General features: G+C 40.6%; 2 protein-coding genes and 1 long non-coding RNA gene across 3 annotated transcripts; 1 reads left to right on the top strand and 2 right to left on the bottom strand.

The window, feature by feature from the left end:
- Window positions 1-17,694: 17,694 nt before the first annotated feature.
- LOC113026508 (A disintegrin and metalloproteinase with thrombospondin motifs 20) lies at window positions 17,695-96,271 on the top strand. The gene is made up of 39 exons (XM_026175378.1): window positions 17,695-18,164; window positions 18,373-18,734; window positions 24,096-24,264; window positions 33,413-33,666; window positions 38,591-38,674; window positions 39,222-39,346; window positions 39,457-39,497; window positions 39,822-39,927; window positions 43,012-43,158; window positions 47,065-47,206; window positions 48,368-48,472; window positions 58,010-58,155; window positions 58,396-58,577; window positions 59,430-59,566; window positions 59,723-59,840; window positions 62,328-62,423; window positions 64,106-64,272; window positions 64,560-64,689; window positions 65,428-65,554; window positions 65,637-65,847; window positions 65,942-66,106; window positions 66,485-66,655; window positions 67,488-67,607; window positions 68,927-69,034; window positions 70,446-70,610; window positions 72,124-72,393; window positions 73,506-73,667; window positions 73,875-74,051; window positions 84,352-84,519; window positions 88,447-88,620; window positions 89,453-89,623; window positions 90,171-90,371; window positions 90,543-90,672; window positions 91,305-91,399; window positions 91,505-91,599; window positions 91,702-91,835; window positions 93,081-93,172; window positions 93,290-93,394; window positions 93,662-96,271. The coding sequence occupies exons 1-39, from the start codon at window positions 18,074-18,076 to the stop codon at window positions 93,749-93,751; spliced, it is 5,733 nt and encodes a 1,910-aa protein (XP_026031163.1). The 5' UTR covers window positions 17,695-18,073; the 3' UTR covers window positions 93,752-96,271.
- On the bottom strand, window positions 74,062-83,080 carry LOC113026509 (uncharacterized). Its single transcript, XR_003272929.1, has 4 exons — window positions 82,701-83,080; window positions 81,785-81,838; window positions 80,764-80,819; window positions 74,062-80,448 (listed from the first exon to the last, which is right to left on the bottom strand). It is a non-coding gene; the product is annotated as an uncharacterized LOC113026509 (long non-coding RNA).
- Window positions 96,272-111,464: 15,193 nt separating the features above from the next.
- LOC113027452 (uncharacterized) lies at window positions 111,465-113,333 on the bottom strand. The gene has a single exon (XM_026177062.1). It carries the CDS (start codon window positions 113,282-113,284, stop codon window positions 112,283-112,285), a length of 1,002 nt encoding a protein of 333 aa, XP_026032847.1. The 5' UTR covers window positions 113,285-113,333; the 3' UTR covers window positions 111,465-112,282.
- Between the last annotated feature and the right edge of the window lie 30,846 nt (window positions 113,334-144,179).

The following is a 144,179-nucleotide window of genomic DNA, read 5'->3' on the forward strand; positions in this document are numbered from 1 at the left end:
CTGAGGTAAAACCCTTCTGCCCCAATTCTGACCCTGCAGGAAGGCCGCTGGGCTTTATAGCACTGTAGCTACATGCATTTTTCCATTGTTTCACCTGTGTTTACATCCATGATGTAATGTGAGTGCTTAACACTACCCTGAGGCTACAATGGGACTTCTGCTGTTGGTGGAATAATTTGCAATCTCCTGTTTTGTTTGTTTTACCTCACATCAGATGGAATTCCCCTCTTATCTAAATCCAATAATTACTTAAACCTGGATGTCAAAACACTTTCCATTATCATCACAGCCCCTTTTACCCCCTTTTTCCCTTTGATGCCAGTTGTTACCATGCAGGAGCAGAGTACTTGGGTCTTCTTTGGCTTAACTGAGTTGCCAGGAGGACAGGAACACTCTGTGTGATCTCAGGATATGCTGATGCCTTGTCGGGATTAAGACAACACTATGCTGTATGTAACTTTCATTTAGGACTAGTCTAAAGATGTTGTGTCTGTTTACTGAAAACAGATCGTGTTTTTGTGCTGTTTTTGGCTTTTCACGTAATTAAACCACATTTCAAAATGTTTGATGCTGCTAACGTGAATCTAAATTTGAAGGCAGCTAATAGCCACTTTAGATGCCCACGTCACTAGTTTTTGTTAAAGAAAATAACAGCACTGAACTTTTTTTTTTATAAAACCTAAAATGAAATTTAAACAGTGACTGACTTGGTGCTTCATATATCCTGTCTATGTCCAGGATTTAAGCAACACTGATGGGGTGGCTGTGGAAGTAGTGCAGGTCATCTACTAGATGGAGGGTGTTCCAGTCTTAATGCCACCATGTCCTTGGAGAAAATCCTAAACATTGAGTTGCTCCTGATGGGTAAATATTAGATAGAATGCAGTTAGACATAGAGAAAAGTGCTTGTGTGAATGTATAAAATGCTTTGAGTGCTCAAGTAGAGTAGAAAAACCTTGTATATGAACCAATCCATTCACCATAATTTACAAATGGAGGACTTTGTTCTTAAAGTCTGTAATGGCTCTTCACGTTGATGGATTTAATCTTTTAGCTTAATCCCAGTCAGGCACCAGTACAGAGATGCTTTACTGAAATTCTGGGTGTGTTGTAGGATTCTGGTCTCTACTTTCACTCAGACACTTGATGCATTTGCTTTCTTTCTTTTCCTCAGTGTCTGGACATTCTCCTGTTTCCTCAGTTACCTTGCTGATGGAGACGGGGGAGGGTAAGTGCTTTAGCGTCATTAAAAGTAAGTTAGGTGTAGCTAAAAGAAAACACAAAGCAAAGGGTTAAAGGGCAGCAATGGGCTGCTTCAAATGGTTTCCACAGTCTTCCCTTGATAGGTGCGTTTGAGTGGATGAAAAAGTTTCATGTGGGTAATGTGTATTTTGGTCAAAGTAAAAAGTACATTACATGCTTGTAATGTTTTATCTGTGTGGTAAAATTCTGAATAATATACTAGCTTCTGTCGACATACAGAAACACAGCAACAACAAAGTGGGATCCAGGTTTACATACTAGTATTTAGACGTTGGCTAGCACACTCTGTGAATAGCAGAAGTACTAAGGTATGTTTATTTACAGCCTTTCAGATGGGCCAGATGGGAATTTAAAAAAAGAAGAAAAAAAAAAAAGAAGGGCAGCACAGGCAAAGCTTAGCAGATGACTCGGTTAATTCCTCCAGGGCTCCCTGCATGTCTCCAGCCCTTTGCACTGTAAATGGCTTCACTAAAGTCATTACTTTCTTAATTGGACCAGCTCAACATGTTTCCCAAACTCTTAAACAGTTTATGATTCGGAGATGCAAACCAAACACTAAAGACTGTTGTTTCCTCTTTGCCTCGGGGTGACAGGCCTGCCTGCCATGTGAGGAAGCAGGAAGACACCTGTGCCACATTTCCCATCATCTCTTTCTATACCATACATCAGTGTGTCTGCCCCGAGGACCGAATTGTAATCAGCTTATTGTTTAATGGGAAAGCCAATCTCAGCGTTAGGCCTAATCGCCTGCCGTGTCCTTTTCGAACCTTTCCAAAGACACCATGAGGTTTAACAAGGAAAAAGGCAGGGGGGGGATAATAATTAAAAGGTACACCAGTAGGATACCATGTTCGCTCACAATCACCTAAAAGAGGGATCATTCCTCCTCACTGAGTCCTGTGGCACTTGCGTGAATTGAAATCACATGTGAATGAACAAGCTGATCCACAAACGGCTGGAGCTTTCTGTGCTTCAATAGCCTCCGTGCGTGATATTACTGCAATGTTTTGAACATGCTGAATGGAGTTCGAGCCAATTTAGCACGAGGTCCCAGCTGGAGTTCCAGTCTTGGTTTACTTGGGAAAAGAAAATGTTGGGAGAATGGAAAACGTTCGCTCATATACATGCAGTTCAACCCCCCTCGCTTGTTGTGACAAAGATGAATGGTTGGCTTTAGGGGACTTTTAATCAAGGCTCGAGAATACAGAACGTAACATAGTCTGTGCCAGCAGACCACTTTTGAATATTAACAGGAGGATTGGATCCTTTAAACTGGATCCTTTAACCTCACAGCACTTTTTCTCATATCATGATGAAGCGATTCTGACACTGAAGATGAGGATCATAAACACAGATACCACATCTTCACAGTCTGAATGGACTCTGACACTACGACTGGGAAGCTGAGGGTCACTTCAGAGAATCCTCCTGTACATAAGGTTTGCCTTGGCCACCTGCGTGACGTGACATAAGGTAGAGGGTAGGTGCAAAGATGTGTGATGGAGGCTTTGGCAGGACTGTTTCCTGCCTCTCTTTCTCTCTCTCTTTTCTTCTTTAGCAGCACCAGGAGCCCCTGCATGGGGGCCACCCCCTCTGACATCAGCGAGGCCCCGCAGCCCTGGGAAGTTGAGCATGTGAGCTTCCCCAGGTCATTAGGGAGAGGCTTGAAAAGACTGTCACCAGGAAGGAGATAAGCCGCGAGGGGCGTAGTAATAAGGCCCCGAATAATAGCCCCTCTGTAGAAAGCCACTGAGGATACAGACCCAGGGATTAAAGGGAGACTGAAAAGGAGAAAGTCAATGGACCTCCACAAAAATATGAACCGAGAGTACTGGTGAATAGTGGGGGGAGTTATCAGCATTCTGGGGGCTCCTTCTCTGGGCCCCATCAAGCTCAAGGAGAAGAGCGGTGTTCTGTGTTTTTTAGCCTCTTCTCTGATGGGATTGGCAATATTAAGGGAAGACTTTTCTGCCGAGTTTGTACGTATCATTAAAAAAACAACAAAAAAACCTCCAACTTAATTGGACGCAGACCTTTGGTACTCCGGTTCACTGAAGTCATCCTCAAAGTGGAGGTGCTGCGGGTCATCTTTTTCGATGCAGTTTACATGCAGTGTGTTACTGCGGTGCAAGAACAGGCTGTCTGCATTCACTGTGTTTGTGCAAACTGCTCATGCAGTTGCGCATTTTTGTGCATCTACTATCTTTTTATTCTAATGGCAAAAGTCAGCTCAGTGTGCAGAGGCTTGTTTCTACTTGTTTGCTGATAAAATCTCAGTCACCCTCCCTGTCAACACTGTGTCCATGTCCTGTGGGAGAACTGTTTTTGTTTAAACAACAGGGCATTTAAGCATCACTTTAAACTACAATGGCAGTCCAGGAAACATGTAGTTACAGTGTGGCAGAATATGAAAAGAACTGGATCAGTTAAATATCTTTAGTCAAAGTAAGAAAAGGTCGATAGCAATGGAAAGCTTAATATCCAATGATACTTTTATGATCTGATCTCAGGATTTGAGGATTTCCTATAACGGGACACTTGGTGCTGTAGGTGGAAGACAGAATAAACAAGCATTCAGCCTCTCTCTTTCCCTGAGACCATTTCTTGATGTCTTATTGATTGTGAAAGTGGGTTCGGATTGGCCTGCTATGCGCTCAGCTGCTTGAGCTGTAACACAAACCTACAGGGTAATTTAGGCTTCACGCCAAGTGTTGAAGGGGAAGGAAACCTTACAAAAGCTTGTTAATCTCCCAAAGGAAATTTCATTTTTCTTAGGGGACACCCAGCAAAATGTACTAACAATCAGTGGGGTCTATACGAAAGGTGATCTCTGAGAGGCTGGCGTGGCTCACGAATTGCCAAATAATTAGGTCATTCCCTTTAATGCGCATTATCCGAATCAATTTCCGATCTCACCGCAGCGCCGTGGAGCATCCCATAATGTGAGCCACATTGTCAGATGCGGTCAACGGTAATATGAAGCAGACGTGTGAAGCTGAACTCAGGTGGGCTTGATTGTATCTGCTGGAGCCACGAGGCCTGTGTCAGATCTGCCCTTTAACCTCAACAGCACTTATTAGGACAATGACAGAGCCAGATGTAAACACCCTTTTCAAATGAACTGAATGAACTTTTTAATTACCAAGTGGTAGGTATATACTTATACAGATACAAAAAAGTCACATCAGTGTGCACACACAGACAGAGAATTTAAAAACACAGCTTCTATGCGCACACACTTCTTAAAGAAAGTCTGTTCTTTTCACTCAAGCACTCCAACAAGTTTGTTAGTAGAACAAAATTCAACCTCTCTCCTCACCCCTCTGTCACCTCCCACACAGCTGCTTGCTGCCACATTGTCCTCGCATCATTGTCAATGTCACTGTCATCACCATGCGCAACATGCGCTAACCTTTCCTCTCACCGAGCCCGGCCCCCGGGGTGTCGGCTGTCGGTTGTTTCGGGGCACGACTGTGGCGCTGAATGGTGAATCAAAGCTGTGCTCTCCCGCAGCAGGAAACCCCTCGACTCCGACTTGTTCTGGCCTATTCGGCAGCTCACAGCAACCAGACTTCATTCCCTAGACCACTGCTTTTAGAAACTCTGTCACTCCCCCAACCCCACAGTCACACAATCCCTGTGTAGGAGCAAGCCCAGAGAGACAGGCAGGTCTATGAATAGGAGCAGAAATTGAATGGGCATTTCTTCAGACACTGCTAATGGGTGGTCCCTTTACCTCGGGATTGGACTGCGTGCAAGCAGCCGATCCAAAAGAGCTCTCATGCAGTGTCACCTCGAACAATAATCTGCAAAATCAGTCCAGAGTTTGGACTTCCTGGAAAGACATTTTTTGTTAAGGGGATTTTAAAAGAAGGCTCTTGCTGACCATGGAAGCTGTCTTGAGCTTCCCAACCCCATCAGCTCTGTCTCTTTCACCCTTACTCTTTTTTTATTCCCATTTCTTTGTTTGCTTAAGAGGCGTCTAGGAAAAAGGCATCTTAACTCACAAAAATTTATAACAGAGAATTTGTCCATCAACACATCATGTGTGCAGTTAGCTGACGTGGAGTATTTTCAAAATTCACAGATTGTATAGAACTGTGTACAGTGTTTCTTAGAAATATCAGCATTTGTGCGTCTTTCAGGACATATACAGTAGTGGCCTCGAGTTCACGTGAGGTATTGTATGAGCTATAGGTGCAGGTGAGTGGGCTTTCCATTGTTTGTGTTGAGCAAACAGAGGCTGTTGAAATACAGGAAGGTTCTGAAAGAACCACACCAGACACATCTATGTCTGTCATCTCACTCTGGGAAATGCACAACACTGACACAGGCTGCATGTAAAGGTTCCTTTGATCAGACGTACTCTCAGATCTTCAGCAACTTCCCTGCCATTTAGACCTGTTTACACAACTCCAGACTCTAACAAGCACAGGGATAATACCTGGAAGACTGGTTTCAAGACCTGGTATAGTGGGCTACTCATAATGAAGTCTGACCTGGGTTTGGCCTCTTTTTCAGTTCATTGTTAACATTGCTGTTATTCTGATTGCTGTCGTGTTCGTCTTCTCCTTCACTTCATTTGTTATTAATCTATGTGAAACTGTCTATAGTTTCATTAAAAAAAAATGCAGTAGGTTTCTACTAAAACATATCATTAACCATGAAAAGTACCACTCATATTTCCTTTATTGCTTTTCTGCAGTAATAGTCTAACCCCACAGCTGCAAAACCACAGACTACATGACAAAAAACGCAGTCCATCATGGTTCCTATCATGCTTAATACAGATTTGGTCCATGTTTTATGAGCTGCAACGCTCAGGTAGATATCACCATAAAGCACATAGTCGAAGTGGGTAGAGAGGAGATCAGAACTGGATGGAAGCTGTGATGACCATGTGCTGAGCTCTTACAGCAGCTCACAGGCCCCCTGATGGGGGTAGAAGACTAAATGAAGACCACCTGTACTGGGGCTAATCCCCCAAACACCATCCTCCTCCTCCAGAGGACTGCTTCATGGACTCATGCCATAGGATTTACACTGTTTTGAATTTGAACCAGTCCCTTTTGCCCCCCCTTCACCTTTTCTCTTCCACTTGAAGTATGGATAAGGGTGGCGAAAGGAAAGAAGGGAATGCAGAGCGTTTTTCTTTTGTGTCTCTGATGTCACGACCAAGCTAAAGCTCACCGCTCACACATCTGACAGAATATTGTGTTCTGTTGGAGGTAACTGATGTGTAATCATAAAATTGTTTTGTGTTCATGTGCTCAATCACCGCTATCTGTTTTGGATTATGTTGGATCTCTTAAGTTTGCTCAATAAAGGGAAAATAAAGTTTCTCATTATGAAACAATTGTTCCACGTCCTTTTGTGCATTTGCAAAAGTTTCACGTTTGTATCTGGGTTTTGTTTTGTTTTTTGCCCAAATGTATCTGTCATCAAATCGTGGGAATACTTGACACAATTGCAAGTTAAAATGAACGCATGGAGAACTGAGCGCTGTGCGCAATCAAGATTCTATCTGCAGATTCAAGGGCTTTGAAGTTGTGTATATGATGAAGGTCGCAAACAATATCTGACATCAGATTTTAACCTTGTTGTAGCGAGAAGTGAGGCACATACAAAGCGCACACACGAACATGCACACAGACAAGCAAGCACATGCACATTAAGATTACATGATTCCATGAGCTAAGGAGACTGGCTGTCTACTTGTGTTTCGAGATAACGTACAAAAAGGGGACAGTTTCCAGGTGTTGAAGGCATTTCCTTTTTTTCTCTTTTGGCTATAGATAGTCTCAGTGTAAAAGAGAGGAAGTGATTGACAGAGTTATTATATTTTGGGGTTTTTTCTTATTTGTTGCTGAATTTTGGCTTGAGTTCATTAGGCTTTCTCACTGGATTTACTTGTTTTAGTTTAGTCAGTGTTTACAAAATGTTCAATAAAATATATCAATAAAATGAATGAAAAATGGGAATCTAATGCTATTAATATTTAAGATAGTAAAGTCGGTACATAGCCAAATGTCTCAGACACTGGATACACGTGATGAATGTGCGCTCCATTGGTAGCAGAGGGTTTTAACTTCAAGCTCACTTCTGTGGAGTGTTGAATGCTTGAAAACACTTGACCACTTGCCACTCGCAAGGTTATATTAGTGCATGGTTGTAATGCTATTAGTGCCGGTAAAGTTTTATTGAGCTTGATAGCATCCTTATATTGTGCATAACTGTAAGGTTGACCTGTGTGCTATATGGTGCCTTCCTTGATGGAGAACTCTCAGCGAGATTTAAACAGTCTGTCTGTAAAAACGCATTATCTCTTGCTCGCTCACAGTGTGAGATACTCAAAGAGCAGCAGAAGGTTGTGAGCAAAGTGACTACCAGTGTGCAGTGTGAATTCTCAGGCTTTCTTATCGTGAAGCATTTTGATAACACTAATTTTAGACCTCCTAATATCTCAGAGACCAGGCTATCTGTGCCTGTAAGGTTCCCGGGCTCACGAAAAGCTGCCATCTTTCACTGTGAACGAACCAGGTCTTCATCAGTGGACACATTGGCTCAGTGAAAGCCCGGTTTGACAGATTCGACTCAGGCAGACAGTGTATGTGTGCGTTTCAAGGAAAGGATCCTCACAACTAAATAAGGAGAAGTACAGAAGATGTTAAGATATGTTTATAATAAACAGTTTGGCTCTGAACTTTGCTCATGCCATATCATTTTAAGCTTAGAGATTAAGTCAGAGACAGAAATTCAGCTGGGATTATAGAAATTGGGATTAAATTTCAAAATAAATGAGGTGCCGGTAGGATTTTGGGTCTTTTGCACACAGCCTGGCGAGCTGTTTACTTATGTTTCCAGTCTGCATGATGGACTAAACCAATGGATTGGTGGCTGTTGCTTTTTATTTAGTCTTTCTTTTCATCCAACTATTGTTTTAAGAATTTAGCTAAATGAAACAGTATCTTACTCTAAACTAAAATAAGTTTTTGGTCTCTGAGAAAGAAGGTTTAAAAAAAAAAAAGATGCGTGCATGTGTGTTTATGTCTGTGCAACACTTTTATGCTTCAGGCCCTAATCCTTCTGTGAGGGAATGAAATGAGGCGAAAAGCAAAGTGATTCTTTGTGTGAGTGCCGAATAACAGTGAGCTCAGCGGGTGTGTAAAAGGATGAGCCCTGCTTTAGACAGACTGACACTGTCAAAGCTTACAAATGATTTGCCATGTCTCACGTACAACTCGTGGCCTTCAGTAATACTGGTATTATTTCTGAAAGAAAATGATTTGAAATCAATGATTGGACTTACCAACAGTACAAATTAAATTTTAATCGCGAGTATTTTTCTTTTCCATTTTCTCATTTTATAAAGCTTAACAACAAATCCCCTAATACTAAAATTTTCTGGTTGGAAGATATTTAATTATATTACACATTTGATGAAAACTTTGATCTATGATAAAGTATGATAGGTAGGTCTTCTCAGGGAGTACCTGAATTTAGCTTCATGTCATCTGGGATAAACTCCAGCACCACCGCAACAATATTAGATCTGTTTGTTTGCACTGAATAAATAAATGATAAATCCCATTAATTACATTTACTGTTCATAAATGAAGACGACTGGGAATGTGAGGCAGACCAGAGGCAAATCTGACAAAAACAAAGCTTTCTTTGCATTAACATTGACAAACCCTAAAACACCACTTATGGACAATCAATGCCACAACTATGAATATCCGCTTTCTCTCTTTACTACATCAGACTTCATTGCTGCTTATTTTTGGGTCTTTCTGCATTATATTTTGTATCTAATAACTGAAAGCATGCTCTGTTTGGTCATCAATGAAGAATATCCCATTTCTTTGTCTTGAGAAACTCTTGGGTTGTTTTTGCAGTGCTTTGGGTCATTATTCATTTGCACTGTGCAGGACTGCCTGATCAGTTTTGCAGCATTTTGGTGAATCTGAACAGAGAGCACAGTCGCTCTACACTTCACAACTCAACCTGCTGATTCTGTCAGCAGTCACATCATCAATAAACACTAGTTGCCCAGGTCCACGGGCAGCCATACATGCCCAATTCATGACATTTCTTTCACCCCCTTTGACAGATGATGTGCTATGCTTGCACTTTGTGGTAATCCTATGTATTTTCATGAAGTTGTTTCTTGAGTCTAGACTGTGAAAATGACGCCTACCTTCTCAAGCTTGTTCCTGACTTGGATGTTAACCATGGAAATAATCCTGTCATCATACCCTTTAGGGTCTTCTTTGATCTTTTTTGGCCTTTTGGTGTTGCTGAGCAGTTTTTGCTCTGTCTGAACAGTTTATTTGCCACATTGGTGCTGTTAATTCAACTTTATTAAATTCATTTAAATTTCATAAAATATAGGAGACAGAAAACATAAATTCACGTCATGCAAGAGTGGCATAAAAAACACAGAAAAATACACACAGGAAAGAGGAGGAGATGTGCTCACTACATGGGAAATCCCCCAACAGCCTGAGCTTATAGCAGCATAAATAAGGGATGTTTAAGGCTTCCTTGATCTGGCCTTGGCTATAAGCTTTGCTGAAAAGGTGTCTGTCTCCCAAATCCAAACTGGACTTGGCAAGTATCCAGTTTCCTGTCATTAAGACAATAGAGCACTGAAGTAAGCGTGCAATCTTCTTAATGTAGTGTATGTTAATGTATTTATTTTGCCAGTCAGTCTTCTCTCATCCTCCCATTTTTTTCTTGTCTAACATGACAGTTTTTTTTTCCAAAGGCAGGTTCAGCTTTTGACTGTTTATAATGGAAGTGGAGAACCTCCAGGCCTGGCATGTTATCTATTTTCACCCCAACCTCACTGTTATTTTGGTTGCTGGTTACAAATAGTAGAGCAGTTGTCCTGTCTGTGGCCCATGGGGATTGTACTCTGTAAATTACCCTCTGCAGTTGGAATGGTCAGGATTTAGCATCCCAGTCATATTTTAAGAAAAACACGATGGTTACTGGTGAACAGTGTGGCATTCGGTCATGGTATGGTATCAGATGGCAGATTGATGGCTGCGGTAAATGTTAGCGGTTGATGCTAAAATGCTAGTTCTTTCCCACTAATCAAACAACAAGGGTTAAAAAGCTGAGTTTGATTTAATTGACCGCATCATATCAACACATTCATGCTATTTCCATATGCCACAGCGGACAAAGACATTTTTCAGGAATAAAATAAATCAACACTAGTGTGGCCAGCTGTCAAAAGAAATCAACACCCACTATTTTTATTGAGGGGTGTGGATGCACGATTGCCTGTTGACAAGTGCAAAAAAGGGAATACATTTCTCGGTGAAATTTAATCAGAAAGACAGTCACATGACCCGTGTCGCAAGTGTCATGTTGAGAGCGTGGCCACACCGGACACCACGGGTGTGAAACGGTCGAATGCCTTCTGTTTAGATCATCATCTGTTCTCCATTACATTTATTAGTGTGATGTCTTTTTGCAGTATAGTGACACATCCCTGGTGTCTGAAAGTCAATTTCGCCATTAAACATGATCTCGCTTCACTCAGCTGTATGATTTGCCTTCTCATTTTAGCGTAATTGATACAATCATGTGAGGAATTAAATTTGGCCTTTATGGCAGCAGACCTTAACCTTGACAGCAACCTTCTCCTAATTTAAAGACACATGCTTTGTCTCACTTCTGTTTGCTTAACCCCTTTACTAGTCAGTGGAGCTAGAGTGCGGAAGCAGACACTTTCTATTAATGGAAAAAGAGTGTTAAGAAGTCAGAGACTGGAACTGGAATTAGGCTGATTGTTTCCTTGTACAGTGCAGTCCAAGCCTTCCTTGTTAGGCCTTTGCTTGTCATGTAATGAGCTCAGCAGAGTTATAAACACAGTGTCCCAACCATGAAAAGAGGACATCTAAATACAAAATTTGTACTTGTAAAACAGCAAGAATTCACCATGTTTTCACTCATTTGGCTTTTCAACCATTGCAATAATGTGAAATTAAAGCCTTTGCTGTCCGATTTATTTCAGCAACGAAGAATTCTTTTTGGGTTTGTTTGTTTTTTTGGCATAATAAGATAATTCATCAGCCCTCAGGAGATGGGTGACAGAGTGTACTTTAACATTGTTTTATAGCTGTCTGCAGAGCTGAGGCAGACAGTGCCTCACTCAATGGGAGTATGGAAAAGGTTGACAGACTGCTGTGTTTAAACAACTAAGAATTCAGCATCTTATGAAGCTGCGTTGAGGAAATGGGGTGGGGGCGCTAATCTGTAGTGCAAGCAGTCAGGTGGATGAGCTTCTTGATCAATGCACCATGAGAACCACCTGAATGGTCGCAGACCGGGGATTGCTTTGTCAGTGTGTTATGCTAACTCTTTGAGGGACACAGTAACTCCCCTATCCACCTCCCAGTGACTTTTTTATTGAATTTTCCTCTGAGCTGATTGAGTATCGCCATATTAATTATAGTACAGTGATAAGAGTTCATTATACGCATGCAGTGCAACAGCAGACATTGCAACACTGCACAACAGTAAAGGATTCTGTGGACGGTCATGGAGAAATTTATGGTCAACAATCCATTACCCCCCTGGGAGGAATGATTCTCTGTTGTCATGTTACAATCTTTGCACTTGACACACGTACATGTGCAAATATGTGTCAAATAAAGAAGATTTTGCAACACCACGAGAAGAGGCTGGTTAAGGCAAGGCCCCGATGTGTATCAGGAGGTATAGATCACTGTTATGACTGCAGAGTTCAAAACCAGCGACCCATGAGAGGCAGAGCAGCTCTGGAACTGCTTCAGCTTTCGAGCTTAGGCTTTGCTTAAGTTTGGGGTACAGCAGAGAGGGGAGGGAAGTTCAGACTGGTTGATAAATCACCTGACATGTTGGTGAGCTTCCACTGCTTTCTTTGTTTAGTGTACACTTTAACTAAGAAGTACTTTGTACGGTGTAAGGATTCTTGCAGAGCTCCAAATGTGCTGAGTACACCAGTGTCATTTTTTCATTATTAATTCAGTTTACCGAAAGATTTTATGTTTTTGTTTTAGCCATGTATTCATCTGTATGTGTCACTCATTTATTTTGTCAATGTATATTGACCCACATGTACCTTTGAATAAAAATTAGATTATTTTGAAGAAAAAAAGACAGGATCGTGCTGCTGCATTCATTTCCCTATAAAAACAGTATTTGACAACTTCCCCTGTAGCAAATGGTGAATTTTTCCACCTCAGAATATATCAATCAAGACCTGGTTTGATGACCATTAGCATAGATCCAGTGTTTTTCCAAGAACCTGAACCTATACTATTAAGCTGATCACTAAATTATTATGTAGACCAAGTCATTTTATTCTAAAGGAAGGTCTGAAATTACAGAAATTGATCAGATGAGAAAAGAGAAACGAGGTTTAGGCCTCCGAGGGCAAAATAATTAAAGACATAAATCAGTGTCAGAACAAAATACTTGGTACAGAAAATGAATGACCAAGGGAAGAAACAAGAAGCATTGACATGTATAAAGAGGCAAATCATTCAATGACTATTTGTTTTACTGGGTAGACACTTGGAAAGGGGGTGAAATATTTAGATGGCAGTGAATCTTACACAATTTTTACCTTATTTTTTTTTATAACCTAAATCAAGGTCATTCTTGGTCATTATCAATCACTTAACTGTATGCATAAACCTCCAAAAGGTAGACTGAGGCCAGAGACCAAACAAGCAATACAACCCATAAAAAACATATTATAATAATAATGATTCACATTAAAAAAAAACCCCGATAATAAACAATAAATAATTACCAGCAAACTCCTAACCAGAACTTTTTCACACTGCAAGCAACAGTCAGGGTATCAAGAGCCAACCTCGTTTGATGCATTTTTATGAAAATTACTCTTCACAATAAATAATTCACATATGAAAGATGGTATAGATGTACAAATGTGTAGATGATTACAACAGAGAACTGACACGTGCAGATTTTGAGCAGACCCTGCAATATCTGGGAAACTACGCAGATATTGCAGATGTTTAGCCAAAACATCTGTCTGGAATAACAAGCACATGAGTAGCTAGACTAAACCTAAATAAGCTATTTAGTGCAGGCATGTGGCTAACTCTAAAATGCACCATAGATTATAAAAGCTGGTTTGTGGATGGGCGGATGAAGAGGTGTTAAAGTGATAGCTAGAGGCACTGGCACCTGTGTGCCATACAGCGGTTGTTGCAGTATAAGAAAGCTGCACATCTGGGACTTATCGTTCTCGTCATAGAATTAAGCTCAGTCTTTTCTTTCCCCCTAAAATTGAAACATATAATTAGGAAAAATAGAAGATTTAAGCACCAAATGAGGGTTTTTTTTATGTGGCTTTAAAGCTGAACATTTCAAATATTTCATAAGAGAATTTGTTTCTTCTGTCACTATGTAAATCTGCTTTTCTTGCCATAACCGGTTTGTCTCAAACTCTGTTCTTTTTTGCACATACCCAGTGAAAGAGCTGGGACACTGGACAAGAGGACTGAAAAGCCTCACAGGAGGTTTGAAGAGTGAATGAATAACACATCAGGGAGGCATCAGAGGAGTTACAGTGGGGAGATTTTTTTTACTGAAAATAACAATAACTTCATCCCAGAAGGTTGAAATTCATAATCAGATTAGACAGCCTGACTTCAACACTGAGTAACTATTCTTTTAAAATATTGTCAGCTTTTAGGAACTGGAATGTGCGAATCCTGCATTTTTATTGAGAAGTTTGACCCTGTTTGCAGATGCATTCTTGGTCTTGTTTCATTCTTTTGTCTAAGTTTATTTCAAAAAGTTTCATCATCTGAGATGCTTACATATTTAACAGAAGCCTGGACTGACTGTTAAGAGCAATTTCTGAGGCGTATAGTTCTTTCTACTTAACATTTATCGCAATATATGAAAAATTATGCAATGCAAAGCTATGGCAAACCTCTGTTTGGCCTACCGCCGGCCACACCACCGCTCTGTTAGCAGATATGTGTCGATGAAATAAAAGCTCTTGGAAGAGAGGGAAAGAGAAGAGTCAGAGAGACTTCAAAAAGTAATAGCTGTGACTTGAAGACTAGATGTTTTGTGTCAAAGAAAGAGCTTTTGGTATCCGAAAGTGTTTCCGGTGAGACCACTGCGTCTAATTACTAACAATGCTGTGACATCAGTCTTCAAAGGACAAGATTTCTTTCACACATCCATCAACTTTGTGGAACACTTTACGTGCCCAAATGATTAACGAGAAGCTGGCCGCTTCACAGCCAAGGAAATCCACTTCCTCCAATAGATGACAGTGAAGAATGGTTCTTAATGCCTTCTGTCCTCATTATTTTGTGCTTTGATTTCCTCAGTGCTTTTCTCACCAGTTGTAACTAAATAGTCTCTAATTTTTATGGTAGCTTCATTTTAATGGCGAGAGACAGAATATCAACCAAAAATTCAAAACAAAAAACACACATACACGTTACTTAATTATTATACAGTAAAGTGATTTACATATCATTGAATGAATAAATGTTTGATCATCAAGCAAAATTAGGACTTGGTGGAGAAACTCTAGCAGGGAGCGCAATTGTAAGACATTTCTTGTAGTTGGTCACCAGGTTTGTAACATCTCAGGAGGGATTTGGCCCACTCCTCTTAAAGAAACTCTCCAAATCCTTTAGGTTTCTGGCTGTCACTTGGTAACTTAAAGCTTCCGGTCCTACGCAGATTTTCTATAGCACTGAGGTCTGGAGAGTGACTCAGCCACTCCATGACCTTTGTGTGCTTCTTCTTTAGCTAATCCTTTGTAGCACTGTAGGTATATTTTTGGTCATTGTCATCCTGGAAAATGGTAAATGGACTGGTTCTTATATGGCGCTTTCCTACTCTACCTGAGTGCTCAAAGTTCTTTATATAACATGCCCCATTCACCCATTCACACCAGTTCAAACAAGCATCTTTTTCTGAGTTTAAGTACTTTCTATCTAACATTCACACACACGTTCACACTGTTATGGGACTTAACTTGGGGTTAATATTTTGCCCAGGGATGTTTGGCATCAAACTGACAAGCTTCTAATTAGTGGATGACCTGCTCTGCTTCCTGAGCTACAACCACCCCTAAATCCCCTGGATCCATCCACAACCTATCTTCAGTGATCTGGCTGAGAGTGACACACGGCCCTCAACAGATCGCTGACAAATGGTGGTGACTGTGGTTCCAACAGAACATTAAAAGCTCCCACGACAATCCATAGTTTTGGGCTGTGTTACGGTCGCTAACCTCTAGGCCGTCTCCATATTTATGTTGCGGCTTTTGAGCCGGATCGTAACAGGCCGCCACCACCTTTCTCATGATCATGAGGTAAGATCTTACACGGAGCTCCTGGTCAATAGCTGGTCATTTTATTTGTCTTTCATTTTCAAATAATAATAGCAACAGTTACCCTAATAGGTCTTTAATCTTGTCCCTGGTGTCTTTGGTCTTGGCCATGGTGGTGAAGAGCTTGGAATAAAAGAAATTGATTCTGTGGACAGATGTGCTTTATACACATAACGAGTTAAGATCAAGAGTATGTATAATTGATTGACTGATTGTCCTACATCAGGGGTGTCCAAGGCCAGGCCTCGAGGGCGGTGTCCTGCAGGTTTTAGATGTGTCCTTGATCCAGCACAGCTGATTTAAAGGCTAAATTACCTCCTCAACATATCTTGAAGTTGGTACTAAAATGGTAGTATTACACATTTTTACTGGTGCAGACAGTGCTGCTGATACCATGGAACATGTAAGAAGCTGTACACACTAAGTTCCTAGTTTATCAGGATGAGTTTGCAGCTCCATAACGTGCTGTTCAGTCAACTAAAATTTAACTTCATTAAATTCATTACATCAGATATCACATTACTTTCACTTGATTTCTCTTACCTGTCAGCAACAATAATAACTTAATGATCTGACTCATACTGTAATTTGTTTGTCTATTCATAATTATCCACAGTAAGTTCTGACTGTTCTCATTTGAATATTTTGTTCTCCCCATAGACAAATGATGCTAATAGGTACAACGAGTCACTGACCATCTCTGGCAGTTTAAGCAAAGGTTAGTAATGTTGAAAGTGTCAGTCAACACAGTATAGTCTATTTTATTCCACCTGAGACTAGATTGTTTTAGATGCTAATAATATCAATGTGTAAGTTACAATATCTCACGTATTGTCCAATATGTGTTAATATTGACATTTTCCCCTAATAAGTACTCTTTAAAAAGTGTTATTTTTTGCAAGTTAATTAAAATATAACTATTTACTCTTTTACTTTAAACTTGCTAAGCTTTTTTTATTACTAACTAATTACTTTTGTTGTTGGATCTAATTCAGTCAAGGCTCTGTTAAACACACATATATCACATTCTTTGCATATCATTAGATAAAATAAGATATTTCAGTTTTAACCAGCAGCCAGGATGAGGTTTCTCTTTAATGGTTGATTTTTTCTGATCAGCAGCAACACAAACTCTTGAACTCCCAGGAAAACCAGCTGACTGCTGGGTGTTTCTCAGTACTCGCTGACATTTGGCAGCTGAGAAACAACAATATGAAGCATGAAGTTAGTTCAGGCAGGCGTTCAAGTCGAGCTCTGCCAGTCCTTGCATATCAGCTGATCTCAATGCCAGTCCTCATCAGCTAACGGTCCAGCTCATTTCATATGGGGCCTACTGTTCAGGGTGCTTTAGCCTGCACACAGCCACTTTGCAACCCACATCTGGTCGTCTGTTCATGCTGTATCTGACTTATTTTGTTGAATATCTGTTGCCCCTGATACCTGCTCTGCAGTGTGCCGGGGTTTTCTTACCTCATTCTTTTCCACATAGCTACATGCAGGGGGCTTGGAGTTCATTGAACAGCGCAATACAGATTGATATAAACTATTCCTTAAAGCATTTTTTAATGCAAAAATGGTTTGTGAATGCATTAAGACCAGCCTTTATATGCTTCTTCCTATGTGTGTGTGCCATAAAATCTATATATTATTATCTGCTACCATGCTGACCTAGCCAGTATAACAGTCTAGGTTTGAAGCCTATTCTGTAAATCCAATATGACTTCATTGTTTGGCATCTCAGTTACATCACGACTCTTTTTAATAACAGCCTAATATAGAATCAAGGAAATTTAGTGCTGCATGGCACAGCTTCAAAGTGTGGCTTTCCTCAGAGTGTGCCTTTGTGTGTGTGAGAGTGACAAAGCTAGAATCATAGCAAGAATCACGGCTGAAAACAAACAGAAATCACCGGACTTTCACTTCGTTTTACTGTTTTGGCTGATTTTGTGCAACATGACCGGTCTCAGCACTGCAACACTCCAGCTTGTACCTTGTGTGGTGGCCGAGGCACACTCACTATTGGCTCGAGATTGTAGGGGCGTTGCTTCGCAGTTGGTGAGTGCTTAGGGTGCACGGGGTGTTCTAGGGATGTCTAAGGGAAAGCTTACTTGGCACTGATCCCTCCTTTCAGTATAGACTGCAATTAACATTAGGCAGCACTTTTTTCCGAGTTGGGGGGGGGGGGATGAATGTGTCATAAATAGTTCGCCTTTATAGAGGGTAGTGGATGCATGTTGAGCAATGCGATGAGGCCAGTGCACTTTGCAAGACTTGCGCTGCAGAGAGCGTCCACGGATCCCACGACCTGCTGCTGACAAGCCGGGGGGAAAGGAGAGGCAGAGGGGGAGCCGCTCGGAGAGAGATTGAGGGTACTGCCTTGGAGACGACAGCCCGGGTTTCTTTGCGGAGGGAATCATGCAGTTTGCAATCTGGCTGGTTGGACTAATGTGTCATCTGTCAGCTTTTGTCCGGGAGACTCTGCAATACCAGTTGCATCCGAAACAAGGTAGTGTTTTCTTTTGGCTTGCGAGTACGATGAAGTGATACTGCTGAAATGTGTTTCAACATTATTAACGGTGATTGAGCATGATTCCCGGCGTGCGGTAGGCTTGTCACCCTGCATCTGCATTTAGTCTGTTACACAGGCTCTAGGCTGTTTGTTACCATTGCTTTGTCTCTCACTTCCAACTTTCTCTGACTTTTTTTTTGAGCAGAAAGCTTCATCAAGCAGCTGTCATCGTATGAAATCGTCAAGCCGCTACGTGTGAATGACTTCGGAGAGTCGTTCCCCCACAAACTGCACTACAGAAGGAGACGGCGGAGTTTAAACAATGACCTGTCCGGTTTACGGCTTCACTACAGGATTGATGCTTTCGGGGAACGCTTTCATCTCAATCTAACAGCAGACTCCAGCTTTATCGCGCCCTCTTACACGGTGACACACTTGGGAGAGGAGCAGAGCAACGACACGGACTCCCAGTCCACTGACCCCGGCGATATGCGCCACTGCTTTTTCCGTGGACACGTCAACGCCAAGCGCGAGTACCCTGCCGTCTTCAGCCTGTGCACTGGTCTGGTGAGTACTTGGTTTCCACTCCGCTATCTTCAAGCTTCTTTTTTGGGAAGCTTTAATCACTCTGACATGCTTTCTTCCATTTAAACGAATTCCATCCACGCACGCACAGCCCACAGCTCAAGTCATGTGTGTAAGTGTGGATCGAGAGCAAGTGTTACTGGACTAGTGACAATGGGAAGCCCTGCACCTTTGTGCCTGTGGGGATGGTGGGGTGGGATGGATGTGAGGGCTGGTTGTTATGGTTGGGATTGGGGCTGATTTGACAACAAGCCACTCTGTTGAAGTGTCCGTCAGCAAACACACTAAAACCCTGATGTGGTCATAGAGGATTTTCACACAGAAATGGATTATTAGTTATTTGGTGTCATGCTCGTGCTTGTGAAACAGAGATGCCAAACTCATTTTACAGGCCATATACAGCCCACACTGATTTTAAGTGCACTGGACCAATGAAATGACATGATAAACGTGTCAAAAGTTCTGGTAGTTCATTGCCCAGAATGTCCTGTATTCATAAAATGTTATATTTTTGTTCATTGACAAAAAATATTAGGTGTTTGTTTGTTTGTTTTTTACTATGGATGTAAACACCCCCGCAACTTTGTAGTAGATAGTGGAAAAGGAAGCGCTTTTCTGTCAATTAACTAATAGTTAATTACTTTGTTTTAGTATGAATGGCAGTGGGGAGGAGGGGAGACTTAATCAACTGGAAAAGCTGTAAAAGTTATAAAAATACAGTTAAAAGTTCAAAATCTATTTACATTCTTTGGGCCGACTTTTGGCCCAGGCCTTATGTTTGACAACCCAATTTTGAAGCAGTCCAGTTTTTAATTTTATGAATAAAAATGCAGAACATTTCCTTGTTCCAGCTTCTTTAATGTTTATAATATGATACTCAAATCATCATAAGTTTGACCCATAGACAAATAGGTCTTTTGAAGATGCCACCATGTAGTTCCTGGAACTCGCTTCTCTTGTGGTCACTCTTCATAGCCTAAAGAGGCATGTTCATTAATTGACAGAAGAAAGAAGATGCTCATTGATGAAAATGTATCACATTTTTTTCCCCTGCCAACTTTATAGGGGTGTAATGGAATAGGTGGGTAATAAGGCAAGGCAAGGCAAGGCAAGTTTATTTGTATAGCACAATTCAACAACAAGGTGATTCAAAGTGCTTTACAGAGACATTAGAAACAAGAACAAATAAGGGGGTTTATAGGACTTATGTGTAATATCGGACGCCTGATGCCAGAGTCATTTAGTTTGCTGACTCCTATGTGAGGGAATCTGATAACTGTTGACAGCGATGACTTCATGGGTCACATAAGGTTACTGGTACAGGGGCAGGGGGTTGACCTTAGTCGCGCCAGGAGGATTCTGGCATAGACTGTGCCTGGGGATGGGGCAGGGTGGGAGAGCAGGGGTTGTTAGAGTGGACAGATAGACTGACCATAGCCTCACAAGCCTTCCTCCTGCTCTAGGCCATTATCAGTGATGGTTATCCTTATTTTAGATGTACAGCAGGAGAATAGCATGTCATATAGTTATTTGCACATTCAGTTAAAAAACATAAATCTTTGTATTATCACTTTGCAAGAATTGACTCACAGCAGTGTAGCTATCAAAAATAAAATAAGGTCAAATAAAGTGTTTTTCTTGTTATTCACCAATTTAAGACAAAAGGTGTTCTCCATTTATCAGGGCAGCCTTTAATTGCCCTCTAAGATATATGACTCACTTATACAAACATGTGTGCATCCTTTTTTTCAACAAACCGTCTTGTTTCCTTGCAACATCACTCATTGAGAATGACAGGACAATGGACACACCACCAGAGGCTATTGGGTCATAAATGTTTCCGTGTCTGATCACTGGGGCTTAATGGCCCGGGCACATTTTGGTGAGATGAGGTCATTAAGGAATAATTAGGCCCTAAAACAAAGGGGTCATTCTGGAAAAAGCAGTTTCCCCTTTCGTCCAATATCACCGGGGGGCAATTGAGGAGAGCTTGGGGGAGGCAGGGTTGAGGAGCTTTTGGCCTTTTCAAAGGGAGTCATGAAGGGCAGAAAAGAGGAGAAATGCCCCGAAGAGAAGACAGCTGCCAATGAAGGTTGCGGAGGAGACTTAAAGATTGCTCACACCGTGGGAAATTTGGGTTCCTTGAGAAGCTGGGTCTTTCAGTCCACTCACATAATAGAAGTGTAGGTTAAGTCAGGCTGTTCTGACAAATGCATCTGTTTTACTTCCAGCACAGAATGAAGCAGCTCTGCACAAAGATCAGGTTCACGGCACCTTTATGCCGTAAGATATTTAACAGAGACTGACTGCAGGTGTCTGCAGCCACAGAAAATCATAGTGTCTTTGAGAGATTTCATAATAGAGCTGTGTGCCAGCAGTCGGTCCACTCATGTCATGAATGTGACCTCGCTTCAAAAAGGGGTCTCTCAGTTGTAAGGTCCAGTTCAGCACCCAGTACTGAACAGCAGCCATTGTGTCTGCCCAAACCTTTGTCAGATTTGCTGCTGAGCTAATGCTGGGAAACCCTGAATCTCTTCCTCTCCGCTGACTAAAGGGAGCATTTATCTGTTCAGCTTTCTGTTAACACTACACGAAACTTTAGACTGGATCACCCGTAATTACCTAATTGAAGTTAATTCACCATAGACAGTGATTTACAAGACACCGGCAAACATCTACCAATTTTTGCATTGTATAAATCATTCATTATATTTAGATTATGACTGCAATGGTTTGAAAAAGGCTGCAGTACTTCTATGTTGATCAGGCATATTTAAACAGAGTTTTATTTTCACAACCAGATGAGACGAAAGCGAATGTTTTGAGCCTGCTGTGAACAAAGAGGACATTACATCGACAGTCTGATGACAACAGAGTAATCTCCATCTGCTCAAGATGTGCACCGAAATGAACCAGAGCATGTACCAAATGAACCTTGTGCTTTTTTTGTAGTTCCAAGGTCAAGAATGAAGTAATATCTGACTGTTATTCAGTGATCATTTTTTTGAAACACAAAGGGAAACGTTCTCTGCAGTGGATAATTCCTGATGCGTTTTAGCCACATAAATTTGTTTTTTACTCGACCGTGTAAATGTAAGAAAATGTAGTCGTGTATGCTTGAGTGGATTGACTCTTATTTTGACTGCAAAGACCATTTCATGAACACTGTTTATTCAGTATCAGCTTCTCTGGCGAGTTGTTGTCACAGCATGTTTTGTGTCTATGATGAGTGATTGGTGGACTTTAGGACTTAAAAAAAAAGAGTCACATCATCTCGAAATCATTCATACAAATGCATCCGTTCATGCTGTCTTCTCTCAAAGTTCCCCGCTGGATTTGAAAACTACTTCTATTTCGTTTCACTGGCTTCTCAGAACTGAAGAACCAGTACTGATCCAGGGCAGAGGGGGGGGGGGTGCTTCAACAAGTGAAGGCGTTTCTATCCTGTGCATTGTTTATGAAAGTTTTGACACTTTTGCACTGAACCCACATCCATATGTTTTTGGAACATGGCATAGTTATTCTAAATAAAAGAATTAATATGTGATTGAAGTCCAGACTCTCAGCTTTTATTTAAGCGATTAAGCAAAATTATTGCATTAACTTTTCAGGAATTACAGCCACTTTTATACACCCCTTCCTTATTTTCAGAGGCTCACACTGATTTGGATAATTTTAAATATCAGGACTGTTTTTCATACTTTGATGGGTTCTAGACTGCCTGAAATCTCTGTTAGGCCTTTACTGTAAGCCACCTTAGATTGCTGCTTGCTTGTGTGTCTCTTTGCCTTCAGCTTTGTCTTCAGAAAGTTGAGTTGACAAAGTTATCTTAGCAGTATGCTTTGGTTCATTTAACTATTAGCACTGTCTGATCTGTTTTGAAGTGTTTGGCTGAACCTGAGCAGAAAATATAGCACATGTACACTTCACAATTTATCCTGCTGATTATCTCAATAATAATAATAATAATAATAATGGATTGGATTTATATAGCGCTTTTCTAGGCACCCAAAGCGCTTTACAATACCACTATTCATTCACTCTCACATTCATACACTGGTGGAATAAGTCACGTTATCAATAAACACCGGCAAACTTGTTCTGTTGACAGTGATAGTTGCCCATACCATAACATAGCCTTGTCTTCTAGTCCTTCTGGTGTTGCTGAGCTGGCTGGTGCATTCCCTTTTTTTAAAAGAATGTAGCAGAGTGTTGATTTAACCTCTCTTAAAGTTTTTGTTATCTCTTTAATAGGTTTTTTTTTCAGCCTAATGAGGGCCTCATTCACCTAAACTGATATCTCTTTGACCTTCACATAGTTCCAGTTAACACCTAAGTAATGAAAGTGCAACACTTGGAATCAACTCCAGAATTTTTATCTGCTAAATTTGTCGTGGAACGACGAGGAAACAGGTCCCACTTGGCCGTGAAACCGCCTTCACATCTTGATTTGAATTGAATGTCATACAAAGGCAAAAATTACACAAATTGTGCCACTTTCCAAATACCTAACTGTAGAACTGAGTGCCTTTAACCTTTTTCAGGAGCTATAGTGTAAACCTGCAGGGGATCTAATCCCTCACTTTTTGAAAAGTAGGGAGGAAAAGTGCAGTTCCAGTTTGTACTTGTTTTCCACGTCCGAGTTGTATCTTTTCCATTGTCAAATGTCCATCACTCGGGGATGTTTATGGCGTAATGCTGCCTTAAAGATAACATTCCAGCCTCCAATATCCTGTTTAAGTGTGCGCATGAAATTACCATGCAAACACCAGTGCGCCTCATGGCTGAGTGAGCTAAGAAGCTTTGTGAGGGACCGAGCTGCCAAATCAATATTAGCATTCCTCTGTCAGCAGCTTGGTCCGCGTATGATGATGTCACTCTTCCCAGTGTCAGGGTTTTCGGGGAAAAACGCATTTTGACACTTACAGCTTACCTAATAACCTGTGCATAAATGTGTGAAACGGTTTACTGAATTGCAACAGCGCCCTGATAAATGTATCATGCAAAAGACTTAAAATGTTTCAAAACTCGCCTTCATTGTCACGGAATGAGATTCTCAGGGCTTAAACTTCAACAATAACTGACATGAAAGCAGTTACGGATATTCTGTTGCCTTTTCAATCAGCATGTTCTTTCCATACACACCTGTCAAAAGAGCTTATTTAAAAGCATGGAAATAATGTGAACCCTGGTGCCAGAGGCTAGGACCGAGTGACTGCAAAGAGACCACAACCTGTGTAAATGAAAATGTGAAATAAACAGACACGCGTACAGTAGAATATGCACACATGCACGTGCATGCTTTGTACCAGTGACATCTCCTGGCTTTTCCCCCCCTTATAGATTGGAACTTTTACAACACAACATGGCGAATTCTTCTTGGAACCCCTTTTAAACGCTGCTGGGGAGGAATACGATGAAGAACACGACAAACCTCATCTCGTCTATCGACATGAGAGGAAAAGAAACATCTCCAAATCTGACAACAATGCAGATCCCTGTGCTGCCTCAGGTAATAGACTGCCTAAGTATTCTACCTGTAACCACAGTCTGTCTGACTTTCACCCACAAACACTTACCTCCTTATCTCCTGTATTTTCTTTCTGAACCGTGGCAATAAACACTGCCCTAAAATGTAAATTATACTCAGTCACGATCTTTGGCTTGCAGATTTCAGCCTTGATTAGTGGCTGTTACTCGTGCACTGCGTGGTGGTTTCATGCCTCCTCTGCTGGAACATTGAGTCCCAGGTTTGTAGCAGGAGCTCAGAGGGTAGGTGTGATAACTTTTTAGTTTGCAGCTGAAAAGAACTGGGGGGGTTTTCCACTTGGGAGGCTGCTGGAAAGTTCCCCCAATTTCATTTGAATTTTTATGGTTGAGGCCCTGCGGGTGGTGGAGAGGCCCTCAAGAGAAAAGCAGGGTGACTGAGTGAAGTTCACCTCGATGGAAGACCTTAAAGTTGTCCTCCAAGGGGGGCCTTTGTCGAGTGACGCGATAAATCTTTTATATGCCGACTGCTTGATTTGTTTGTTGTCTGAACGCAGCCATTGTCGCCCAGTGGTGGCCTTTGTGTGTGGCGGTGGGTTAAAAAAACTTGGATAGGCCAACGCTGCCTCAATATGCTCAACCCTTTCACTCGCTCAATCTGTGTGAGGCAAACAGAGACCCAGCATTCGCTGAAAGCTTTGTGTATATATATCTATTAACCCCCTGACTTTTAATGTTTTAAGAACATCCATTTCCACCATTCAGTTTAAGTGTGTAAACCAGTTTAATGTCTAGTTAACATGAAATGAGAAGCATCCTGAAATAGCTTCTCATGACCTTTACTGTGAAATGAAATCCTTTTGTTCAGTGTACAGCAGGAGGTAGCTGGGATGTAGGTGTTTAAAGTGTTAGAGACACCTGCGGGGCCTCATCAAAGGATAGCAAGTAAACAATGAACAAGCGATTAAAAGAAGCAGTGGGCCTGGGTTAGGACTGTGAGGTGTCCCCAGACTGTGCCATTATCAGAAAGGGCAATCTCCACATGTTGTGAAAAATTGGTTCTTTGAAGGCTTCACTGAGCACAGACTAATAGGCTTGTCCTGTCTTTTTATGACACACAGCGCAGTGCAGGTTACATATAAACGCTAACTTGACGCGTGTCGTCCTGCTTCCGGAACACTTGCAGTTTTTTCTCCTGGTCTTTGGGCATTTTCCTCCTGGCTTTGCAGTATGTCTGCACATTGATGTCTCAGAAGGAAAATTGTCCACTTAATTTTCTTCATTAGACTAAACTGACTTCTAAAATAAATGTCAACACACTCAGGCTGTCAGCTTGTCATTGTGTTTGAAAAACTGGAAAGCTTTATTAATGGATTAGAGGAGCGCATAAGCATCACACAAGACCACATTTTAAGCAAGAAGCACATAGATTACCCACCCAAAACCTGTGATGTTAGCAAGAGAGCCGATTCCAATCTCCTTTTTTTTTGACTGGCTCTAAAAGGACTCTCTGTCAAGGTCAACGCGATCTTATGACTCTGTTTTTCTCTTTGTCGCTTTCTCTTCCATATTTGTGTTTTCGTGTGGAGAGAACGTTTGAGCCACACAGAGAAGTGCTGATGACCTTCCAAGCAGCCACTCTGATTTGTAAAAAAAAAAGTTTTTGCAAGACATACGGTGATTTTATTCCTTATCCATCCCCCTTTTTTTGCTGTTTCCTGAAGCAAAACATATTTTTGAAAACGATAAAGATGAAACAAACTGCGCTTTATCAAACACACCTTCAGGAAACAGCATGTGTATCAGCAGAATGGTAAGATAAGAGCTTCCTTTAGAAATGCTGGCTCAGAATACCTCCCTCGTGCACTGCGCAGTGCGCCAGAACAACGGAGACTTCTGTATCTGCTGTCCTAAGACAAGTAAGAGTTTCCAAGATCTCTGAAAGAAAAAAATGCTGAAAGGAGAGGAAAGCGATGTTTCCACATAGAAACATTTCACAAAGATGACGCTCTGTTTTGAGCTTTGAGCTTGTCATCTCCGACACGTACAAATAGTTGACTTATTCATACTTGTGCTGTCACTGCTTGTGAGATGTCAGATGTAGAAGTGGACTGATAAGACTGAAGTGTTACCTTGATGGAAAATTCTATTTTAACTGTCAGGTCACGGCTGTCTTCAGCTGCTTTTCTTCACGACATGTGTTCATGGTCTGTTGATAAAGCGAGAGGCTGTTATTGTAATGCTGTGTTGAATGGATGGAAGTTTATATGACATTTTTAAATGTAAATTCATCCTACTGAACCACTGATGCCAGTGTCTTTGATGGACATTGCAGCTGTATCAGTTTCCTTTCTCTGTCAGCCAACCTGGGTGGTTTTCCTTCTGTTTAGAATACCTTTACTGGAGTAGATAGCTGTTGAGTGGGTGATTAATGTTTTAAAGTCACAGAGTGCCTTGTTGTGCCTCGCTCTGAATTTTGAAAGCATAGAGGCAATAAAGCTTAACAGGCTCAAACCACAACACGGCTCCGACCCCTAATGACACATTCTACAGGGTATCAGTCTGTCGGCTTGCATGTGAATCCCCGTGTCATCCTTTGATAGAGATAAGCGCAGAAATGAGGGCGGCTGCAGGTAGGGGTAGATTCTTCTGTCGCTCTGCTCCCTTTGCTTTTTAAAAATCCATGTGAAGACAAGCAAAAGGCAAAGGGAAGCGGGAATTGCAAAGAATCTCTTTCACCAAGCCACTGGCTGCAAGTCCAGAACTGTGGGGTGTCATATTTTGTCTGAATTAGAAACAGTGAAAAGACTAAAAGACAGCTTGACACCAAACTGAAATCCAACTACCCAAAGTCCTGTTCCAGCGTCAGCTCTCAAGCAGCTTGCCTGATTTCTTGATGGGTAACCGAGGCCAGCTTGGAGACCGAATTGCCTGGCGTTGATGCGGCAATACTTGGCACAGATGGCATCTGTGCCCCCTGATCCTTAACACAATCATCGTATACGATTCCCCTCTCGGTGCCCACTGTGTATACATGGTAGCTCAAATGCTAGCATCAGGTTTTTGGTCAATGGGTTCATTTACATGGAAAAATGTCCTCCCCGCCTGCGGTTTGAACTAGCCGACTTGAATCGGTGCCTGCCCTCCCTTTGCGCTTTCATGTATGTGAATGGAGGCACTTGTTGATTGTGACCTCACTTCCCTCTTTGTTTGGAGTCACTCACTGGATGAGTTGATGTGACCTTGAACTTTTCCCTCCTAGAGGTGCGTGGATTCTGGGCTTGGCGGCTTGTTTGCCGGGCCTCACTTGGAACTATGTATGCATTAAACCCTTTGTTTTCCTCTGAAGCACGGCTCTTGACAGGGGTCAGGAAATGTGGTCAGCTAGGGTGTGATGGGCGAACAGCAATTACTCTGTCATCTTCACCATCTTTCTTTAGATTGTGTGGAACTTCTGGGTGTCACATGGCTCCAAAGGGCTTAGGCTTATTCTGTGGCCTTATGGCCCTTGCACTGACTCAACCTCCTGCATTCCAGGAAGTACCTATTGTGGCAAAGAATAAAAACAGAGTTTGTTTTGGGGCTTTTGTGTCCGTGTGTAAATGTGGTTTGCTTGTGAATGTGTGTTTGTGAAAGTGCATGTCATCTCCTTGGCCTGTCAGTGGATGAAGTGTCCCACTGAGTGCTGAGAATTGCTGAGCAAGAGCGGAGAGGAATGGGGAAACGAACTTCTTTCTTTGTGAGTTTGAGCAATTCTGGCTTGCACTGCATGTGCCTGTCTGTCTTGCTTCAGAGCTTGGCAGTGGCCCTTGCCTTTTCTCGAGCTCCCACTGCCTGCTTTTCTTCTTTTACACCTGCTTCTATAAAGTAGCTTTCTTACTCACTGCATTGCTGTTGGCCCTCATTTGAAAAAGACTCATTTCTCTTGTCTTTTTGAATGCCAGTTGAATATTTTTGTCTTTTGAATCACTGTGATCTGAACGCTAGCCTTAAAATGTGTCAGATGAGTCTAAAAAAATCTGATTTTTCATGCATTGATTGCGAGTTTGAGCCACCACATGTGCTATTTGTGTGTAATGAGTGAGTTTTCCCTTCAGGTAGGATGCTCTGTTGAGTTAGTGCCTCAAATTTCATAACACTCCATGACAGATAATGCAAGCAGCTAATAATTTGGTCCATTGCACTCGCTGAGTTTAGGATAACAGATACTCCGGACAGGGCTGAGTAGGGCTGGGTACACACACAGTCTGTAACTTTAATAGCTGCCATGTGCCTACCCTGAGGCCACAGCCCTATTGAACCCAGTGTGTTGGGTGTGTTGCTCAGATTCCAACTTGAGCTATTTTCTGCCACTGAATACTGACTGGGCATTCTTAACAGACTTGAGCTTATTCAAACAACTTGAGTGACAGTGATTAACTGCATGGTGGCATGGATGCTGGAAGAGCAACAGTTTCCCACTAAGGGTAAACCCAAGAGATGACCGGAAATCATCAGTGACTTGGCCAGGGTCTCGGGCTGTTTACTATCATAGAGGCCAGACATCCTTCAAAAACACAGAGCTACATTTTTAATGTAAAGATGATTTATAGTTCAGTATCTAAAGTAGGGGTTTCTTTTAAAATATGGTAGACGTGATTAAGTCATCCATACTGATTGTCTTGGAGTAAAATCAACATCTCGATATTTAAATGGTTCCTTGAACAGATCTGTAGTCATTGTTGAGTCACAAATGGTCGTCTTCGAGGAAAAGAAAAATGAGGCCTTGTATATGTGCTTATCAGATAGGATTTTAACATTACGTATAAACGTGTGATTGCATAAATTGCAGTGTTGAGGTTGATGCTCTTTAGTGATGCATTTAACAAAACCTGAAGATCCTGTTTAATTTGCTGCTTTGCATTTTATTAGCATCCTGTGTGTGCAAATCTCCGATTGGGCTGGTTTTGTATACCTGTGAACTATGGCTTTCACTCAAGCAAAACGTTAGCAGTATTTATCCCTGCAAAAAAAGACGTTAAAATATGCTGCCCCTTTTTGTCATTAGAATAATCTATAGAAGGACAGGAAACTGTCCAGAATAGTTCCTGTCGGAAGTTTCAAAGGATCGAGAACATAGTGCTCATTGTTAATGTCTTTGCTCTTGAAGTGGCACTAGTTCTGTGTTATTGTATATACAACATCGTGTATCATGTATATGTTGTATTCACTCGCTTGTTTTGTATGTCAGTACAAGCAGAAACTATTTATTTCTGTTTAGAATGACTAAATCTTTGCCTCTGTCTTGACCAAATCACTTTTGAAAAAGGATTTTTTTAATCTCAATGGAACTTTTATTTGGATAAATAAAAAATAATATTATTAGAGACTTTTCATCAAATCTTTGACACATTTTGAAGAGCTTTAGAAAATGATGTATTTGCTCTTTATCGGCACTTCCTTGTAAAATGCCAACATCTGTCCTATAAACTATTGACTGGGCCTTCCAGATGTAACCAAATTACTCTAAGATTTGAAGACATGTGTATTCAACAAAGAGGAAGGGTTGCTTCTTGCGTATCCCAATCCAAACATTTTCAATTGAATTCAAATGGTATCCATAATGATTTAATCTTTAGTATATTTGGATGAACCCCTTTAAACTAGACATCTTGGTTTGGCTAAGATAACACTCCAGGCTACTACCCGTCACAGTTCTGATTCACAAGTAGTGTTTCGTCATTTGAGGAGGTCTGCAGCCGACCACTATGCTGTCGTTATCTCTGAACTGAAAATATCAACCGAGTGGACTGCAAGTGTACAAAGACCATACTTCCAGTGATGTCGACAGCCACGCCACTTCACTTTTAAAAGCCTTCTTCAGCAGAAGCAATTAGCTGCCTTACTTCTCCACTGTCTAGCCGCAGAATTACACTTAATTGTGCCCCTGTCTGCGGTGGTTTCAAAGTTTTTCCCCTCTTAACTTGTATTCCAATAACCACGCTGTCTGATTGTTTTAAGTAGCAGGCACTACCTGTACTGATTGGAAAGTGTACTTTAAATGTGTCCTTGAACCAACACAGCTGATTTAAATGGCTAAATTAGCTCCTGCAGTTCTCCAGAGGCCTGGTAATGAACTAATCATGTGATTCAGGTGTGTTGACCCAAGGTGAGCTCTAAAACCTGCAGGACACCGGCCCTCAGGGCCTGGAATTGCCCACCCCTGGTTTAATGTGTAGCCTAAGATGACAACTCTCAGAAGGCCAGCAAAACACTGTAAAACAATGGTTATTAGTTCAACTACGTATTTGTTGGTTCTTGGCATTTGTCATGAAAGAGCAGCTCTATGTTAAAATCCCATTGAGATCCTTTTGGACAGGCTGGCATACATAGATGGACTCAGACTAAAAGTATATGTAACAGTAAAATATTTCCACACTTTAATGTTTATGGATTAATGTAAATAAATGCTTAACTGTTAACATATGTGGCAGTTCAAACCCAATCAAAATGTCTAGATATGTTTAAAAGAGTTCAGTCATTGTGTGTATGGGATATTTTGTCTGCAATTATTCATGGCATTGAGTGAATACACAAACAGGGTAATGTTCATTGTTTTGATTGTGTTTTGGCACAGTGATATAAAGATTTACACATCCCGAGTCAATTAGGTGTTGGAACATAGAAGTGAGTGTGTTCTGTTGGTACAATTTAGCTGTGTGTACATTGGAATCGACTAGATTATAAGTTGGAAATGCCTACACTCATGCCATGCAGGGCCCCTTTTTAATAATGCTCCCGATCATGAGAAACCTCTGAAGTTCGAGTTTATATTCCAAGTTTGAAAAGAAATAATATCTATCAGGTTCTTTTTGTTGATAGTAAATTCCAACATGCAGAGCACAGAGATATAAAGACCTTCTGTGGCTGATTTTTCCAGTGCCCAGTGAGTGATGTAATGCCTCTGTGCATACAGTGGGTCAGTCACCCCTGTCTTCTCATGGTGTAAGTAGCAGCTCACTACCTAGCGAGAGGGGGATTTCAACCTAAGGCGATTTGGGAAGGTTGTGTGTGGCTAATCTGCACTGATTCAAAGGCTATTATAGCAGAAGGCAATATTTTCACCTCCTCCTCTTTTTTTTCCATCACACACTTGCTTACTCTGAGTCTTAACACCAATTTCTGAGGATGGAGAGATACTCCTCTGTGCTTTGATAATCCCTTTGATGTCGAACTGTCTGCAGCGATGAGTCTGTTTAAGGGGTTTAGTGCGGTGGGTTTTGGCCTTTGAGACTTTTCTTTCCCTGGAAAATACAAAGCTCCGTGCTGGCCCAGCTGCCCGGGCTGCGTGCACAGGCACAGACCGGCTTGGCGCTGGCTTGGATGCTGGTTCTGGCATGGGGTTGGGCCTCACGGCGGCAAGAGCTGTGGGCCATTGTGCCAGGGAGTCACGCTTCGCCTCGTGTGCCCACTGGGGGCATCGCTTGAATACTCACGGAGCACTGAATGAGTTTTCCTTTCTCTTTTTTTCCCTAATCTAACAGTTACACACAATCTGTCTCTGTGTGACTGTCTGGAAAGATTGAGTTTACAAAACACAATGGAAGTCTTCACTGTAATCGGGTTATCCAAAGTTGAGGAGGATGACGGATTCCAAACTATGCTTGGATCGTAAGCACTAGTGGTCTTACTTAAAGTAATTACATAGTCGGTGTAATTTTTTTTTAGCAACTTTTGCTACATTGTGTCCCTTTTGCGGCTTGGTTTAATGGAGGCAAAAGAAAAATACTACACCTATATGTACAAACATTTATTAAAAATTACAGCAATTTGAGTTTTGACAAAATAGGAAATTGACAGTGAAATCTTTCATTGTCAATTCTTAGCTATTTCATCAGTGGCTCCTGATATTTTTCTTCTTTTTCTTCTTTCAGCTGGTCCTTTTAGAGGTGGCCACAGCAGATCATTTATTTCCATCTCACCCAATCCCACTTCTTCTGTCACACCAACCCTCTGCATGTCCTCCTGCACTACATTCATGAATCTTCTCTTTGATCGTTCTTTTCCGCCCGCCTGGCATACGTTAAATCAATCTTTCCTCGGCAGGGCGACAGGTGAAACTGCTTTAAGCAAGCTTTCTTACACTATATCACGGATGTGCGCCAAAGCAACAGTGGAAATCAGAAGAGCACAATGATCGACCTGCACGCTTCGGTCCTGGACTTCTCACAAAATGCAGTGTAAAGTTATACAGTGCTGATTGACTGCTTAAGCATTTTGATGTTCATAGCTGATACGTGCAGTTTATCTGGCCCTCCATTGGTTGTCATTTTCAGTCAGGAGAATCTGGGGATATTGCAGAAAACAAACTCAACCCTTTTTTGTGATTTGGATTATTCCTGTGGTGTGACTGGGAAACCTCTTGCTGTTTTTTCCACTCTGTTTTTATTCAGAACTCCAGGGTTCTTATTAATGTGCAATCAACGCTACTTCATTTTTAAGTACAGCAAGTTTTTCTTGCCTTGCCTCTAATAATATAGGCAATCGGTCTGTGTCTCTGCCTCTGTGTTCCTCTTTTAACTTCACTCTGTCATGATGATGGAATCTACCGTTTGTAGCCAGCACAACACGTGCGCTTCAGCTGAGAGAAGTGAGGCATTTGAGTGTGCACTGTGTATGGCTGTCATTCTGGGTCTGAGGCTGCTGTTGGAGGCGGCGTATGAATGGAACTGTTTGAGTGTTAATGTGTTCCTTTCACCACGATTGTAACAATTTACCAAAATAATACAATGACTGGGGTATCCAGAGCGGAATATAGGATTTTTACGCCTCTGCATGGCGTAAACTGAGCCTAGTCTCTGTGACTCAGTAAAGTGCTGTTAAGGGATTTCTTAGTTTGTGTGGCTTCGTTTGAGACAGGAGAATCCAGATTGCCTGAGATAAAACACAGGCTCAAAACTCACCAGTGACTCTGTGTCTCTGGGTTCAACTGCTTTCCTGAACACTTGAATGAGACGGTTTATGGCAGGTGTCTGCAACAGAAGCCTAGTTATGTGATTGGAACTAAGCTGCGCCAGAACATGCACTGAACTGTAGATGTAGCTTGCTCTCTTATGAAACACCTTTATGACGTTAAGTAGTCCATTAAAAAAAAGGCTAATTGCCACATTAAAATTATTTTCTTTCTTAAACAGAGAACTTGAAGAAGCCAGCCTCTTCAGAGATGAGAGGGACCATGAGAGAGGAGCTAGAATCTCTCAGAGCCACAGTAGAGCACCAACGCGTGCTCGAGAACAACTCCACCGGCCCACACCCGAGATCGCCACGCAGGCGCAAGCGTTTCCTGTCCTATCCTCGCTACGTTGAGCTGATGGTGACAACAGATGCCAAAATGGTGCGTCACCATGGACGCAACCTAGAGCACTACATTCTAACAATCATGTCAGTAGTAAGTAAAATAATGTTTCTCATTTTTTTCAGTGTTTAAATGTGTTTTTGCTCAGTATTGTTTGCTGGCATTGCCTTCCTGTTGGGATTACATGCTACTAAAAGGTCTTTAACATATGATGGGGTTAGTTACTCAAGACCTTGTATGTGAGGAGAAGGGTTTTAAAATCAGCTGTTAAACCAATTTAACCAAACATCAATAACTGAACGATTTAGAGGTTCATTTAAAATACTGAAAAGTAGCAAAAACTTAGTGAAAGAACATGACAAACGTCTCAGTGTTAGCCATGCTGTTGTTCACAGCAGATTTCACAAGTCATTGAATTGTTTAAACTTGAGACTTGTAGACTTATAGAATAGTCAGTTAAACTTGAATGAAATGTAGGTTGCTCGGTTGCTAGAGACGAGCTAAATGCATATTTTTTTCCAAGCAATGTTTAACTCTATGTGGCCATGTTCTTTGGCTGTATGCTCAGCGTGTTGTTTCCCCATGTGTAAATAAGCGTCTCAAACTAGATCAAAATTAGGCTTGATGGAATACACTTACAAACATTAACCTTTCCACTAGATGGATCTAATTTAATAGATGCCAAATCTACAGCAGAGCTGTATTGAATTTAATGTGGTTTTGTGGACATTTACATTGAAAACATGCATCGTCTTTTTTTAATTGTGAAAGATCTCTAGAAAATGACCAAAACTTTACAGCAAAAAATAAACAACTTCAGATAAGAAACTTCTTATGATGATCGTCTCCATCATGAGGGTAGATTTTAACATTAAATCAATGACACTCGTGCTATTGAACCTTTTTTAAAATGATAAACTCTGCTGAAATGAATGCAACAGAAATAAAGAGCAATCTGACATTTTGGTCACAGTAGTATTCAGAAGCTTTTTCAGTGAATACGCCACATATGACAACACTTTAAAAAATTTAAGTTCTGATATATACACCACGTACTCTGTGATATATTTCTTTCCACTATTAAAGCAATTGCCCAGTGGAAACTGCAGTCAAGTCCAGGGCTGTGTTTTTCTAGTCTTAGATTTTACTGTTTGGCATTTTTGGTCATTAACTCCGATGTAACCTCAGCATGCTTCTGCATATGCCAAACAAACCCTGTTAGCCTGTCCAGCACCTTGACCACTTTATAAGTCCTACTTTTGACTGTGAAAGAAGAATATTCATTTTAAGAATATTCATGGAGTTGTACGATAAAAACTGTCCAACAATAAAATACAACAGAAAGCACAAATATTCAGATAGACCATGGCTCACTAAGGGTTTACAAAATGCATGTAAAAAGAAAAATACACTCTATAGGGAATACCTAAAACAAAGAACAAAAGATGCTGAAAATAAATATAAAAAATACAAAAATAAGTTGACCAATATTATATGTGTAGAAAGGAGTATTATAGTAAAATATTGAACAACAATAAACATAATATGAAAGGAATATGGGATGTTTTAAACGGTATCATTAAAAATAATTCTGGACAACAAAGTTATCCACAATACTTTATCGATAATGGCAATATTATGGAAAACACTGCTGATAAGGTCAACAGCTTTAATCATTATTTTGTAAATATTGGACCAAAACTGGCAGAACAAATTCCCGAGTCACTGCCATCAGTAGACTGTAGTGAAAACCTGATTGATAGGAACCCTAACTCAATGTTCCTCACATCAGTGGAGGAAAAAGAAATAATTGACATTGTACACATGTGTAAATATAAAACATCTACTGATTGTAATGATATTGACATGAAAATCGTCAAGAAGGTCATTGAAGGAATTGTAGGACCTCTAATATATATTTGCAACTTATCATTTCAGACGGGAAAAGTGCCAAACAAAATGAAAATAGCTAAAGTTGTGCCGCTGTATAAAACCGGGGATAGACGCCACTTCACAAATTACAGGCCTGTTTCTTTACTACCACAATTCTCCAAAATCCTAGAAAACCTGTTTAATAAACGATTAGACAAATTCTTAGATAAATATAAATTACTCTCTGACAGTCAATATGGATTCAGATCAAAAAGATCAACATCTCTGGCATTAATCGAATCAATTGAGGAGATTACGAATGCTATAGATCAGAAACAGTATGCAGCTGGAGTATTTCTGGATCTCAAGAAAGCATTCGACACAATCAATCATGACATATTAATTAATAAACTGGAACTGTATGGGATTAGGGGGGTTGTACTGCAATGGGTGAAAAATTATTTAAGTGACCGGAAACAATTTGTGAAGCTGGGTGTCCATTCCTCATCATGCTTGGACATTGCTTGTGGTGTTCCACAAGGCTCTGTACTGGGTCCAAAATTATTTATTATTTATATAAATGATATTTGTAAGGCATCTGATATATTAAAATTAGTATTATTTGCAGATGACACAAATATTTTTTGTTCTGGGGGGAATCTAAAGGAGCTGCTGGATACAATTACTTCAGAAATGTGCAAAATTAAAAAATGGTTTAACAGGAACAAACTATCGCTAAATCTAAGTAAAACTAAAATTATCTTATTTGGGAATTCCCTTAGAAATGCACAAGTGCAGATTCATGTAGATGGTGTGGAAATTGAAAGAGTACTTGAACATAAGTTTCTTGGTGTGATTATAGATGATAAATTAAACTGGAAGTCTCATATAAATCATATACATAACAAAATTTCAAGAAGTGTCTCAATCTTGAGTAAAGTAAAACACATTCTGGACCACAAATCACTCCACATTCTCTATTGTTCCCTGATTGCACCGTATTTGAATTACTGTGCAGAGGTTTGGGGCAATACTTACAAATGTTCGCTATCATCAATCTTTATATTACAAAAAAGGGCCATAAGGATAATCCATAAAACTGGTTACAGAGATCATACAAATCCACTATTCTTAAAATCAAAAATTCTAAAATTCACAGATCTGGTTCATTTTCTCACAGCACAAATTATATATAAAGCAATAAATAACCTGCTTCCTGACAATATTCTAAAAATGTTTTCTAAAAGGGAACGGGGATACAATTTGAGGGGGGAATTAAATTTAAAACATCCTCGTATCCGTACAACATTAAAAAGTTTTTGCATCTCTGTGTGTGGAGTGAAGCTGTGGAACAGACTAAGTAAAGATATGAAGCAATGTCCAAGCATGGCGCAGTTTAAAAAGCGGTTTAAGGATATGGTTTTTACAGGGTACAGGGAAAAGGTAGAGATTTGATAGGGTGTTCTTGTCTAATATTTTCATGTGTGTGCGCATGCATGGGTTTGTTGGTATGGGTATATATATATATATATATATATATATATATATATATATATATATATATATATATATATATATATAATTGTAGGTTGTGTATCCTTGAGGTGTTAATGGGGTTATTGAAAATGTGTATATGTGCGTATGTGTGTATATACGTATGTATGGATAGATAGAAACATATATGTGTATATATTAAAAAAAAAATTTACACATAACATATAATGTAATTGCAAGGAGGTATTTCTGTAGTCTATTGATACTAGATAGTGGAAAAGGGGTGGGATTAAATAAGCTTATGCTTCTTCCTGCTCCTTTTTGAACATGGACGTTATTTGGAGTTGTGGTTGCTCGTTTTCCTTTTGTTTGCTTTGTTCATTTGTCTCTTTTAATTCTATTTTTTTAATAGTTTTTCAACATGTTCAAAATAAAGATTCAATCAATCAAAAAGAAGGCTGGTAATTAAGCCAGTGACACTGTGATGGACTGGGTAGTAAAACGTCTCAACTCAGGACGGGTTATTAATTCAACTGAGTCTAGTATCTGCTGTCTCTCTACACCATCACAGGCAAAATGTTTGAAACACTCATTTACTTGCAGAGGAGTAATGATTGTCAGTGGAGTGTCCTTAAAGGTTGCTGGAGCATAGTGAGTGTTGCATAGGCCAGTTTCGACAGCAAATCATGTTTATGTCTGCAGACCAGGGGGCAGCCATACACAAATGCATGCTTTTTTCCCCCCTGTCCTCTTTCAAATGGTTACATTTGCTCTACTTTTGCAAAAATTTATCCAAACTTACCATATTATTTTCTATTGGTCACGCCGATAAACTGTATAGATATGACCCCTGATGTCTTACTGTCTTACTGTTATTTTAAGAAGGTAGCTTTTAACCATGTAAAAAAATGTTGCACATGTAGCAAAATATAAATTCTAAGAAGTCCTAAAAAAACCTTTACTGTTTAATATTTGCTCCTGAATGCATTTTGCAGTAATTTATGGTGTCGTCCCCCCTCGCTTCTGGCCGTTAAACTGATCGCATGAGAGCATAAACTGGAGGTGAGAGTCTAATGAGCGGGGTCATGTGTCACCGTTGGATGACGTGCATACAAAGACAGTCTCGTTTTATTACTCAACCCGGGCAAGCCTGGGCTACGTTTGCTTCCCTCTATGTTACGATGAGGTAGCTGTTTATAGTAACTAATAAGTTCCTGTCATGAGGCCGTACCCTGTTTCGGGGCACCGCTGGCTGACCGTGACACGGGTGCACGAGAAACGCAAGAGTAGCAGAGGGGAAAAGAGTTGGAATATTTTGCTGTCCCCACAGAGGGGCTGCTTCACATTTGTAGCCAGGTCCAGTTTCTTTCTTTTCTTTTTCCTTTTCTATGGTCTTCTGGGTGGGGGGGTTGTAATTGGTTTAAATACTCTGTTGATTAAACTTACCCTCGAGGAGGCACTTTGTGCTTTCTTTTGACTTTGGTGAGCTGCTGCTATTTTGATTAAACCAAAATAGAGCTTAGCTAAAAGAGCCTTGACTGTGTGTTCCCATTCCAAGTACTTTAACTAATACATGACTCTAGCTCTGCTCTGACTCAGGTTAGTGGAAGTTTGCATTTTTTTTTGTCTGTGTGTTTTGTCTTTGTTACAGGTAGCAGCAGTGTACAGGGACCCCAGCATAGGAAACCTCATCAGCATCAAGATTGTCAAGCTTGTCATCATCCACAATGAACAGGTGAGTACGGGGTCTTGAATGCTACGTGTACGCAGGTCATCTGCGCGTGGTTGACGTCATTGCAGGTGTCTTTGGCTTGGCTTTTTTTTCTCTGTGGGGCCTCTTTGAAAGGAAGCTGTCTTTCTTGTCGGGCTTATGTGGAATACAAATCATAATGTATTAAGGCTGCTAGCCACCTGCAAATGAAATGCTCTGTTATCAGTTTTTGAATAAGTAGGCATTTGCCTAGGGATTTTCTTTGTTTAGTTTGGTCACGGTGAGATTTTCCTCACTACCTCTGTTATTGAAAGGACCACAGGAAAGAACATAAGGCCGTTGTAGGTTGCAAGATGTCACTGAAAAATTACCAATGTATGTCCTTGTTTTCCAAAAATCCAGCACCTAAATCTTTAGTCCAAACATTATAATCATAATGAACACAAACATAAGACTCACACATTAAAGAACCTGATGTTCTAATATGTCTTTACCACCATTATTAAAAAAGGTTACTGTATGTAAGCCCAGTTTGTTGGTCGTAACCCCACTGCTGTTTCACCCAAAACAGGAAGGTCCCACTGTGAGCTTCAACGCTGCCACCACTCTGCACAACTTCTGTGTCTGGCAGCAGAGCCACAACGTCCAGGACGACAGCCATCCTTCTCACCACGACACTGCGCTCCTCATAACCAGGTATCTGCCTTTCCCACCCCACCCCTCACCTCCTTTTCGAAAGCAAGTCGCTCGAGCACGCTGCCCTTTTCAGAAGGGATTTACAGGATGGTGTTTTTTCTTTTTCACAGGGAAGACATCTGCCGCGCTAAAGACAAATGTGACACATTAGGTAATATTTTGGCTTTTATCTGCACGTTAAGTTCTTTTACAGTGAACTTTCCACTCCACTGACCACAGCTCATGAACTGTGCTGTAATGAGTTTATGGCAAGCTGTCAGCTAATAATATTATCGTGACAGAACAGAGTGGTAGACCTGGGAGGAGGGAGACTGTGGCAGTGCTAATCTCTCTTAGGAAACAGAAGTTTTGATGCCTTTAATCTTCTCAAACGCTCAAGCAACTATTTTTCCCCCAGACACACTTGGCTTGTAGATGTTTATGCGGATCTGTGTGTTTTCCTGTGTGTGCGTATTGGTGTGTGTTGACCCTGTAGGGCTTGCTGAGCTGGGGACCATGTGCGACCCGTACCGGAGCTGCTCCATTAGTGAGGAAAATGGAATTAGTGCATCCTTCACCATCGCTCATGAGCTGGGCCATGTGTAAGTTGCAGTTCTAAACCTGTTGCCCCACCACCACCCCCATAACTCACACACACACACACATAGGACGTATGTCACCACTCAAAGCCAAGCTCGACTACAAAAGCCCTCTTATCAAGAGACACAGAGTGCAGCAGACACAGGTGCAAAACATAATAAAGAAAAAAAACCTTGACTTTTAATAACATGCCAGCCTACAATGCCTTACTATAGAGCTCAGGACGTCAACCCTCCATGTGTCCGAGCTTTACCTCGATAGCTATAAGCTCAAAGACACAACTTTATGTGAATGCCAGAAAAAACCCTCAAAAATCCTAATAATAATTGGACCTGGCATTGATGAACAACAACAAAGATTTTCTTGGAAATGGTACAAGGAGCAAGTACAAAGCTAAATATTGTATTTAGTACCTGGAAAGCCTTCCACCCCCCACCCCCCACCCCCGACTCCTCAGCGCCAAAGACAGGTAAAACAAACTGGAGATGTCACATCGCCATCATGTGCGGCTCGCCTTCGAGCGGGTAATAGCGGGGTTATCACAACATGCCTTTGCGCCAGAGAGTGTTTTCACAACAAGCAAATACTGCCACATGTGTGGAGTGAAGAAAGACTCGTACGCATAATCTGTCTTCAAATGACTGAATCAAAACACATGACTTTATCTCTCGTATGAAGCGATGTTTATTCCAAACATCCATTTGTGGCGAAATTATGATAAATAAGTCATTACCTTCTCATTCTTACAAACGCTCCAGGTGATTTAAAACAGAGAGCTTACTTTTGGATAAAGACAAGGCCTCTGTCTTTGTTTTTTTTTTCTCTTCTGCTTCTCTCCATCTGGGTAGTAAAAAGGCGCACTGTCAGTGTGAGCCTGTGAGGTAATAGTTAAGAATGAGAGATATTTTTTTCTAGTTCCTCTGCCACGGTCACACATTTTTCCAGTGGAGAGACTGGACCAGAGGAGCAGCAGATGGACCAAGCTTACACCCTGCCCTTTTTACTTCGAGTCTCATGTGGATCTGTTTATGCTAAAGTTCAAGCAGCTGGAAGCCCACTTGGCTCTGTCTCTTGGCATGGCGAATCACTGTGTTTGCAGGCGTGAGCTCTCATGAGTGTTTGGCGCTCTGCGAAAGCCAGTGTCAGGTAATGGGACCCACTCAAGAGCACTGCAGATTAATCAGAGACTTATACTAATGGCTGGGAGGCCTTTCTCAGATAACTGCGAGAATGTGCGATCACTACTAGGCAGCACAGGGATTTTTAGGTGGCGTGGTGTCACTTGATAGCTCCTCAAAGGTGACATGTATGAGGACTTAAAACATTTGTCTGTCTTCACATGTCCCAGATCAAAAATAAATCTTCCTGACATTTTGCAAAAAAAGTATATCAAGTGTGTAAAGTGCACACAAAAAACAAAACAAATCAGAAAGCCAATGGGATAAAATCTCTGGGATTGTTAAAGATGGTTTCTTCTTGTGGACAAGTACATTCAGAGCAGCTAAGATGTGTAGTTCACAGACAGTGAGCCCTGCCTATCTTGAAGTGCTTTTCAAAGGATTTTAATCAAAGAAATACTTTTTTCAGTGCTGAAGATCCATCAAATAGGGTGGCAGAGTGGCGCGGGGACAGTGATGTGCACAGAGTGATGCAGTTATTTTGTTAAGAGCTTGAAGTGAGTGGTTTCGGATGCATGTAATTCACTGAAATTGGTTCCTCCATTGATCTAGCCACAAAACTGCCTGATTTATAACCTCATTACACTAAAAGGCTCTCATCTCAGGATTTTAAGGTTGTATTCTCATTTGTATCCTTCTGATCTGACTTATTTGACGCAACATATCCAGTTTTATGTTTTCTCTCCTTTTTTTTGTGAAACTCAATTCTATTTACTTTTTTTTTTACATCATAAGTGACAAAAAATCTTTTGCATAGTACCAGTTGATTCAGTTTTGATGTTGTGAGTATTATCCAACGGCTTGGTTTGTGTGCAGAGCTTATTACTGTGCCAGAGGCTTAATTATTTCCTGGGTGTTTGCCCTCGGGCCCTCCGTCTCCCGTAGGGTGGGCTTCATGCCAGCCATGCTAGATCTTGTTTGTGTGGTGGTATGGATTGACCCTCAGCTCCAGCCCAGAGCACAGCACTGCCCCACATCCTGGCGTAAACATCTCAAGACATCATACAGCTGCATGGGATCCTGTGTGTATAAATACATGTGTACTCATGCGTGCATGTATTTATGGGTAATGCGCCAAACCGCAGTACAAAACAGGACATCTATGCTGGGCTGCACTGTTCTGGACTTGATCAAGAAAACCTGCTCTATGAGACTGCCAGCTACAGACAGCCTGGATGAATTCATTAGTTTGCAGCTTCCATGCCTCATTACGTACAGTTATTCTTTTGCAAAGACTCCCGTCTCACTGCTTGATCGCTAAAGACAAATGCTCAAACAATTAGCTGGTTAACTGATTTTTGGACTTGCAGAAAATACAGGAAATAGTATTATCTCAGCAAATGTTTGTGACAATGTTATTGCAGCTTTATTGGTAAGATTGTGTACACATCAGTCTTGTTCTCCTGTCTGTGAGAGCAACTGATGTGTGAGGTGCTATTACCCCCAGCTTTTTCTAAGCATTAAGCCCTTTGAGAATGTGAGATGGTGAGCTTTGACCTCTAAGCTGGAGGTAGATCTCACTAGCATGTTGTTCTCGATGTTGAAGCCAATAGATAATGATAGATGGAGTGTGACATTTTTTTAAGACAATGTTGCACCACCTACTGGCCAGTTGGAGTTTTCTTGAAACTCTTGAAAGGATTTTACTCTCTAAATATTTAGCAAATAATACAAATAAGGATGTGCATGTATTTGGAAGTGGAAAACAAACAGACCAGTAGAGGAGAAGTGCAAAGTGTGAGGAATAACTCAAAGATATTACCGGATCTGTGGGCTGGTTGTGAACCCCTGCTACAAATGACTGAGAGTCGATCTTAGACATTTATCCTTTTTACTATGGCATATCTAATAATCGGATGATAACCCTCACAATCTCTAAATTCCCCCCTTTTTTTTGTTCTGCACCAGGTTCAACATGCCTCATGATGACAACCCCAAGTGCCGGGAGGCAGGGATAAAGCACCAGTATCACGTCATGGCTCCTACACTTAACTACGATACCAACCCTTGGTCGTGGTCCAAGTGCAGTCGCAAGTACATCACCGACTTTCTTGAGTAGGTATCTGCAGCTCTCCTATCTGGTTCTAAATTGCTTCGTAATCAAAACATGTGACTCATTATGAGCTCTTCTCACGGGAGAGAAAGTGATGTTTTTTCCAGGTTTTACATGTAACTGCTTCCAGTCTCCCACAGAACTCTGCAGACAGGTCAGTGTAATGTAAACTGTGTGGAGTTGTTATTGCCTTGTGTTGAAAGAGTATTTCCTGTTTGAATTTGGGGGTCTTCCTCAGCTGACCTGAGCGATGGATCTCCTGAAGTCCTTCATCTGTCTCCCTGCTCAGACAGAGCTATTTTGTAAAGAAGCTGGCCAAACAGTAATCTAGTCACTAATCCCATTTCATCACCACAACCTTGTGCATGGGGAGGTGGCTGATTCAGCTACTCCAAACCCGCACCCACGGACGCTCATCCTGACTTCGATTCAAAATGGGAAATGTCAGTTATAATTACATCTTCCCTGAACATGACCCTTTAATCTTTGCCTCCTTTCCTCTGTTAATTGTAGAGGCCTTCACAAAGGACAGCCTTGTTAACCAGATGCGTCTCGAGAATTAGGCGATGGCCTCATATGGAGTTTTAAGGCCATGCTCTTTGCATAGTTTCCAGCTAGCCCGGACCTCAGCATCCAGTGGTTGGAACTTGCAGCCAAAGTTGAAAAGAATGTCCATCTGTCTCTTTATTGTTTGGATAAAGTTGTGTTGCTCTTCTGTTTGTATCTAATTACTACACAAAAAAACAGGAAGAGCATGACGTGAACGTCAGTCGCATTCATGTTAAACTGTAACATTTGTTAGTCACTTTGGATGTAACACACAGTGCAGGTATCGAGAACGAAGCACTGGCTTCGGTGTGGGAGCCGCGGTGGTGGGAAAGGCTCTTGAGAGTGCAGTCCAAGTGCTTTTGAAGTTTTTTGCAAGCCAACAATGAGGAGCATTGATTGAAAGTAGCACTTCTGCAGCACCACTCCTGCTGAGTGGACCGACCTGGTCAAGTATATCAGTGTTTTGACTGCCCATTCTTCCCGTAGAGTAAATTCAACCTGTAACAGTTTACAAAACGAAAGGCCGTGCCACCTCTCAAACATCCCTTTTCAAACAGCAACGGATTCCCCAATGCAGTCCCTCTTGTCTGAATATTGTTGTAATAATGTGCACTCAAGTCCCGTACCTGAAAGCTGATGAAAACTGTACTGTTGTAGTGCAGTGTCATTGTGTCCCATCTGCTGCACAAAGACACTATTCATTCCTACTCTGGCACTGTGCAATTTGATTTAACCCACAACATCCAAATATAAAATTTAAATGCAACTCTTTGACTATTCCTACGCTCTAGTTCTTGTTCATTTTGGGGAAACCCTATCAATTTCCTATGTACATCTCAAATTTTGCCAAAGCAGCAACAACTCTTATAAAGTGTAATGTGAAATTATTATAAATAATCCATCAGCATCTATTTTCTTGACGAAAACTAGGAGCTACTACATCTACTTTGTGTTTATTCATATATAACTGTAATTCAGTTCAATTCAATTTTTTATATAGCACTTTTATGTTAAAGTAAAGACATTATACAGCAAAAACCTCAACAATCAGATGACCCCATTTGAGCAAGCACTTGGTGACAGTGGGAAGGAAAAACTCCCTTTTAACAGGAAGAAACCTCAGGCGGGACCAGGCTCACGGAGGGACAGCCATCTGGTTGTGGATGAGGAAGTTGAAGACAATCTTCATACAGTTGAAGACAGAATTATCAGCCTCCCTCCATGAGAGTAGTCACATATTCTTTCTTTATGATTCCTTCCACTTTGAGATGCACTTAAACGTCCCTACAACACAATACCACCACTTCTGTGTTTCACGCCTCTCTCGTCGTAATCCAAACATAAACACTGTCTCTTTAGTCAAACAAGCAGTTTAGTCTTATTTGATCCAAGGACCCACTTCTAGTATCTTTCTCCAGGTTGTTCCTGGTATATTTAGGTCTGACTTGAAGTTGTTTCTTCTGCAGTGAAGAGAAGTTTTTCTTGGTCTGTGAACTCACAGTCCATTCCTGCCCAAAGTTCTAGTGATTAACTTCCTTGAGACCACTATCCCTGACTTGACTAAATCGTTAACTAGCATTTTGGCAGTTGTTCTGGGGTTTTTAGACACATCTCTGCCAGGCTTGTTCTTTACTGTGTGACTCTTTGAATTTCTTGATGCTACTTCTCACTATAGATCTTGACACAACGCTGTCATAAATTTGTAAATCCATCTCCTGCTTTGTGAGCATCATCTAAACGGATCTCTGTTGTTTTTGGCATGATTCTTTCTGAAGTGACAGCTTAAAACCTTACTGAAGTTTTTAACACTTAATTGGAAGAGAACCTTAAGTTTTACGTTTTAAGCACTACAAAGCAAAAGCACATCTTTGCACAGCAGTAAAAAAAAAAAGGACAACAATAATTCATCTTGTCAGAGGCAAAACGCTGACATGACAGACTTACTACTGTTTGATCGAACACTGCACATGTCGTTTAGCTCTTTGTAGAAGCCTCCAATCTGTCATGAGCTGACCTCTTGACATCTTGCCTTTATGGTGTACGTGAAAACTGTTATTGTTTAGTCTCATGTGACAAGAACACAATAACCGAGTCACCTTGTAAATAAACACACTTCCAAGTCTGCCAAAGGCTTCCAGGTGTGACAGCTCTTGTTTCCAGATGGGAATTGGCTCACCGTCTTGAATCCACACAGCTGATTTTTTGTCCCCCTTCCCCAGAACATAGATGTTTCATTTAAAATATGACCACAATGACCCCTTCTGCCTCGGTCTGTCTCGGTCTTAATAATAATTCCATTAAGTTCCAGTGCACCGATTAGACAGATGACCAACTGCTGAAAGACACTGTAATATGGGACTGTCCGAATGATTCCTCGACAGGCTGCTATGTGGTTTGCATTCAGTGTCTTCCACTGCTGTTGCTTTCTTCTAGTGCAATCATCCCCTCCTCTTGCCACAAGCCAGCATTTGCAACAATTTCTTACATTATGGCTGGAAATGAAAGGGTAAAGAAACAAAGTAATGGTAACGGAGGATAATCCTGTGTAATTATTGGCCTGTCACATCAGCTGGTGCTTTGTTGAGCAGGTGTTTTAGCGGCTCGATCCAGGATGAAATTTGTCAGAGCAGTGCAGACATGTTGTCTAATTACACATCTAGACCTGTCTCATCTGAAAGTTTCCTTTTCCCAAAGTAAACAAAGCGAGAGAAGATCCTTTGTGGCTCGCCTTGCTCTGCTAACATGTTTCATTTGTGCCCATTCACGGCCGTAAATGCGGATGATTTTATACGCAGACTGCTGGTGGATAGACGCAGTAAGTCCAGCTGTGCTTTTGTTGTCTCTTTTATTGTGTCATGGCTCAGGGTGTGGCTCATATACGGCACAATCTGTCATTATACTGCAGCGCTGGGGCTGGTGCAGATTTATTTAACTTAATCATGGTGCTTTAGCATTCTAAATGTTCTTGTTTGCCTTCAGCAGAGGAAAATACATCTAATACAAATGTGATCAGTAAGCAGATCCCTTTTTTTGTCTCCATCAAAATACTGTTTTATTCAGTCTGTGGCGCCTAACTCCAGTTTCACAGTGACAGCGTTTGCTATTAGGCTTTTAAGGGGGAAGCGGTATCAGTCTCTCTCCTCTGTAACGTTACAGACCACCCACAAGGAAAACACATCTGTGGATGATCACAGACAGTGACACAGAGATGTTTACCTTGCTTTTATGAAAGAGATGAAGTGTGCTGATACATTTTAGGGTTGGAATTACTACATTGTTATGAAGAATTCTGTACTGTGAAAGTCTGCCTGTTGAATGTGTACATGATTTGTTTTGAATTTATTTATTTAATTTTTTAGCACCGGCTATGGGGAGTGCCTCCTTGATGAGCCTGTGGGCAGAACATATGACATGCCCACTCTCCTCCCTGGTCAGCTCTACAATGCCAACAGACAGTGTGAACTGATGTTTGGTCCCGGTTCCCAAATTTGTCCTTACTTGGTACGTTGTCTTGCTATCAAAATAGATTAAAAAGCCACGGTAAAAAATGAAAGTGAAACATTTCTTTACCTGAAACATTTGAGGGGACAAAAATAAGGCCAAGGATCCAAAACTGACCCACCGAAGGCTCCAATCTGACCCACTGGACACCTGGGCCAAAACATGTGAAGCAGGGCTTAATTTTTGGACTATTAACTGAATTTATTTGAATTTCTAGCTTTTGTTACTGAAACTCCGACATGGCCATTCTTATTACTCAAACCTAAGTAAGACGTAAAAACTTCCTGTTTTCTCACTATTATAGTTTTGTAGTAGTATAGTTAAAAAAAGAGGAAAAAGGTAAACAAGGACTTTTCTGTGAATGAACAAAACTTTGTTACAGTGTTTTAAGGAGCTACCACATATTTTTTCTGTAATTTTACACACTTATTTCTTATGATTCTTTCTTACTGTCATATATCTTCCATTTACTACAACAGCATTTATTTATCATGTAGAAAAACTGTTAAAATTGCACATCTTCGTTCTTATATTAAGATATCTGAGGCATTCATTGAGTACTTAACCCCTTAAAGCCTGAACCATGAAGTAATCAGGCGAAAACTGTAGTGTTAATTGAACCTCCTGATAAAAGAAAACAAGGAAACTAAATATCACTTTGCATAATTGAGTTTTAATTCATATCATTTTTGCTACATTCTTCATTTTAGTGTGATTTAATTGCTCATAGTAGCATACTGCTACTGTCTCATAGTATATATCAGGTATTTCAGGAGAAAATGAATCACACTGTTGATGTAGAGGTCTTAAAAACTCATGTATCAAATATGATAGACTTGCCATTATGGGGTCAAACTTCTTTAAACTGACCAAACGGGGAATCAGAAAAAGTCGACTACCAGCTGCTTGGATTGAAATGTTTGTAGAATTCCGTTAATATACTGGGACTACAACCACATGCTTTATCCCTCTTATGTAAGACCAAAATGGCTGGAGCAATTATTTCTTGTGTTATTCAGTGTTGTTGAAAAAAATATTTTGGCATAAGAGGGGTTTTGTACATGCTTTAACACCTTGCAGGATATTCACATCACAGAAAAGCTCTTTTCCTGTTAATTCCCAAATGATTTACTGCTCGCGTTTGTTTCTTTTCCCCCACAGAAACAGTGCAAGAGGCTGTGGTGTACGAGTGCGGAGGGGGACCACAAAGGGTGCCGTACACAGCACATGCCACTCGCTGATGGCACTGACTGTGGACATGGAATGGTAAGTCTCAGTCTCTCCATGTATAGATTATGGGAAATCATCTACACCAAAAATGCTAACAATTTTAAGGAACACACTTAGGGTGTCCCAGCTGATATTCAAGAATTGCCCATTTGAGAATGTAGGTGTAGATAATGCCGCCGCTGAACCTCTAGTGTAGGTTAAAGGTACCGCACAAAAAACAGTCGTTGAGCACTGAGTTTCCATAGGATTTTTTCCACCGTCTTGCACAGCGGAAGGAAAACACATGTCTCTCATCTAGTAAATGGACATGAATAATTATTGTGATGCAGTAAAGGCTAACAATGTGATATTTCTGTCAGTGCATTTAAATTAATGACACAAGCCAAACCTCTAATGGAGTTCTGTTTTGAATCATGATGCCTTTCCCTGCTAGTTCATTTCCTCTGCCAAGAAAAAGGAATAATTTATCATATATTACTATGCTGTCGCCACATTGATTGTAGAAACCTGCTCGAGTGGGTTCAGGTGATGGTCCTTGTTAGAAACTTGAAGCTGTACTCTAAGTGTTTTACGGAGACCCAACCCCCCCATTAGCCTTAGTGTTCCCCTCGCTCTGGGATGCTATGCTAATTAGGCCTGAGACGGGTCAGTTACTTAAGATATGTGGAGAAAGGGGTGAAAAAGAAGAAACAAAAATGTAAAGAAAAGAGGGAGAGAGAGAGCCCTGATAGGGAAAGGTAAATACATGGGCCCTTTGAAAAAGGATGCCGACCGCCGTTCACAGTTGAGTCACCTTGTTGTGAACCCACGACCCCAAAACCTCTTTAAAAGGCAGGTGATTGGGTCAGTGGTCAGACCGTAACAGAGCCAGTCTGAGGCCAGCCAGCGCTCTCACAAAAGACCTCACATCAGTGATTCTGCTGGGCAGGAGGTGGGGAGGAGAGGGCTGAGGAAAGCAAGGAGGAGGTGAAGGAGGCTGTTATGGTGGGCTGGTGTTTAGCATTCAAAACATGCTGGAGAGGAGGAAAGAGAGGGAGCGAGAGAAGGAGGGCTCTCTTTTTCTAATTAACCTTATGCCCTCCAGCAGTCTTGTAGTGTGGACCCATGTAAATCTCGTATCCCTTGTATCCTTTCATCTTGCTCTATCTCCCTCCTCACCATGTTAGGTTCTGGATCAGCCCAGTCTAGCGAAGAAAGGTTAACAGGGGATGGCTAACATCTTAATCCAACTACAACAACCAGACTAAACAGTAATGGTCCTGGGATTGTAGCTCCCATACTGCTCTCGACCTGAATGTGGGAGAAACACATAGAGTTCAATCGCACACAGGTTTGCTTTATTAAGATTCAACCCCTTAATCCCACTGGAGCTGATTTAGCTAGATTACCACTGATGCCTGATCTTTAGTGGAGACTAGTCTATATCAGAATTAATTTAAGGTTTAAAGAGACTAGCATACAATCTTATATCAAGTCAGGTTTTTATTCTTAACAGTTATGCATAACAGCATTTTACAAGAAACTACTTCACAGTGAAATATACTGTATGCATATCATATATAGTTTTAACCAGATTTAGCTGCAGTTTAATCTAACCTTCCACAACTAATTTCTATTTCAAATTCAAAATTTCTTTGATAACTCTGGCCACTTGCCACTTTATGAATCACTATGTAGGCATATACTGCCTTGAGCTAAATGTTTAAGATACCACCTTGCCTACATTGTCATAGGTAATAAATCTAGACGCATGCTCTTTCAGGCCACTTTTGTAGGTATTAAGTACTGGAAACCACTGGAAACTATTTGATTGATGTTGACATGACAGCATCACACACATAAAGCAAATCTCCTGTTCCATTACATCCCAGTGGTGCTCTATTGGGCCGAGATCAGGTGACTGTGGAGACTATTTGAGTACAGTGAACTCAGTGATATACTGGGTACATTGTGGTCATAAAGGGACGATTATGGTCAGCAACAAATAACCCAGGTTTTTCCAATCATCTATTGTTCCATTTTGATGAAACTGTGCAAAGTTCAGTTTCCTAATCTGAGCCTTACAGGTCCCGCTGTGGTCTTCTGTTGTTGTAGCTAGACTTTTAGTCAAGATCGCCTAAACTAAGACCAAGACAATACCAAGACCAGAGGGTATCGAGACCAAGACAAGACCAAGACCAAGACAGACCGAGTCAAGACCAAGACAAAGTCGAGATGAGAAAAAAAAGTCTTTAAACTGCAGCCAGATGCTGCTTCGTTTACAGGTGTCAGGCATATATATGTGTTTTTGCGATGCACTCACTTACCGAGAGGACAGAAGCACGCTCCACTTGACTGCCGCGTCTCTCACCCTCTCTGTTTTTCACATAATGATATTATCCTATATCCTCGCATGTGATTGGCCACAATATGGAGGGATTGGAGCATAGCTGAGCCACTGTGTGAGAGCTGAGCAGTGAAAGGAAATAAAGTGAGGAGCCGGCTCTCGCCCAATGGGAGTCGACTCTTCTGATTCACTACAAAGCACTCTGTAAGCACGGCTCTTAGAGCTGATGCTTTTGCGCAGGACACATTATCGAACGTTACAATGTGTGTCAGGGATACTGTTGACTCCAAATCTCCCGACCACTATGTCGATCTGAGACAGCGAGACCAAGACCAAAGTCCGTTGAGACCAAGGCAAGACCAAGACCACGTAAAAGAGACCAAGACCGGTCTTGAGACATCCAACTCTAGTTGTAGCCCATCTGTTTCAAGGGTTCCACATGTTTTCTGTTCAGTGATGCTCTTCTGCATACATTGGACGTAATGAGTGGTTGAGTTACTGTCGCCTTCCTGTCAGCTCGAAGCAGCTTGGCCATTCTCCTCTGACCTCTGGTATCAAACAAGGCACTTTCACCAAGAGAACTGCTGCTCACTGAATGTTTTCTCCTTTTCTTTTTTTCTGGAATAACAGATGAGAGAAAAATGTTCTTTCATTTCTGCCTGTGTGTGCGTCAGCAGTGGCACCACCTTTGTTTGTGGTGCCGAGGCCCAGATTCATCTTCATGCAGGGTGCTCTTTGAAGTGGCGTTAGTTGAAAGAGCAGGGGACCCTACACCAACGCTCACCTGCCCACACAAGTGCTCTTTAATGTGGTGTCTGAGTGGGGTGTGCTTGTGTGTCTTTGAGCATGTTTAAAGTCTGATAATCTGCATGCCCAGATGACTCCTCTTCATTCTTTTGTGCCAGAATTGCGTTGTTCCTTCTTTACATGTCTTGGTTCTGCTTTTGCGTTGGTCCGTGGTTAGGTTCAAGTGTTAGGCTCTGCACGGGCCTCAGACCCTCATGGCTTCTTGGCTTTTAGCTGTCAGATTCGTAGGATTGCAGCTATGTCTCTGGGATAGGGGTCGAGGTGGGGGGGTTTGGGGGACTGAGGATCCCAGCTCTTTTCAGATACGTGTTTTGTTGCTTACTGTGTCGTTCTGAGCAATTCCATGTCATCTCATAAACTAATTTTCCCTCTTGCGCTTCTGTGCTTTTTGGGAAGAAGTTTTGCTCTCTCCAGTTATGAAACAAAGTTTTGACCACATTGGGTAATTGAGGGCAGTGCCTCAAATAGTGGGAGAGTAGCATGTCCTGTAAATGAAAGAGGGAGGTGGAGAAAAACTTTGTTTGTATACTGCTCAGTTAAATCAGGGCATTGGGCAGTGCAGGGTTCATGGGTAGTTTTCTCTCTGTCTCTCTCTCTGTTCCCTTCTTCTCTGAATATCTCCAATCCTGCCTGTTTGTCTCCCTCCCACCCTCCTTCCCCATCTTTTGCTTTCACTGGGTGCCGGAGTGAGTAATGCGGTCACATGACCTCGTGGCCGCTGCCTCTGTCATCTGGCTCAGTGGGCCGTGCGCTAACGAGGGCATCCCATCACTTGTTGTCTATAAATACCACCACCACTCTTCCTCCCTCCTTCCCCCTCCATCCTCTCTTTTCTTGCCCTTCCCCGTTTCAGTCCCCTCACCCTTCAAAAGGATGCCGCTTTTACGCCTGGCTGCGACTGTTTGCGTGTGTGTTTTAATTGTGTGCTTCAATGTGTGCGTTTATTGGAGAAGTACCTGTTTTTAAGTGTGAGCAGATGCACATGTGTAGATGTGCGCATGCAACTATGTGTCTTTGTGTGTGCATAGATTAGGGGCCAGCCTGCATGGTCAATAAGTGTCAAGCCGAAGTGCAGGGCTGCTAGGCCTTGTATCAGTATCCTACCCTTTGAAGATCCCAGTGCTGCTTCTCACCACGTTGTGGCTCAGCGGGTGGCAGAGGGGCAAAAGAGAGGCAACAGAGCTTAAGCTGGCTCTATTTTTTATTTTTTATTTTTTTGGATGAAGGTTTTGACCTAAAGCATCTCAGCAAGAAATGATGAAGTATTCAATGAATTAGTTTTTTAAATTTATTTAATGTGGTGGCTGCTAGCCAAGTTTTTAGTGTGTGAAATATTTGAAAGAAAGATTTCCACATACTCTTGTTCATGGCTTAAATGAACAGTTAGTGTAAATTAAGAAACAGGAAGTTGCTTTTGATTTACAGAATCTTGTTTGGAAAAGAATGACGACCCGCTCTGGTTTCAGCCATTTAGAGCTGAGATAGTGGGGTCTTGAAAAGTGAAGCCGGGGCAGAATGGAGTATGCTGGCGGAGGCGATGAGTGTTGGCTGGATCTCCGCTGGCAGCTTGACAGACTTGTTGTACGATGCCGGGACAGGCAGTGCGTTTGTGTGCAGTCTTGTGCGAGCGTGCACGTCTGCATGGGGATCGCGAGGCCAGTATCAGTGTTACTCTCAGCTAATCTCTGGGTATTTGCAGGATGTTGCCACTTTGATTTGCTATCATCGCACACATATCTGTGGGTTTGGGGTAACAAGAGGATTGTTGTTTTCGCATTCGTGCAGTTTACTGATTGAAATTCTGTGTCCGGAAACCACTGAGTGGAGCTTTCATTGCATGTGTATTTGCTTGATTACGCTATAATGTGGTGACATTTAAACCCGTCGCTGTGTGAAAGGCGATATATTCAGTGGAACTTGGAAAGAGTTACAAGATAATGGGACAACAGCAAGAAGCTGAAAACACTGCATCCGACTGTAGCAGTGAACCCACTTCCTGCACAAGCACAGACTTAACGTAGAAAGCCTTTATTACCTCAAGAGGAGGTCATGTTTTTGGTCGAGTTTGTGTGTCGTTATTTCTGCAAACATGATAGCTCAAATACTTTGCACACAACTGAACTGCCCAGCGCACTGGGGCACATGTGTATCAAACTTAAACAAGCTTTTCTTGCTTGAGCAGGACTCAAAGCCTATGGATGCTCTATGTTACATTCCAAGTATGAGAGTCCTCACAGTCCCAGGATGTAACTATATAAGAAGAGACATGTTGATTAGTCAGTGTGCAATCATTTTGCCAATCAACCCTTCCTGGCTTGTACAAGGATGGTTCAGGGAGACACTTATGAGAGTATTCTCTCTGAACCACACTGACGTACACAATAATGTATTTGGCTAACTTGTTAGCAAGCAGTTGTCTCTTTACACATCTTACAACGACCCAACATAAGCATTCATTTAGAGTTAACATATGTGCCTAACGAATGTATTTGCAGTCTCCACCACTTCCTGAGGATGTTTGAGCTTAACTTTCTTAAAAATAACCAATAAACAAATAATTGCTGACTCTGCCTGTCTGTTGTTTGGTAAGTTTACCTGATCTATTTTTGCTCACACAGATGCATGCTGCTGAGCAAAAAGAGTCTGAAGTTGAGCTTGTTTGTTACAGCTGTTTGCAGGAAGCTTTTTTGCATTTGTATGTAGATTGTGTAATTGTATATCTAAAACTAGGTGAGCACATATATAGGTAAGCACTTACTAGTCATTAGTTTGAGAACAGTATCACAGCCAACTATGGAAGACCACACAAAAGTGTGTCTTGCATAGATCTTTGTTTTAGTAGTGCCTGTCCAAAGTCAGAGACATGCAGAAACAGATGAACATTTGACCACTAGCTGGTAGATCCACCTGCAGTTTTTCTGTGACCACATTTTGACATAATGGCACTTGAAAACACACATATACACAACAGCTGTACGAGTGTGACTGGTAGTTACCTGGACACAGGGTCTGTCGGGATCAAACAGCAAATGGTACTGTATACTTTTATACCTTTGAGTGGCATTGTAACATTGTGGCTTTGCTCAGTTCTGGTGTTAAGTTCTAATCACAGATTGGGTTTATATTTAAAGGTTTTTTTTCTCAAAAATGGTGATCAATTTACTAAAATCATCAATCATCAATCCTTTTTTATTACGGAAATGTTTCTTACACTCCTCGGAAAAACGGAGACCACAAATGAGGACAGGAAGCAAAGAGGAGATAAAATTAGAGGTTGTTGTTTCTCCTGTTGTCTGCCACACTCCTTCCAATGTGTCTTCTCATTTCTCTGTCTTGTCTTATGGTCTTTTAAGACACGACCAAAGAGGAGACTCGAGGAACTGACAGTGAAAACACGTGCATGGGCTAAAAAATGAGTCTGTGTGTATCCACTCTGTAAAAGCAGCTGTAAGGTGACTGATTTCCAGTCGCATGGCCAGCAAATGGAAGTGCTGCAGATGATCCTATGTTGTCATTGGGCCTCTACAGCTTCCCTCACCTCCAGGACAAGCGATAAAACACGTAAAACAAAATGACGCCATATTGAAAATTAACTGCGGTGGTCCATGCCATCGCATTTTGAGGGGTTGCTCCAGATGTTTCTAGCATTTCTAAGATTGCAGTCTGTTTTAATTTTGCATTGTTGGGAGGAAAGGGGGCTCCCAGCTGCTGGAGACAATACACAAACCCCCAACCATCCGAGGTGAACTCCTAACCCAGAGGCATGAGAAAGGCACCGCCCGCATGAAAGGTGATGACTTTTGGAAATGGCCGTGTTAAAATGAAAGAGCGGAGTGCTTTTTAAATCAGTCCTCTACCTTCTCATTCCTCTTGTGATGTATGGCTTGGGTTCAGAAATGAGGCGCTCTCTGCAACAGTTTTCTGGCAATTACAGGGCGCTAACTTCCAAAGCAGCTGAGGTGCTCAGAGCAGATGCTGCTGTCCTTACTATTTTCACTGTTTGAGTTAGCATGCTGGTAACTGCTCTCTGTGACTCCATGGGCTACTCATTTAATCTTTATTGAGTATGTCATTAAGAGCCAAGAGGCAAAGGTATTGGGTATATTTCAGCTTACATGATCTATATATATACATGCATGCAATATAGGTGTATGCACATATGCATACTTTCATATGAGCTGGTAAGTTAGCTTGTACCTTTGTGAAATTTCTAATTTGAAACACATGCTAGTCACAGCTGGATGGGTTTCTCTCACGGGACCTCCAAGTGTTTCAACACATTCCCAGCTGAGGTCAAAATTTGACAATCTTTTCAGCAAAAAGAGACTCGCCTGGTGTCCTTAATGGGCACTTGGGCTTTGCTAAATGCGCCTTTTTATTTCAGTGTTTTCCAAATGTGTATGTGCTCTTTGGTAGGAACCTAATTGGAAGTGAGTGTGGATCCAAGTGCCTTCAGACCCTAAGCAGTCATTCTTAACACTTAATACACATTCACATTTGCGCACTTATGTGTGTTTTTTTTCTTTTTTTTTTGGTTTCCACCCCCCCCCCCCCCCATTCCTCCTTTCTTTTTTTTCACCACATCACCTTTTCAGGCCAAACAAAACGGATGTAAACAGAGGGTGCCAGCATGGATAGTGGAATGCCTCAGAGGCTTACACAGTCCGTGGTCCTCTGTGACAGACAGTCAGCCTTGTGTTTGACAGCTCCTTGGGTCCTGCTGCCTGTCTGCACTCTGGTGGTCTCCGCTCGGCCTTTGCAATTCACCGTGAGGGGATAAGGGGGGATGGGTAGCCCTGGAGAAGAGGTATAGAAGGGATGCTCAGGTCTGGGCTGACACTCCTCAAGTTGAGCGTGGGGGGCTGCAAGGGGAGGGGAAACTATTTGCTGTAACAAAGGAAAGCTTTTGGACTTACTGCCTAAATGTGTTTCATTGACAGTTCCATGAACTCGGTGAGCTCCAAAGTCCAGCACCTGTTTGCCTTTTTCTGTGGCATGGAAACTATTTCCAATAATGCGCATGCTTTATCAAATTCTTTTCAGCACTTTCCATTTGATTCTTTTCTTAATTCATTGTTTGCGCTCCAACAGAATTATCGGCGCGTTCAGTTTGCATTTACGCTAGACTCGGACTCAGGAGGAGTGAGCCCGGGAATTCCTCAAACTAGGCCCGGATTATGAAAATGTTTGTGGCTTGTTTAGTCCATACCCTGCAGCTCTTAACACCTGCCTGCCATTGTGTACAGACTTTACACTCCATCATTAAAGACCCACAAGTGTGTAAAACACACATGCAAACAAAGCCAGGATAGCAGAAGCAGCCAAATAGTACTTGCTTCCATGTGGTTTTGTGTATGCCCTTTTGCATTTGTACATCTGAGGTAATGAATACATGTTGTTAATTTGCATTAAAGCAGAAATTAACCAGGTCAGCCATTGCCCAGGAGCTACCTCTGATTGATTGACCGATCTCACTGGCTAATGAGCTGAAATGATAAAATTCCAGTGAAGTAAATGTGGCACGGTTTTGTTTCCATTTTCTCATGAGTCTTCAGAACATGACGCAGGGGCTCAAATGCCTCGTAGTGGAAAAAGGATTAGACATAGTAGATTCATTTCTCAGCTGATTGGAGCTGGGGGTGGGAGTAACAGGATGGACATGAAGCTCCCGACAAACGGAGTGCAGTCAAAATAAACACTGTGAGGTGTCCAGAAAGAACGTTTTCCTTTTCTGGTTAAAGGATAAAAAAACTGAGCAGGAGAAGGGAGCTTCTGATGTCAGGCTAGTAATGAACTTTCTTCCTCTTGTTATCACGACTCTAGAGTTTCCTTATCATGGTGCCACTGCTCCCCTCGCCTGTGTGCCCGGACGGCGGGCTACGTACCCAGACAGACGCCGTCTTGTCCTGCATTCTTTCTCTGAACAGGACCCTCTGATATCTTAGTCACTGAGAGGAGGATTTGGTTACACACAAAGGGAAATGTGCGTGCTGTGCTTTGCTTATGAAAGCGGTATTAGTTCTTTTTGGCAAAAGTTGCTTAGCGGGTACACACTGCTTGACACTGGAAGCCTTATTTGTGGGATAATTGGGTCTGTTGCATGAAAGCTCTGTGTTCCTGTATTTTGTTTTTTAATTCCGAAGATGGCTTATAAAATATAAAGTTTGGAATACAGGGGTCGGGTTAGAGATACACTAAACCACTTTTGTGAGTGTCAGATTGTCATTGTGTTCATTAAATTTCCTCTTACTATCGATTGTGTTGTGGAAATGCAATTTTCTCATGTGGGACTAAAGATCTAATAAGCCGATGACTGAGATGGCGAAGAAGAACACTGTGCCCAGGTGTGCTGTACTAGATTATGTTGCCTTCAGTAATGCAGGGGTTGCTTTTATACATTTTAACATGCTCTCTTCTTGCTTGTGTGTGTTCCATTTCAGTATTGCAGACATGGGATGTGTGTAAATAAAGATTTGGATCTGCAACCAGTCCATGGCGAGTGGGGTCCCTGGGGGCCCTACAGTGTTTGCTCCAGGTCCTGTGGTGGAGGAACGAGAAGCACCACTAGAGACTGCAACAAGCCTGAGTAATTCAATTCAATTTCAATTCAATTCAATTTTATTTATATAGCGCCAAATCACAACATAAGTCGCCTCAAGGCGCTTCATAAGAAATAATGAGATCGTTATTGACAGTCAGAGTGCAAATATGTGTGCGATAACTATGATTTGGATGTGAACAACATATTTAAAGATCACTTAATGTGATCTTTAAATTCAAACTTTGCGTAGTGCCTCTGTAATCGTTAATTTTCCCGTTGTTGTAGGCCCAGAAACGGCGGTAAGTTCTGTGTGGGTCGCAGAATGAAGTTCCGCTCCTGCAACACTGAGCCATGCCCACGAGGACAGAAGGATTTCCGGGAAGAGCAGTGCTCTCAGTTTGACGGCAAACACTTCAACATCAATGGTCTACCTCCCACCGTCCGCTGGGTCCCCAAGTACAGTGGCAGTGAGTATACCCAAACCATTCAAGCCACACCATCAGCAATACACACTATTTAAATGCAACTGAGCATGTAGCTTTAACTTTACGTAAACGTTCACCTTAAACACCACATCCCACATTTTTAAAGGGATTTTTTGTTTGCATCCAGTTACTCACAGTTTGCACAAATACGTCAATAAACTTATCTGTAAATCCACAAGTGTGTGTAAGAGAGAAGCAAGGACCAAGACCTACAAAGTTGCGACGCCTCCACAGCCATTGCATTTGAATCTAATGTGCCTGAATTTTAATACATGGCAGGGGAAGACAGGCAATTTTTGTTGAGAAATTGATGAATGTATGATAAAAATCTACAGCTGTATTTTTTTTAAGGTGTCCTTAAGTAAACTTTTAATTGACACTAATCAAGGGCAACATAAAGTCTTTCCATATGAACTTCCTGGCAGCTTTCTCTTACAGATGTATGTCAGGCCCTGCCTAGATAGTCTGCCCCATGAGATTACCATCTGGCAAAGTTGCTGCAAGTGATTCTTTTAGTTAATTGATGCTGAAGCGAAGAAGCCAAGCCCCGGTCTGGGTACACTGTCAGATACCATCTAGAATAGAATAGAATAGAATTCAACTTTATTGTCATTGCACATGCACAGGTACAGGGCAACGAAATGCAGAGAATAAATATTCTAGATATTCTAGAGTCTAAATATTAGAGATAAAGCAAGAGTCTGCTGAGGGTCACAAAGAAGTAAATAGGTTTAAGTTAAAAAGTTTGTTTCCTAAGGATTCGCAGGATTTCACTGAAAATGTATCTTTATTGCTCAGAATTTTAATTTAATTGTTTTCTTTGTATCCTTTAAGTATTAATGAAGGATCGGTGCAAGCTCTTTTGCCGGGTTGCTGGGACTACGGCATACTATCAACTGAAGGACCGTGTCATCGACGGCACACCGTGCGGGCCAGACACTTACGACATCTGTGTGCAGGGCCTCTGCAGGGTATGTCTGCGTGCTCCTTGTTTTTCCCGATTACACTCAAAGCAATACTTGCTCACATACCCTCCGACGCCGTCAGCTTCAGCTTAGTTGCGCGCTGTCAGGAGCTTCACTCTAAAGCACACATTTCTGTCTTTTCTATCTTCTGCACTTCTGCAGCAAGCGGGCTGCGATCACGTGCTGAACTCAAAGGCCAGGAACGACAAGTGCGGCGTGTGTGGCGGCGACAACTCATCGTGCAAAACTCTGGAAGGAACCTTCAATGATGCTCAGTATGGTAAGTCCCTCTCAGCTCAGATTGCACGCTCTGTCCATTAATAACTGACTGTTCCACAAAACATATGTCAGCACATTCTGCAAATAAACAGGCTGTTATAAATTGTATATGCAGCAAACATAGACGAGCTTAGAAAGACTTTTAGTTATATGAGGCTACAACACTGACATTCAATATGTTCATATTAGGCACTGATGTCATGTATGGTTATGGTTAACATGTTAAGCTTGATGTGAAGAACAATGTATGCTTTGGACAAATTTTGGGGGAAAAAATACATGAAAGCAGTTTGCTCTAAAGCTTTACAAACTTTGTTCATGTCACTCAGTCTGGTCTTTTGATAGCAAACACAAACCTGACATCATCCCCTTTCAGCTGTGGTGCTTAAAGCAGTGCCTCACTGTGGGCCAACTGCTGATTGCATCCAATCCTTTTTAAGTCTGGGCAGTAAAACAGGACCAGCATTAGCATAAAAAGCTATGGGTGTGGCCTCTGTCATTTGTACTGTGCTAGTTTGGCACTCAACTTTAGCATCTCTATCCATCTTCCTTTTTCTGCGCTCCTTTGGCTCAGGGGTGGCAAAGTGTTTGAGGACTGTATTCAACCAAATCAGGCACTGACCTCAGCCCTGGAAATCTGGCTTAACCATAAGAACGACAAAAAGAAAAAAGAAGGAGTGGGAGTGTAGCCCAGGCAGGATATCCCTCTGCTCCTGTCTTGAGTCTGAGCCTGTCTTCTTGCCATTGAACCTTTTATTCTTTTTCTTTTCATGTCTCTTGATTTATTCCTTTTTTTGTCCGCGTTTCATTCATTGTGTTTACTTAGTTTTCCCCTTAATCCTTCTTCACCAGCCGACACAAAATGATGAACTGTCAACCATAAGTCTGGTTCCTTTTACTTGTAAACAAATATCTTTATGTTCGCAATACAATTTGTATTAAACATGCTTTTGTAGCTAACACCAAGGCCCGATAATACTTCAAATAGCACAAATACATTATTATTCTTTAAAAAACTGTGTTAAAACACAGGAATTGGTGACTCACTTACATTAACTGTTGATAGTTATTGTGAATCAAGAACTCCCACACCATCCGCCTTTTACTGAAGTTTCCTCAATGTTCTTCACTTAAAATGAAAATAATCTGTACACAAAATACTTAAGGGATTAAAAACACAAGCTAATTTTCTTTAGCAAAGCAAATACTATATAGTATTCCTTCTCGCTAGTGTCAGAAAGTAGTCTGTACAAGGTAAACCAAATCATTCCACAAGTGCAAGTTTTTTTTTGTTTGTTTGTTTTAACCTCGGGGTGTTGTATTTACTATTCTTTTCTGGGTCACTCTGTGGTGAGGGCTGATTGTGTGTGCGGTCAGTCGCTAAGCTAGGAGATACCACGTAGCCTCAGGGAGGGTCTAGTGTTGGCTGTTCCTGATGTATTTCTGTGGGCCTGTGAGCTTATCGTTACCCAAGTGGCTCTAGGTAGTGAATGTGACATAGCACTTAAAAGCAGTAACAGTGAACTCAAAAGGCAACTTTGGCAAGGTTTTTGTTTTGTTTCACGCAAATCTTTATGAGTGAAAAGTGTCAAGACGAAAAAAAAACCTTACTGTCTGTCATCTCTGTTTGGTGCAGCTCATTTCAAATCAAGACTAACAGACAGAAAGAGAAAGACCTACATGTGTGAGATATACAAGGCTGATGAGAAGAAGATATGTAAAACAAGTGCTGCCCCCGAGTGGCTTAAGGTGTCAGGCTAATTGTCAGATCGCTTCAAACCCACCTCTTGTTCTTTATTCCTTTCACTTCTCACTTGTGACTCTCAAGCTGAGCCTATATGAAAAAGGAAATGAGTAAATAATAAATCGACTCCTAGTTTACCTTTCCACCACCTGTTGCAAACATTAGACTAAAGGCAGTCTATTAGAGAGACCAAAAGTGCAAGACAATGGTTGCACCAAACAGCTGCTCATTATGAATGCAGTTCATGCAAATTCTGGTCCCAGTTTGGTCTCGCTGGTTCTGTGTTTTGCTTAATTTGTTGTTAAACCTTCATACCTGCATCTCGGTTATCATATTTTGGTCTTCACAGGCTCTTTCTCTTGCTCATGCTCAGTCGCCTTCTCTGTTAGTTTATCATGGGACAACAGGCCTGGTGTAGTAATTACAGGCCAAAGGTAAGTCCAGGGAATAATTACATATAATTTAACGGTCAGGCCTCTGAGACTATAACAGGGCCTCCTGCAGGTTATTTGAGATGACTAGACTTTTTTTTTTTGTATTTTTCCAAGTGTGACATTTAAATCCCTAGTGGTTGGAACTTCCCTAAGAGGAATTTGGTGTAGCATAGTGAAGCTATTATGGAAATCACAGTGGGGAGTGTTCAGTGCATTGGTGTTATCGTAGCTACGTTTTTCCCTCTTGAAAGTTCTTAAAAACGGTCTCAGTCTCTTGTTTGCCTGGTTTTGTTTCTTTCTTCTTCTTTAGGTTACAACACAGTGGTTCGGATTCCAGCTGGAGCCATGAACATTGATATCAAACAGGTCAGCTACTCTGGAAAACCAGAAGATGACAACTACCTCGGTGAGTGTACCAGTAAGAAGGTGTGGTTTTTAAAGCAACACCAGGTCAAATTTAAAAGCATTCAGTCTGAATGCGGTGGCAGTCCAAACCAGTCAGATGTATACATTACATTTCTTCGGTTCTCATCTCATAGGTCAATGCCATTACCCCGAACATGACCATAAACCGCGCTGACTCGGTGACCCAGAGCAGTAAAGGCAGATGTTAATGAAAAAGGGGTTGAACTCGAGAAACGAGCCAAGTTACTGTCAAACTGTTTTCAAAAATGAAAGGAAAAGGACTTTTTTTTCTCTTTTTTTACTGAGCACGTATATCGAGGAAATGTGAGGAGCGTTGGTTGAGGGTAAGCAAATGGAGTGTCAACCACTCGGAAAGATAAATGAGGCAGCAATAAGTGCTAATTAGATGCATGTGGAGCTTGAGCTGCATGGAAGTAGAAATAAGGGTTTTAGGGTCAGATGGACCTATTCTGTGCTTGCATGTGAGCAAGAGGAGGACACAGGAAAAGAAAAAAGACAAGCAAAAGAGAAGAGAGAAGCTCTTTTGCCCCCTTTGTAAAGTGTACAGGCATCCATGTTTCAGATGGATCAAGTTGTGTTCAAGATGTTTTAATTCCAATTGTCAGAAGAAATTTCTGGTGGACCCCTTTTGCCCCGCCAATTCTGGGAGTGCTGTCTGCATTAAATATGGTCAATGTTTGCAACACCCTTTCAGTTTTGCCACTTCAGCTGGTGCAATATGGAGGAATTTGTTTAGAGAAGATCAGGGTGACATAAATGGGTGTCAGTGGCTTAGAAGTTCAGGCGCCATTTTTCTCCATTTATTACGTGTATATTGTGACAATATTTCAAAATACTCCAACGAAACAGGTTGAAAAACAAAAATCATGTAAATACAGCGTTTGCGCTGTGCCGTGAGTCAAGAACAGCCTTTCAGAGCTGGTGAAACATCAGACGTCTCTGTCGCCAGTACTCCGAGTATGCTCTGAATGAGTGCTACTTTGAATTCAGTAAATAAACATAATTGCTTTCTCATTTGGCTACTCCCATGGGTGCTATCAATCTTTCTCCCTTTTTCTTCGCTCTTTTCTTTTTCCTTGTGTAATGAAAATTGCACATTAATGTCTTTTCTTCATTGTTCTTCATTTATGCGTACACGATTCTGGACAGTGCACAAATTCTTCTGCAGGCATAAGAAATATGTGATATGTTGCCATAAGTTATCTGCGTGCATCATTGTCAATTCTCTCTGATTATTTGGCATTGCACAACTTGCAGATTTAAATGCAAAACAACAAAAGTTTTTACTAGGCTTGATTAGATGCATTGTTTTGGCATGTACTCACAGACTGTAATTCAGAGGTGGTTGTTTAGGTATTTGTGTGTATTTGCAGTCAGTGAAGATCCTTTGTTTCCACTCCAGTGTCAATCACCGAAGAGAGTCCCGGAGTCTGACTCCAAATAAATGCAATTTGGTGTCACCGCTGTTTCAACATACGGTACCTCCTCGGACGGCAGAACAATAGGTTGGCAGCTGTCTGCCAGACTGTTTACTTTAAATGTAGGCTGAAAGTGACAAATGCCGTCTCGCGCATTCCCCAAACTTCAAATTGCGAGGGCAAAGCTTTCCTTCTTCTGTCTCTTGTGGTGAAATGTGTCGTTCTTATTCGAATGTCATTCCAGCATTATCCGATAGCCATTCCAATTTCCTCCTGAATGGAAACTTTGTGGTGGCCATGTTCAAAAGGGAAATCGACTTCAAGGGAACCGTCATTGATTACAGCGGCTCAGACACAAAAGTTGAGCGCATTAACTGCACTGACCGTATTGAGGAGGAGCTCATTCTGCAGGTATTAATAGGAAGTTTGTTTTCTTTTAATGCTTAAGTCAACTTTATGTTATTACTATATCAGTTCTGCTTTGATTATTTGCATACTGTGTGTTCTTCTGTTAATGTTTCTCCCCACACCGCTTCAGTTTTCACCTCTGCGTCTCTTTTCTGCAAAAGTTTGCTTTCGTTCTCACCTAGTGACACACTGATCTTAATCCCTCTGTTAAAGAGGTGAGAACTCTGTGTGGACAAAATAATAAGCATGTCAGACCTTTGACCTCGCCTTTTCCAACGTTATTCCCACAGGTCCTGTGTGTGGGAAACCTCTACAACCCAGATGTTCGTTACTCCTTTAACATACCCATTGAGGAACACAGGGAGCAGTTTGTCTGGGATCCCTCAGGCTCCTGGCTCGAGTGCAACCGCATCTGCCAGGGTAAGATCTCTTGGCTTCCAAATCTCCACACATGAAGAACACGATCATTTTTCATTGGCTTCTGTGAATTTAAAATCACTTCAGAAATGGGGGGAAGGGACCTTTTGAGCTGCTGGGATGCCTTCATAAATACAGAAATGAATATTTTTTAAGCTCACTGTTGTTCAAAATGTGCAGCATTTGTCTTTGTGAAGAGTCAATGGCCAAACACTCCAAAAGTGTGAAGTATACAGGATCAAAATGTATAGTGTGAGCTTCAGTGCAAATATTATTATTAATTAATATTATTAATATTTTGATTTCTTCTCCATCATGTTACTCACACCTCTAGATTTTAAAAACTTACTCAATCAGCCTCTGGTTTCTAAAGAGCCCCTTCTTTGCAACCCCATTCTGATCCCAGGTAATCGCATTACCTGACACCTTCACCTTCGCCTGGTTTTACTACACCCCACAAATTTCCGTTTTAGTAGCAAGCTACTCGGTTTCCCAGTGGATCAGAGTGCACAGCGTGTGTTTGAGGGGTGTGAGACCTGCACACCCCTAAGGCTGGAGGATTGAATGTTAGAAAGCTAGCAAGACTTGTTAAAGGCGATGAAATGTGATATTTTTAAGTAAAGTGACTACCAGATGTTGAACGATCTGAACGTTGCTTTATTTCACTGTTTGTGCGTGTGTGTGTGTGTGTGTGTGTGTGTGTGTGTGTGTGTGTGTGTGTGTGTGTGTGTGTGTGTGTAGGTGAGCGAAGACGGAAGAGAGTGTGTGTGCGTAGGAGCGATCACCTTGAGGTGTCGGACCAACGCTGTGAACATTTACCTCATCCCGAAGCCGTCAACGAGCCATGCAACATAGACTGTGAAGTCAGGTGTGTATTAATGTCCCACGGTCCCACTTCCCGTGCACGCCCACAGTCAGACACTTCATGACAACCCTTCTCTGTCTCGCAGGTGGCACGTTGCTGGAAAAAGTGAATGTTCAGCTAAATGTGGCCCAGGCTATCGCAACCTGGATGTTCAGTGTATGAAGTACAACCGGATGAAAAGACAGAGCGAGAGAATGGAGACCAGTGCCTGTGCCGACATCCCCAAACCAACGACCAGAGAGCCCTGCCACGGTGACTGTCTGCTGAAGAGCTGGCAGTACAGCGCCTGGTCACAGGTACAGTCGGAGGAAATTACATTGTACATTGTGAGGGCCTAGCCCGGTTAAGGACTTTAAAGCCATCCAACCTGCATGACTTTTCCATATGCAGTGTTCTAAGACATGTGGACGTGGCAGCCGTAGCAGGGAGTCTTACTGCATGAACAATTTGGGCCGCCGGCTCGTGGACAGAGAATGCAATGAATACCAGAGGGTGGTAACTGAAACCTGCAACGACCACCCGTGTCCGAAGTGGATCATCAGTGAGTGGAGTGAGGTGAGCCTGGATGCTCTTAGACATGCAGATATGACCACACAGAAACAGATATCCCAGAATAGAAATGATTTATTCCTCAGAATGAGAGGATGAGTTCAACACACCTCATAAAAGTAAGCTTCTTCAAAGCCACATGCAAATAATAAACAATCAAATTACTGGCGTACTATATATAGTGTATATGTGATGTAATACAGGGGATACCCTGAACCTGCAGCTTGAAGTATAACTGCTTTCTCTTATAGTGTTCACACCAATGGCATAAATAGGACAGGACAATTAGCATAAAAATGTGTACTCACCATCGACTGTTTCGTAGATTTTCAGTAACTTCATAAAAAACAAACAAACCTCAACCTACAACTCTTCTACCATCAGTGCCTGGTGACTTGTGGGAAAGGGATGAGGCACAGACAAGTGTCCTGCAGCATGGGAGCCAGGGAGGAGAAGCTGAGCGAGCACCTCTGCGACATGACAAGTAAACCCCCTGCCGTGGGAAGCTGCGAGCTGCCCGAGTGTGCATCTTGGCAAGTTGGCGTCTGGGGAGCGGTGAGTTCTGCGCACACACACGAGTAAGACACACACACTGACACAGCGGGGCGAGGTGACTCCATTCAGTGTTTGACTGAGGAAATGGGTTGCATGTGTGAGTGCCTAGGATTTACTCTGTGTATGTGGTTGTGGATATGTGTGTGGTCAAAGAGAGAGAATGTGGCAGTAGGAGACTCAGTGTAGATTTGTAGTGCGTGTGTGTAACCTGATATACCTGCAAGTTACAGCAAAGTGTGCTTACTGTGACACCAGCTCCCATTTCCTTTATGCTACTTTCACTTTGCCCTCATATCCTGTAAGACTAAACCTGACCCACACTATTAGAGACACACATACACATTCAAATATACAAATTTCCCACTGTCTCTGGGTAGATTTAACTACATTTTAGTAAAGAACAAACTAAATAAAACAGGCATGAATGGGCGTTTTTCACCATTCATAGTGTAGTTTTGTAACTAATAATACGCTCCCAGACATGTTTGTATTAAGTCAGATAGTAGTATTTACAGAGCTGGAATATATTGACTCATTACTGCCTGGGTAATTATAATTTGCAGGTCAAATAAATCTATCTTGTGGCATTTTCTGTGCTCTCGTGTGGTACCTAAACATGATGGGAGAGCCTTGTATGTGAATTAAGAACTGGGTAAAGGGTCGAGTTGAGGCTCCGGGTGTGTATGTGAATGGATGTCTGTGTGTACGTGTCAGGGCCTCTGCTGAGCAGGACCTTGACTGAGGCCCTGTCTAAGATATCAACCTTCAACCTCCAACTTCAGCAGAGTTGGCATAGGTGCGCATGTGTGTAACTTGTTTTTTTTTCTTTTAGTGTTCAGTGACCTGTGACCATGGCTACCAGATGAGAGCTGTAAGGTGTGTGTCGGGGGATTACGGCGACACAGTAGATGACAGAGAGTGCAATGCTGCAGCGATGCCCAGAGACAGTCAGGTAATAAGAAACCTAAGATCGTGCATCGAGTCAAGAGTCAACCATACAGAGTCTTAATTAATAGGTTTTAAGTGGATTTTACCGTAATTTCACCATAATGCGAAATATTTCACAAACAGTTAAGTTTTTTATGGGACTACTCCCTGAAAATATATTGTAATGTGACCTTCGAATATATGAATCCAAAATGCATCCCCCCGCCCGCCCGCCCACACACACACACACAACGCTCATTACTACTGTAAATCCGGCAAGTGGCACGCACAATTTAGATTACTGATGAGTTTATGTTCCTAAGTCACTTTAAAACAGCATTAAGTAATTTCTGATTACTTCAGAGGAAGTGGAAAAAGCACTAAAAGCATCTGTATTTTATCACCTTTAAAACACTTCTTCTATCTGAACAACCACCAGAAATGAAGCAGTGCCAGCAACACTCTTGTCAGAGCTACAAATGAATGTTAATATATCAGCATTAAGTCCAACATTAACCTTCCTGTTTTGGCTTTACCAGCTCCCAATGGGGAGACTAGCACTTTAAATTGCTAAACGCTTTATTATGTTCCCCATCTACTTGCCAGCTGATTGTGGTTTGGTGCTGGTCAGGTAACACAAGTGTAAAGTGGGTTTATCAGAGCCTTTTGAGTGAAAACAGCTGCCTGCTGTGGCTGGAAAGAAGGTTGGCAAGAGTGATGGAACTGATCTAAACACTGCAGCTGTGGGTCAACAGTGAGCTAAAAGTTGTGGTAAGGCTCGATATGGCAGATTATTTTTTAAGATATAGACATGGACAAGTGCCGCTTTAAATCTTACTGGATTTAGCTTGAAAACTAATCTAATGGTGTTTTGTTTGGCTTCCAAACAAGCTGAGGTCATAAATTCTGCTCAAAGGTACCCTCCCTTTACTCAGATTTTAGATGCATATAAAGAAACTAGAATTTAGGTAGAGCCTTTTAGTGTCAATCTTGGAACATGCATAGTTCTGCAGAATGAAGGGGAAACATACAGGTAACACTGACTTAAAAAATCTTTTTGATGTCCATTGACAATGATGGACACTCAAGGCATTTGACTGATCTTAAAGTTTATAGATAAGTGATCGTTTCTAGGTGTTTGATTTCAGGTTGTCTTCAACAGTACTACGTTTTAGGGTTCTAGGGCTTAGAAAGGTGCAATGATATATTTTTGGGGTATATTAATAACCATATTTTGCCCCAATTTGTTTAATTTACCCTATTCCTTTAAGACAACTTAAGATCCTTGCATATTTGCTTATTAGCTCATCACAGGGCAGTTTGTTACAATGTTTGTCATTGAAGGACTGTGAGATGCCATCATGCTCACGAGCCTCTCCAGCACAAAGCACTCCTCGTCCAGACAACTCTGCGCATTTCCTGACTCAGTGGAGATATGGCTCTTGGACTGCGGTAAGGAAATAACTTGAGGTTGGTGGATCTGTTAGAGCATAATCTTTGTACTGTTTTGTTCATCACTGTGTGTGTAGATCGAGTGAAAGTAGGACTGTAGGCCTCTGACAAAGAATGAAAAATAAGAATATTGATGGAGCAATTTGTGTGCGGTTTGTGCGTGTGTGTCTCAACCACACTCAAGTCATGTTATGTGTTTACGAATATTAGGTTGACATATTCAACATCACTGTATATCCCAACATTCCTCTAGAAAGTACATACTGCACATAACTACAATCCTCTGTTTTACCCCCTGCTGTAACTACACACTCACACAGACATACAATATGCAGACACGTGCAGGCTCCAGTGTCTTGGCAAAGAGGTCCCTCCGCCTTTCTAATACTTTGCATTGTTATTCGGAGCAAATGGAAACCAGATTTCATCTAAACATGAGTCTTCGGTTTCTGAGATTGAACCCCATCTGTCAATCTGAAAAACCGGTGTGAGCTCACATGTCAGAGGCCAGCGCCAGTACGGTCTTTCAGACACACATGCTCCACATGCACATATATACATGCATGCATTCCCCAAGGAGCAGCATTGCCATCCTCAGTGTGACATTGATATGAAAGCGATATTAATGTTTCTGTTTGAGCTAGAGCTGCTTGATTGCATTAGATATTCATCTCTTCAGAAATGTTTCCATGGTGTCGCGCTGAGATGGCAGGAGTAAACCTTCAGAGCATAATTATGAGCGCTGAGGGAGTTATGTTAGGATACCAGTGACAATGAATTCATTTGTAAGGTGAAGAAGTCACAGTATATACGTTTAAAAAACATAATGAAGTTGCTCCTTTCCTGCATAAAAAAGCCAGGTTATTACTGTAATGAAATTAGGCACCAATACTTTGAACATGGCCAAAAGATCCAGATCAGTGACTTGAATTAGATGAGGTAAAGTTGAACCCTTTATCATAAGCATCATGTCATACAGCACTCCTGGATGTATTTTATATTGTAATTCTCATCTCTTGGGAACCATTAGAATTTTCTCTCTAGCCCAAAATGGTCGAGGGGTTACAGTAAAGTGAAGCACACAAATCTAGAGCTGATTTTTCTGCCTGTGTTCAGACAGCAGTACCTTTTGAATGCTTCATGCTACCAAATATCACAATAAAGCTTGCCCTTCCTTCTTTACAAAACCATTTCACTAGCTGGGCCCACGTCCTCATTTTAGGTTTGACAGCGTTTTAGTAGGTAAAAGTGAATGCTTTGGCATAAATTGAGCTGCGGTTTGGGGAAGGCCTCAAAGGGGACTGTCGATGGCTCCCGGGCCTGGCAGATCCCCATGTACTAAATAGAAGCAAAGAAGTTAAAGAATGGAGAACACGTGAGAGAGCTCTGCTTGTATGTGCATGTCCTCCAGTGCTCCGTGTCCTGTGGCAAGGGAAAGCGGGCTCGTTATGTCAGCTGCCGAGATGTCCACGGAGGAGTGGCAGACGAATCCTACTGCGCCCACCTGCCCCGCCCCGCTGAGTTTGCCACCTGCTTCAGCCCCTGTGGGCAATGGCACGCCGGAGAATGGTCACCTGTAAGTAAAACATCCAGCTGTGTCGAATAGAAACAGATGTTTCCAACAATTTTCAAATCGTGTTGAAACACAATGAGCTGTAAACACTGTTCGTGACATCACTAAACCAGCATTTGCATGGAGTCAGTGATGAGCTGTAGTTTCTGCATGAATTTGCTTGAGTGAAAAACAAATTCCTTATACTATTTGAACCCAAGTGAGATTTCTTTGATTTACAGTTTATGGTGGGACCAACCTGCCAACTCTATATTGTCTGTTGATTTCTCACTCATCATGTTTTTCCTCTTTGCTCTCTACGTACCACAGCTGGTCGAGGCAGACGGCTGCCTTCTCTGTGCATAGTTTTGTGGGAGGACTTTTCTTGTTAAAAGGGAGTTTCCCATTGTCCCCCCCCCCCTAATTAGATTACATTTTAATGTCACATAATGTTGATTTCTACTCTTGTTGTATTCATGTTTTTAGTCTCATGGGGGCTTCCCATCAAAAGAACTCACCACGAAATACTGCAAATCTGTTCATGGGAACATCAGTGAAAATAACATTGCTCAAATGTAATTCAGAAAATGGAAAACATCCAACAAAAATGTCATGAGAGAGATAAATTTAAAAAAAAAATCTTGAAATTGATCAAAAGCAAAATTTAAAAAAAGGGTAAGCAGTCATTCACTATCCAGACTTTAGGAGTATATAGAAAATGTTTGGTTACTAGTGTAACCACGGTTCTCTGCTAAGCAATATTCCACAGTGCTCGTGGAAGTGCAGGCATCCCAGAGATTCCTCTGTGTGGTTGATACCCAGGTGATGCCTGAGGGGATGGGTCAACTCACAAGCAGCTGGGCAAGGGCAAGACGCCACCAATGGTTACCTGACAATATTCAGTGGTAGCAGTAATCACTAATGCTCAGCTAGCAATAGCTAAACAAACATAAAACTCAAGCTACTTGATGTGTTACAGTTATGCAACAACCACTACTAGAAGAATATCTCTTGATGTAAATATGTACATCAAATATAACTTAGTAGTTAATCCTTAAACTAGAAATACCCACATTGATGGTCTAACCTTGATGGTTGCATCAGCATAAGATGGATCATTTTGGCTCAGGACCGCTGAGGAGTTCTAGTGATCTTTGTAGGGAAGAAAGCAGGTATGCTTGGTTTGGGGCTGGGGGCTATTATAAAGGGGGTTCTGGGAACCTGTGTGATTGGTGATTGGTCTGTCTTGGTCAGACTAGTAGTGGTGGTGGTAGTGGAGCTTCCGCAATTGGTCACACAAGACGGCGCTTCTCATGGTGCAACACGTAGCGAGGTTTAAAACATTGATTCTTACTTAAGGTATCCAAAAGCCCACATTTTTCTGTCTTATAAAAACATAATATAGTTCTCAGAGCTTTGCAGAACATGCAGTAGATTTTCTTTTTTCCAAGCATTTTTTTCTCATTAAAAATCACAGCTCTTCTATTTCACCTTTGTTTTTAAAACTCTTTGGCTCTCTTCCCACACCTTCCCACAGTGTTCAGTGACTTGTGGTGTAGGAAGAGCCACCAGACAAGTGGTTTGCTCCAACTACCCCCAGCCAGTGGACCAGTCTTTCTGTGACCCGGATGAGAGGCCCGTGACAGAACAGGAGTGTACTGCTGCACCCTGTCCTTCTGTTTACCACCGCCAACGCATTAATGACCAGCCCTACGAATATCCTCAGGATCCAGGACGTCACCCAGGGCACAGCAGCTGGAATGTGCCTTCAGCAGACAACCAATGGAGGACCGGACCTTGGGGCGCAGTATGTTCAGCATGAGATAGTTGAAGAAATAGCAGGGTTCAAATATATTTTGTCAAGGTTCCTTTTAATGCACTTGGAGGGTTATTAATGTCTTTTTTTTTTACATACAGCAAAAGTAAGCTTTCATATTAATGTAGAACCAGCAGTGTATATACAGGCCATGCCTATATAACATGTTGTTGAGAGACGTGTGTGTGTGTGTGTGTGTGTGTGTGTGTGTGTGTGTGTGTGTGTGTGTGTGTGTGTGTGTGTGTGTGTGTGTGTGTGTAAACACATTCTTGCGAACACATCTAGTAGGAGTGAGGTAGCAGATGTTTTCATTTCCCAGGGCAGAAGGCCATACATGGTAAAGGACTTTATGGACAGCTTAAAAGGAATACTGAAGGCTGCAGTGTATACATAGCAAATGTTATATTTCATGTCAGTGTCAGTGACTGGTGTTTAGCAATACCAAAAAAACAATATGGTATCAAAAGTGTTGTTTTTGATGGTCCTATTAACAGATTCAAAAGGTAGTGCCTTGATTCCTTGGCTGAAATTAGTTCAGCATTAACAAATCCAAATAGTTTGAGGCAGTTGAGGCTCTTAATATACTTGGCTTTGAATCGCGTTGGCCCAAATTCAGATAGAATGCCATGTTTCATTTCTTCTTTTAATCCTTTTAACCTTGTTTGGTAGTTTTACGTCTGCATAGTGTTTGCATGTGTGGAGGAAGGTCAGTGTAGGTGTGGTTGTCCCTGTTGGTAGTAGTGTTATTGTTAATGTTATATAAAAAGAGCTTTTTACATGCATTTGGCATGAAATTGCTCATGTGTTTCCAACCAGTTATCAGTGTGAAACCAAATGCAGTGTTACATATGGGTCACTTTTACTCAGATTGTCCCTAGTGGCATTATGTATGTACTCTTACACTTCATAAATAATGGGTGCGGTGGAGACTGAAAGTTCTTCTTTAGACTCATGTAAACATGATACTGCTGCAAATAGATTCTATAAAGAGATTTTACATTTGTTTTATGTTAGATGTCAATTCAAGAGCTTGGTAGTCCAATCATTTTGAATTAATCATAATCATTGTCTGAATATAATTGCATATTTTGTGTGCTCTCCAGTGTTCCAGCACCTGCGCAGGAGGCTTCCAGAGGCGGGTGGTTGTTTGTCAGGATGCTGATGGACGCAGCAACAACTACTGTGATGAGAGGGTTAAACCTGCTGAGTCCAAGAACTGTGATTCTGGGCCCTGTCCTCTGTGGAACTACGGTGTTTGGGGAGAGGTGAGACCATATTTATAGTTAGAAGTGCAGTTCGCTCATCTCTTTTGTTTTCCATCGACCATTTATGCGATCCCCATTTTTGTTTGTGTATTTTTTATCACACAAACAGGGACTTGGTCTAAAAATCTGGTAGTCATGTCTCTGTAAGTCAAAGCAAACTGATCTGGAATCCGAAAAACAGAACATTTTGTTTGCTGTTCCCCTCAGTGCACCCAAACTTGTGGTGGAGGGAGGAGAACTCGCCTGGTGGTATGTCAAAGGCCCAATGGACAGAGGCTCAATGACTACAATTGTGACATCCTAGACAAGCCACCTGACATGGAGCAGTGCAACTTGCAGTCCTGCCCAGGCTCTGCCTCCTGGCACCGTGACCCATGGAAGCCGGTATGATAGTACTAACTAATTTAACTTCAGTGGTTATTCTTCCTCAAGAAAGGTGTGTGCTGCATTTACTTCAGATCTGCGTTCTTAGTGTGTTTTCAGCCTGAAACTATCAAAGGTTCTGAAGCAAGAGCTGGGTTATCTCGCACCACTGTTGCCTACCCAGCTCGAGCCCACCCAGATGGGCCCTGCAGTGGCATGGGGCTGATTACAAGTTAAAAAAAAGAGGAAAAACATACCCAAAACAATGCTGCTCCACTTAGGGAATCATTAAAAACACATGGATCCCATTTATGAGCCAAGGCTCCAAATTAAAACATATAAATCAGGACAGTGCTGTCTAACAATGCCATATATTTCTAACTCCAGAAAATATTTATTTTATACATGAGGCGTGAAGTAAATGATTTATGTTGTTATTGCTGTCTTCACCCTGTGCCCAAAGTACACAAGTGTATATTTGTGTATAAGAGTTAATATTATGACCTTTATTGAACAGCAACAACAACGACTTTCAGTGCATTTTGTAGATGTTTTTTTGTACAGTATGATGATATTTTGCAAGGAGCTGGTTATATTTAATATTTCGCTGGTGCTCTTGGTCAAACTTCTCTTGTCTCTCAATGAATAATGACATTTTGTACAGAGGAAAATATTTTCCATCATTTGTTTTGACTTACATTTTAATGCATCTCTGTTGGGTTAAACTGAAAATATATGCAGTAACGTTTAAGGGAAAAGAGAGAATTTCACAAAAGACGTAAAAAGTCGTTTTGAAATTATATTTAAAACCTAAAAAAAAAATGCAAAGTTTTTCAACAAGAGGCATTATAGTAAAGGTTGTTTAATATATGATGTAATGTATGTCACACGGGAGAATTCCATACTTTCCAACAGCTTTCAAAGACGTGTCCCAGTTCTCACTGTGTATACTTCATCTTCCAGTTAGAAGGGGATACGTCATCATAATAAGGTGCTAATAACTTAATTTTAAATATTGATGACTTAGCGGTATTGTGAAGATTGAATTTTTATCATATTTCCAGGCTTAGAAATAATTTATTTATTCTGTTTCTGGTTGATAGCATCAGTTCAGCTTAGTCAGTGTGCAGTAAATCAAAACCATTGAGAAGTTCATTATTATTGTTGATCAAAGAAAGCACGCAGATACCTCCTTTGTGTAAAATTACAGTCGATTGTTGTTTCTCTTTCATCCTTTGGCCAGTTTTATTTCTGAAGGATTTCGTTCAAATGAATCATATTTATTTGTTTACAGTGTATTATTAATTGTTGCAGCTTTAATATTTTGTTGCAGTTTAGACTTGTGTAATGCTTCACTTGAATTATTTGACATTTTTCACACGTCCGCCAAATAATTCTGCATTTGGAGGGTTATTAATGTCTTTTTTTTTACGTACAAAAAAAGTAAGCGAAGTATGCAAAGACCAAATTCTGCTTTGGTCTTTGCATTCACTCTGCTACACTGAGAGGCAACATGTTCAAAGAGCCACATCATTTCCAAATTCGGCTGTCAGGTGAAAAGTATGTTCTATATTAGCATGAAGACTAAATATTATTTCAGAAATATGTTTGCTGCTCTTATTGTTCTAACCTTTAAAGAGCAACTAAACACCCGAACCTTGAAGCCATTTTTTCTTTAACATTTCATCTTTCGTTAGTAATGTTGAAGTGAAGGCGTGTTTGTGTCATTACAGGTGCAACTAGGCACACATTCAACCTTAATATGGATGAAAGACTTGAAATGTTTAACTCAGTAAAAGACAGCTCTTCGGTCAAGTATTAGTAACGTAAACTGTGAACACTTTGTAACTTATCCAGGTAAACACAGAGCATTTGCCATATACAGTCTGAGTATGTGTTGGACTTACACACCGTGCAGGGATTGAATCTATATTTGCAGAGTCAGGCTTCCACTAATGCTTAATTACCAGTTATACACTGTGACATGTGTAAATCCTCCGAGTTACATTTGGATTAAGCCAAAAAATTATCATGACAAATATTTCAGGTGAAGTGTTGCAGCTTGGTCTCTGTTTATGTTGGTATCCTTCCCAGTGGAGGAGGATCGCAGTCTGCCTCTTTTTGTGGGTTCTTTTATTTTTTTGCTTCTCTCCCTGCGTATTTGTGTGACGACTTTCCACTACAACCGAGACTCCTCACCCATGGCAGTTTCACTCCCAGTCGTTTTATTAAAGTCTGTGGTGCAAAGTTGCACAAACCCAAAGGGCCAACTCTGCTTTATTTTGCATATTTTGGTACGTTGTTGTGCTTGTTGCTATTTATTTCATTCACATGCGAAATATATAAATATGTTAAATTAGCTGTTTCCAACTGTAAAGAACATTAAAGAAACATAACTGTGAAATTTGTGTTGTTTCTCACTGTAATGTTTTATTGACAAACAAACAACAACAAAAAAATAACACTGGACTTTAGTGAATGTCATAAAGCCAAAATGTTGCACGAGGAACAGCAAGACAGGAAAAAACACGTTGCTTTGCAAGGGGTAAGGTAAATAACAACTGACTTTAAAAAGAGTTTGTTTTCATGTGCACTGACTTTTTATATACAGTACATTTATATGCTCTACATACTGTGTACATGCAATACACATACAGTTTATGTACAAAGTTAACGTACAGCACCCCATAGAAAAGATGTGATCTGTGGGCCATTAGGGGTATTTTGGTATTTGACCCTCAATTTGACTTTACTGTTTTGTTTTTCAGTAATACTTTAAATAATTTAATCTTTGGGGGGAAAACTTAAACTCTGATTCTATAGTATCTATAGTGTTTCACATACCATGGCACATTGCAGTGTAATAACACTCCAGGCCCTTTTCCTTTTATGTGTTTTAACATTTTCTTCTCTAATCTCTTTGGAGAAAAACATGCAGAGTCCAAATTAAACCTTAGCGCTGGGTGGCACATCTGTTTACCATTGTATTAATAGTGCTCTCTGTAATGCATTTGGCTGGAGACAGTGTAATGTTATCTTTTTTCTTTTTTTAAACCGCAACAATAATTGGTATTAATTTTTTCTGGCAAGTCTTGTTTAGTTTTTGGAGAAAGGAGTAGAAATTCTGAAAAAAAACCCCAAACACTGTTTGCAAAATGCAGGCAATTATAATCTTTGAAGTACTGTCAAACTCTATATTTAAATTAGTATTTCAACAAAGGCTTCAAATAACCCACAATATGCCAGAATTACTTATTTACTTCTTTCTTTAAAAGTAAACGATTATTTTAACTATTGACCTACAAAGCACCAATGTACACAACACAATAATCATTGAGTCTTTTTCTATTCAAAATTACAATTACCTATTCATCTTCTGTAATGCATAAACTCTCATATAATTTAGGAATTCACAATGATTTGAGAGGCTCAAAACGCACTTATTGTTCATACAAACAAACCTTTTTTGTTCAGGTGAAATAGGAGACGCTTAGAGGCCAGATAGAGATCAAGCAGCATGGTGGGGAGGTGGGGGGCAGGCAGTTGTTTTAATTAACATTTCCAATATTGCTCATGGCTTTGGATTTATCTTACCTTATGTAAAAGCATCTTACCTTTGTAGTATATACCAAATCTTCTTTTTTTTTTATAATTTTGAACCATCAGCAGTAGTGTATATGTTAGTTGTTATATGTTACATAAATCAAATATATTCAAACGTATCCCGCCTTTTTTTCTGTCAAAACATTTCATAAGAGACTGTATTATTAAAATCCTTGTAATCTTGCAGAGACACCCTTAAATGCCATCCATTCTAATCAAGCCCTCTCAATATATTTAAACCAACAACAACAATCCTGGAAATAAACCTGAGTACATACTACCATCTTGGAAATATTCATAAATGAGCTCTGCCTCTCTCGCTCTCTGCCTCTCGATTTATAAAATGTTTACACCCTTAAACTGACTTTTCAAAACTCACCTTTTCAGATTGAGACTTAATCTTAGACACTAATCTTGCTTGTTGTGCCCTTGATTTCATTTTTGTTTTCCTTTTTTGGCACCTTCTACATATTAAAAAACATATCTTGATAAATTCAACTGTTTACTTGCTTCTTCTCTGACTGATTGACTGACTTAAGTGTCTTTCCATCAATCTGTTGTAAGTAACCAGAAAGGTCTGACTGATCAGTTACTGTTAAAGTCATATTCATTTTCCCAATACACGCCATCAGAGAGTATTTTAAAAAGAGAAAAAGACACAAAACAATTACCACATTTATTGCACAGGTTCCGGATTATAGGCACACAGTTCAACATAAACTTTTAGGAACATAAATATCATTAGCTAATGGTAATTACCTTAAAAGCAATCTTGATGTCAGCTGGGTGTAAGGACCAGTGATACGGCTGTGTTGCACCACTTATGTGATTTATGCCTGTTTGTTGTTAACAAAAACATACCACTTCCCGTTGAGTGTGGGTTTCCCATGGAGGGGGGATCACAGTAAAGCGTCTGCACGCTAATCATGCTGCTTCAAATGAAATCCACATGTAGAGCTTTGACATACTTGACTCCAGTTTGAGGGCAACAGGGGGGGAAACATCAAACCTGTCACTTTGGGGGCAGTTGTTTGTGACATCATCAGCCTTGTGATTCCTTATGCTGCCCGTGTGCTAGTTGAGTTTAGGTTATTAGAGCAGCGGCTTCCTGGTGCTTCTCACTAGAACAATCATTGCTGTGTGTGCTAAATTGGTAAAAGACTTTAACATAAAGGATCAATCCCTGGGGCTTACACATTTTGGCAAACCGCTAAGATTTAGGTGGCACTGATGCTGTGAGATGATATCAGAAGCTATCTTTGCAGGTTGCTGCACAAGTATCGTCATGATCTAGTTTAGTTTAATGATAGTTAGGAGAAGTCTATTAATGCCGTTCCTGCTCCTGCTGAAGCACAGTGAGTGTGTGAAAGCTACTGAAAGAAAATAAAGTGCCCATTTAGTGAGCGTAGCTGTTGTGGGTGATCCAGCTTGGGAGCTGATGCAGTGAGATGAACAGAGAGGAGACAGGGATTGAAGGTCTCTGGAAGCATTTGATTTGGTCTTCTCCGGGCTGGCTGAATGGCAGAGAACATGATCGTGTTTTCACACAGGTACAAAACATCTGCTTTTTCGCATTCCTTTAAGTGAAGCACTGTGAAGTGTTTTTAAACCCACAGGAGTTACTTCATAGACTCCACTTACATGAAAAGTCCTCTCACATGAGGCTACCACCACAGACTTAATGGGGCCTGTTCATGTTTGGGCATGTCGATGCTATCAAGTGATGAAGTGAAATGGACTGTTTCCCCTCTTGTGGGTGCGATAATGATTGACACTGTCTTCTAGGTCAGTTTCAGTAACAGAGCAAATAGCGCTTTGTTTCAACTTTTAGCTAAAATAAAAACCTTAATATATCACCACCTGGTAGTTCTGTTTCTTTTTGAAGTTATAAAGGATGTTAATTCCACCTCACCACATGACCCCTGCATGATGCATTTGGATTGACGGAGGAACTCTGAGACCTGACTATTATCTGTTCTCCGTCATTGTTGTTATTTACTTTCTGTCTTGATTCCTATTGTATTTTTCCTCTGGTGGAAAAATTTTCCTTTGCTAAGAATTGATACCGTCCTTGGACTTGGACTAAAATGAGGTACAGTGTTGGAGAGCTACAAAACAAAAAGAAAATGATGGTGAAAGAGAGGAAAACAATTTATAAGGTAAACAAGGCAATCTCCACACAAAGGCTAAAAACAAAACTGAATACCACTTTGAAAATATGCATTAAGTGTAAGATTCCTTTGCATCAGTTCCTTGTACATTTCTTTTTCCTAGAAAAAATTGAAAGGTTCAGATCTTTCTCTTCTCTGAGCTTTTCCATACGTTGCTGTTTGTAAAAAGAAAAGCAGCTGCGTAACATTTAGCAGGAAGAGGAAGTTTGACTTGGCTGCCCCGTGTCACAGGTCACTACTTTATGACTAACTGATCTGCTGTTTGTGTTTTTCCAAGTTGTGCCATCAAGAATTTGCTTTATTCTTATGTTTATATGACTACTCTTCATTTTTGGCTGTGTTCATTATAGCGCTCATTGCAGGATGTTTAACAAGCTCATTGAGAAATGTCTCGGTGGAATCTTTAGAGTTGGAAAAATTGACTGGATAGTCCATTTTTTTCCTTATGTCACTTGTTATATTCTTTCTGAGTGGTGTTGACTTGAAAAGCAAACTGTGTTGGAGACTGTTGTACATGCCGCTCAACCTGCTGTTTATTTAACACTTTATGGCAAGTTCATACTTACACGTTTAGGTCAGAATGTGCTTAGTTTTAGCCATTTGGAAGTTCAATGTGGATCTTGTGTTAAAACGTCTGTGAAAAACTGGATAGACAGAAATTATTTCCACATTATAAAGTCAACTACATCCATAAATGAATAATATGACAAAATCAACTTCCATCATTTCAAATTCATCACTTGTTAGGTCAATATATTGAACTGCATCCTGATCTTCATATACTGTATGTGCATTGTCATTGTTCTTATTTCAAAGCATCTTATAAACTTGGTTGGAGTTGGATATTCAGTATAAATCAATGAAACTAGGATGAAAAAGTCTGATTGGGTGTTTTAGCCTGTTGGATAGAAAAGATCTATGACTCTTGACATTCTTTTGCCCCATGACGCCACTCTTACCAGCTGTTCCCATGTTGATAACATGTGTTGTTTTGGCTTCTGTCTCTGAAACCTCCCTGCAAAACAAGACCATGGACAGAAAAGCCTGAATGTTCTGTGACACCACGTCTTCCTCTTCTCCTTATCTGAACTTGATGTGTTCAGCTGCATGCCAAGAACATAGTTACTCAAGACATGTCGCTATGTCAACTATGTCAGCGATTGGTTAGTTCCCACCTATTAAACTCCTACCAGATTAAGACTCTGCTGGGTTAGCATGGTTAATGAGGACAAGTCAACTTTGCTCAACTGAGTGATATTTTATCACTCAGCCTTGACAACATGTGCTTGAGAGTATGATTCCACACGCTGTTCTTCCTCCAGGTCAGCACTGAGCTCCTTTGAAGACTGTATGCAACTACAGTTTGCCATATGCTTGGTATTACCATCCCCTTGCATTGCGAGCATGCTGCAATGTGATTGGAATGCAACCATGGTCCTCACATTTTAAGATGTGTACTCAGTTAGAACCACTTACTGTAGTCAATATACAACACCATAATTGTCCCTGTCCCTCTATTAGGATTTATATCTACAAAGCTATTTTAAACGCGAAAGATATACTTTTTTGTCCTATGATCCAGTTTGTTTTAATTAAAAAAAAAAGCTACTATGATGATATATTACACTAAGAAAAAAGATGAAATTCTGGGATAAACCAGCATGCAGATGGATTTAGGAGGAGGTACATAATATTTTTCAGTTCCAACATAAAACAAACCTGAATTCTGCTTTTATTGCCAAACAAAACCTCTTCATCCCATAATTATAGTTCAAGCAGCAGTAAATGTTTGCTGCTTAAGGCCATGATGACAAACTAGTCTGTCTGAACGAGGTGGTTACTTGGTTTTGTGGAATATTCTTTCCTCTCCACAAGGTACTGCAAGGTCATATCCATTTATTAGCAGTGTGACACATTTTTAAACTACAGTCAAGGTTCCCTGGGGCGTTTTAACAATTTCCATGTGTTCTGTTGGCTTACCTGTTTAGATTAAAGCAGTGGGTTGGGTCATCTCGAGGTTTCTGCCTGCCAGTCCTAGACAAAGGCATTGATGCACAAAAAGGTATCTGATATCAGTTTGATTATCCAGTTGGAGCATCCATATGAGATCATAGTGTTCACTTAATCAAAATCAGAGGTCTGTATTTTGTAGTTTTGTAGCATGCAAAAAAGGAGAAAAATGGCATGAATTAGCTGGGTTTGGTTTAGCACTCAATTATGCGATTTGTGGTAGAACTGTGAATCTTGATCAACTCAAAAAGGCTGCTTTAGAGCCACTAAGCAAAATAATGAAAAGCTGCCTCTTTGTTACATGTGGCTGTAAATATTAATTATGTCTTCCTCTGGAGAAGTTTTGTTCTGCATGGGGAAAAAAAAAAGAAAACTTGTTTGACAAAAGCTGTTTTATTTGGCTGATTTCCAGCTGCCAAATCTAAAGCTGTTGAGTCGTTCCATTTTAGAGTAATCCACATCGTGCCTAAATGAACCTCACTGGATTACAGTGGGCTTAGCCCGCCAAATCATCTGAAATTAATTGCTGGGACAACGTGGGAGGGCAAATCTGTCTCAAGAGGGTTTAATTTCCCTCCCGTGTGACCTGTTGATTTATACGTTTCTCCCAAGGAACTGTGAACCTGTATTCAAAACTGCTACACCTTAGCACACCTGAATAGTACTAGAAGTTCAACACAACTAATAAAACATACAGTACATACGTGGAGGTTCAGATGAAGCAATTTTTCATTAGTAAAATACACTAAAAACTAACATAAGTATGTGTGTTGATCAATTTTCCACCAAGAAAATAAAAAAACAGACATATTTTAAGTTTGACACTGTACAAATGCAGGACATAAAAGACAAGCAGCAGGCTGATTGATAGGGAAAATGGTCTTACCTGAGTGGGTGCTGGTGAGTGAAGCAACCCAGCTGTAGATCGCTGAATCAGAGGTCCCTGAGTCCTTGCCCTCCTCTTGCTCTCAGAGGTGAAACTGTCTTCTGGTCCCACGCGCTGTGCCAGCTCTCTGTGCTCTGTGTTATCGGCCATGATTAAGTAATGGCTGACAGATGAGGCTGGCAGGGTTGCGGGAGGAGCGCGATGCCATATAATGTCTTTTCTTCCACTGTTAAAACGCAGATACAGTTCAGCTGGGGGAGCGTAGCTCGTATGGCTGTGATTTCCTTTTTTTCCCTACCCCTTTTTTTTTTTTGCCTTTCTCTTTCTTCCTGCTTCTTTTACAAGAATGAGGAGGGGCCAGCCCCACTCCTCATCTCCCCCCCCCCCTCCAACTTGTTTGCCTCTCTCTGCTCTTGTCTGAGGTAAAGGAGAGTCCTGTTTTGCTTTTTGAGTGAGCGTGCAGCAGGTATGTGAATCTGCCGTGCTTGGGGACTAGTCACTCAGGCTCTGGCCCTTGGCTTTGATGTCATCTGTCAGCTGAGCGGGCCCTGTGTTTAAAATGCCTTGATAATTACAATGTGTATGATGCGTGTGTGTGCAGTGTCAACCGCTACCCGCACCATACTTACCAAGAAAAGGCAGGATGAGGTGGCTTTGTTGAAAGGCTTTGAATGGAGCATATGATTATTAGATTGTTTAAACAGGAAACCATTCCTCTACCTCCCAGAATGTGAAGAAAAACACAAACTCCACATCTGCAAAGCCCATAGGTCACCACCTCTGAGTTATGCAATAATCTGAGATCATAATTAGAGGACAGTAGAATATAATGTTCATTATCTGGACTGGAAAAAATGCTCAGGCAAAATCTCATCTGGTGTGTTCGATTCTAGCATCTCATTTATTCAGAGTGGCCTTGTATACAGGCACTCACTCAGCAAGCAGAAATAGGCACCTTAATTGCTGTCTGTAACATCTCAGGCAAAGGCCGTTTCAGATCTTTTTATTGGTGTGTCTGGTTTTTATTCTTCATGCCTTTTTTTGTGTCCTCTTGCCTCATTGTCTAGATTTCCTGAAGTGTATCTAAGTTCCTTATTGGTGCCAGATGAATGTCTTGCGTGTGCATCTACGGTGTGCTTTGCATTGCATCCCTTGTCCCCGCTTCCTGTGCCTCTGCTGCTCTAAAAGCAATCCCTGTGTTTACAGGTTCAGTTGTTTCACTGTATTCCATCAGCATGGCTGTTTAACATAAAGGTTTTTCGTCACTATTTTGGGTTTTTTATTTAAATTTGCTTTGGAGTGTGTGTTCAGTCGGCCTTTAGGTGTTGGGTCAAAGGGGTGTTCTTCTGTTGAGGCCTTAAGTTCTGCATTAAATGCGATTGTTTATGCATATTGATCTGAGGCTTTACAAGAGAGCCTATGAATGAGATTTCTGGTTAACAGAATGTGGTTGCCTTAAAAAAATCAATCTCTTCTGGTTTTCAGTGTGGTAACTTGTGCTTAACAACTTTATTTTCAGTTGACTTACTTTTCGAGCAATCATAAGCGTGAGCGCTAATCGAGCTATGAGTTGGACTTTACTGTGTTTCACTAAACTTTGTGTTGTTCTCTATCGAACACCCATCCCCCTTCCCTGCAATTTCCTCCCCAGTGTTCAGTAAGCTGTGGCAGAGGGACCAAACAGCGGGATGTAGTCTGTGTATATCAGAACCAAACCAAAATAGAAGAGAAGCACTGCAGTCATCTGCCCCGGCCTCGGACACAGAAGGCCTGTCGGGCTCGAGTATGCCCCAGTTGGAAAGCTAACAGATGGAGGGAGGTATGTTTGTTCTTCTTGCTATCTTCTGGGGATTAGATAATAACCAAAAGTCTCAGAGAGGCCATGCTGTGAGTAACTGCAGCTGAGGCACAAACACAAACTCTTTCTAGAGATTGCAGATGTAGGACATGTACACACAGAGCACCTGTCCAATCACCGCTCAGTTTGCTCTTTTTGAAGATTTATGTGTCATTCCCAAAAGTGTAAACTAAACTCTAAAGGCCAAGACTGTTTATGTACAGTACTGTGCAAAATTCTAACAAGCTTCAGAGTCAATAATTGTGTGATGACCACCTTCATTCCTCAACACAGCCTGAACTCTCTTAGGCAGCTTTCTTGTAATTTGTTAAAGAAATCTTCAGGAATAGTTCTCAGGCTTCTTTAATGACATTCAAAGCTCTTTTTTGGATGTTGGCTGGATTTGGTTCCATTTTCTGTCAAGATTATCCCACACTGCTTGAATAATGTTGAGGTCCAGAATGTGGGGAGGCCAATCTATAACCGATAGCATTCCAAGTGTGCTTGTACTGCGCTGGCAATGTGATTGGGATCATTGTGATACTGAGAAATGAAGCCAGTGCAGTACTACTGGATGCTTTGCACATGGCGTTGTTTTTATTTATGCCCGATATGTCATCTTTTGCCCTCCACTTGTCAACTTTCCTCAGTTTTCTTTAAGACACATTGGACAGCATACCAAGATATGTCAAAGTTTGAGTTAATAGCTCTAAAGATGCAATTTCAAATTGGTTCTTAGGTTAAGTTTCTGCTATGTGTAGACACAAAAGTGGTTCATCCCTTGAGTTAGGTGCCTTTTTATTCTTGATCTTTTCATAGGTCAGTGTTAAATGGTTCAATAAACAAAAAAAGAAATACTCTATAAATGGTCAGGTACAAGGACTGGACTAAAGTGCAAAAAGCGGTTAATGTCAATAGAAAACCTTTGAACGACATTCAGAGAGCCTGAAGAACTCTTGCTCAAGACCACTTTAAAAATGACAAGAAAGTCTGGCTTCTTGGAAGCAAAATGTAAAGAAATGAGGAGTGACACGAGACTTTTGTGCACTACTATAGCACACTTAGTGTAACATTTGTGTTTGTGGTTTCAAATATTCAGGGAACTTTTTAAAATCCTATCTTAGAGTACAGTTCTTCTATGAAAGCTTTTTGTCAGACCACACACTGACCATGTGAATGTGAATCTGTCAAAATGAAAAGTGATAAATGTGGCAGCTGATGCAGCCAAGTTTGTGGTGCATGCACATGCAAACAGGGTGGGAAGGGGATAAATATCTGAATTACAGGAGGTTTCTGTACTAATTGGTGACTTGGACACTGAATACTTTCATAGCAGTTCATGAAAAGCTTCTCATGCCTGCTTGGAAAGTATAAAATGTAAATGTAAAATCCCCAAAGGTCCTGCAAGGCTTACATTTGCTCCCCCTTCACAAGACTCCTGCCACTCCCCACTCTTTGAGCCTTTCCTCCTCCCCTCTCACTTTTTCTCTCGCTGGTGTCTGGAAGCAATCATCTTCCTCCACATACCACCAGCAACCATGAAATCCTCAACTAGAGCATAAAGACATGTTTTATATCTTAATGTCCGTGCATGTGACAACTTTGAAACCTCAGCACCCAGTGCCTGAGTTATTCCGAAGCTACCCAGCACTCTCAGTCACCTCTGACTGCGAATGTAATAGAGAATATATTAGAGGAGCTGGGGGGGAGGAGGGGGTGCTTCCCATTGGGAATCAGTTTGGTTTTCAAGGACAAAATTCTCTCCACTTGCTATTCGAAATACCATGTTACACATGTTTATTGTAAAGTGAAGTTGAAAGGACGATTCAGTGTCTTATTGATTTGGTTATCTTATTTTGAGTTTGGATTTTAGTTGCATGTTTCTCACAAATTATTGAATTATTTTGTTTTAATAAAATGAAGGTGAATGATTTTGTTTATATGGTCAAATCTATGTTTGCTTTAAAAAATGATAAAGAACAAGTTTTGTTTAATTCCACTATACGAAGCTTGAAAGTACAGGAAAAAATGCCCTTTTAAATGAAATGAGCTGACCCTTTAAACTGCTTACTAAACACTGTGATTAAAGAGCGCACACTTTTTAAAGCTGGGTTATGCTGTATCACTTCTAGAATCACTTGAACAGCAGGTTCTATTTTCATGCTTGACGCAAGTTTTTTTTGCTGTTGTTTTTGCTTTTTAAAGGCATATTTTGATCTGAAGGTCAGATTTCCTGCAGTGCTTTTTGTTCTTTCTCCAAACTCAAAGAGTTGAACCTTCACATCTAAGGATAAACTCTGCAACGATAACAGAAGTTGCAGCAACTTCTGGGTCGTACACTGATTTTTATGAATGTGTAATGTGTGGCGGGCAAGCTGAGAAATCAGCGTGGTCAGCTGAAATCGTGGTAAATGGCCTGCATTTGTATAGCGCTTTTTCTAGTCCCTAAGGACCCCAAAGCGCTTTACACTACATTCAGTCATTCACCCATTCACACACACATTCACACACTGGCGATGGCAAGCTACATTGTAGCCACAGCTGCCGTGGGGCGCACTGACAGAAATCTTACAGAGCGCTACCTTAGTATGCAGGCATGCTTCTCAAAGAACATCAAAGAGATGTCTGAGATAGATCTTTGTGTGATCCCAGATATACAGCTCACAGAATAGGAACAAACCCATTTCTGGATTCATGAAGTGCATTGAACCGGAGCATCAAAGCAGCATATCTTAACTCGGCAGACCAAACAAACGTTATAAAAATATCGCCTGTGAAACTTAGGAGAGGAAAACCAACAGAATTATAAGATGGATTTTGCTGTCTCACTTAAATTACTCTGTTAACACATATTTTCTTAGCATATTTGTTAGAATGGTAGTATGCAATACGTAAGCATCTCAGAAAATAAGGGCAAATTCAATAAACCATTATCTTGTAACTGCCCCTTGTAGTGGCTGCTGCTGAGCAGACATTATATAGTCTTAGTTTAAATTGGTGAGTCCGTGATTTAGAGATTTATGAAGCATCATAAGCACATGGTCCTAAAATGCAACTCAGCTGTCAGTTCTTACTACTGACCCCCACTACTCCTAAATAGTGACTTGTTCTAAACCGTACTCATGCACAATTTTAAGTCTAAACTCCAGGGCAACATACCTCCAATGACAAAGTCAAGGTTAATAACAAAATATGTTGTACAGCATTTTTCTCATGTCAAGGAAATTGGATTTAATGTGTAAAATCAGTGTGTCTGTGTAGGCCCTCATCCAGGCCATGGTAGTCTTAAGAGTTTGAAAAATCAAGAAAAGGAGCACACACATGTAAAGAAATCTCTTAGAACATACGGTTGACCCAACTGGACTTTCATCAAATCAGAGAAATCTTTGAAATCTTTACCCTCCACTCACATCTTGCCTCAAATGACCTCAACAGATCGCGTGAGGGTGGGGCAAGGTCACACAGTGGATTCACCCGTAACCCCCTGTGATGGTAATGACCCCTTTTATCAGACTTTGGCTCATCTGATGATACACAGGATCAATAGTGGGTCAGCGACCCTCAGCACCACCTCCGAAGTGGTCAGCTCCCACTAGAGGTTAAATGCTTGGAACTCTCCACCATTTGTTTTAAGAACCAAAGAAGCCTCTTGGATGAGAGGCGAAACATCTTTACGGACTTAAAGAAGTTCAGTCGCCTTCTTTTTTAAGCTTTTAAGACTGTGTCATCAGCTTAGTGCCCCTTTAAGGTCAGCTCTACAACAGAAATGAGTTTAAAAAGCCACAAAAACGAATACTTTGTATTTATAGCCTTATTGCTGCTGGAGAAAAATAAGCTTCCTTTAGAGTCATTTCCCACTTCTTGCCATGTTTTCGAAATGAGATGTGTGTTTTGTGTGTGTTTTACTAGTGTTCTGTCACCTGTGGGGTCGGAGTTCAGAACCGCGATGTCTACTGCAGGCTAAAAGGTACGGGACGAGTCCTCGAGGACCTGTGTGACGCTCGCGCGCGTCCTCCTACTGCACGGCCGTGCCAAACTGCAGAGTGCACACACTACACTTGGGTCGCTGATGAATGGAAAGAAGTAAGTAACTTGTTTATTCTCTTTCTTCCTATCTGTGACGACGTATTTCCTTTGCTCACTCTCCAAGTGTGAAACAGATGTTCAGATGTTTAAGCATCTTATTAAAGCTTTTATTGGCTGCAATCTCCACTTTGTCGCTAACTCTCTCTCTCTGCACCATTAGATGGGCGTCCTGCATACACCCTTTATCTGTCGTGAGGGCTTTAGTGTTAACCATCGCAACTAAATATGATACAAATCAATGATATCCAAACTTGAGAGTACTGATGGCCATCGCCCCTTCTGTGCTACTGAACGGCACTGCTCTGTGTCACACTAGCAGACTGTTTTCTTCCTGGCTCATCTTTCTTTAATGCGATGTGCTTTGTCCTCAAAGCGAGGCATTAAAAAAAGGGACATCCTGTAGGGACATAGCACTGCTTGAATCTTTGCAGTGTTTAGATCTCTGTCTGTGCTGCCGCAAAAACTTTGAACCTTCTTTCTCTCACAGTTTGCCGCTGAAATCCTCTCTGTTCTTATGAAATATAAAGAAAGTGAAAAGAAAAACACACAAATTTTCAAATCCTGATCCATTTTATGACTTTTAAGCCATTACTGAAGGGAAATCTGTTTTAACTTTTATCTTTAACACTGACATTGTCAAGAGCACATGTTTGGCATTGTGTTACTGTTCCAGTTGTTACACAACACTCACTTTCCTCCATTTGTGTAAAGGTTTAATAGGGATGTGCATTTATTGTGCTAAAGGGATGTCCAGGAGTCTTAGAAGTTGATTTAGTTGCTGAAACCACAATCCATCTCACAACCCTGTGTGTGATTTTTTTTTTATCAGTGTAATGCAACATGCGGAGAAGGCGTGAGAAGCAGGAAAGTGGTGTGCATGGATCCAGGAATGACACCTGCTCAGGGTGATTACTGTGATCCATTAGCCCGACCTCCATTGCTCCAGCCCTGCAAAGAAGCTCCTTGTCACTACATGTGGATAACAGGAGACTGGTCAATGGTAAGAACATGAGAAATATAAGTAATAAGTTTCAGTATTGGTATCAAATAATTCATAATTTCTCTAAAATGGAAAGAAATAATTTAAGACTGAAGGAACTTTGTTTCATCTTTTTCTTTTTTCAAACAACTGTCTGAACCCAAAAGGTGTTAACTTAAAAATGAGATAAAAAGGAGAAACTGTGTCTATTTAGAGGTGTCTTCTTGTTTCTCACATACAAATATTCGAATAGTCATAGGGAGATCTGCTGTGTATGTACTAAAACAGCTGACAAGATGAAAATGTGGCATTTATTTCAAAATGTTCATTAAATAAAACACGAAAACGTTTGACATCTTCTGCTAATTTAATTGTCATCGTAATCAACTAATTGCTTCAAAACATCTGCATTTCAGTAGAATCAGGCTCATTCAAATGGAGAAGGCTTTAAAATGAGCAAGGTCATCAATTCTCATCAGCAGTACCAATGAGGCCCCGTTCTACTGCACAACAGCTTCTTCTAAAGCCAAAGCTTTTAACCCACTGTGTGTATTTTCGTGTGGCTTAGTGCTCTGCCAGCTGCGGTGTTGGCTACCAGCAGCGTATTGTCTCCTGCTCCCTGATGCCCACCTCTCCCGCTCAGGGTGTGTACACTCAGTCCTCCTTTGCCAGCACGAATTGTCCTGAGCCTCGCCCTCCTGGCAGCCGGCCGTGCCTCCTCACGGAATGCCCTCACATGTCCTACTGGAAAGTTGGCCCGTGGAGCAAGGTGAGTCAGAAAAGGCTTGTTAGACAGCAAGAAATCCTCCCCAGCTAATCACAGTTTTAACAATACATTTTGATGACTTGTGGATTTTAATAAATCTCATTTGTGGATTTGGACTGGAGCCTTTTTCACTTTTAGAGGGAATGAGTTTGTGTATGTGCGTGTTTTTACCAGTGCTCGCAGACCTGTGGAGCAGGAGTGATGGAGCGCAGAGTGGAGTGCGTGACCTCAAAAGGCCAAACGTCCAAACACTGTCGTCTGTCAGAGAGACCTGAGTCTCAGGCTGCATGTCAGGAAAGAGAATGTGAGTGGTAAAATGTAATGTAATGGTCACTGTCGGTGCTTTCTGTGGAAACAACCATATCTGATTCTAAAAACTCTGTGTTTTGCTTTGTTTTTACACAATAAACTACTTAAAGGCTCTTGGAGTGATCACTTAGTGGAACAATAAACAGACAGTCAGCAGTTTTCTGCAAATTGTGCAGTCTGTCAGAATGCCTCAAGGGCTTCAGCTGAGCCAGGCATTATTGTGGATTTGGAAAGTGCTGTAAAACAGCAAGCCAAAGTTCGCAGGGTTAATCATTCCTGACTTAGATTCTGCCAAGTCAGGCACTGATGAAATTGAAAGGATATACTGGACAGTCAGTTCTCTGGTCAAGTATTAATCTTGACTAGCTAATCAGCTCAATATGAGCTCTGCAACACAAACAAGACAATTACAACACCTCAAGCTTGGGAAGATTAGATCCAAGTCACTATCCGCTTTAGGGAGAAGTGCTTAGTTTTTTTAGCTTTCAACATTTTTATGCTATTTGCTGACAAAAGATTTATGTACTAACTTTTTAAAATGAGATGGCTAAATACTCCAGCTTTTAAAAGCTGTCGACAGCTCCCACTGTTGCACTGAAAGCTCTTCTTCCTCACTCCCTCTCCCAGGCCAGTTGTTCAGTACGTGCCGAGAGGTCCAGATGAGACAGGGCGTGAGGATAGATGGCGAATACTATCTCAAAGTCAAATCCCGGATCCTACAGGTTTGTATGTTCTGCCAGAATTACTCCGGCACACGTCATGATTCAAGCAGCAGCAGCAGCAAACTTGTGGGATCTCATCCTTTACCTCAATATGTTTGCTCTTAGATTTACTGTGCTGAGATGCAGACTGATTTCCCCAAGGAGTATGTGACATTGCGCAGCGGTCAGACCGATAACTACTCCGAGGTGTATGGCCACAGGTGCGTATGATGTGGAGATGACTCGCTGTATGGTTATGCAATGTGTGAAATATGGTTATTGTGCTGTTTGCACTCAGTTCCCATATTTCTTTAAACGCACAGGTTGCTGAACCCATTTCAATGCCCGTATAACGGCAGCCGAAAACAGGACTGTGAGTGTAGGAACGACTACTCAGCAGCGGGATACACACTCTTCCACAAAGTTCGTCTGGACCTAAACTCCCTGAGGATAACGAGTGAGTAATTACTTCATGATTGCCTTACGCCGTGCACTGTATCGAGACCACACATGGGTGTTTTTTTAACCCTCACACGCCTCGCTCCAAAGCGCTAATGCCACATCCAGAGCCCAGTCCAAATGAAAGTAAGCCTTACTCCACGCTCTCTCCTCCCAAATCAAAATAATGAGATTTCAGCACTGTGTGTTCGTGTCCCTGGAGAGGACTTGAAACCGTGCCCGTCAGCACTCATCCATCCTTTTGCATCAGAAATAAAACATGTCCTCACGCTTGCATGCAAGCAATCATACAATTACAATGTGCACACATGCACATCTTCAGGCCATATTCCTCTGCTCATTATTCCACTCAGCTCCACCTGCCCTATTTTGTCAAAGTATGCTTTTGATTACATAAAACAATGTAGATTACTGTGCTGTTTTTTTTGTTATTCTTTTGTCTTTGATGTGTGTGGGTGTGTGTTAGTGTGTGTTTATTATATTCTCAGGGCCCAAAAGCTGAGACACAATTATACTTGTGGCTTCAGGCAGATTTGTTGGAACCAAATTGCAGGACTGTGCAAGTTTGAGAGGCTTTTTCATCGCTAAACCTTAGCTACCAGGTTAAGTTTAAAATTAGGTTATGGTGAGAATAAAGGTAATGGGTAGGATTAGATGTTCCGCTTTTAAGTAGCTTTAGGAATATCTAAGGAAAGGCGTTATGGCCATAAAAATAGGTAAACACAAGATGTGTCTGCATGAGTTTGCATGCTTGAGAAGCTGGATTAGTACCTACGCTATCATCCTCCCGTCTCCTTCATCTGATCTGGGTCCTTACAGCACATGTTCCCACACCCAGTCTGCGCAACACTCATTTAGTTTTCAGGTGGCTTAAAGAGAGCCGAGGAGAAATAATGAGTTAAAGATGAGGGGCAGAATATGAAGAGGTGCTAATGTGGTGTGCCTTTTGCAATATTGCAAATGTTACTTGCATGCAGTCAAACAGTATTTGAATTTCAGTAAACAATTAGAAAGTGTAACATAAAGATTTCCTATAGGTAAATATGTTTTAAAAAGTAGGATTTTGCTAATTTTGCTTTAGATTTAAGCAAATTCACTATAGGAGAAAAGATGTTGAAAAATATCTTCTTCCAGAAAGTAAAATCTTAGTTGTTGATACTCTACAGCCATGTGGTTTCAGTCAATTTTTTCTGCTTGTGGTCACTGTGACTTTAAATCAGTGTCTTTGGTATCTGTTTACCAGTCACAGACCTCCGGTTTTCCCAGACACCTCTTGGTCAGCCAGTGCCCTTTGCTACAGCGGGGGATTGTTATAGTGCAGCCAAATGTCCACAGGTTTGTGAAAAAAAAAAGAAAGACAGTTTTGCTTTTTTTGGTTGTGTGTTTTATATTCTTTTACCTTACCTGTTAGAGAACTTCTATGAAATAAATCCGTCTCTTTTGTGTTTTCAGGGCCAGTTCAGCATCAATCTAATTGGCACTGGCTTCAAAGTGGCTCAGGCCACCAAGTGGACATCTCAGGGCAACTATGTTTCAGTCAAAGTCCACAGATCGGAGGTAAAAACAAAACGTTCCAAGTGAACTCCTATAATGCTTGCCTTTAGTGTGGGTCATGCCGGGCAGATTTCAAGTAATGGATCACTGTTTTCATTTTGCTGGGGTGGAATGAGCCTCATGCTGGATCACTCCAGTTGTGGTGTGAGCCTGTAGTGCTGAAATGTCATCAATGTGATTCACTGAGCAGGAATCCCTTCATGACATTTATGAAGATTTCATTCTCTGCCCTTTGCCCACTTTTCCTCTCTCATTTGTCTCTGTCTGTAGGATGGGACAAGAATCTACGGCCGCTGTGGTGGTTTCTGTGGGAAGTGCATTCCCCAGGCTCACAACGGCCTACTTCTTCAAGTCCACTGAGAGCTGTGCAGAGACCAAACCACCTAAATCTGTCTGGAATAAGATACTGGCAATAAGAGAGATTTGATCCTGCAGTCATCCGTGAGTGTCAGAGGGGGACCATTTAACAATTATTATCCCACAGTAATATCCTCAATCCCCAAACAGCAGCTTGAACAGACAGGACGCTATATATAGTGCAGTGCTACAGAGCCACCATCAGGTACTTCACCCAAACTACTAACACTTAAGAGGAGTCAGCAGTTGTGCAGACGTTGTCATGCACTCATGTGCTTTGGAGACTAAATTATTTTGCATGACGCAAATTGATTTTTTTGTATCATAACACGGGATACAGGACTGAAAACACTGGGAAAACAAATACAAAGACAGGAGGAAAAGAAATATCCTCCCGGCTGATAAGGAACTTTTTCCAAACTTAGAAAGACACAAAACACTTGGGCTCTGATCCAACTGATATGGTGGTCAGCAAGATAGTATAAAAGGAGACATGCTGTCCTTGCAATCCTACTGTGGTTCAAAAAAAAGGTCTATACGCAGACTATGGAAGAGTATATAAGGGATAGTTGTGTTATTTTTCTACATTGTGACAGATTAAGAAAAATGATGGCTACAGGAACTAGCTGCTTTGGTATATATATGAGGGCATTACAAATCTTGTTCTCAGCAACAGATGAGCAGGAATGATTCCCATATGGAAAAGAAATGGAACAAAAGTAGTTCAGGTTCCTGTTTAAACGTATGTCTCATCCTGGGATTTACTCAGGAGGTGACCCCTTTTCCCATTTGCGTTTTCACTTGCAACACAATAATGAGAATAACGTATAAATCAAATAACCATTATTTTTTGACCTGAAAAATGTGAAAGGGGCCACTTGCATGAGTAATGACATAGTTTGAGACGTACAAACATTTACGGTCGGTGGAATGAGAAATTCTTATGCTTTTTTTGTTTTTGCGGCTCAAGACTCTGAAACGTATCAGCATGCAACTAAGTACTGATGTCCTTCCACACCTGTCTCATGTCAGAGGTCAAACGTTAGGAGAACATCAGGAGCCTTTAGAATAACTACAGATAACGTTTTGTTTTAGTTGTCGTGTACTTTGTGAGTCTGTCTGCTGTCATCTGTTGTCAGGTATTTTTAACAAAACTACTGAAACCCACATAGACAGTCCACCGACTGACACTGAGGCACGACTGTCAGAGTAAACACTAGTGCTGTGAGGAAATAGCTGAACTATTTCCATATTTCCTGGTGTTGAAGTACAATTTTGTCTGTTTTGTGCGTGTGCGTGCATGTGTGTTTCATAGTTAGATTGTTATTGGTGTTTCTCTTTGTCACACGAGTTCTCATCTGTTACACCTTGACACAGTATCAGGTGTGTGTATGCGTGCGCGTCTCACCTCACACCCTCCGTTGGGCCTACTGTAGGTGCCTGCAAAACCCTACCTCTCATAGACATCCATACTCGGTTGAGATATGTGTTGTAATATATTTATGTTTGAACATATTTATTCTGCATTGACTTGTAGATATGTTCTGTATGACGGTACAATGACTACTACCAACAGAGAAGCCATTGTCTGATATGTTTTGTCCGTTGTCTGCTAAAATAGGTATTATCCTACTATTTGTAGCATATAACCACTAATCTTGAATGAGGATCTTTTAAAAGGTGCTTTTGAACTGGAATTACCTCTAATGTTGAGAAGGAAAACTGGCTTTGGGAATAACACTCGATAGGGCAGAGATTCAACTCTTTCTAGCAGACTCCCTAGGATCTCCTTATAGCCTGTTGTGGTCCTTTTATGAACAGAGCTAATGTTTTAGATGCAAGATTGCCCGATAAAACAGACCAGCGACTGTGCAAAGGACTCTCCCATTGAGCAATACTTACTGTAACGCATCATATCCGGCTTTTGCCATGACCGCAAATACAACTATCAACCAACTGAACACGCGGATTCGCTAATGTTAAGCTTTAACCAAAGTTAGGCAGTAGATGCAGACTGGTTTTTTTTCCCTCTCAGACAATGCCGCTTCTTTTGATTTAAAGAATGGCTGAAAATAATAAAAGTCAGTGAGCAGCTAGAAAACCTTTGGCTGTCGTTCATTTTATGATGGTCAATTGTGCTATGAGGTCTGTATCAGAAATTTAAAGAATACTTGATGCACTGTGTGCTGTCAGTTTTGTAGAAATGTAATCCTGTTTTTGTTTTTTTGTAATAACCATTAAGATTTGTAACTTATGATATATGTGTATTTGTAATATTCATACTTGAATTGCAAACTGTGTGCTAAAATATTGAATGGGCATTGGTACTGAGTAGAGAAACGGTGTGCTTGTTTGCCATGCTTTATCCAAAGATGTTTAAAAGAATCCTATGTACCTACAGTATGTACGCAGCCTGTATAAAAGAAACAAATGATTTTGGTGCTATACTAATTGTACTATTACTTGTATGTCTTGCTACTACACTAATGTTAAAGAATAAGTAAGAATAAAACTTGCTTTCCAACAGACTCGTTGATGAACAAAGTGATGGTGTGGTTCTTTATATTTGCAATTTTCAGTTTTTATACTTTGCTATTTTCTTGCTGTTTTTAGAAAAGTTGGATACCAACTCCCTTTACGTTAAGACACGTGACGTTAAACTGCTAGGAGGGTCGGATCTGGGTCTCTCACATCAAGGCTCAATGCAGTTTAAAAATATTGATTTTAAAAAGTATAAAATCCCAAATCACAATCTATAAATATCTATACTCTAACACTATTACTAGTTAAAACTAAAATACTAAATACTAGTTTTGTGTTTTGTTTATCTATTTCTTTGGGACTTTTTATCCATGAATTTCTAATCATGCAAGTTGCAAAACAATTTTTAACCAAACTAAGTTGACAAAATCATTTCAATTGGTCTTCATTTTTGCAAAGTCTACTTTTAATTTTTATTTTAGTGAACTAAAACAATATGCAACATAATTTATATAAATAATCCTTCAAACAGATCAAGTCATTGCCCTGTTTTCTAATATAATCATGTGCACATAGATTTAAACTCAAAATCTAAGGTCAAACTCCATATACATTCTGTATGCAGCAAAGTAAATATATTAAATGAAATATTACATGGCTGTATGAAGTCACTTAAAGCACGGGTCCTTCTTATCACTACAGCAGTTTCTGTCGGCCACAGAGTCAGCTGGATTCTAAAGAAGGGCAGCAGGTCAGCTCTGGCTGGGTGCTTTGCTCACCACATTGTGGCTCCATGTGGATTCACTTAGTGATGCAGACTGCTTTTCCACAACATGACTTTCAAGAGTTCAGTTCCACTTAAGAGACATATAAACAGAGCAAATACCTTTTAAAACCAGTCCTCACTAATATATATGTATTCATGAGATCTAGAAACACCTTAAGCTGTCAACTACAGAGCGAATCATCAAAGTTGTGTCAAAATCCAGGAATGAGGTAAGTTTCATGTAAACCCCAGAAAGAAGTGGAAAAGTTCCTTTTCAGGGAATTATGTCACCAAATTCCCTTGGTAATAAAGGTGCAGGTACTTCAGGAAAAAGTGGAGTGCTTATATATAAGCCACTTTTCTAGGGCTCATTGCACCAAGATAGCTTTGTACATTAAATGAAAACAGATACTGTAGTGCCTCAAGAGCTGCTTTGATTTCTTGCCAAAAGCCTGCTTTGGTTCCTAAAATCTAATCTAAGGATTTGGAATAGTCCTGAAGCACAACAACAACTCCCTTCAAGAGCAGTTTTCCAGTGAAATCAAGCTGTGATGAGGTCCTTTCAGACTTCCCAGGCTGTGGACGTTGGGAAAAAACTCCTCTTGCCTTAATGTTTTCATAAACCAGATATTGCTAATGATGGAGCTGAAAAACACAAACCTGTGCAGAGAATCCTCATAAAAGTGCTAATGATTGATGTTGACCACGGCGCACACTCTGCTTTGAGGTAACGGCACAGACATTCTGGTAAAATCTACAGCTGCAACCTGCTCTAAGGGGCAGAAGTAACTATGAAAAATAAGAATAAATCTGTAATAAAAACTTAATGTCAAATGTTTGTTTTATGTGTACTGTATGTCTCATAGTACAGTTTGCTCATAAAAGTGAGTACTTTTGCATTACTCTCATACTGATTAAGTAAACATTAAAGATGAAATAGTTATTGGTACAATAACCCCATTGTTGAATAAATCATAATATAACTTATATGGTCCTTATAATATTGTTATTATTATAAGGAGTGACAGTCCTGCCAGCTAAGAACAGGAAACTGATGCTGCAATTCAAACGGGTTCACCAAAATTGAACAGTTTAATAGAAAATCAATGCCTGGTCTCATGAGTGTTGGTTTCTGCTGCAGCATGGTTGTTTAAATGTCACAGTGTACTTGAGTGCTGCTGCTGTTGATCACATCCACCGCTTTATGACCACAACATTTCACCCATCTTCTGATGGCATTATGTTACAAAGGAGAAAAAATCTCAAACTGGTTTCTTGAACATGAGTTCACTGTACACTGAACCAGCTTCCAGTTTGGATTCAGGAGACAGAGATTATTTTTACTTTTAAGATTAGGCTTAAAATTTTCCTTTTTGCTAAAGCATATAATTAGGGCCTTAGTTATGCTCCAATAAGTGTAGGCTGCTGGGGGATCCCATGATGCATTGAGTGTTTCTTCTTCAGTCACCTTTCTCACTCAATATGTGTTAAAAGACCTTTTCTGCACTGATTCATACTTGTTATTAATCTCTGGCTCTCTTCCACAGCATGTCTTTATCCTGTCTTCCTCCTCTCACCCCAACCAGTCGTGGCAGATCGCCGCCCCTCCCTGAGCCTGGTTCTGCTGGAGGTTTCTTCCTGTTAAAAGGGAGTTTTTCCTTCCCACTGTTGCCAAAGTGCTTGCTCATAGGGGGTCATATGATTGTTGGGTTTATCTCTCTATGTTTTATTGTAGGGTCTACTTTGCAATGCAAAGTGTGTTGAAGCAACTGTTGTATAAATAAAACTGAATTGAACTGAATTGTGCTCAAATGGTCTCTACAGTCACCTGAACTCAATCCAATAGAGCACCTCTGGGATGCGGTGGAACTCAAAATGTGCATTATGGATGTGTTACCAACTTTGTGATGCTATCATGAAAGCCAAAGAAGTTACAACCCAGTACTAGGAAGATGTAACTTACCAACTTAACCAAGTGGTTGATGAGTGTGTGAAACATTAAAAAAGTTAGTTTACAAGTTTACTACTGAGGCAAAGAAAAAACTTTAAATTTAGCAGTGGAAGAGCTACTGCATTTTTGCCACTTAAAATTACGTTTCAGCTATGAGAATCTGCACTGAAATCTAAGAAGGGATCATTTTCTGGCCTGAGAAACAAACATTTCCCAAACTGAGAGAACAGTGACCCCTACCGTCCGCAACATAGAACTACATACATGAATCATTATGTCCATAATTACGAGGACTATGAATAATCGATTACTGTCATATTCGATTGCTTTTTTTTTTTGCTTTTTTATGCAAAGTGGGTTTAAGTTACTGAGCATAAAATAGGCCCAACTACATTGCACAACTGGAACATTTTTGCTTGTCGTCAGTTTATTAATGTAGCCTACGAGAAAGTGCTGGACAAAAACAGTAAAAACAATGCGAAACCCCTTTCCTATTATTGTTGTTGTTGTTGTTGTTATTGTTTCTTTATGTATACAAAATGTTTTGCTAAACTTTTGATTAAAATGCCTTGGAGTTCAGGTTTCATCCGTTAAGACTCATCATTGTAGGAAAAGACAAGTATTACTAACGACATCAGTGATTTTATTATTTACAGCTTTGCTTCAGTGGTCTTCTTCAATAAGGTGAACACGGGTTTCCTTATCAGTAAAAGGGGGATCTTCATGAAGAACATAAATGAGGCTTGAATATAAATATATGACAAATATTAAATGATTGAAAATTGGCAGAGAAATCTTTTAATCAAGTGCTTTGATGTTAAATATTATTGCGGCTTTTCATATTTATTGTAGGTTTAAACTGTGGTATTAAGACTTTCACCTGAGATGGACTGGGTTGGTGCAAAGCCTATACTGCACCTTTACTGCCGGCCAGTAGATGGTGCTAAAGCATTAGAAAAGCCACTGGCTTACCTCATTATGGCTAACATGTGAAAGATTAACTGTAAGTAAAGAAGCAAGAACAGTGTATTCTAGACATACAGTGCACAGTTCAGTGTATCGTATACGTTCAATTTCAGTTTACTTACACAACAACATCACAACAACATCACAACAGGAGTTTTCTCAAGGTGCCTTGCACTGTAAGGTAAAGACCCTACAATAATACAAAGAAAAAATATAAGTCACATATTTGTGAAGTCTTGTTTTTGATTATGCAAAGTCTCTGTTGTGCGAGGTTTCAAATGTTCATGTACTCCAGCATTTATTTATTTTGTTTTAAATATCTGGGCAAATGCAAGTATGCACATATACTGGATAAAGAGTCGTGAGCACAAACGTCCAATCTTCAAGCCCAGCAGTTGTTTCCAGTAAAAGCTTTTGCAGGAGGAGTACGAGGTTGTTTAAGCAAGCTCAAATCCCGTAAACCTCACACATAAACCCCTTTTCCACTCCTCACACACATCCTGCAGTGGAACAGTTGGCCTTGAACAGTATCAGTTTCATCTTTTGATGCACCATGTCTGTGTCAAAATCTAACAAACCCATGCACAATTTTGAAGTACTCTACACTGCCAACTGGGCCATTGGTTGTTGAGGGGTAGAAGCTGTTGGCACGTTGCCGTCTGGGCATTATAGACACTACTTTCAGGCTCTCTGTCAGCTCTTTTTTAAAGAAATTGTGCCAGCTTTGACTTTAACAGGTTAAAGCTGAATGAGGTCATTTTTAGGTATTGTGTTACATGTCTAAAGTGTCCACTTTGTAACAGCTGCATGCGATGTGTGGGGGATTGCATCCTTCGTCCAGCATTGACCACCTATTCACTGGTATGCTGGGTGGTATGTTGTCAGAAACGGGCATAGTGCAAGCGAGGGGAGGGGGGTATGGAGGGGGTGGTTGCTTAGCGTTGGGGCCCTGGGGTCCTGCAAGTATGTGCCAATAGCCTATGTGCACATGTGGTGTGGTGAAAAATGGACTTGCATTGTTTGATCCATGAATGTGAGACCCCAGCGTGACTCACACATTAGGGCTAGCAGTGAACAGAACACACTCCCTGAAGGATTTCCACTTCGGCTTAGGGATCTTCGTGGCATACAATACAGCAAGGCTTTCTTTGACAGCTTTTATTTTGTAGCTCATATTGTTGTTGTTTGTTTTTTTACCCCTCATTTGAAGCTCAAAGTTCTCACAGTGAAGGAATTATAAAAACCTGCTGAAAGTCATTTAATAAATGCGCACATTATGGCCAGTGGTAGTGTTTTTATTATAGAAAATACTTTCCCATTGTAAAACTTGGGCTGTTAAGAAGCCTGGAAAATGTTGCCCCATGTCAGCATACTTACAATGACTTGAGGCAAAGGCCAGACACGACTATAGCTGTGAGCTGTGGGCAGTCTTTTGTGATTGAAACTACTCACGATAAGAGGTGGGAGGGGGGGAAGCCAATTATTTTTAACAGCTTTACACTCCAATTAATCCGGAGACTTTTTACACACTGTTGTGGCTCATGTCACCAGGGAATATCAGACCTCTAAACAGAATGTCTCCTTTGTTTATGCATTTCACAAAAGTCAGTGAGAACTGCATATACAGTACAACCCACATATACCGTGTCATGTGATGACACAGAGAGCGCACAGTTCAAGCAGCTGAAATGCTTTCAGATTATTGTGACTTCAGCATCTTATGGGTTTAATGCTATATGAAGGGGAGAAGGGTGAAATTTATGTGTCTTCAATGGAAATGTTTGCAAAGGTAATGAAAAACGATTTTGGAGGTCATGGGGGAATTACTTTCCAGGTAGATCAGAATAGATGAGGGGCATTTTTCCAATTCCAGCTGTTTTCCTCTGTATTCTATAGAGGACCAGCGCTTTCTTCACAAATCAGTAGCAGAGTAAGCTACTTTACTCAGTTAAAGTAACTTTTTGTTACAGAGTAATCACCTGTTTTTGTTAACAAAAAAAAGACAGAAAGAAAAATGGGGAAAAGGTGATTTTGTCATGGTCCTGGGCCATGTTGGCCCAGTGTTCTTAGTTTTCTTGTATGTTTGTATTTTGTTCCTTGCTTAGGCCATGTTTTCTGAGTTGCCCTGTTGTGTTGTTCCCTAAGTGTTTTCCCTTCATGGCTTTTACCCCCTGTGTGCCCCTCTGTGTATCTGTGAGCCCTCGTCTCTCCTTATGTTTTATTCCATGTTTCCCCTGCCCATTATGTCTGTGTTTTCCCCGTGCTCTCTCTCCTCCTGTCTGAACCTCTGTGCACTTCCTGTTTACTTTGTGACTCTCACGCCCGTACATGTCATGTTCAGTTCACCCCGCCCTGTCTCGTTATGATTATCAGTGTCACCTGTGTTCCCCGTGTGTTCCCACTTTCCTCGTTAACCCTCTGTGTATTTCTGTCTGCGTCTCCCTCTGTTCAGCATGACGTCGTCCCTCATGTTGTGTGGATCTTCCTGTGCCTTCCTGCGAATGTTAGTTTACTTTTTCCCAGTTAGTTCTGTATTTCCTGTATTCTGCCGTGCCAGCATTAAAGCTGTGTTCTTTAAGTTTATCCCCGTGTCTGTGAGTCTGCATCCTGGGTCCTTCTCCTGCCTGCCGCACAGCGATTCATGACAGATTTACATGCAAACATGCATGGAATTACAGTATATAAGTCAAGGACAGCATTTGAAAGCATTTGAAAAATACTGTTCAAACTTTAAAAATAAGTTTTACAAAACTTTTAGAGGAAAGTCAGGCTCCTTAGAAGGAAAGAATATTAAAAACACGAGGGGCGACTCAAGACTTGTGCACAGTAAGTTTCATACCTAAAACATTTCTTGGTTATATCGTCAGCAGCATCTTTGATTCGTTTTTTTTTTTATTAGGATATTCTTAGAAAAATCGATACTGTGTCAAGGCATAGTATGAGCTAATGATGGCACTGTTGCCTTCAGCAAACATGCACTGAACTGTAGCTCCTTGCTACTATAAAGGGAAAGCAAAGAGTGTATCACTCTGCTCTAACAGTGGTAGGTAAGACCATTTGGAACGGATCTATCGCTGTTGGTGGATTGATCCATAACCTTGCATCTGACAAGTAAACTCAAATCAGTTCATTCTGAATTTGGAACCAGAACTTCTTTTTTTTGTGCTCAACTAAGTAATATGTTCTACTTTCTTGTACCTGAGAGACATAAACTAACCCATAAACTAAGTAAGATACAATCTGTGGACAGGAGGAAATGAGGGGGAAAAGAATAAAAGAAATGTAAATAAAGAAATCACTTCTGTTGTAATTATTATTCATTCTGTCTTTGGAAAAGAGTGTGACCATGTTTAACCCACAAAAAAAAGCACCACTATCACTGCACTATTCATCCTTTAAAAGGCCCTCAAAACCTCAGCCATGTCCCTCCCCCCAAAACATCTCCATCCCTTTTGTGTACCTGCTCTAATTGAGAGTCACTCCAAGTGATGCTGTCTTGTTCTGAACATGTCGTTCTGTCTGGACTACAGACCACAGACTGTACGTGTCTGGGGAAGTCTTTGTGTTTGATAATGTGCATGTGCTTCACACACATTTAAATACGACCACAGTCTCTTTCTCGGACACACACACACACACACACACACATCTAATCTATTAGCTTAGTAAGAGGGGCACTTATTCCAGTTTTACTCGATGCTCTCTCTCTCTCGAGCTGCTCAAACACAGAAAACCACTTCAGTACACCGGCATAATAGCCAATGACAAGCTTTTAAGCTCTCCAGCCTCATTTTGCCATGTGAACATCTTTATTTTTTACAATAATAAATAAGTACCTTCAGTTGTAGCCCATTGATATTATTTTAAAGTATGTCTGCAGTAGTATACACAGTGCTCATGACACTTTGCTTTGGGAAGCAGGAAAAATGATTGTTTAATGGGAAAGCTGGCCTCCAAAATTGTCTCTATTAAACTGGGTTTTGAAGAACGGTGCATTATAAGTATTTTGTCTGTTAGGGTTTCCTCTGGAATTTCTGCTTTACTTTCACAGTCCAAAACATGCAGACAAATTGCCTGTTTTGGGACTCTAAAATCCCAAATTACGAGCGTGAATTGTATGACTGTAAATGATTGCTTGGCAATATATATTAGCCATGGAAAAGATCCTTCTGGGGAGTGCACTCAGTGTCACTGCTTGTACTTACAATCCAAAAGGCTGCAAATCAGCAGCTATTTTATTGTCTGAAAAACAGGGGAAAGCATCACTTAAACAGATCCAAGTTTCTTTCTTTCTTTCTTTTTTTTGTGAACAAATCGGTTGGCTTAAAAAAACAAAACCCACAGCACCAAAACCCATAATTTTAAGTAGGGATGTGTTTTTCAAGTAATTAAACTCCTGTTTTGGGTGTGAGATGTGTAACAGATGGCTTTTTTTTTGGCTTTTTTTTTTTTTCAAAACTGCAAGAACATTAAAACTCTGAACTAAATGCTGAACCTGTTCATTAAATGAGTCTTTTGTAAGACAGTAAATAACTCACTGAGACACAGTTTGCACTTTTCATGTACTGTTTGGGAAAAGCTTACGTGTTTATTAAGAAACACATTCGTCATTACTTTCATTTACTCACTGAAACACTCGTGGCTGTGTTGGCAGTTGCATCCACAGGTAGCGGAAGTTCAGCAAAATTACAGCGCAGATGCAATTGTTTGCACACAACAACGCAAAGTTGTTCACACTGCTCGTTAAAGATTTGGTTGAGTGCGGAGGCAGCAGGGGTGATTTGAGGGTTGAAACCAGCAGTGGATGGAAATAATATGAGAGGCAGAGAGGAAAGAGTGAGAGCAGAAGGGAATGCGAGAGAAGGAAGATGAGAAGCAAATTTCAAATTTAGTAGCTGTGAGAGAAAGAATTTTTTTTGTTTGCAGTTTTGGTGGATGGATGGATGCATGGATGGATGATATATCTACAGTGATGCAAAGAGGAGAACAGCAATTGTCTTCATAGGAAAAGGGGGTACAAAAAGGACTTTGAATATCTCAGTATTGATGCATGGATGTAAAATGACACAGAAAACATGGATCAGCTCTCATTCAGCTTTTGTTAAAACTGCTTTTATTGAGATATTTGCCATATTTTTTTACCTTAAAAATTTTCAGCTAACGAAAAGACTAGGTTTTGGTATGTTTTGTAAAGGTGGAGTACATGAAATTTATGGCCCTTCTGAACCAAGCAAACTACCCACCAGTCATTTCTCTCTGATGCTTCAGGTGAACCTTACTGCTACCACTCTAAAATTAATGATTGTTACCTACCTACAATTCCAAAGCTTTATTGTATTCATTTTAAAAGAACCTCAAAGCCTTGTTCCTTGGACCTCATGTTGGCATTATGCACATGGGCAGTGTTGAGTGAGCTATAACGTGTCATGCAGTATAAGAAAGAATTAACAGTGTTTCACATGTCTTGGTAGCAGCAGGATTTATTCAGTTTTAACACTCCATATGGTTGGCTATTGTAGCTCAACGGCATACCCCACCCAGCTGCTTGTGACACATTTTGCTGGCACAGAGTGCAGCATCAGAGGCCACTTTGATCAGACTGTCTGTCAGCTGCCATAAGGACAAGGCTTGACTGAGAAGAAGGCCAAAAAGACTTGTTAGACACATAATTAGATGTCTTCTAATTAGACAGTCATGCTTCATTGTAAGATTTTACATACTAATTTGCAGTTCTTTCCTCATAAAAAGCATTTATCACAGTACAGTAGATCATAAACCTAGATATTATCTGCTTCTTTGTCCTCTGTGACCTCCCCGATAGATAAAAAGGACACAAAAATAGGGCTTATTATTGCTGTTTTTCTTAAAGACAATCACATGTAGAGATGACTGAATGACAGATGTGTTGTAGATATATATTTGATCCTGCTCTTGTGTTTATTTTTCTGTACATTTCTCTCAACCAGATGGTTTCCATAGCAGCAATTAATAACCCACACACACGCTGCAAAACGTACCTTTTTTAAAAGCACTTATCTGTTGTGGTGATAAAATACTTTTCAAGAAAATTTTCCAGTAATGCCGCCTTTCGAAAGTGTTTGAAGAAACTGAGGCCACACAGCGAGGCCATTGGGGTGTTGTGCTGATGCTTTGTTAGATAGTCGCGCCACAGCCAAAGCAAAACCTTGTGTTGTTAGTTCTCTTTTGGACCCTTACACCTTTCTCATCTTGAACTATTGTTGCACGGGCCATCACTGACATGCTATTATTCCCGCATGAAAGAACACTGACAATAAGGCTAAAGGGATCCTTTTCTTGAGAGGAGCTAGGCTCATAGACCAAGACAAGGGCTACAAACTACCCAAAATCCTCTCTTCTGGGTGTTCCTCAGTAGGTATAGCTATTTGGCAGTCTCATCTTAGATGTTCATGCCCTGCATGTCAAAGCAGAACGTCTTACTGTGCAAAATGTACATCATAAGTACATGTGTTGATGTCCTTATTCTTGTAATTTCATGTTGGCAAATACATAACACTGTATCTCCAAGAATGTTAGAGAAATGTTTGATCTTTGCATGAACGCTGAATCTGTGTGCACAAGATGCTTATTAGAGCAGAAAGCGGAATTTTTCCTCCATCTGATTTACATCAGGTGCAAGACCATGGAAGGGTAATTTTCGCTGATAGAAATATTTTTATTATAGAGTTCTAGTTGTAGTGGAAATGATAGGTCTACTTTACAGCATTTGCAGACTCCAGCTTACCCCCCTTATTCTTTTGTCTAGGACTGATTATCCTGGAATGTTTGTTTAGAATCATCCCCTGTATGGGAACGTCACCTGGAGTTTGTAGTAGTGCCCTAGATGAAGACGAGCTCTGAGATACACCTGGTGAGGGACAACAAAGAGATGAGATTAACCATCCTGTAAGGCATCTTTTAACCACGGATGACATCTCTCGCATGATCCAATCGCAGTCGAACTGAAAGTAAAGTAAGCAATAAAGATGCCAAATAGAGAAAACTCATAAAGTAAAAGTCAAAAAAATAAAGGTTGTCATTTTAAAACAAGGTCTGAAGTCAGCATTTAAAGTTATTTTTCAACTGCCATTTGTATTTACTGTTTGATTCGTGGATCACTGTTCATTTAAACCCATTTTAAATTTGTACAAAACAACACTCACTTAATGATTAAAGACAATTTCCAGTCAGTGCATGATTCTTGGACTAAAATAAACATGATCAGAGAAGCCAAAACAGGGTTTTGTACTGTAAAGCATTTAAAATTGTTACTCATAATGAGGAACAATTGTAAAAAGCACAACCAGGGTTTAGGTAGGTATCAAAACAAATGTAATTTAACAGACTAGTTCCTTTCACACATACTGTAGCCTCAGGGTATTAATTCATTTGCACATGTAGCTTCAGAGTATTCAGTGATTGATTGATTGATTTAGCTAGCTTTGCACGCACTCCCCTCCAAAATAAAAATATTATGTCCTAAGCTTTTCACCTGTGAAGATTCACATGTTGATATGCATTCAGATATGAGGCAGATGAAAAGAAAACAATATTTGTACTTGGAAATATTAAATATAGAATTCTTAATCATTTTTTAAATTCTGAAATTTCTTTGCTTTACTGAACTACTTGTAAACTTTTTCCTGCGGACAGGATGCAATGAACATGTTTTCTTTCACATTCCTTCCTGAGTACTAATGCTTGTAGAGATCCTTTCTAGGTCTGTGTCTGACAAAGGGCTGTTGTTTTCCCAGCTTTTTCTCTTTTCACACGCCAGCTTCTCTGGCTCAGAACAGCTGCTGAGGCATTAGAATAAAATTAAGGGAATATTTTGTTTTCTGCTCACTGCTGATGTGGTTGTAACATTGATTCTGTTCTTCTTTCCTTCCTCCTGTGTGACCTCTGTTCCTCATTTCCTGGACTCTTACGGTATCAAGTAATTTATACATGCATTCCTAACCACAGCAAATTAATATTTTTGACTTATCTAGTAATGACTCAGTAGACATCTGTTGGGAAAGTCTGATAACAATCAAACGTTACCTACGTATTAACCTTAGTTTCTTGTTAAGGCGCAAGAGGTCTGGGACTCCTATTTGTGACAGAAACACTAACCTGTGAAGGTATAACGATTATAGATATTGCACAATGACTAATATGTTACAAGTACAACCCTGTACCCAAAAAAGTTGGAATGCAGCAACATGTCTCAAAAAATTCAGATGGGGTAACAAAAAATAAGTGGTACTAAAAGGAAACAGCTGGAGGAACATTCTGCAGCTAATTAGATTAACTGGCAACAGGTCAGTAACATGACCGGGAATAACAAGAACATCTTAGAGAGGCAGAGTTTCTCAGAAGTAAACATGATTCACCAGTCTACAAAAATTGTGTGACAGTTTTAGAATAATGATCCTCAGGCTCAGGAAATCTTCCAGAAATCATTAAAAAGGACAAGGACCATTTGCCATGTTGTCAGCGCTCATCTCAAAAGCCTGCATCTCTGATTGTACAGTATGGTGGTGCATTAGTGACTATGAAATTATCAACGCTGAAAGGTTTGTGCAAATTTTAGACCAAAATGTTCTCATCCAGATCTTTTTCGGTGATGACCTTGCTTATTTCAGCAAGACAATGCTAAACACCATACTGCAACTATTACAACAGCACGGCTGCATGAAGTGAAAATTACAACAAAGAAGACCCAAAACAGTGAGAATCCTATATCAGACAAGCAGAGATGGGCAGTAACACGTAATCCGATTACTTTTTTAAAGCAACGAGTAAAGTAAGGGATTACTATTGCAAAAAAGGTAATTAGATTACTGTTACTTTCCTGTAAGCACGATGCATTACTGCGTTACTAAAACCGTGATTTTTTTTTTCATGACAATGACGTAAGCGAGTGCGACGTTCGTGGCAACAGCTGTGTGCAGATCAACAACGGATAATATATCGAGTGCGGGAGAGAGTATGAGCGTGCAGCGTTAAAGCGTGGAAGTACTGATTAGCGTCTGCTGTTCACTGCGTGGGAAGAAAACTTCTTTTTGCAGCGAAAAAACCCTTAACTTCCGAGCAAGCACCGAGTACGCAGACTGCAGAGTGCGCTACCACGTAATGGGAAATTCACAGACAAACTCGCGAATTCTTCAACTGACTGCTGTGGCACACCTGCACCAGGGCAAACCTCCGCCTGCTATACAGGTGAAAATAGAGCAACAGGACCGCTGAGTCTTTGATTTTATTTATTTTCTGCTGTGTTTCACTTGCATTTATTTGAAAGAGTGAGTGTTAACACAAAAATGTTTTTATTTTATGTGCTGGAATGTGCAGAAAATAGGTTTAAATGTTAAACAAATTTCTTCCAGTCAGAGAATGTTGCATATAATTTAATTTTTGCTTGATGCATAAAGTTAAAAGATTAAAACTGATAAAACAAGTTTTAAAAAGAGACTTTTCCATTTGATTACATTTTGTATGATGGATTATGCAGAAAAAGTAGAATTGGGCTGAAAGATCTATCACTTTATCACCTATTCAGGTTGTAAATTGTGTTTTTAAAAAGTAACTAAGTAATTAATTACTTTTGAAAATAAGTAATCAGTAAAGTAACAGGATTACTTTTGGGGGGAAGTAATCAGTAATTAGTTACTGATTACTTTTTTCAAGTAACTTGACCAACACTGCAGACAAGAATGGGACAACATTCCTCTCCAACGAAATCAAACACCTGAACTCCAAACTCAGGTGTTAAGGACTGTTGTTAAAAGACAAGGGGATGCTATGCAGTGCTAGTGCCAGTGTTTTATTTTGTTTTATCTAACCTATAGCCCAAATTCACCAAAAAGAAAAAAAAACTAGACCTTTATGCGTGTCTGTGAACTATTTTGCGTCCAATGACAAGTTGTTTTTGGAATTTTGTCATGCTACAGTGATTTGTGAATTGCCTTTGATTAGACAGCCTCCTGAAACTTGCAGAAGTCTTTCTTCTTAAAACATTCTTTAGTTTTCAGGTAACCAAAATGATTAAGACACGTTTTTCTAACTAGTTTTTACAAGAATGTTGCAAGGAGCCACACACCACCTGGTGCAAACCAGTGAAGGATTATTGCTTAATGCAGCCAACATCATATTCAGATGAAAAGGTTAATTTCCCTTTAAAGACATAATCTTTTAGCGAGAAATGTCAGAGCTGGTTAGAAACACAGTGCACACTGAGTAGTTCTTTGACATGCAGTGTATTTGAGCTTGCTGAAGTCTGGAAAGTATTCTACTTTCATAGAAAAATAAAATCAGTTCTGCCAGATCTCTCAGCAAATTTGTAAGATTGTGTTGCACTCACCCACAGACTGTGCAGAGACAGCCAGCAGACTGCATGTGCTGCGTGGGGGAGCGAAAGTGTGAGGTGCACAGATGGAGAAGAATAACATCAATAGGACTGGTGCGCTGACAGATTCTGTAAATCTGATTTTTAATGAGACATTCGAATAAAGAATTTAACAGCACTTTTCTCTTATGTATACAGCAAGACCACGAACTACAGTTTCTACTTACTTTACACGATGAATGATTTTTAAAGGCAGTGAGTCACTTTGAGGGTTTTTTTTCTAAGAGTAATTGGCCATGTTTCCTTTTCAATAAATTGGAGCTTGATTTGAAAGACTGTGATTTCAGCTCGCTCGATGTGTTGTATACTTTACGTGTCAGTAATGGACGGAGGTCAAAGTGAGAGAAAATGGTAACAGAAGGCTAATGTTTGTGTTTTCAGAAAAATCTGATGAAAAACGCCATTGCACTGGCTGACTTTTGATGTTCTGATTTCCTTAGACTTGGCAGCCCCCGATAACAAGAGAAATGATTTGACACGATACTTTCCAAGGGTAATTGACCCTTTTCCTGGACACACACACACCAAGATCAAAACAGTGTATCCTCTAGACTCCAAGAACCACTGATTAAGCATAATTTACAGTAGACGTATTTCCCTTCCACTTCTAGGGTAGACCTGGAATAGACATACAGTATGAGATGTTCATCTCCATCTATGTATGTTGTGCACGGTTTAAGCTGGTGACTGAATGTGGCGAGTTGCCAGCCAAGACTCAGTGTTTCTTGGGAAATGGAGAAAAAAGGGGCATTGTTCTAGGAGCAGATACCAGCTTTACGAGCAAATTCAGCTGGACTGAAATTTTTTTGCCATGTATAGAAAGCAGGAGTGGAGCGGGACCTGACAAAAGATGACATTGGTTTGTAAGTTTTAGGCAGTGACGCTCAGGGGGATCCCATTATGTGGCTGTCACACAGCATTAGGCGAGACAGCAAACACTTTCATGTGTGGATTACCATTTACCCGTTGGAGATAATAGATATTTGCCTTAGCTAATCCATTTCTCTATTGATTTTTTTCTCCCTTTAATAACTTCTTGCATGCAAGCAAATTTTAATAAGTGCAAGAATGCTGACATGTAAGAAGCTGGGACAAAGGGCTGTGTTTGACACAGATAAGCTGTTTAGTGTAGTTTTCCATGCAAAGATCATTTTGACAACTTTATTTATTTCAAACAACACATACAGTTTGTAAGCGCACATTATATTTACATGTAACAGAAAATCCATCTGCTTTCATGTAAGAGTGTTGTGTAAGTGGGGTATCCTTTTTATTTTTTTAAACGATTTCAGAAGTAGGTCAAATGGTGACTGGTCATTTCTTTGACAGAAGAGGTCATTCCTCTTGTTGAAAGCCTAATAATAATAAATCTCATGCCACAGCTTTTGGCAATGTTCTCCTCATTTCAAAGATAAAACCAGTGGATGAATTTATGCTAGTAGTTACTGTCTGTGTAGCCTAATGCTGATATAAACCACTTTTGTCCTAGATCTATTAATAGAACAGTTGCTATTCCTGCGTTGCTAAAGAAAAATACATACATAAATACCGTGTAAGTCCCAACAGTTCACTTCTGTTTGATAAATCTAAAAAAAAAAATTCTAAAATGATTTAGTAAGCTTGAAGTACCTTTTCGTGAGAGTGCCTAACAGCAGGAGAATTACAGAATATTACAAGCATTATGCATCATTTCTATGATATCAATTATGACTAGTTGCTTACATCGTCAGACTGAATTACCTCTGGAATTAGATCATTCGTGATATAACAGCTAAGACTGTCAGTAATGACACGTTGATTTAATCACATAACATTGAATTGAAAAGGAAATAAATATTTTGTTATTTTAAGTTTTAGCTTAAAGACCTGCAAAACCAAATAGTAAGAACGAGTGTGGGCAAAGATAATAAGGACATTTTCCACAAACACTATTTTTGGTCACCACTCCAAAAACTCATTGTGATGTCAGGTGTTTACTTGTTGGAGGTTCCTGGTCCTTGGTTTCGGTACAGGTGAAGGCTGTGGTCTGTCAGGAACTTCATACATGAGTGAAGGGCTGTTTTCAGTCTGAACTTCAAGCTGAGGAACATTCTGGTAATATGTTCTTGGTGAAGGCTGAGGTATCAGCGGTGGAGTGACAACCTCTGTTGGGTGGTTATTCTTGTGTTCTGGGCTTACAGAGTGAGTCTCCTGCTTCTGTAGAGAAAGCATCCTCAGTTCGCCTTTATCCCTGGGACTCGTTTGGCTTTTGTTGCGTCTGAGTAAACAGCACAATCCAACGATAACGAAGAGCAGAAAAAGAATCAGACCTCCTCCTCCTGCTAGCACTGCCATTACAGTTTGACGTTTAAAAGAAAGTAAAGGTGGACAAGTCGGCCGAACCTTGTCGCTACTCGCCTTGCTGATTTTGTTTGCCACATCACACGTGAAACTTCTCTCAGCTTTCAGATCGATAAAAGATATGCTCAGTGTTTGTTTTGTTTCACTTTTTAATGTCTCCTTATCAAGCGTCCATGAAAACACCAAACCCTCAGGTTTAGTAACATGGCAATTAAGATTAACAGCCATAGAGCTGAAGTCACAAGAATAACTGAGCTGAGGTTTTGATACTTTGTCCAGCACGCAGAGGCGCCCAGTCCATGTTTTAGCAGATGTATTATTGGGATGCAGTACATGTCCTTTGTAAATCCCTTGACTTGAAAACAGAATTTTCTTAAGCACGAGTGATCCATTTGAAGTAATGTCCTCTGGTTTTCCAGTTGACACTTTCCCTTGCCTGTAGAAAATGACTGTATTGTTATGAACCCATCTCAGGATATGAGAGTTTGTCAGTCGTTCATATGCAAGCGGCAGAGTCAGACTCTGCCCAGGAGTGGCATAGAGATCACACGTATCTTCTTTTGCCATTAAAAGGTTGATGAATCCCAAAAGAATTGCAGCACCAAACATGGCTGTAAAATATGCCATGAGATCCAGAAGTTTTAGAAGTCAAGATGATTTCCAAACCTCGCTCCAGGACCCGTTCTACCAAAATGGGAGTGATACATTCGCAGCTCAGAACTTATCTGACTTTATTTGGGAAGTGAATCTTCAGTAGTGTGGAAACCACTTCATAAAAGTCTACTTTCAGTTCTGTAAAGCTGACTAAAAGCGCTGTCAGAGTCATGCGGTAACTGGCATTTACCCGTTTTCCTTCATGTGACATGACGTGATGTGACGTGGTGGAGAAAGAATTTTTCGTCAAAATATCACTTAATAAACCATTACAAAAAGTAATACCTTTTAAATGTTATTTATAAAAGCCACAGGGGATTCACAGTTGGCATCACATAACTCCCTCTAACCATAGCTCTCCAATGAGGAACAGATCCACACCAAAACCCCAAGATAAAGCAACTGAGGATCTCTCTTTAAGACGAAAATACAAAAAATAGATACAAACAAGTACCGAGTAGTAGTACCAGTAATCACAATGAAGATGCCAAAAATCAATGCTCAACATGTTAAACTTATCATCTGTGCTTATTTGAAAGCTTTTTTTAATTTGTAGATGCAGAAACGTCACCATACTGGAAGAGATTAGAAGACATTCAAAGAGCAACAACATCATAATAAATGACTTGATCTGTGCTCTGTAAAAAGAACACATCCAGCAATAGTATAATATTTCAAAAATGTAATATGCATGCTATATTAGATTACTGAAAATAACATGAAAAATCACCAGTAAGATATTTCCCTGCTGGCCTTTGCTTTATATATTCTGGTTATTGGTTTTTGCCTGTCGAAGAATACAAATGACTTTTATTTGTGGAGTCTAAATTGGTTTAGTCATGGCCGCCTTTTCTGATAAAGCAAATGAGTAATGAGACCACTGCCTCATGTTAATATTTGTTACAAATGCCTTTGTTTCAGTGGCTTCAGTTAAACTGCTCAGCTTGTGTATTTTGTAATTATAAATGGTGCCCCTTGAAACTATAAATCTTTTCCAGACACTTTCCTTTGAGAGTAGACCTCTTCTGCAGAAAGTCACACAACAGTATTTTCCTTTGAACAGTAACAGTCTGACCTTATTAGCCTGATTAGTTTTAGTTCAACAAGTGTCCAGGTGGCACACAGCTTCAGCTACTTTCACGGTCTTTAGGTTTTTTAATTTGGTAGATGTGAAAACGAGCTGGCTTTTTTTTTCTTTATGCCATTAAATATACTATTTGCCTTTGAAATGCACTTCAGTCATCACATTCGAGGGAGCGCTCTGTAAATCCTCCCCACAGCATTCCCGGTAAACACTGTTCATTGTTCATTTAACGCACAACACACCTCTGTCATTCCACAATTCGTGCCATCTATAACCCTTCAAGGTACTGCAATTACTGCCGTGGCTTATGCTGCACTGGCATGAGTTCATTTTGCACCCCACAACTATAATTTCATGCCATTAGCGGTGATTCACAATCTTTCTGTAACTCTCAGCACCTTCAAAGAAACGCTTGGCGAGAAGAACACCTGTTTCTTCTAGTTTCACCGTCATTACACTTTTTCCTACCCTGAGGGAACAGATTGATGTAAAATATTAGCTATTCAACTGAGTGTGTGCAGGGGGCTGAGTGCAATAAATTCCTAGTTACAAATGTTGTAAAGATTACACGTGCTTGTTTGTGCAATGAATTGAAAGCAGCAGGTTCACAGACACGGGGGAAAACAGTCAAAGAAACATATGGTGTCCTTGTGTTTTATATCATAGCTGACATGAAGCAAAGAACGTGCTTATTTCAAATTCTCCACTTTTTTGATTAGTGTCTTTAATACAGTACCTGGCAACAAACACTTACGCAGAGATGTATTTAATAAAGCTGTCGGCTGGAGGAGTTTCATAGCCCAGCTTCGCTGCATTGACAGGCGTGGCAGCAATTGTGTCAGTAAGATCATCAAAATCCAGTTGTGAAAATGTTTCAGCTGAGACTTCTTGTGTTTCTGACCATAAAGGTTTTTTAGGCTTTCCCAAATAAAAACTATAACTCCTTTTTCTTCCCTTTCCCAGAAGGTAAGCCCCACTGCAAGGGTGTTTTCAGGATTTTCTTTTAAAACAGGATGCTCAGCAATAAATACCAAATCAACTGAGAACTGGCTGAAACGTCACCAAATTCAAGATGAGGTTGCTCTGTAACATTTCGGCAGTTGCTCTGAAGCACAGCATTCAACCCAGAGGTAATGGTGCTAACAAAATCTTTAAGAACATTTTTTTTCTATTGAGTGGTAAAAGAAATGAACAATGAACATATCCTTTCCTTGTTTAAAGTAAAGGAGTCACCAAACCTTAGTGAAGTATTTGAGAGGGAGGAGATTTAGTGATATATTAATTCAATTCAATTCAATTCAATTTTATTTATATAGCGCCAAATCACAACAAAAGTCGCCTCAAGGCGCTTCATAGATACAGAGAAAAACCCAACAATCATATGACCCCCTATGAGCAAGCACTTTGGCGACAGTGGGAAGGAAAAACTCCCTTTTAACAGGAAGAAACCTCCGGCAGAACCAGGCTCAGGGAGGGGCGGGGCCATCTGCTGCGACCGGTTGGGGTGAGAGAAGGAAGACAGGATAAAAGACATGCTGTGGAAGAGAGACAGAGGTTAATAACAGATATGATTCAATTAGAACTTTATCTGATTGTAATTTTAGTATTATGTATACACTTGTGTTTTTAGGCTTTGAAATTTGTTAAGGAGACGTTAATCATTTAAGAAGATGGATGGATGGATGGATGGATGGATGGATGGATGGATGGATGGATGGATGGATGGATGGATTCAAAGAGGAAGACAGCAATTGCTTTTCTAAGAAAAGGTCATCAGGACCCCCACACAAGCTGTCCCTTTTCAGTGTCTGGGGTGGAAATTTAAGTTTTATAGGGGGGATTTGCCTGCCCCTACTACACTGGTCATATGGTCCATATCATTATGAACACTCCCAAACACACTCAAAGCTGAATGTCAGCACCTTGACCACATAGCATGTGTTTCATTTCTATTTCAGTGTGCTGGAGTAGAGCCAAACAATGAAAAACATATTAGTTCTTATACTTAGACACTGCTCTGTGTAATGATAAATCCTGGACATATTATTCGAAATGTTTAACGGCACCACTCAGTGAAGTGAAAGCTAAATCAAACTTTGCCTGCATCCTGTTACATTGCAAATGATTTTCCATGTCACAGTCTAATAAGCTAGGTTACACTGGGCCACAACTGTGATCATTTCCATCTGTTGCAAAGGCAAAAAAGACTTCCTGATTTCTTTTCACTTCTGCCCTTCTCTTTGTTGTGTTTCATGTCCTTGTGTCATCTGCAGAAGTATTTCTTCATAGTATGTAGAAAAGAAGACAAAGTAGTATTTGATGACGTTGTGACATAATGTGGCAAGTCAAAAAAAGATTTTGCAAGTGTAGTATTTAGTGGTTATACTTAAAAGGTTTTGTTATTCTATAAATTATTCAAGGGAAATATTATTGGGGCCCTAAAATACCCACTTATTAATCATGATTATCCTTGGCATTTTTATTTAGTTGGATTATGCGAACTGTAATCACAGCCAGAGACAAAATGTTCTCCTCCGGTCTCTGTGATTTTATGCAAATGGTGTCCAGTGTTCGTGATGTCAAGTCAGAACCCAAACGTTTTATCATCTTTTGACATGCCCTCCTAATTGGCTACACAGTAAGAGCTGAATAGACCAGGCATGGGTTAATTGGCCTCAGTTTCTGGTCCCTCAAGCTCTGGGGCAGGGAGCCCGTCTGCCTAGATGATGTTTAATTCAGGGGTCCAGATGGAGGTGTAACAGCCTGGCTGTGAGATCTTTGACTCACACTTTATCCAGACATGGCTGTGGCCGTGGACGGCCTCTGGGGATGGCCCCTCCTGCTCGTCAAAGTCAATGTAGTCCCAGGGACAGTGACATCACTCTGAGCCAAGTGTTGGTGCTTTGAACTGGATAATACCAGATCACTGGAAAATAAATTAATTTATTAAGAGATTTGAGCATAAAATGAAACTTTTAGAAGTCATACATTCAGTTTTACATAACTATCCACCAACAACAGTTCTGTGTCAGTTGTAAGATCAAAACAAAAAAAACAATGTCTACTGGCTTGCATAAATCAATGCATTCTCATATACTTAGATCAATTAAAAATATATAGAAATGGACGCCGGTTTGTGGTCTGCCATGTATGTGCTTAGAGTACGTCATGTAGCGAGGCAATTGCAAAGACACGTTTTAATTTGCATCTGCACCGTCAGAGTCAAGAAGTCATGAAGGCCTGTGTTTTATCATCTGATTATATTTTATCATCCCTCTTTTACCAAAGAAGTGAAAATCCAAAGGAAGGAGACAACGTGATTGGCATCTCAATAAAATGTCATTCTCCATCTCACCTCTCACCTCATCTCACCTCATCTCTTGGACTGAAGTCAGGGCTCTAATACAAAAAAATGTGCATATACATGCTTATTTATTTCTGATAATGTCGTAATTACTAACTTCTCAACAGATTAGCCATGTGACCCTCCCGTCTTCAGAAAATGAGCTAAAAATTGAAAGCTAGCGAAACAACAACAACACATGGTTATAAGCTATTATTACCTTAATACCTTTATTTGTACAGAACTTCTCAAAACACAGGGTTAAAGAGTATTTCATAGTTTGAGAACTCAGTTGACTGCAATCAGCAGTCTACTGAGTTCTAGCGGTAAGATTTTACGCACTATAACTTTAAGTAAGACAATAAACTGTTAAAAACAGTACCTTGAGTGAGAGTGAAATTGCAAACTATACTGCAGTGTAACTGTTAAGAAGTTCCTTTCTCAGTGTGCTGATTCACAACTTCTGCTCTTTCTGAATATTCATCTCAGTTAATCCTTATTTGACTGTGTGCTGGATTAATTAGAGAATAGGCTTTAAAATTTGTTACTAAAAGCTCACAGGTGACGTGTGACCTGCATTTCCATAATATAAGCGTATTAGTGAACTTAGTGAACACAGTAACCAGTGCCAAAAGAGTGTAGCCCACAGCATGTGCAAGCAAAAATCATATCAGCCCCTTTAATGACATAATGCCGTGTAATCATTTGCAGAGCTCTATCCTTGTGACCTTGTAAATTTGTTTGGACTATATTAGAAGGATGGCATTACAAAAATGTATTCCTTCTCCTCGTCTCTGATACGCTTGACTTCAGGCACAGACTTTGGGAAACAAATTAGCTTAAAATCTTTATGTTTCGAAGGATCTTATGTGTACAAATATGAACTTTTGCTTCTGGCAGACTCTGAAGAGGGATCCAAGCTTGCTCTGTTGTGCATGCCTCAAGCGCTGTCAGCTAAATCCAACAGGAAATTGTGCAATTGAAAGTGTTTACCTCCACTTTTATGCAACGTCTGCAAATTGTAAAGCCTGGAGAGTCCTTCTTAGTACACTTTCTTGTCACATTGCTGTCAAATTCTGCACCCATAAAATTAGACTTAAAAACTTGTTTTAAATATGTCTGGTTTACAGGTCCTAGTGTTTTAAAGGGGGAAGACATCTTTAGACATTTAGATCATGTTCTTATGATTTTACAGGTCATTCGTTGCCAGTTAAAATCACACTCGCTACTTCTCCAAAATGGTTGTCGTGACAAAAGCCAGAACTCTTTTTTTTGGCAGGGTTCAAGAGATCGCAGTTTATATTTCCTCTTGCAGCACATGAGGCGGTAACTTGTCTGTTTTTGGTGGTGCTAGTAGTGCAGTGAGAGGACAGGTGGGGTAAAACGGGGAGATGGTAGAGTAAGAGGGTTTCGGGTGGGGGACTTATGCACTTCAAATATATAGGCTGGTGCTTATCATTGTCGACTGCAGTAGTGCCGCCCCTAAGGAGGAAGCTGCTTATATCATCTTTGTTTTGCTTGGGCCCAGCTGTTTTTGCTCACGGGGGTGACCAGCTATCTGCTAATGCTGGGGATCTTTGATGTGCATAGGGAGGCTCTGTATACAGGGGAAGCACTCTGGCACCATTCACCCCAAAACCTACCTCCCATCAGCCTGCTGGAGTTCAAGTTTAAACAAATTAGAAGGGCTGTTTTTGTTCCCCTTTTCACTTTATGACTGCAGGGCATCTGTTCTCTGTTGTCCTCCCCTGCAATCCAGTGAAAACTGAGGAGGACACTTAAGTGAGATGCTTTGTCGTTGACTATGTGCTGCAGACATATGCAACTCTCCGTTGCATAAATGTTGCAGTGTATGACTTAGAAAAAGAAAGGCTATATTTCCTAGAAGTACCAAATCTGTCCCTTAACAATTCTTTCTTTTTAGTTCTTTATTTGTTTTAATCCAAACAGGATTTTAGGTCCAGGAAAGCCACCTCAAAAATGCTGTTAAAACAAAGTTTGTTGGACAGCTGGGAAGAATGAACCAACACTTGTTTTTTGAGATTTCGCCACAGATTATGTCATTTGTACTTGCCTGAAGGTTATCCTGTCCACACTTTGCTTTTGTGACTAATGAAACGCCTAATCCTCTGCAGATGAAGAATTTACTTGATCTAGGAGCTTTCTTTGTTGTTTTCTGTATGCTAACATGCTGCCAATTCAGAAAGCAATAACAAAGACCAGTGTGCTACATGGTGATTTTGACTTTTGATCCTTTCATCCCTTTTTTTCTGTGAGTGTGTGTGTTCTGGCCTTTGTCTGCCTATTGAGTCACAGTGTATCATTTCAAGCCCCTTGTTTTCCATTTAAAGTTATATTGGGTTTTTTTCCTGCTTTTACTTGCAATATAAGATTTTTATGTTGTTGTTTTTTTAAGCACAGTAGTTAAAATCTTTAAATTCAATAATTATCTACAAGCTGATTAAATCTGTCAAGCTGTGAATCTTGACAAAGAGCAGAACTCTCAGTGGTGCGGGTTAAGGCTCGGGGTCAGTGTTAAAACCTGTGATTAATTGCTTGTTTGCCTGCTTAAGTGATTCTGTCGAACAAGTGAAAATAGCGTGCAAAACTGGTCGACATAGATGCAGACCTGGACTGTAAATCACTGCACACCATGAGGTAAGAAAGCTGGTTGAGTGAAACAGAAGTTCTTGCTGTTGTTTAAAACAGAAAAGTTAAAAAAAAACAACTTGTTTTGTTTTTCTTTAAATGATCAAGTATGTATACGTTCCCTTTAGTTTTTCATAAGGCTAGCTGGTCAGTCAATTCAAAATCATCTGCTGTTTCATTCATGAAAAACTAGCGTACAGAGTCACACCTGGTAGCTCGCTTTCAAATGCCTGTACTCAATAATTAGTAGTGGAGTTTATAAAGAGGGCAGTTATGTGGCATCTGTTCTTTGGAGCTGAGGGGAAATGCTGGCATCCTTTCTTAAAGTAGATTTGGAGTCTTAAGTTAATAACAGTTTTGATGCAAATGCCTGTATTTTGAATGGTGTTTTGTTGGGATTACTCAGAGCCGAGTACACTGCTGAAGATAGCAGCCAAGACCTGAACCCTACATCAGGCTGATGGCAGAGTATAAAACAATATTACAGCTTACTTAATGTGCTGTAATTAAAATGATCAAAGCATCAGCTAGCTTGAAAAAAGCCACAGGTTTTAGCCTGTGTACCTGGTAGGAGGGTATGAGATAAACTAAGCTAAGGACAAATATTACATTGTCTCAGACAGATATCAGAACAACCAGAGTGGAATATTAGACCATGGAGGTATTTCAGTGCTGCACATCTGGCAGTTTTGCTGGTTACATCTGTATTTCAGGCCATCAATCAGTCTTCATTCCTTCCACTCTTTCCACCTGGCTTGGATTAGTTCACATGAAGACAGGATGCCATATTCTGCAGTCCTCTTTGAATAGCTCAAAAACTTTTGATGTGGCTTCAAATGTGAGAAAAGATCAAGAGATCAAAAACCAACTTGGATCCGAGAGATAACGCTGTCGGTCATGTCTGTCATTAAATCAATAAAAAGGCTATGTTCTTGCTTTAGTGATAAGATTGCAGGGGTTTCGGTGAGTGAGGGTAGACAGTTTGGCTAAAGTGACGCTTGAGTGTGGTCCCAACTGATCAAATCCACAAACAGTTATTTAGGTACAAGAAATTCCTTAGAAAAGTGGATAAGCCAAAAGGAAGACAGTAATTCTGAAAGTCACTGTTCTCTTCTGAGATCTTTGAAGTGTTTGGCCAACATCGGCTCATGTCTTCATTGACAGGATCACAGTCATAGGGTCTTTCAGCAGTAGACTGCATGTGATTCAGCAGTTTCATATCTTCTCAATTGCTAGCCCCAATTATTATGAATTTCCCATGTTTATGATTTAATATAAAGGAGTCTGGAAGAAACAACTTAAATTGCTTTTTCTAATTATTCAAGTATTTCAGTTATTGTCAAAGCATTCCCAGAAACTGGAATTAGACACATTTCTGGATATTTAAATATGGAGGTTTACGTTAAATGTAAAATGTCTTCTTTTAACATGAATTTGTACAAAAATGTGCTTGAACTCCATTTGTGTGTGTGTGTGTGTGTGTGTGTGTGTGTGTGTGTGTGTGTGTGTGTGTGTGTGTGTGTGTGTGTGTGTGTGTGTGTGTGTGTGTGTGTGTGTGTAAATACTCTTAAAAGCTAATCTACCTTTAAATAATTGTTTTCCATTAAGTCTTTATCATCCAATCAAAAAAGAGAAAATATTTCAAGACTTCCTGTCGAGTACGGCTTATCTTCACAGTCCAGAGATTCATTTAACGCTGAGCTTAACTTCAAATGATTTTTGAGAAGGATATGGTGACCAAGAAGAAGAGGTCAGCCTTTTTCTTTCTGCCATGACACTTTCATGTAGGTCAAATAGCTTATAAGCAGCCCGGTATGGGGCCCTGCCTCTCATAGCTTGGACTTGTCTGGGGACACAGAAGAGACACAGAAAGGGGGATTGAATTCAAAGCACTGTGAGTACTGTTCTCTCAATTCCTCTATAATCCTCATGCTTACTAACTCATGAGCTAAGACTGTTCGGCAGCATCAGCTCTTCCAAGAATCCTATGTGTACTGAAGCTTCTGTGTTTCGGTCAATCTGCTGTACAGATTGCTTGAGAGATTATAGCCAGTCACCGGAAAAAAGATAAAATAACAAAGGTTTTCCCATTTGTCTCCATGCACAATGGCTTCCATGGCTTGAAACAAAAGCATAAAGAAATACAAAGGATGGCTGCGAATACAAAGAGTCAAATTGGCTTTCTTTTAGCTTGGCTTTTTAATGAACAATAAAATCTCTCAAAAAAAACAAACTACATATATATATCAATCAGAAGATGCAAAGTCACATGCAAAGTTTGCACCTGCAATGAAATTAGACTATAGTCATCTGACTAATACGACAGTTGAGTTAGGGTCAGACAAATTAAAAATCTTATGGCACCTGTAAGAAGTCAGAACCTGAGTCTGACACTGAGGAGTGTCATTATGAAATCCAGCCACGCATCGGGAAAACTCGATTTATATTTTGGACAACTAGATATTAACTAACTCCTCAGGCTTGTCCACAGCATCAGTATTGCTGCTTAACTCCTACTGCTAGCTCTATCTTTTTCAGTGAGTTGGGGTTTGATCATTTATTTTTTAAAGTTTGATACCTTCAGATGTTTCTGATGTGATGACAGTATGTCACCAGATCTGTTTAATGTCAATGGAAGACACTCAGTTGAGAGTAGCTATTACCTGGTTATTCAGTGACAGAGTTAACTTCTTTGACCACTGGCTAATAAACACCAAAAATCATACTCATGTGAAAATGATGGAGCTTTGTGAACACTTAAGAAAGCCTTCCATTACACACATGTTCTTCACAATTGTGTGTATTTGTGGGGATATGAATACCTGATGAAATCAGTGCTGGCATCCTCACACAGAAGTCATGATGAAAGAAAAAAGAGGCTTGTCAAAGCGGGTTCAATCACAGTGGAGATGCAAAGATAGAATCAAATAAAATAATGATTTATTTTGTTTATTCAAGAATTCAACCAAGGATTTTTTGTATTTTTAATAATGAACTACACAAATGCCAGAAAAGAATTAAGCAGTTTGACTGTAAAAAAGTAGGTACTTGTGGTACTTATTTTAGTTCCCAGAACTGCAAGAAGTCTTCAGATTTTTGTCATATTTGGTCCGTGTTCTTGCTCCATCCTGCAGATTTAAAAGAAGAAAGTTTCATTACCTCTACTTACAGATCAGAAATCATTGATTTCTTTGTCTTTACTTTCATTTTGGGCCTTTTCCCAGCACTGTCAATGCAATTTGTTTTCTAAGTTCTCTAAAAACCATGAGTATTTTATGCAGACCAGAGCGGGGTCCTAAACAAAATCCTACCTGACCCGTGAACCATGTAATCAATTTGTCATTGCCACATAAGACCCTAGTGCACTGCTATCCTACCTATAAAAATGCTCTCTCGCTCTCTCTCAATAAACCATAAGCAGGTGGACTGAACACATACAATGATGAAAACTTAATATTAGTGGAATTTTTTTCTGACATCAAACACAAGATACCTGACGCCTGCTTCAGATGTTTACTTTTTCCTTCCTCATTATGTGACCAGACAAGCACTTCGATGAGACATTTGAAAGCCCCAGTTTTCCACATGAGCCCAAAGCAGGCATTCAGCTTACTTACACATCAAAACAGCTCTGATGCAGAAAAATCCACTAAAGTTGGTAACTGGGACGTGGGAATGAACTGCCGGGCTATTAAGTAAAAATAAGTAATTTAATCTCAATAAATCTTTGAAACAATGAGTACTGAAATGTAATGTTAATATAATAATTTAAAAACAAACAAATAAATAAATTTTAAATATTAAATCATTGAAGAATTATGAATTAAGAATTAATAACTTCTCTACACATATGCTTTAAACTATTCTTCCTGCCATTGAGTTTAACGAGGGAGAAAACATACAGTTTAAAATGGATTATTCTTTGGGTGTGTGGGCAGAGGGGGTATTTTCACTGACAGGTGAGTGCGAACACCACCCATATTCCTCCATGTTGCAGATTAGCAGTGTGCCAGAGGGCGGAGACGCAAATGGGATCATTTCAAAGTGGGCTGTAACTACAAATCACAGAGATAGTGGGCGCAATAGTAAATCTTGTCGATGGATAGAGAAAAAAATGTGACTCCGTCTGCCCCGCTGTGGAATGTAGCATTGTCTCTGATAAGAGCGACGTCTCGTTGTAAAGCCTGAACATGCCGTGGAGGCAGAGGCCTTGGAATCATTGCTGATCTAATCATGCTACACTTTGACTTTGCATGTGTGCCAAAAGAGCTAGAAAGGGAGGGAAAGTGCAAAAATCCCCCGTAAGAAGGTGTTATTTAGGATTTTTATTGCAGAAACACTTCCAAGGTGTTCAGAGAAGACTAAAATGTCTTATTATTATTTTACTGAGAGCTGCCAAAAGATCTTTAGTTTATTTTGCAGTTTCGTTTGGATTCAGGTCACATGAGCACTCCAACAAAGCTAAAATGGGAACTGCCATTCATGGTCAAAGCTAATAAATTACAGAAATAATTCAAATCCATCTCTAATCTGGAATAATAATAAAAGAAAAGCCAGCAATGTGTGTCATAATGTACTATCAGCCATGCCAAATATAGCTTACTAACCAGTGGTAACACAGAGTTCAAGGAAAATCTGGGGATAGAAAAGGTCTTACAAACTCTCAGCTCGCTGTGTTTATGAGAACCTTTCCTGAAACCCTGTCAAAATACCACCTGTAGTTCCAAAACCAGCCTGGAGCTATCGAAAATAACTTGCTGTTTTTCTTTGGACAATGTAAAAGACCACAGCTGTACAGATACTCAAAATGCAATCATATCTGGGTTAGTAGTTAAATTCCTGCATATTTTCCAACTTACACTGCTTGTTGGCTTTTTAGCAGCGAAAAGTAAAAAATGTTCAAAAAATTTCAAAGTTGGAAAGGTGTGAGAAGTTAGGTGTCTTTAAGAGCGTAATGTTTAGAAGCTAAATTAGAAGCCTAAAATAGTTTATCTTCACAAGACATGACAACTATTGCAAGATGCTGTCTTATGATATTCCTGATGAATCAATGTCATTAGTCAGTATTTACTTCTACTTTTGCCATACTTGTTGGCTTCTGTGGGAGACCTGGGTAAAAATAGAGCTTTTATTTATGTATTTCCTGCCAGGGTCTTTATGAGTGTAACCAAAACGCTGTTTGTTTCCTCACTGCTGATTTGTTTCCTCTTGATATGCACAATGTAAATTCTCAGGATGGGGATCAATGGTACTTGGCCACCTGAGGGCAATAACTCTAGAGCAAGTGGAAAACGTAGGGACTGAATAATTTTGTGGCAAAATCAGACCCAACGGAGGATTGTTAATTATGTAAACTCTGTATATTCACTGACAGACACATGTTGAGCTGGAGTTTTGTAGCACAACTCAAAGATTTGGGAACTAGAGCTCTTACATAGCAGAAAAACAGAACAGAAACTGATAGCTTAGAAAAGAAAAAGACTCTGTCTGGGACTTTGGTGCCAGTCCTGCAACATTTGTACAAAAAAGAAAGACTCAAAACATTAGAGCAGATAGCAGAGTTCCCCGTTGTCATAACCTTGTAAATTAAGACTGACAGCCAGCATAACAGCGACCTGAGCCTCACCACTCTCAAATGTTATCAAGGTCTCAACAGAAGCTCGGCCCTGTGATCTTTTCCACTTCCCTGTTTGCAGGTACGTTGACCCTGCCCTGACCTCGTAGACATTTGAGTAACCTTAGTTTACTTGTCGACTCAATAGGGCAAAAGGAACAGATGGGTCAAAGGTCAACCTGTACATTTCATGCTCTAATTTCGCCTTTACAGCAGAAGCCTCCAGGCCTGAAAAATGAAGCCAGTGAGGAAGTGACACAAACTGCAGTTTCTGTATTGGCCACACGAGGCTGCCCCTTAAAGACAGTCCTTCCACCTTAAGCTGTCCAACACTACAACAGAGAAACACCAGAGCAAGAGCAAAAATTCCTTTAATTTTAAATATGTTTATATTGTCTATTCTGTAAAATAGTCAGATTGTCTATTCTTATTAATGTACAGAATTCACCTGCTTGCTGCTACTACTGCACATTCACCTAATGTATATACTATATATATAATGTCCCCCCCCCCCCATTTGTCAAGGAGCGTGTCAGGTTACATTTCACTGTGTGTTATACTTGTATAACTATGCATGTGAAAAATAAAGAAACTTGAACCTTGAAAAAAAGTGGTTTGGATCTCTAATACTTATTTTCATGTTCATGGCAATTTTACAGGCACGTTTTATTTTGTTCATTTATTCTTCATACAAAACAATCAGTGTCAGTGCACTTAGCTTCTTCAAACAGTATAAGCTGCTCTTGGCTGCTCCCTTATTAGCAGTTGTTTTTTGGAAGTTGTTTTTTTTTTGTTTGTTTTTTTAATCCAGGAGGCCTTCTGACACAACTTCAAATGGGATTTCTGTCTCCAGATGGAATTGAACCAGTGGCCTTTCACTGACCAAGTAACTATGTAAAACTACACTGTGGAGCTACTGCCAACCAATAGATTTAAACAGTCTGTTCGCTTTGGCATGTCCCTTTTGAATACTAAGGTATAAAGTATATCAGGACTTCCTCTTTGATTTTATATCACATCCTGCTTATTGTTGGATGGACTAAACCACACAGATAGGTGCTTGGATGGATGCAAAGTCCTTGTATAACTCTTTATTTTTATTTTTTTAATAATATACAATAAAACTAGGATAAACACTTGTCAACCTAAACCTTTTTAGTTCAGTTTACTGCCTCCAAGGAATTACAGTAGGAGGGGGGAAATCAAGAACAGCACACAGATAGCATGGACATATGGACATAACCACCTCACAGCCTCTGGCGTTGCCTTGCCCTGGACACTTCCTGTTGGGCCACTCCTCTCCTTTAGTTGTGGGGGATGCTGGGTGTCAGTGGAGTCTAGCAGATCTGTACTTAGCACTAGGTGGCTTTGCTTAGTGTGACTGTGGTAGAGCTTAGACAAGAAGAAGTGAGTTTGATGTTATCAAAGGAACTGGTTGGTTGTGGTTAAGGTGGGTGTCTGGAACCAGGCGGCAGCCGGCCATCTTAATGACCTTCTGTCATCAGGTAATTGCTGCTTTGGCTTCTGATCAAGACTTGTGCATTCCAGGATCCAGCAGTCATGATCAAAGTTGTTCTAAACCTAGAAATAACTTAATCCTCTCCGTAGTAAAGACGGCCTGATGAAAAATGGTTGCTGGGTTTCACTTTGGATTGAAGTGAAGCTTTCAGAGCTGGGCCTTCTTTACTTTCTTTAGTGATACTCTGTTTAGTGCCTTGTGTTGGACATAAAGTTGGAATTGATTGTTTTCTCTTTTTTCTTTCTCAACAGGTGATCCAGGTGATTGATATATGTATTTTCTGTCTGTTTGTTTTGTTGGTTTTTGCCCCTTATCACATCCTTCTTCCCCGCTCTTTTTTCCCCCTCTTTCTTTCTCCCTTTTCTTTTCCCCAGTCAAGTCTGTCCCGTGTTCAGCAAATGAAAATAAAATCAACAATAAAAGCAAAGGTGAATCAAATAGACCAATACGGCAAGGCTGGGATGGTCCATTTGGTAAAGTAAATCCGTTGGGCATCTTTCTTTACCTTTAGACAACAATTCTGACGGCAAAAGAACCAAACGGGACAGGCAAAAAAAGAAAAAAAAGGAATTGAGGATTAACTGGTCTGGACAGATCAGCAGTGGAACGCTACCTGGGTCTGAGCCCTGCTGGCTCTAGCCACTTGTCACTCATGTCCTAATGACCAGTTTTTGATACTCTGGTCAGCCAAAGGACTTACCAGCTTCACACAGAATCTCATTGATAAGATGACACCAGAGAAATAGCTGGACACATCCTATAAGCCGCATTACAGATCAGTGGAATCCCTCAACTTTATTGGTCCTTCTTCCGTTCCTGCATTCCACTGATCGTTGGAGGTATGGTAACAAGTTTTCTTTCTGAAAAAAGTTATGTTTGGGATGTTTTTAAAGAACCCTGACCATAATGCTCCGTGGTCCGTACCTTTAAGAAATCACAGCTGTTAGGCTTTGTGAATATCCTGCCGAGTTGCAAAACTGTTTGACAAAATCTGTTCCTCACCTGACAAGTCAGGCAAACACCTGCAAAACTATACAAAACTGTCTTTGTAGTCCTGGTTCAAGCAATTAATCATACCTATATTCGCACTCTTGAAATAGATGACTAATATCTGCAGGAAGAAAGATTGCTTTCGATAATAGTTTGCAGGCCAAAAAGGTGTAATTACCACACCTGGAGCAGTTTCTTCATCTCCATTTGACATTAAGCAGAATGTATAAAATAAAAACAGATGATTTTTCAGGGTCTTCTGTGGTTTTTCATTTTTATCTTCATTTCACGTTAACACTGTAAAGTGCGGAATACCAAATTTCACACTATTGTTCCTACTTGACTTTGGTTTAATGCAATCCAGACTTGTTCTCTCTCATGTTTATTGCAATGTTTTGTCATGTCCTTGTCAAAGCAACACTGAAGTAAAATGTTTCTGATAGAGCTAATTACTGGACAACAGAAGCGGACTGGCATGTTTTGGTCCTCTTTCATATTTTTGTTATTTTTTTTCAATAGAACAAGACTCATGAAATACACACGTAGCCCAAAACCTCGAAAAAATACCAATCTGTCAAATGTAATTGAAAATATGGGGTTTCTTTGCATCATGAAACAGAAGTGGATATTGTTACTTCCACCAAGGAGGTAGTGTTTGCATGCAGTGTGTAATTCGTTCTGCTTTTCAAGCACGATAACTTGGAAAGTTTTGCATGAATTCTAATAAAACCTTGTAGGGATGAAGTGGGGTCATGTTAACAAACCACTAAAATGTGAGTTAAGGCCAAAGTGATAATAACGGTATATAGAGCTATTTAAAACTATGTTTCTTACATATAGGGGCATATAGGGAATGACATATGATGATACTAAATATCACAATACTTTAGAGCTCTGACCTCGTCTTCAAGATCAAATAAGGTCAAACTTTCATGAAAATATATTTTACTTGTAGAAGTATGTTTCAGATTTTACCATCTTTGATTGTTTTGGCAACATTTAGGAATGAAAGTCGTATATTCTAAATTATATATTACTCACAATATAGTTTGCATCCAAATCACATTTGACCATTTAACTCACTTTTATATTTCAAATCCACGTGAAATATAACAGATATAACACCAAGACGTGTTATATCTTTAAAGAAAAGTTTGTCAAGAGAAAGACACTGAGCTGCTTAGTTAGTTATAAATATACTGTAGTATAATATTATATATGTTCAAGTCATGCCCAGTTATTTAAAAATTAATGCCTGGTCCTACATAATGTTTGTGTAATCAAAGTAAACATCTGTCACGCTACCCTTATCTGATTTTTAATGAACAACTAACTTCTTAAAGTTAAAGTAAAGATAGTTAAGAGTAATAATCAATAATGTAGAAAATTATTTAATTCTACAAAAAAACCACACACACGTGAAAAAAGTATAAATTACTGACATAAAAACACAAAAGGGACATAAACACTACCCAGTCATACTTTCCTGTGCCAAGAGAGGAGCTCTTCTTTCATTGTGTTTGCCTTCGAGCACTGACGGTCCATTTATGGCCTACAGTTCTCAGTGAGTTTAGTCCTGGTCACATGAGCCTGCTGTCACAACCATCATCACTGCAGAACAAAAGGTGTAAACAGCAAGCTCCTTGGTATATTTCTGTGTTTGAGCTCTTATGATTTATTATCCAGTTGCCCTCAAATATGTTCCAACTTGGCAGCGGCTTCTGCCGAGGATTAGCAGCAGCTGTGGCTAACAGGCAATTGAATATTTATATACTGCTGAGCAGTGGCAAACAAAACTCCCTTTGAGAGTCAGCAGCTTGAGCTGTGAAATCGCTCTATTTATGCGGTTGTTTACATAACTCTGACAATATTTTCACGGAGAATTAATGCAAATGCTATCTCAATCACGACTTAGCTGGTGGTGACAAAATGCATATGTGTAAAGTGCAGAGAGACAAGTCAGCCTGTTCTTTTCGCATAAAAGGCTTTGATGGGGGTGGTCACCCTCTGGCCAACATGGCCTTTTGTACGAGCTACAGCCAGTGAGAGAAGCAAAGGATGCATGTTTGCGATCAACTGACCAGCTTTGGAGCAACATAGCTGGGATCTTGCTCTTGTCCCTAACCTGAAGGTTTGCATATTAAACTTTGTTTGGCTAATCCTTATGCCACAGAGAATAGCGGAGGATTAAGACTTTAACCCCTTCAGAGAGCGAGAGCAGAAAGAGCCCTTGGCCAACGTCTCTCTCTGCTGGAGCACCTCTCTGACTCGTTGTCCCATCACGAAGGCCAGCTGTCAGTGTCCTTGAGATGATGAGATGAATGAGGGGCCCTTGAGCAGTGCGTCTGCTCCCTCTGTTTACTGAGGGGCCTCTTGCTGTGTAAATCACAACTTCAGAGCATAGCCCGGCTTTACGCCTTTATCGATTTTAGCATCGATGAATGAGTTTAAAACTACAAGGTTGAATAATTTATTAGATTACTGGCCTGCTGTCCCATCCTCCAAGGCTATTAGAAATGATTCTAAAATTGTATTAATTGGCAATAACAAATGCATTTTGAGAGAAATCAATTTAATCGCATTTTTGTTAAAATAATTTTTAAAAAGGATGAAAAAGTACAAGATGCAATATTTATGCATAAAATATTAGGAAACTACTTAGTGATAACATATTCTTTACGATGTCTGCTCTTGCAATAAAATAGCATAATCGAAAAACTTAAGTGGGGGTTACACTTTCCACTGATGAGTCTGCTATGGTCCACTTGGATCCCAGTAATGTAAACTTCCAAGAGTCTGAACAGACCTGCACATGCCTGTCTGCTTTTGGTGGCTCGTGGGCTTGTCCACGGAAGGTTTACATTACAATGCACCAGCAACACATGCACCCAGGTGGTGAACTTCATACAGTAAGTATGTATAAAATCTACTAAGTAAGTATAAAGTCTAGGTTAGACTCAGGTGCAGACAAGGACAGTTTCGCAAACACAGACAGTGCAGGCAGTCTTTCTTGGTACTTGGTACATTTTGTACATTTTTATTGTCATTTCAAGTCTTAATTACAAACCTTATAACTGTCTGTGACTCTGTGTTTTGATACCTTGCTGCTGTTCTCGGTACATTAACGTGTCCACGCCCTGCATCTATGCGAGTGTTCTTATATGGTGACAAAGGCAAATGTAGCTTATAGTGTACAGATTTTTGAGAGGTTGATAAGAAAGTGGACATTGACAAGCTAGTCCAGGGACACAAGCTCAAGTTTCCAGAAAAAAAACCTAATTACAAAAGTGTTTGCAAAATAATGCAAAAAAGGACAAGATGGGCTTGAAATGGATTTGCAGTATTTTAAAAAAGCACTTTACAATTATTAACTTTAACACTGAGCTTTATGGACATCAAGTGATCACAGAAAGGTAGAGGTGCCCGGGATGAATTCACATGGATTCACCTGCATTGTTTATGAGGGGCTGGGGAAGAGTTCTTAGGGAGTGCGCACTTTCAGGTTGGACTGTAGGTGGTCTGGCCCTCACACCTGCTGCCGCATCCCGAGCCTGTTAGCTGCACATCTGCAAAGTCACTCACTTAACGCCCTGTCTTAACGGCATTTCTGCGTCACAGATATTCACCTCTTGGCTTACATGATGTGGACCCTGCAGGAGTTTCACTGAGTGATCAGCAATGAAAACATACTCACTGATAAGGGTGCTGGGTCACGAAACTGAATCCTCCCAGTCAGCTGCCTCAACTTCAGACCAATCAGTGAACCAGTGGAGCAAATGTGTAATGTTTCACTTCACTGCTTTGCAATTGGTGGTCTCCCCTTCCCTGTATCTCCTCCTCATCTTGCTTGTTTTCTCACCGTTCCACATCCACTGTGCCACCTGAGCCCCCCCTGCATGAGCCTGCCTGTTCACATCTCTCATTGTGACTTAGAGTTCAAGGTACGGCCAAGGAAATACCACCAACGGAGAAGCCTGAGCATTTCTGACAAACAAATGTCGTGAGCAATTCTTCAAGACTCTCACAGTCACCCTACAATCTTCTGAGACATAAAAGCAGCCATAGAAAGCATGAGCTAGAGACAACAGCGAAGTGTCTGGGAGGTGGTTGCTCATGTGGGGAGGGGGGGTGCATTTTACAAAGTTGACTCAGCTCTTGCTAAGTGGAATGACTGATGGAGAAAGGGAGGATGGGTGGTGGATGCGTGCAAGAACAGCTGTTTTCTTGCTGGTTTTACCGCAAAGGTCGGAGAACCCCGTGGATGATCCTTACCCAACCTGCTGTCACAACTGACTTCCAGGTGTCCAGATGTCCAGATGTTGATTCACCGTCATCTTGAAGTGTCACAAAGCCTGGCATCACCCTCTAATCACAGCAGTTTTGTGAATCAGCAACTGTTGCCTGTGGGCCAAAGCAAGCTGATCCTGCATGTAATAAAAGCATCTGAGCACCAGCAGAAATTTTCATTTAACTTTTAATTTTAATCAGAGCAAAAGTCAAGGAGTTCAAGTTCAGTGAAGAGATGTAAGTTTTCTTCCAGATGCAATGTCTCTATGGATTTATTGTGGAAATATTACTAGAAAGGGCCTGAAGCAATGTCACTGATACATTCTGGGTGGTTAACTCCCCTCCCCCAACCTCTTTGCCCACTGTTTCCAGTGCAAGTGCTCTCCATTTGTGTCCGCGGATCAAATGTCCCCAGTAACTGCTCTGTTGATCTGCGAGCCACCTTATAAGGCCTGAGCAGAGAGCAAAGCCTTGAGAGAGCTATACCAGCTCTTTCCCTTTATTTACACAGACTCTTAGTGCATGCAAGCATGGAAAATCCACGCTATCAGGCTTTATTTAAAAGACCCAGGAATATCTTGATTGTCAAACACTCCTAACGTGGCACAACTAGTCACAGTAATTCTGTTTGATTCTTCTACGTGAACCAGAAGATGGATATTATTGCCGTCTTATGTTTAACCATTAAACAAGCCATATGCAGTTGAGATATCTTTATTGCTTTTCCATTATAAATGGTAGTAAATATACCTGTGTGGCTCAGTGACTCAATCTATAAAAAAAAGATAAATGTATGCAACATTTACAAAGACCATAAAAAGTAAAGACTTAAAGATTTCTTTTTATTTTACTGCATATGCCAAAATTCATGGACAAAATTCCGAGGGTGCTTCAGCACAGACCAAAATTCATTATAAGGGAAACCAAAAATTATGGTTTCCCTTATAGTGAGTGAAAGAGGAATTTCCTGCACTGGAGGGCTGTTAACCTGAATCGTAGGGTTAATCTGTGCGGAAGACGGTAATATGACTTTTTCTTCTGCGTAGATTTGGACATATGTCTGGTTGAGTAAACACGGAGTCAGAGAGAGCCTTGTGTGAACAGTGCCTACATTCAGCCCTGCAGTCTCCTCCCTTAGGCTCTTTAAACCCTTTTCTCCAGCACATGGCAACATGGCCTATTAACGTGTAATATTTTGAGGGTGTTTGAGCAGATTTTAAAGTTTTGAGCAAAAACAACAACTGCTTTGTTTTCCAATGTTTTCCAATGGCTAGGAATTTTTTCACATCCTCTTCAGGTTGTTAACATCCCCAAAGTCTCATGCATACGCTGTAAGTAAATCCACTAATAGATAAAGTAAGATAACCAAATCACAGCATGGGTTTTGCAGCAGCTCGTTTGCCAGGACTTTCCATTTTAATTAGCACAAGTTGCAGTCCAAACGCAGCCAATTAAAAATGATGCATGGGTTTGTTTGTAAAGACAAGTGTTCACACGTATGAAATGAACACCCATCAAGCTTACAACATGTTAATTTGCCATTCGTGCCAAGGGTTGGAGTGACCTGATTGGATGCTATGCTGAAACAATTTAAATCTTAAGCATAATAACAGAGCCATGTGACTAATTAACAGTACCTCAGAGCTCCTTTTCTTCTCCGCTACCATAAATCATGGCTAAAATGGTTTTATTTAACTGCAACATTTTTGCTATCACATTAAGCCACAGGCGTTTTAAATGAGCCTGCCTAATTGCATGATAAGGCTGGAGATCTGCAGAAGTCATTTGTGTAGGTGGGGGAAAGAGGAGTGTAGGCTGGAAGGATATATGAAAATGTGCCTTGGAAACATGATTCTGGCCAATGCAATAAGGCACGTTTCTATTAGTTGACACAGATGATTTCCCGGCGTTTCATATGAGACCATGTGGTAAGTTGTTCACGGAATTTAATGAATGTCGGAAGAGGATCAATATCTTAAGCAAATCAGTGAATCCAGGAAAACATACTGATGTCCCAAATGTAAATTATCATAGCTGGGATGTTTGTCTGCATTGTGGAGACTTTGCTCGACTGCTGAGCGAAAGGTCTCAGACAAGCAGTTACGCAGATAATGAGGGAGTGGAGCCGGACAGCGGACAATCAGATCTGTGTGTGCGCGGACTGGCAGAAGCCCCTGACGGTGCGTCAGTCCCCCGTCACACCTGGCAGGCAGCAACGTCTACTGGAACCGACAGCAGCCTTCAGCAGTCAACACACCTTAATGAATGCCTGCAAGAAGCTGTAACAACCGATGTTGCAATGCACTCAGGTGATATGTCAACAATGAATTGAAAAAAAAGTTCAGAACATCCTGTAAAATACCTGCACTTTTCTTTTTTGTTAGAATCTCTTTGCTTTGAGTGTGAAAGCATGTGAAGGTGAGTTGACAAGCCCTTGGTTAAAGTGATGTAAACTGGCTAGGGGAACGCATGGATGTCACAAATCTGTCTGTTAGCAAGGAAATTCAGCCAGTCAGCAAGCCAGCCAGGCAGTGAGCAAGGCCCTGAGGCAGTCTGGGTAATTACTGGCAAGTCATGAAGGCCAAATGGAATGTTTACTCTCCACCAGGGTCAGCAGGCATCAGGAGAGCGTGCTTCATAAAAGCTCTGACAAGATTTGCAATCGGCTACTTTGTTGCTGCTGTCCCTCTTTAAAAGATCATTTGCCTGTCACCGTGACTCTGTTTAAAAACTGTCTTATACTCTATGAGCAACTTTTTATTGGTTGCCAATTAATGCTATTGTGTAATAAGGCAGCTGTTTTTGACATGCAATAAGGGTCCTTTTCATTTTCCCCTGTTATTTAACTGCAAAGAAAACTTAATTTCATTGCTGTTAAATATTCTCTGTATAGCAGCTGTAGCATAACTGGCTTTGAAATACATTCTGGGAGCAGGACACAGGTAAACACATGGGCCATAAACAGCTTTATTTTACAATGCTCTATGTAAACCTCACAAATCAGGCTGAGTATGATCTTTAAGCATAACTGTCAGCTGCAGAGGTTGTGACCTGGCCCGGGGCTCTTGACCTTTAACCTGTACGAGTTCACTGAGTTGCGAACCTTGTGGCTCTGAGGGGAGGTTGGGTTCAGGCAGACGCCTCGAGGGCCGAGGGGAGACATTAGCTTCTCTGCCCTCATGAGTCAGAACTACACACACATCAAGGCAATTACAACAGCGAGGCTCTTTTCATCTTATGTGCTGATTATTTTGATACAACACGATGGATCAAAGGTTCCATTTGTTTCCGTGCAAATTATGTTTGTTACTGAAAGGCCAGCCAAGTTTAGTACCATAAGTTTTAGCTGAGCTTGTACACAACCTCCTAAACTAAAGTCAGTCAGTTATGTATGATCCAAGAAACCCTCCCTTCCAGCCACTGATTTACAGTCCTTATTTCAATTTACAATCATATAAAATGTGAAATTAATTTATTCTTAATTAAACTTGGTCATTTAGTAGCTTGTTCCACAAGAGCCTGGGACTTGTTCAGAGTGTCAGAAGGATCTTGTTTCCTCAGCAGAGTTGCTGTTCTTGGCAGTAAACAAACCATCACGTCTAAGCCAAAGTCTGTGCGGTTATAATCATTTTCCCCTGCGTTCTGAGCTGGCACATTTGCCTTTAGCTTGTTTTCGACATTTTGTTCATATCACAGAGCCAACTGAGTGTGTGGAAATTAATTTTTGTAGCAGGAAAAAAAGTAGTTTTGCCTTCCCCTTCAAGCTTGTTTTTCTTGTATCCAACGAAAGTTAAAGTTGAAGATGGATTTTAGATGTGTCATGGTATCCGGTGTTATTGTGCAGCGTGGGAATGTTTCTACCTTCATCACTTACATTTTGCATAGTATATCATTCCATCTGCTGTCTATAAGCATATGATGTAATTATGTGAGTCACTGTTTCCTGTGCAAACAGTCAACTGATGAAATTAAATAGAGGTTAGGTTACCCTCATCATAGAGAATGATAGGATCAGCTTCCACTGTAAAGGTACGGTATAAGGAAAGCATGATGGCACAGTAGCAACCAGTTTAGCGAATTTCATCTGAAAGCCCTTCTTGTTGGATTTCCTGCCATCATAAATCAACATGACAGAGATCCCAGTCGGGATAGCGGCATTGTTTCCCAATACAACAAGGCAGGTTGGAGCCTCCTATTTAAAACCAAGTATTTCAATAAAGGCTAGGGTAGGGTAACTGAGCAAGGAGCCTTTCAAAGACCCTGGATGATGGGAGGCTATTTCTGGCCTTCAGGTAGGTGATGTCTCACAATTTTCTATAGTAGAATGATCGAGTCCTTAGGGACTAGTAAGGCGCAATATAAATACAGGCCATTTACCAGATGCGCAGTGGACTGGCAGAGTCATAACCTTGGGCAATCTGCTGCTGGTACAGTGGAGACTTGTTCATCTCATTTTCAAATCACACTATCACTGAGAGGAAAGGCAGCTCTGTTTTGAAAGCAATGCCCTGCTCAGGGATGACTGTGTGGTGCTAGAATGTCAGCTCGCCGTCAGTACAGCGCATCTCTCTGGTATGAGGTCACCTGTGTGAACCAGTCCGCATGGGGGAAACTGCCCTACGACAGGCAAACAGACTTGCATGCTCCTGGCAATGAGGTATCCAGAACGATTTATCTCTTAATCGCCACAGCAGTCACGCAAATCTTCTAATAAACACACTCACATCTCAGCCCTTCACTAAGATGTTTGACTTGTCTCATGTTTGTGATGATCATTAGAGATTATGAAGACTTTATAGGGGATTTGAGCCAAACTTTTTAAAAGTTTCACTCCAATGATGTTGTTTCAAGAAGATTGGTGGTTAATAACTGGTTACTATGTGATTTAAAGTTTTAAAGTTCTCTATGATTTCTGCTGGAACTAAACCACCCATAGTGGAAAGGTAATTAGAAATTACTATATACTGTAAATTAGTGCCACTTGGAATTGGTTTAACAATTAAATGTCCAAATGACAGTGAGTGTGACTTAAGCACATACTTGAACAGTTCATGTTTTGCTACCATAGCTGAGTTTTAAAAGACAAGTAGAAATTGTATGTCCTACAATGTGAATTCTGTTTGCACTCGCTCCAGCAATATTACGCATATAAACTGTGGAAAGAAATGTAAATGTGCGACTAGAAGTATTTCCGTGAATGAACACATTTTTTGGACAAGCCGAATTCCAAAAGATGTAGCATCCATTGTTAGTATATGATGGTGCAGTCTCCTGAGGGCAGGAGGTGTTCAGTCAAGTCTGATTCCGGTAAGAGGGCTCCGGGATGACACAACTTGTTCAGCTCATCTGCAGAACTGCTAGAAAGACTCAGACTATGCCACAGCATGCCAACTCATTTTTGCTGGCTGCCCAGTTCAAGAATGTCAGAGAATGCCATCTGGATCAAAGCAAAAGGCCAAATGTTCAACTCCTCTTCAAATGGTATCAAAGAGCCGTTAGCATTAACAGGCAGTGACAATATCATACCAGGCACGATGTGCATCTTTACAGAGCTGTGGTTGTAATGTGTTTATAACTCTTGTTCATGTAAAAAACAGCTGAATCTCTTGAAGCCAGCATGTCTACTACGGAGTGGAAAGAGTGGAAACACTTTTCTAGAAGAAGTTTCTGTGCAGCTTTATTTAGGGAAGGATTATACTGAGGTCGAGTTTCCTAATGAAAAGCTAATAAATGAAAGTGCTCTCATGGAAGTCTGTAGCTTCCAGTAATGCGGCACTCTGATCAAGAACATTAGTTCACTTCCTTAACTTCTGTACCTGACTGTAATTATAGGCTTTGATATTTCCTGCTACAGTACTAGAGTGGCGGGCCTCTCTGTAAGAAAAAAAAATGTGTAAAAGCTAGGGGGTGTGATAAATGTGAATTTCTTTGATAAATGAAGGATCATGAAATGTGTTTAGAAAAGCGTGTTTGTTGCCAGAATCGCTTAGTGCAGGGGAAGAAATGTTTCTTAATTTTTGAGGTTCTACTGAAAATTGAAAAATGTTAGGTATCAAATGAACAGCCACAATCCAGGTGTGCATAAAACTACATGCACTTTTTTTTTTGCTGGAATGTGGAGACTTGAGAAAATATTTTTTTTGTGCACCTAGCAAAGGTGGGGGAATGAAAACAACATGGAATGAATGCAGGGCCTCAGAGCTCCATGTCCGGCATGTGCTGACGAGAGCCAGAGACCAGACCTAATCCGCACTCCCGACTTCAACGAATACAGGCTCCTGCATACATGCAAAAAAAATCCCTGCACGTGCACAATCACCCCAGAAAATTGTTAATGTTGCTACAAAATATTCAAAAAGTGGATTCTATTTATCCAGTGATGGAAAAAAGTATCTCAGGAGAGGTACAGCAATGAGTGTCTACACCCGTCTGCAAAACGCGATGGAGGCTCTGTCATAGTTTGAGGCTGCTTTTCAGTCAGTGATGTTGGGAATCTTGTTCAGGCTGATGGACGAATTAATGCAGAAAAGTACTGTCAGATTGTGATCCACCATGTAATACCAACTAAAAAACATTTGATTAGCACAGCTTTACTTTTCATCACGACAATTACCCAAAAGACAATCCCAATGCAATAAAAGCGTTGGAAAGAAAAATGCACAATAAAACAGTCACCGATTGGGCTCCCAGAGCCCGAACTTCAACGTTATTAAAGAACAGTTTATTCAAAGATGAACTTTGAATATCCTTCAAGAAACTATTCCTGAAATCTTGCCCAAGAGGGTTTTGTTGAATAATAAAGGTAGTCGGGCCAAATATTGACTTTCAAGCTTGTTTGAATTTCACTTTACTTTTGCCTTAAATACTGTATTTCCATGCATCTTTGCACATTTCAATAAATTGCTGCGTTTGTGTCCCATTTTCCTTGCAAAAAAATAAGAAATGAGGGGTGATTCAAGACTTTTGCACAGTGCTGTGCACCTTGAGATCCATCATGAGAAACTGAACAATGAGTTTAAACATTGTTCCAGCACAGGCAGGGAACATCTGCTGATAGTTTAGTGGTTTGGAAAGCATTCCAGCAAGGTGATGCTTGGATGATGACACACAAGGAACTAGAATATCCTCTGTTTCTGTAAGATGAAGTCATTAAATCACTCCCTTGCTTTCTCTCTATATATTTACACACTATAAAGTTCAGACGAGAGCAACTGGGGAAGGGTACTGGGAACAACTGCTATTTGAAAAAACTCAGGTTTTTCTATTTAACGAGGCCACTTACTCTTTTTTGGACCTTTCAGGTTCTTTCTCTTTGATAATAGCATTCTGGCTGTCTGGGAAAGGCTAAGGTGCAATGGTGAATAACTGGCCTGAAGACCTGGCAAGACCAGAGGCCATAAACTATCCCCTTGATTCATCGAAGAAGGCTGTCCTGGGTATGAGTGGGAGCTCTGGCCAGACTACAAGAATACTAGCTGGCCTTAACTCATGTGTCCTCCTCCATCGACTTCCACATGTGCATTTTTGTACTGATGAAAAATCACTTGGTATGCAGTTTATGATAACCCGATAAAGTGCTGGGTTAGGCCGGAGATGTATGGGTCAAATTTTTCCAACACGTGGGTTATTGTGGATCTAAAACACTCTGTATTTTCCTTCTAATTCTCAGTATAAATATTGTCCAGTTCTTGATGAGCCCCATTAGAGCAGTTCCCTCTGTTACGTTTTAGCATAATGTACTCAGATATGTGCTTCTTATTCCCAAAGTGTAGCGGTAACAGTGGCGCAAATGTAGCGGTAACAGTGGCGCAAATGTAAAAGTAAGCAGACTTGGCCCATTTCAATCACTGAGCAGTTCATTAAAAACCCTCCCTCACATGGATGCACAGGGAATTCCTCTGCTCTGAGTTCTGTTTTGACCTAAATAGAAGACCACACCTACAAAAATGGAAACATGAGCTTCACAGAGTACATGTAGGAAAGTATATTCCTCAAAGTGAAACCATATGACTCAGTCCCTTGCAATTTAACTGCAACATAGCCGGTCAGAGGGAAAAGGTGTTATAGAACTCAGAACTGAAAATGTGTTATGGCCTTCATACATTTAGGCAATTCAGTCAATTCAGTCTTTGTCATTATTAATACCAGGTCCCCAGATCTCACTATGTGGACAGATTGGGTTCAGACTAAATTCTGACTAGCCACTGGTTTCTGTGTTTACATAGTTCACAAAGCCATTGAGAGATTCCTGTCAAATGCAGTTGAGAGGCAAAGCCACCATGTAGGTTCAGCTATTGCACAAGGACAGGGAGTATGTGCTACACGGTCCTTTAGCAAATCAAAATATCTGGCCAAAGTCTGAAGCATGTCTTCATTCAGCTGTTTTGTTATGTTCTGTTATGCTGGTAGCTTTAGCTGTAGGAGCAATAAAGGAAAAAGCTACAGTGATGCTAGGTTAGCATTAAGACTGGAAATGGGTAACTAGCTTATAAACTGTTTTAAAAGTTAAAAAAATATGCTGAAAATGATTTCTAAGGAACGTTGCATTCAGTATTTTAAGCAGAGTTCTCTATTATTGTTCACATGCACCAGTGCATTTTGAACAATTGAGCAACAATTGCTTTTACGAGTATCTTGCCATTACTCATCTGTGGCATTCAATTTGTCAGCGTGGTACTCAGAGTCATCTATTAATGTCTGGCTGCAGATGTTGCACATCTCCCTGAGCAGGGATTGCCTGCTCTGTCTCCTCAAAGTAGACAGAATCCCTTATCACAGCTTGCTGATCTCACCTCCATTAAGATGCACCATCTGCAGTACGACATCTCTTTTATTTCTTGCCGTCTATCGTCTGGCTCTGTTTGAGGCCGGATTTATGGGAAAGAGAAAAAGACTTAGACAAGCTAGATCACCACTGAGGAAGGTTTTTATTACTGCTCTCCTCTCCAAACTAAGTTTAGTTGTTCTGTGCTGATCAGCCTGATTCTCCAGCATTTTATACTGATGGCTGTCTATTTATATGTTGTTTTCTAATATAATTTTACTGCTATGAAAAATGCAAAACTCAGTGATGCCATTGGCCTGATAAATCAGCAGAATCACAGTATTGGCAGTGAAAAAAGTGTATTTCTGTAGATAAAGACATTTCAGACTAGGTTTTAAAGCAGCAAGTATTATCATGTTTTTCTACCTTTCCCTGTCTGCAGCAGCTGAGCTGTCAGGGAGAGGATAGATGGGCTCAGGGCCCCACATGTCAAAAGCAGAAGTTACTGTAGCGTGGAGAGCAAGCGCTTTTGGTACACCCTCAGATGGCCCACACTCTCACCCTCCTCCCAATACCGCCCTCCGCTTGTGTCTTTGAGCAGACACAAGCTGAGGGCGTGGGCTGTTTGGACACAGCTGGTGGACAGGGTTCTGACAGAGATCAGACTGAATCAAGCTTCATTGGTCAAGCAACTGGATCCCTCCCTTCACAAAACAAAGACAGCAGGATAACGTATTATTCTGCTTATTATGATTTCCTACAAGGATGACTCCATTGTGATGTTTTGGTCTTCTTCATACTGCTAAAATGTTTCAAGTGATTCATGCTGCTCTCTTGAAGTGGTACTGACCGCTTGAGGGCTTGGACCAGTCTGAGTTGTTTCAGCTGTGGTTTGTGTAGAGCAAAAGGGTGTAAATCCTCAGTGCAGGAACCCTACATAAATCTGTGCACATTCTCAAAGTTTGTTATAACTCCATTTTAGCCTTATGACACTGTACAGTTGGTGCTTTTATCGTGAAATAATCAGACCAGCAAAGACTATATTAATCTTAAAGTGACAAAAAAACAACATTTTTTTGTTGTTTAGTATGATACTCTACTCCACTCTGCAAGCTACAACTGGTCTTTTTTTTGGTTTGGCTTTTGGTGTTTTATTCACACTATGGTTTGGGGGAATCCCATTAGATAGCCCTCATGAACTGATGTATTCAGTTCACACACAATCACTTCTATTGTACATGTACTCTGGCGTCTACCTTATTTTCTTTTGTTCAGACTCATTTAAACAGACATTCTTCTGTTCTGCTACAATGTTGCTGACACGTTCTGTTTGGGCATAAGAGCCCAGATGGCTGCCTATTAGAAAGAACATTGAAGAAACAGTCTACAGGGTGACTCATGTCTCATTATGTCATTCATGACTCTGCTTCAATCCGCTCATCAGTGCTTAACTCATTAACAGTGACATCTGTCTACCGTTGAACTTTGGTGTCAATATAATAACAGACTGAAGGAGCACGTCGCGTTTTCCTCTGATGCCTTACTGTAAGGTTCACCAGGGTTAAACTGCCCCGAGGGCAGATTCATGAAGTGAAGCTTTTATGCAGAGTTTAAGTGTAAAGTCAAAAGTATCGCTGCTAAGGTTTGTTAGATTTTTTCTCTTCAGACAGTTTTTTGTCCATTTCATATGTTGGCATAAAGTGGATGAACAAAGCCCATCTTCTTGATGCATTCTCAATCATCCAGGTAAGTAAATCTCCAAAGGCTGATTCTGTTCATCTGGACGTAACGTTTTCAGTGGGAGAAACGTTTACGTGAAAAGGTAAAGACCATCTCTGAATTGAGGAGGGGGCCTAAGGGTACATCTTTCGGCCTAAGGGTACATCTTTCGCCATCTTACAATGCTCTGATTGCAGCCATTCCCCAACTTTCTGTGAATGGTACTCGTGGCCATTGATCAGTGGTTGTTGATCAATGGCCATGAGAATTTGCATAATCATGATGAAGGAACTGACTTCCCAGCCCATTGTTCCTTCATTGGGCTGGTTTCAGTCACACTGTTGTACTGTTTATAAGATTGGGGAAACCTGCAGTCAGCTGAGACGGAAGAAGTCACTTGGATGAATGACGAAATGTTTCTCCCACTGAAAATGCTACGTCCAGATGAACAGAATCAACCTTCGGAGAAGCCCATCTTGTAAAACCTTTAGTTTAAAGTTATAATATGTAACATTTGCAAACAAATATTTCAGTCTGTAATGTTTTGTACGCTTACATCATCCCAAATGTCTCTAGTAACATTAAAACCTTGAGAAAGTTTTTCTCAATACATGACACATTTTAATGGTCTTGTCTCTGGCATCATATCCACTTTAACCCAACCATCTACCAAGCTAACCATGAAGATGACTTAATCTTGCAGCATGACCACAGGTAGAAGAGTAGTTCATTAATGTTATCTAGTTGTAGCTGTATGGCCAGCTGACTCACGCAATAATATTTGGGGATACCACCAGAAATGACACTTATGATGCCTTTAGAAACCAAAATTCTTTTTAAAAAAAACAAGTGTTTGGGGTTTTTTTTCTTTTTGTTTTTTATTGTATGGTGCTTACTGT

Source organism: Astatotilapia calliptera, chromosome 7, assembly GCF_900246225.1.
Source record: "Astatotilapia calliptera chromosome 7, fAstCal1.2, whole genome shotgun sequence".
Lineage (NCBI taxonomy): Eukaryota > Metazoa > Chordata > Actinopteri > Cichliformes > Cichlidae > Astatotilapia > Astatotilapia calliptera.

Coding starts and splice junctions, on each gene's coding strand:
- LOC113026508 (XM_026175378.1), top strand. CDS start 18,074: ATGCAGTTTGCAATCTGGCTGGTTGGACTAATGTGTCATCTGTCAGCT. Junction 47,207..48,367: donor CCCAAATTTGTCCTTACTTG/GTACGTTGTCTT, acceptor TTTCCCCCACAG/AAACAGTGCAAGAGGCTGTG. Junction 58,578..59,429: donor GGTCCCCAAGTACAGTGGCA/GTGAGTATACCC, acceptor GTATCCTTTAAG/TATTAATGAAGGATCGGTGC.
- LOC113027452 (XM_026177062.1), bottom strand. CDS start 113,284: ATGGCATATTTTACAGCCATGTTTGGTGCTGCAATTCTTTTGGGATTC.